The sequence below is a fragment of the Pseudonaja textilis genome, chromosome 2 (genome assembly GCF_049901715.1).
Source record: "Pseudonaja textilis isolate UNSWEBS1 chromosome 2, rPseTex1.2, whole genome shotgun sequence".
NCBI classification, from domain to species: domain Eukaryota; kingdom Metazoa; phylum Chordata; class Lepidosauria; order Squamata; family Elapidae; genus Pseudonaja; species Pseudonaja textilis.
Window position 1 is genome coordinate 168,127,466 of NC_141991.1, and position 144,179 is coordinate 168,271,644.

Consider the following 144,179-nt stretch of genomic DNA (forward strand, 5'->3'; position numbering starts at 1 on the left):
GGCTTTGCCTAGAATAATTTTCAGTCTACATTTCAAGAAAGGTATATGAGTTAATACTTGGGATAGAAACCTTGCATAGATTAAGTGTAAGCCAGTTTTAATTTAGATGGTAATGGTGCTTTCTTTGATGATCTTTTCCCCCTCTGGTGAATTATAATGTATTAAAATAGTAGAGGCCTGGAAATAAAAGCCTGGTGATTTTTTTTTTTTAAATTACATTCCAAGCAACTTCAACCTGCAATCATTTCTTTTTTAGAGGTACCTGGTACTGAAGTTCAGAAAAATGCAAATTTGAATCAGCGTTAAAACAGCAGCATTAAAAAAGATTTTAATAGTCTGGTAACCAGGGAGGAACATCTTACCACTATACACTCACACTCTCTGCCTCTCTCTCTTCCTCCCTCCCTCTCCCACTCCCCCCCCCCTCTATACACACACACACACGCACGCACACACAAAACAAGCTCCATGATCAATGCTCTAGTTTTGGGAACTGGATATTCAGCATCATCTCTGGAGCTGGTATATACGGTGTATACATTTTTAGGTGAGTTAAGATATTTCCCCCCCAGATTATTGCTGAAATCCAATGTAGTTTCTTTGATGCAGTCTTTGATGCAGCTGCTATATTATGGTTACTTCCACCTGATTTATATAGGAGATATATATATACATGCTGTGGATATTTCAAGGGCAACATAAGAAATCTGTCTTACACCAACTCAATTTTGGTAGCCCATTTCAACAGTGGCAGCAGATTTCCGCCAACTTGGATGATCCCTTCTTAACCAGACATTGGGCTTAGAAACATAGGAAGCTGTTAATATGTCATATTCTTTTGCTCAAAAATCAACTTTGTAGGATTCCAGACAGGTTTGTCTTCAATTGTTCCAAGGGATAGCAAAACCTGCAACTGGGGCTTTTTGTGGAGTACACATGTACTCTCCCGCTGAGCCATGGTATCTCTTTCAGCAGTTTGTATCCGATATTATTATATTGTAGTGGGGAAAACTGTTCCAATTCAAGAAGAGCTTTAGCAGATTGTTGGCTGTGAACACGCTGAGCACTTGCTCAGTTGGAAATTTTAGCATTTTGGCCAAAGAATTCTAGCTGGAATGTCAGAGCTGTTCTTCCATTCAAGTTAATGGATACATCCGTAAGTCTGTCTTTCTAGGGTTGTTTTTTTCCCTACCCCTCTAGCATCCGTTGAAATCAATGGAAGCCATGCTATCCCCAAAGAGGATTTAAGTGTTCAGAAAAATAATAATACCAGTTGGCTGGTTCTGCTAACTGCTTTAGAAATTCAATTCTTTACCTTCTTTTTTCTATTTTCTTTAGAAGATATTTCAGTGTTGTAAAAGGCAGCAGTATACAGTACGTTATTTGACAGATTTATTGCAGCAATTCAATAACGTACTTCCTCTGGGAGAAAAAATGCTTGCTTTCCCACACAATAATAGTATTTCCTTTTCATGACATAAAGATGCTTTTGTAAACTCACATAACCATGGAAGCATTGCTAGGAATATCCTGTGAAAATATGGATTCTTTCTAATCAGCAGTGCTTGATGTTTTTTCCATGACCTCAGTCAGTGATTTATTGCATTCTTCTTTAGCCAACTATATTTTAGATACAATTGTCATAAAAATGTTGCTCAATTGGCAATCAAAATAATGTTTTCCTTTATATATATTACAATTTGCAAATAATTTCTCTAGAGCAGTGTTTCTCAACCGTGGCAACTTTAAGGTGAGTGGCTGGGGAATTCTGGGAGTTGAAGTCCACCATCTTAAAGTCACCAAGGTTGAGAAACCTTGCTCTAGAATTTAACCCTCCATTACTGATTTGAGCATAACCCAGAAAGGTAACAATAGTTTTCAGCAATGAGATTTTAAAAGGGGATGGGGCGGAAATCAAGCCTACAGCAATAAAAATTAGGTCTGGCAGCCTCTTTTAGGGAACAAGAACAAATTTTCTGTATTCTCTCATATACCTCGGACTTCCATATGGCTTTTGCACCTGAAACCTCAGAATAAAATGTTAAAATTATTGATGGAACTGTTTTTAACGAAGGATGCATTTACATTTTTTAAATTTAAAAAAGGGAACTTAGAGGCATTGTGAACATTATTTTTTTTCCTAATCTTGGTGAATGTACTGTATATTATGGAACTGAAGAAGAGCGAATGAAGATCCTGCTCATTCCATGATTTTTTAAAAAAATCACATTTCTGTGTCTTAAATCGTCTTTTGCTGTTCATATGCATGGAGGCTTGGGCGGCACTGAGTTTAGATAAAGAGACGGAGAGAGGGGAACAGAGATTGTTATTTGTTTATTTTCATTGTGATCCAAGTACCTTTGGTAATACTTCAAATGAAAAAAAATGTATAAATGTGTACGTACATAAACCAAGCATTGTTTTAAGGTCATACCTTGTAAAACAATTGTGGATAATCTGTGTGAATGTTTTGCTCATGATGTACTGAATCAAAGTCTTTTGCTTTGAAATGGCCATGTTTCTGTCATTTAAAAAAAAAAAACCCAAATCAAATATAGCTTTTTGTTTTCATAGTCACAAAGAGTAGGCGGCTCTTTTCTTCTTGTAGTCCAGTCACATTGTCACATGCTTGGTTGTTTCTATAGTAGGAGGACACCAGGTGCTACCCTTTAATAAAATCACATTCTAATCTTGCATCGGAAGAATCAAAACCCTTGTTCATTACTGGCATGATAAACATTGCTGAGTTAGAAACAGCTGTTCCAAATCTTCTGTTCTGATCCTTCTGAAAGTATTCTGAGTTCAAAACCAGCCTAGTCAAAATTCAGAATTCCAATTTAAGCTCAAAATAGGAGATTGCAGGCTTGGAGCCTTTCCAGAATGGTCGCACTTTGAACTGGAAACCTTCTGCACCAGTGGTGGGGTTCAAAAATTTTTACTACTGGTTCTGTGGGCATGGCTTATTTGGTGGGCGTGGCTTGGTGGTCATGTGGTGGGTGGGCGTGGCTTGGTCATGTGACTGGGTGGGTGTGGCCAACTCAATGTCACTCATGTCCCCTCCCAGCCATTCCTTGTGAATTAAAAATAATAGCACAGTTTTTTTTCTCTCTCCCCCTTCTTATTTCTTTTTTTTTCTTTCTCTTTTTCTCTCTTTCTTTCTCTTGCTCTCCCTCTTTTTTGCTCTCACACACACACACACAGAGACACGCCCCTGGTCAGGAGGGCGGTGGAGGAACTGCTGCAGCAGGCGCTGCTACAGGAGGCAGCCAGGATCCCGCCCTCCTGGTCACAGCACTCTGCCGGTGGGAGCTTCTCCCAGGGGATGAAATGTTTCATGTTTCCTCCCTTCACAAAAAGCCCAATGCCACTTTCTCCTTCGGCTGCAGTGGGACCCCACAGCTCGGTTCCCTTCCCTAATTGAGAGGAGAGCCTTGTTGTCTGCAGCCACACGGACTCCCAGAAAACGGGGTGTTCCGATAGGGCACAGGAAGCCAGGAAAGCCAGTAACCTCCAAGGAGCTAATGCAACTTCATGCATGCCCATCACAGCAGATGCCACAAGGGCCATGCAAATGCCCCCAGACAGTGTCCAGCAATCTGGACTCGGGCTGCCGAAGCTACACGCACTTTGCATCTGCTCTGGCCCTCCTGGATAGAAATGGGACTGGGGGCACGGGAAGGGTAGTCTCTAGGTGACTTACTTGGTGCCCTGGATCTTTCCACCTCCAGGACAAATGCCCGGAAAGTAAGCAGGGGGACCCACCACCATTTGCTCAAGGACAGTTGCTTTGCACCGCTATGGAGACACAAGTCACGTCTTGGCACTTAGTTCAGTGGCCAGTCTCCCCCCGCCCTCCCCAAGACTCGCTCTCTCTCACACACACACACCTAATCTGACTGGGACAAAATGATCCGGCAAGCTCCAGAGCAGCAGGTGGCGCAAAGAGGCAGAAAGAAGGTGCGGGGGGGGTGGGGGGTGGAGGCTGGAGCATGCTGCAGCTTCACCTTTCTTCCTTTCCCCCTGGGAGGAGGAAGAGGATGTGGTCAACTGAGGCCAGAACATGCTGCGGCCACACCTTCCTTTCCCTCCGGGAGGAGGACACAGGCAATGGAGGCTGGAGCATGCTGTGGCCGCGCCTTTCCCCCTGGGAGGAGAATGTGGGCAATGGAGGCCGGACCATGCTGCGGCTGCACTTTTCTTCCTTCCGCGGGGAGGAGGATGCAGGCAATGGAGGCTGGAGGATGAGAATGAGGACGCGGGCCGCAGCCGTACCAGAGGACCAAAGGAAGAAAGCAAACATCTGCAGCAGTGGTATTCTGGGGGGGGGCGGGCGGAAGTACCGGGGCTGCTGCACATGGGCACCTCCACTGCCCCTTTCAGCCCCAGTGCAATAGAGATGCCCCCAAAGGCTGCCCACCCACTGTCTAGGCCAGGCTGGTGCCCTGGGAGAAGGAAGAAAACAAGTGGTGCTGCTGCTCCGGCCTCCGTTGCCCACGTCCTCCTCCCAGGGGGAAAGGAGGAAAGGTGCGGCCGCAGCAAATTGCGCACATGTGCATCCCGGGACATCCACCCTCCCGGTCCTGTCAGGTGAGTCCAGGGATGGGGGGAACAGCTAGCTAGGCTGCAGCCAGTGCTCCCGCCTGGGATGGAACCATGCCAGCAACGAAGTTACCAAATGAGCCCGGGAACGGGGGGGCTTGGCAAACTTGGGGGATGGTGGGGGAGGCAAGCTCTGGGGATGCTGGGGGCCTAGCGCAACTCGCAGGTTCACCTGTGAGCAGGAAGATCAGAGCTGCTCATTTGGGGCACAGGGCCAGGCACCATATAGGAAGGCAGGTTAAGCCATGAAGACCCAGTATGGAGTGAGGAGTGACTGGGCGGGGCAAGAGTCAGGCGGGGTGAGCGAGAATTGGGGGGGCAAGTGAGTGAGCAGCGACTGGATGACCATTTCGGGGGTGTGGCCTGCCAGAAATCGCTAACTGTTTGGCAACCCACACCAAATTATCGTTACCGGTTCTGCTGAACCGGTGTGAACCAGTTGAATATCACCACTGTTGTGCATCCACTTTTGGTTCATATATGTGTCTGTATGGCTTGATTATTTCACATCTGTTCCTCAGTGAAGAATGACTGCCTTTGGACTCACTCCTAGCTGAAGACCAGGGCAAGGTTTGTAGTTTCTGAATTTAGCAAAGGCGAGGAAGGGAATACATGCTGGACATAAGCAAAATTCAACTCTCAATAAGGAAATGTTCTTCCTTTTGCTTCCTAACATAAATATTGGAGATTTTCTAAAGAAGGTGGATAGTGATAAATTCTAAGAACAAAGTATGTACATAATGCAGTGCACAGTACATTTTTGGAACAGTTTAGCACAACGTATCATGAAAGCGGCCATTTTAGTTTATTACAAGGGAAATCTATCAATGGCATCTCATTCTCTTTAATTATTTGTAGTCTCAGACTAATCAAAACATAAAGCTTCAGTTAATTTGGTACACACGTTCAACTATGAATTGTAAAGAAAAAATAAAAAAATCCTAATGGTAACCATTCAGAACCATTCTTGCTTCATTCTCTAGTCTTTCCTCCTAAAAGTTCACCAAAAGGTTAAGAGAAGTAAATTATAATGTGCTTCTTTCCAAAAAGACAAGCTGCCTAGTCCAATATTTCTCAACATTGGCAACTTTGTTCTCTCTGAAGTCTCCCTGGGAAACTTCAACTCCCAGAATTCCCTGCCCAACACCGGCCTAGAAGATTGACCATGGTATTTACCTTAACTCATAGCAAGCGGGTCAAAGGTATTCTGTGGTGGAACTGACTGCACTCCATTTGTAAACAAATATGAAGAAAATGGCAGGAGTTATCAAACAACTGTAAAGACAATTCCTTTCCTCGAGAATTTATTTTGCTACTCCAGAGAGTATGGATCAGGGAACTCAACCTCTGGAAGATTATAATTGCAGATAATCATGGCAAGCTGATGGGAAGGCAGCTGTGTCAAAATTTGCAAGAAGGAGTGAGGGGCCCTGGCAACTGAAGCCTTCTTTTGTATCTGGTGACATACACAAAGGTCAAGGTTTTGAGATGCCCATATAGTGAAAGATGCTGGGAACTACTACAGCTCAGCAGCTCTCAAACTGGAAAGTGTACTAATTTCTATCTGCTATGTGGGTCCTTGGTGCTCTCTGTGCTTAGTTGTTTTCCACAGGTGTTTTGTTACTCAAACCAGCACTGATGATGTTACCCAGTTTGGGTAATGAAATGTCTGCAAGAAAACAAGCTTGGAGAGCACCAAGGACTCCTCATTTCAAACCCGAGCTAGAAAAATTCTCATTTATTGATATCTGCTATATATTCTTGTAAATGTGACATCATGTTCTACGTCAACCAGGAGAGCACGGCATGATACACGTTAAGGTAAAATCAAATGTAATTCATTATTGCAAAGTGTCCGTACATGATGATGGTAAAAAAAAAAAAAATTACAGAAAATGAGGTTGTTGTTTTTTTTAAACTGCAGATTTATCTGAATCCTAAAGCTTACAGAACCAAAAAATGGGAAATGGGGAGAGAGAGTACTTAAGTACTGAAAGTTAAGAGTATTTAAAGGTCACAAAATGCTGACAACATCAAGAAGATCAATGGAAGAGAAGAATGATATTGAAACAACTGGAATCCTGAAATGGATGCCTTCCATCTGCAACCTTTTGTTATAAACTTCACTTGGATTCAACTAATTTCATTCAAAACCAGTCCTTGCATTCAGCCTGCCTTCCCTTTCCTGTCATTTCATGGTGCCTTAGCCAGGCTTCCAATACTCATTTCTAATCTCTCATGTTAATGCCCATTAGTTGGATCCTGTCAATTTCACTATGAATTTCTGTAACACTAAGTGATGTTGGCATCCTTTCTGGCAGCAGCTAATAGGTTATTTGACCTCCGGTTGCTCATCTCTGGCTGCCAGGTCCTATCTGTCTATCTTTTTTACTGCTTTTTTTCAATGGATGGAGAGAAGGGAGGCAATGGTTTCTCCATTTCAAAACTGACCTTGGGAATGAGTGGAAAAGCGTACCGATAAGAGTGGACAGATTTATGAGCCAGAATTAAGAAATGATCTCTTGTTTCTTGTAAGTTCAAACTCTACGGGTTTAGTGTTGGAGGTGGATGGATCCCAGCAATTGCCAACCTGTTGGTCTGCAGATGCACATTGCGAAATAATATGGCAAGGAGAAGAGTTCAATGTCCCTGTCACCAGAATTAGTGCTTTGATTCAGATTGTGACTGGGCTTTAACTCCAGCAAGTTCCTGTTCTTTGTCTCTAAATTGGCACTTAAGACAGTGAGAATTAATATTTTGCCAGGCACTTTCAGCCATGTATGACAAATTAAGGATATAATGGCTGGGTTTCCACATTGCCCAGGCTAAGCCATAACATAGTTAGCTTGGTTTGATCTAAGCATATGCTAGAAATCCAGCCCCATTTTCCCCTAATGCTGTGCTTGTGACCAAAATGAAATAGGCGAGCTTGAGATATAATGGCTGAGACAAAATCCACTATATGATCCATAATTATTTGGAATTTGAATCTTAACTGTTATATCAGAACTAGCTATCTTCTCCCCATTCTTGGTATTATTCAAAGGGACCAGCATCCTTGGTTCTTAGCTTTCCTCCCCCTGACAGCACATCTAATTCTTCTGTCTCAAAAACCACAGCTTGCTCACCTTGGTAAGCATAAGATCTATGAAAAGCAGATAGCTGGAATCTTACTTTGCCCTGGGTGTTAACATATGTTAATTCATAATGTATGTGTTTATTGCAGTGGTGAACCCAGCTAATTGTGATTTTTCTCAACAAAGTATTCTTAAGCAAGATTTGGTTTAACAGCTCAGACTTCTGTCCCAGCACTAAGAATAAATAAAAGGTTATGGGCCAGTGGTGGCCTACATGTAGACAAGCCAACATTCAGTCAATGCTCAGTCCTTGGCATTGTCATGTCTAGTTGAAAAACCAAACTGAAAAGTTGAAAGATCTTGCTAGACAGCATCAACAGCTTCTACCAAGGGGAGCTTTTGAACCCACATGCTTTCTTTTTGGCTCTTTTCTAGACCAAAGGAGACTATTTACTTTCTGACAATTAGGTGGGCTGCAGAACCTTAAGGTTGATGGAATTATATCCCCAGATGATAGAGAGCAAACAATTGTATGCAGCTTTCCCTTAACAATGGGAATTGGAGGCTTACTGTTTCCATCCTTAAAAATACTCTCATACCCAGCCATACTTTCAAAAATTAATCCATAACATTCACAAAACAAAACAGCAGAAACCCACTGGTAGGAGGTAAACAAAATACTCAGAAAAGCAACTCCAGCATAACTGCATAAAAGCTAATGTTCAAACAAATAATCTATACCAAGAAAAATCTTACCAGGAAAAGAACACTTAACGTATTTTGATTGTGAAACTTAAGGTCAAGTTGTAAACATCAAGATGAAAACAAAAATAGCAACTTCTGTCCTTCCAGAGGTTTTGAAGAAGTATACTTTGTCATCATCATCTTGTGTGTTTTTTTATTGCCAGATGTTGCAATACAGAAATATATAGCAGTTTGTATAAAGTATAAAACTATTAAAGCTTAATAGTTAAATACCACCCAACAGAAATCTTCAAATTATAAAAAAGGAAAATAATGATGACTTGATTGATTCAGGAGAAGGCTGTGTAAAATCCTATTATGACTGAGAGGGCTGTGAAAATATTTACAGACCCCTCACCCCAGACATAAACTGTTTCAATTCCTACCCTCAGAACGACACTATAGAGCACTCCACACCAGAACAACTAGACACAAGAACAGTTTTTTCCCAAACGCCATCACTCTGCTAAACAAATAATTCCCTCAACACTGTCCAACTATTTACAAAGTCTGCATTACTATTACTATTAATCTTCTCATCACACCTTTCACCCATCTCCTCCCTGTATGACTGTAACTTTGTTGCTTGTATCATTACAATATATATTGACTGTTTCCTAGTATGATTTGATTGCTAATTGTACCCTATGACTATTATTAAGTGTTGTATCTTACGATTCTTGACTCTTGACGAATGTATCTTTTCTTTTATGTATACTGAGAGTATTTGCACCAAGACAAATTCCTTGTATGTCCAATCACACTTGGCCAGTAAAGAATTCTATTCTATTCTGTTCTGTTCTATTCTATTCTATTCTATTCTATTCTATTCTATTCTATTCTATTCTGAGGTATGGAACGGTCACTATAAATGACTCGTAGTCATTTATAGCTTTGTCTGCCATAAATTTGTCCAAATCCATTTCAAGCTGTCCAAATCAGCAGCTGTCCTACATCTTCCAATCCCAGTTTAACTATGCATTGTCTGTTTTTTGTCTGTTCAGTTTGCTCCTGTCCCTGATTATTTTAATTATCCTTCCTGTGGAAGGCACAACTAGAACTGCACACAGCATTCAACTAATAGCTGTTCCATTCATTTGTTGGAGGCCATTCTGTTCAGTTTATTTTTGACCTCTTCTATAATTAATACAACATTTGCATTTCTCATAGCAAAGCTGACATTTCAGTGGGCTACCCAGTATTAACCCCAGATCTATTTTTTTCTGCTCAATCATCAAGAGCTCAAACCTGATCAGAATAAGTGTGAATTTTTTAAATCTCAGTGTGCCTCACATTATAATTAAACTGCATCTGCTATCTAGTCACCTTACTTAAAGGTAACTCTCATTCCAGGAGCTTTTGTGGGCTCGCTATTGTCATTTTTGGGGATCGTATTCTCAGCTTCCCAGTCTAGCTTCCAGCCCCAATATTTGGTAACCTCCAATCCAAAAACAACTCAGTCCTGACCATCATTCATTCTAAGATCACAAAAACCAGCTCAGTGGTGCTTCTGGCTGCAGGACAACTGACTTTAGAGTTATGCATACTCATGAGGCGGGTATATATATTCATGTGGGTGTCTTCTTGAATTGAAAGTGTGACTTCTGAGTAAATCTGCATAGGATTACATGATATGTAACATGAACATTACACGAACACTTTATCAGGAGCTAGTTTTCTTTCTTTCTTTTTTTTAAAGGGGGGCATTTTGATAAGAAAGAGAAGTCATCTATAACTCAACAAATTTCTACTCTCTCAGGGTTTGTTTGTTTTTGGCCAGGAGATTATATGGCTGCTAAACCCAGTTTAGGCTGATGGATCTGGGAGACAGTAAGCAATCAGTGAAATTGTGAATTTGATGATAAAATATGCTACATTCAAGCATTCTCTGAATGATGCTGTTTTTTACTTGTTGTCCAAGAGGAGATAAGACTAATGTATTTCTGAAAGAAAAATATTGCTGCTGTCGTTTACCCACAACCAGAGATGGTATTCAACCAGTTTAGACTGGTTCTGGCATACTGGTAGCATAAATTTTGAGTAGTTCGGAGAACTGACAAATACCACCTCTGGCTGGGCTCGCCCACCTGCCCCCGCCATTACCTCTCCTATATTCCCTTGTTTTTTAGGTCAGCTGATTCACTTGGCAAAGTGGATTGCCGTGCCTCAACTGAGCTAAAAAAACAGCACAGCTCACCAACGTTGATACAGAGGGTGGTCTTTGAACCAGTAGGAAAAAAATTGGAAATCCACCACTGTCCACAACTGATGCTATTTGGTTGAGGAAGCAGGTGTAAGTTTTTTTTTATATTTTTTTTTTATTTTAACAACAAGACAAACATAAACATACCACAAAAAACATAAAAATATCCTCCTTCTTCTTGAATTTACATACAGTGCATCGATTGGTTTACCACTTTTTTGTGTGCATCCATTTCCTAGTCACTAATATAATTATATTACATAATAGCTCATATTATCAATCAATAATTGTATAACCTAATATCATCACTAAAAAAAATCATTTATCTATAATTTTGTTAATTCATATTTTAACGAGATAACTATAGTTTACTTAATTTATTTTGCAATAAATCATAAGATCATACCAAATCTATCTTGATAATGTTTTATAAAGATAATATCAAGAAAAAAATTTTTTTATGCTAAATCTAAATATTCTATTATTATGTTTTATTATCTAACCATTGATAAAAAAGATCCCAAACTTCATAAAATTGTTTATCTTCTTGTTCTCTGATTTCAAATGTCAATTTACTCATTTCAGCACAATCCAATATTTTCTTAATAGTTTCTTCCTCTGATGGAGTTTTCTCACTCTTCCAGTTCTTAGCAAATACAATCCTAGCCGCTGTTAATATATTTACAATCAAATACTTCAAATTTTTATTATATATATCAGGTAAGATTCCCAATAAAAAAATCTCTGGTTTCAAGTCTATATGTGTCTTTGTCATTTTTTCCAACCATATGCGAATTTTAGTCCAATATTTTCTAGCGTCCTCACAAGTCCACCACATATGGTAGTATGAGCCAGGTATCTGATGACATTTCCAGCACTTTTCAGATTTGTTCTTAAACATTCTTGCAATTCTTGTCGGGGGGAAAATGCCACCTGTAAAACATCTTATACAAGTTTTCTTTATAAGCTGTTGACATTGTCATTTTATAATTTTGAGACCACAATTTTTCCCATTTCTCCAAATCAATCCCATATCCAAAATTCTTCCCCCAAAGAATTTGGTATAAGGGAACTAAATCGCAGGGCTATTTTAGAAGGCATTATATAAGGGAGTCTTTATGGTTGAATTGGGAGAAAATTAAGAGAAAATGTTATTTGAAAATCCCAGTCTGGTTATCAACTATTGAAGCTTTTTCTTATCCTATAATATATGAGAAGAAACAAACAGTTAGATATGGGGAAATATTGGATGAAAAGAGTGAACTTAAAACAATGCAAAAACTAGAAGAACAAGGCATAAAGATGAATTGGTTTTCATATGTGCAAATACATTCAAGGTATCTTATAGATTCTAAAGTGGAGGGATTTTATGATAAATTGACTGATTTAGACATGATCTTGACAGGTACTGATGAAAAAGTGATTAAAAAATTATACACTTATTTGTTGGAAATTTTATTAGAGGAGGAACAAGTTAAAGAAACGATGATTGTTTGTAGCAGGTGTAAGTTTTACTGACTAGTTAGGAGACCATATCAACTGAAAACACAATTGTCACATAAAAACCAGTAAACCAGGTTAAGTAGGGTATTTGGTAGTGAGTATGGGAGATGTTGAGGAATAAAAGGGTTAACAGTTGATTTCGGGTGTCCCTTCCTTTGCATTTGATGGCTGAATTGATCTAAAATTCATTAAAACCCTCAGTAAACACAATTAGCCATGCCTTGGAAACAAATCCTCTTGATATCAAGGATAATGTGAATGGGTCTAACAGACAGAGGAGTAAAGCAATTGTTTTTAATTTCAGTGCAAATGTTATTTCTGGGAATTTTGAAGGGCACCAACGTCTTCAAAAGGTCGATGATTCTCATCCATAATGGTTTTCTGTAATACAGCACTGCTAAAGAATTCAACTCTGGAAGGTCATACTATCACTTCAATGAGTGGCCTAGTTTGCATATAACATGAAGCTCCAGTTTGCTTAACATTAATTTTTAAAGCCTAACTAGAGTTGGTTTACATAATATGCTACACCCAAACCAAAGAAGCCATTTTAGGGCTTAGCTGTGATATGTGAACTCAGAAATTCTGTTATCCCAAGTTAGCTCAACTGCCTTGCCCTTACTATAAACAGCTTCTACTTTGCGCTGCAGAGAATACTTTTTCTCAAGAAACTTGTCAATCACAAGGACAGCACAATGAGAGAGTGTGTAGGCCTCCATTATTCAAAGGACTTTCATTCTTCCAGAAAAGCAGCAGAAGTGCATTGCCATCTGTTATGTCCTGAGGACTCAAGGAGTTCTCACTCAGGTCCACTCACTTTGTGTGGGCGTTATTCCCCCATTCCCATTGGTCAGTTCTCCCCAGCAGCCAGCTATAAAAGCAGGCTGCGGGGTCCAACTGGCTGCTGATTGCTGCGAGCCAGTTCCAGGCTTGGCAAGCACGGTCAGCCCTTTATTTGTAAAATAAAGCACTGTTGCACTCATGCTCTGGTTCAGCCTCTCATTGCTCAAACTTAACACTGGCGACGAAGGTGGGATGGCTACCAGAAGCACCTTGCAACCGCTGAGTCACTAGCCACCGATCTACAGCCCAGAGAGAGCGATCGGCTGGCAACAAGGGAAACGCTGATCCGCAGCCAGAGAGAGCGGTCAGCTAGCGAAACGAGCGATCAAAAAGAGCAAACGCAGATCCGCAGCCAGAGAAAGCGGTCTGAGTCAAATAGTTAGAAGCGTCTGTAGCCGCTTGTTAGCCTCGCTACGGGGAAAGTGAAGCGCTGCGAGCCGCAGCCGCTCTGCATTTGGCGCGAAATTCAAACGGGTGTCATTTGAATTTCGAGCCAGTAGGAATCACAGCACAGCGCTGTAGAGAGTCACTAACGCCCACTTTTTTTTTTTGGCGCGAATCAAGACACCTCCAACGGCTAGCAGCCAACGTGGTAACCCAGAGAGAGAAAGAGAGGGTAGCAAAAACCTCTCCAGAGCTGATATCACTAGTAACTCACGAGCGTTCGTAGTCCCAGAGAGATTTCTCCCGCAGGTAGCCCAGCCGTTCCAGCACCATGAGTTCCAATCCAGTATTCCCGGCGTTTAAACCAGACGAAGAGAAGTGGGAATCGTATAAGAACCGTTTCAATCATTACATCGATGCGGTCGGCCTGTCGGATGCGGGAGAGCATCGGAAAAAATCCTATTTCCTAATTTACTGCGGAGCCACCGTTTCGATACCGCTGCAGCACTCGTGGCGCCGAGAGAATTAAAAACGTTCCGTGGTCCGAGTTGCTTGAGATCCTCACAAACCACTACGCTCCCAGGCCTTCACAAATCGCCAGGAGGTTCACGTTCCGAATGAGGAAGCAATCAAGTAAGGAGACCATCAACCAATATATGGCCGCCTCAGAACAGCAGCCCTGCACTGCGGGTTTGGAACATACCTGGAGGACATGCTCCTCGATCAGTTGGTTTGTGGGGTCAAGGATCTCAACCTACAGAGGCGACTGCTAGCTAAAAAGACCTCAACCTCGCGCAAGCGGTAGAGGAGGCCCTAGCAGCCGAGCTAGCAACGAACTCAGCCACCGAAATTCAGGGCCCAAGCACCAAGCTAGCAGCGTTCCCAGTCCATTCCGAAGAGGTGGAAGCGGAGGAAGGCCACAACGATGAGAACGATGTCCATCGCCTCACCAATGACAGACGGTCGCAGGTAGGGGCCAAACAAGAATACACCGGTCCACCCAAGCACATCACCCTGTGCCTAGCCTGTGGGGGATCACATCAAAGGGCCACCTGCAAGTTTAAAGGAGCCGTTTGCAACAACTGCCATAAGAGGGGCACATTGCGAGAGTCTGCCAAGCCCCCAAAGCGCTGCACAAAGACCCCGTCCTCGCACTCGGGACCACAGAGGCAAGTATTAAACTGTCGCACGCACCGCCTTGCCAGGCGTACTTGCCACGCTGTTAGTAAAATTTCTCTCTCCGTTTCCCTAGAAGGTAAACCGTGCCACATGGAGGTTGACACAGGGTCAGCGCTCTCAATAATCTCGTGGAACACCCTCAAGAGACTCCACCCCAGCCTATCTTCTACCCGGCTTCAGAGATGCCAGTTCGGTCTGAAGGACTACCAGGGGAAGGCCATTCCCGTGATCGGCAGAGGCAAGTTCTTTGTCAGTTTTAGAGCTTTTAAAGGCCACCTACCTCTAGTGGTAGTTAACGGCAATCTACCCACCTTATTGGGGCTCGATTGGTTTCCCCACCTCGGCCTAGGGTTAACAGGAGTCCATGCTGTCTCAACCTCAGACACTGACTCCTTATTCGCTGACTACGCAGATGTGTTCAGCGAGGAGCTGGGGTGTTATAATGGAACCCCATCTCGTTCACCGTTGACCCCCAGGCAGTCCCAATCAGATTAAAACCACGTAGAGTTCCATTTGCTATTCGACCAAAACTAGACGCTGAATTGGATAAACTACTAAAACAAGGGGTCATTGAGCCAACAGATTTCGCCAAGTGGGAGACGCCCATTGTCACACCCTCAAAAAGATGGTAGCCTGAGAATTTGCTCGGACTACAAGACAACAATCAATAAATATTTACAAGTTAGCGCCTACCCGTGCCCGTCATTCAGCACTTATTGCACACATTCGAACCGGGCAGTATTTTTGCTAAATTGGACATGTCTCAAGCATATCAACAGTTCCCTGTTGATAACCAAACAGCGGAACTTCAGACCATCGCCACTCACAGGGGTGCCTTCCGATGCAAGCGTCTCCAATTTGGCGTAAGTGTTGCCCCGGGTATTTTTCAATCCCTCATGGAGCGGATTTTACAGGGCCTCCCTGGTGTAGTACCCTACTTGACGACATCTTGGTCTCGGCCAGGGACAGACCCCAACTCTTCCAGAGAGTGCGAGCAGTGTTAGAGAGGTTCAGACAGCATGGCCTCAAGTTAAAAAAGAAAATGCGCCATTGCCACTAGACAGGTGGACTTTCTGGGTTATAAAATTGATGCCTCTGGCATTCACCCCTGGAGTCCAAGGTCAGGGCGATCCACTAAGCTCCCACACCGACCTCCAAAACGGAGCTACAAGCTTTCTTGGGGCTCCTAAACTTTATGCATCCTTTTGCCCCATAAAGCCTCAGTAGCCGAACCCCTACACAGATTACTAGACAAAAAGTCACCGTGGCACTGGGGGCACAAAGAAGACCAGGCGTTTAACGCCGTCAAATCACTACTTACGCCAGAGGCAGTGCTCATCCAATTCGACCCCAACCTTCCTTTAGTACTGGCAGCAGACGCATCCCCTTTTGGAATTGGGGCGTCCTTAGTCACCGACTCGCCAATGGCGCCGAGGCCCCCATCGCCTTTTTCTCCAGGACGCTCTCGCCACGGAGCGAAATTACAGCCAAATAGACAAGGAAGCCCTAGCAGCTGTTGCAGCCGTGAAAAAGTTTCACGAATTCCTTTTGGCCACTTCTTCGAACTGGTCACCGACCATAAGCCCCTCCTGGGCCTACTGGCTGGCGACAAACAGACACCTCAAGTCCTCTCCCTCGGATGACAAGGTGGACGCTTTTCCTAGCGGCCTACTCATACAAACTTATCCACCGCCCGGGCAAAACTCTATCCCACGCTGACGCACTCAGTCGCTGCCCCTTACCCGCTCCGGCTGAAGACCCAGCTCCTGTCAATGCCATTTTTGAAATCACCCAGTTGGACCTGCCCATCACCGCCCTTGACATCGCCGCCAAAACCAAGGCAGACCAAACGCCGCCCAGGTGCTCGACTGGGTGAGGAGGGGGTGGCCGGGAGGCAATGTTGATAACAAATTCGCACCCTTTAAGACTCGCATGCAGGAGCTGTCCAGTTTGCAGGGTTGTCTACTGTGGGGCACTCGAGTGGTCATCCCGACCTCGCCATGCACTCCGAGTCCTGGAAGCGTTGCACGAGGGACACCCGGCATTGTGAGAATGAAGGCGCTGGCACGCAGCCACGTGTGGTGGCCGGGTCTAGACGAGGACATTGTCAATTGGGTAAGTTCCTGCAGCATTTGCCAGGAATCCCGTCCTGCTCCCCCATCGCCACCCCTACAAGATGGGAGAGCGCCAGCGCCCTTGGTCTAGAATCCATATTGATCTGGCCGCCCGTGCATGGAAAGATGTTCCTAGTGGTCGTGGGACGCTTATTCCAAGTGGATAGACGTGGCGCAGCTATCCACGACCACCACACTAGCAATCACCAACGTGTTAATGCGCCTGTTGTTACCCATGGACTACCCGACTCCTTGGTCTCCGATAATGGCCCACAGTTCGCATCAGTAGAATTCAGCCGTTTTGCAGCCAACCTAGGCATTCGCCACATTTTAACAGCCCCATTTCACCCTGCGAGTAATGGGTTGGCTGAAAGGGCCGTCAGGACCACCAAAGAGGCCCTCGCTAGGTTTGGCAGAGATGACTGGCACCACAAACTCTCACGGTTCCTGATGAGCCAGCACTCAACCCCCTGTGCAGTCACCAATAAGTCCCCAGCGGAACTTCTGATGGGCCGGCGCCTGAGGACTGTATTAGATAGACTGCACCCACAATACTGCCTGACTCTCCCTCGCTTCCACTTCGGGGTTAGACATTTTATGTTACAGGAGCCGATATTCGCAAGGAATTTCGCTGGGGACCCACTTTGGATTCCGGGCGAGGTCATCGCCGTCACCGGGCCGAGATCATATAGAGTCAGGCTGGAGGATGGTCGCGTCTGGAGGAGACACATAGACCAACTCAGAAGGCGCCTCAGCAACCTCGCAAACAAGAATCCAGAGTCTCCAGTCGAAGGGGAACCGTCCCATCCGCCACCCAGCCACACCGCACCCAGTGACCAGTCTCTGCGCCAGCGGTCGCTCCGGTCAGCCCAAACTCGGACAACAGCGCCCAGAGAGTTGATCAACCGGATCCAACCCACGAGAGTTTGACTCCAGAAACCAACCCGGTGGTTTCCGAGGATGCCCAGTCCAGAGAGAGTGTTGGCGACACTATGCCAGATCAACCGTCACAGACTGATACCGAACAGTCAGACAATGTTCCCGAGTTGCGCCGCTCCGGGCGCCAACACAAACCCCCATCTACCTCAAGGACTATGCGTGTTCGCATCTGGGGGAAGGGGTGTTATGTCCTGAGGACTCAAGGAGTTCTCACTCAGGTCCACTCACTTTGTGTGGGCGTTATTCCCCATTCCCATTGGTCAGTTCTCCCCAGCAGCCAGCTATAAAAGCAGGCTGCGGGGTCCAACTGGCTGCTGATTGCTGCGAGCCAGTTCCAGGCTTGGCAAGCACGGTCAGCCCTTTATTTGTAAAATAAAGTACTGTTGCACTCATGCTCTGGTTCAGCCTCTCATTGCTCAAACTTAACACCATCTGTAGACTAAAACTGGTGGCAGTGAACAGGAAGAGCTTGTTTTACATTATCCTGAAATCTGCTCTCAAATTATTTACAAAGCAATCATTTCCAAGTGTGTCCACAGTTTCAGTAGAAATGAAATGGAAATGACAAAATGATATGGATCTTAGGATGTGTTGTTAAAATGAAACATCTTTCATCAAGACAGTTGGGGATTTACAGATTTACGCTTTGTCCTAGGATTGAAATAATTGCATATTCAATTCAGAATCGAAAGGTTTGAAATTATGAAACTCAAAATAATGTACAGTATGTATTTTTGCACCACAGGTAGACAAACCAATATTCTAAGTTTTCCTGGAAACTGTGGTTCCTGCAATTGATGTAATTTTCATTATAATTTGAAGAATACATTTCCCAAGTTACAATTCCTGGGATATAACAGGAATTGTGTATAAATTTGAAATGTGACTGTGCCTTGAATGACCTAAGCTTTCTTCCTGTATTATCAATATTGTAATTAGGGCTATCATTGAATCAAATAAATATTACTTCACTAATCAGATTTTTTTTAAAAAAATGGCACAATACAAATGATAATGATTTATTTATTACATTTATATTTTGCCCCTCTCACTATCTAAGGAACTCTTAGGTATGATCTCTTTAAAAAAAAACTCTAAAAAAGTTTTATTTATTTATCTATTTATCTAGTTTATATAGCCACCCATCTCACAAGTAGGCAATTCTAGCTGGTGTACAGAAGAATTAAAACAGTATCTAAAATCATTATCACTGATAAATATTAAAAACATGAAGGAAACATAAAAACAGCTAAAATAAGAATAATAGACAAGGGATGTTAATAGTAATGGAACCACCTCATCAGTTCACCCTTCCCCTGGGTTCCCCAGGTCTGTTGGTATAACCGAGTCTTGAGGGGCCTTTGGAAGCTTGGAACTGATGAGGTCATCTTCACCTTCAGAGGAGATTCCACAGCATGGGGCCACAGCAGAGGATCTAGAGCCCACCAAATGTAGTTTCCAAGATAACGGAACCCATAACATGCCCATTCTGTTAGATCAGGTGGGATAAGCAGATGAAGTCTGGAAGAGGCAATACCTCAAATAACCTATTCCCATGTCATATGGGGCCTTCAGGTTCAACACCAGGATTTTTTTTACCATTTTTTTTTAATTTCATTTTATTATTTATTTTACTTTATTCTAAAGTTAAAATATAGAAGAAGAAACAACCACCAGACACTAATAATAAAAATAAAAAATCTTGTGTACAAAAATATTATAACAAATGATGAATGTTTCATTCACACTGACATTAAACATAAAAAGTCCACCCTGGTTGAATGTTGAAAAATATATCAGAAATATCAGATGCATTCTCCTTCCCTTACATAACAGGTCTATAAGTAATTATAAACTTTTCTATCTATAATAATACCAGAAACTTGAATTAGACCCAGAAACAAACTGGTAATCAATGGAGCAATATAACATGTGTTCTACCAGAGACACCCATAACTTCTCGTGCTGCTGCATTCACACCCAGTGAATTTTGCACCAGCTGAAATTTCAAGATACTCTTCAATGCAGAAAAAGTTATGAATACAATGCCCTTTGCTGATCACCTGAACCAAAATAATTTCAGCCACAACAACAATAGTACCAATAATATAACTTTAATATGTCAACATTTATTTTTCAGCCATCTGTGAATTTTTATTTCCATTGAAACAAGATATTTGTGTGTGTGTGTGTGTGTGTGAGAGAGAGAGAGAGAGAGAGAAGAAATAGAGATGAAACAATGCAATGAATAAATTAGCACATGGCTTGGTTGGGTTAACCACCAGCTGGCTTCATAGATGTAAACCATAATATAATTTGTTTGGTTTTGTCTTACTATATAGTGTGAATCCAGCAAGCATAGTCTATAAATCAGGCTTTATAACTTTACCACAATATGCAAATCACAGCCAGTTTAAGGTTATTCACGAGACAATGGCTGAGTGCAATGTGTGAACCCAGCCTTTGATCAGTAATTTTGCTGATATCAACAAACACTGAAGCTGCAACTGCTCCAAATTTCATTAAAAAACAAAAACAAAACTTGCGGGCATTATTGTTTTCTGTGCTCTCAATCAATGCCCCAGGAGAAATTGTGATTGCAGGTAATTGCTGTATCTTCGTTCCAGAAATAAAGTTATTATCTACTCATGGAGTGTTCCAGGTGTGTCACAAACAGCTTGGAAATGAGAATAGTCAGTGACAGTATCCTTGATGTGAAATTTTGCTGGCAGAGCATTCTGACATCTTTGGCTCTTGCTAGCCCTAAAATCACTACACATAAACTTGACAAAATCTAAAATGCTATATAAATGATAGTTTACCTCACATCCCACACTCATTATTTTTTTTATTACGTTTTTGGTTGATCTGTAAGTTTCTTCTGTTTCATATTAAGCCAGCACAAGGCTTGGGAAGGTGCTTATTTTAGCACAGAACATTCAGATAATTCAGCATGGTTACAGACTGAAAAGCAAGGAGTGGGATGAAGTCATTTCAAACAGGTCCAGATAATCAAACACATTTCTAAATTAAGCTGTGTTTCTTCTCTGTATTTGAGAGAGGGCTGCTGCAATGTTCCAAACACTAGATTATTTTGAGCAACTGGGTGTCCCAGCAGTCCTCAAACTCATTTGATGGAGTTGCTGAATTAACTTGTAGAAAGTTAGCACCCACCCCCCTCCTAGAAGAATGAAATGTTTGGAGAAATATTAAAAAGGCAGAATATTATATTTCCTTGGATGAGAAATGAAGAAACATGCTCTTAGAAAGTAACCCTCATCTTCCTTAATAGCCCACAGCAGATAAGAGATAGGTAGCTCTATTCATAGACAAAAATTCCCTGCAGCAAGGTCTGAACAAGGGATTAATGGGCAGGGGTGAGAGAGAAACCCCTCAGACTCATTCCGCCATCTCCCCCTACCTCAGCGCAATTTTTCCTTCATCATATACAGATAGCCCTCGATGTACAACAGTTTGTTTAGTGATCATTCAAAGTTACAAGGGCACTGAAAAAAGTGACTTAGGACTGTTTTTCCCACTTATAACCACGGTGACATGATCAAAAGTTAGATGCTTGGCAACTAATTCATATTTACGATGTTTGGAGTCATGTGATCTCCTTTTGCAACCTTCTGACAAGAAAAATCGATGGGGAATTCACTTAACAACCATGTTACTAATTTAACTGCAGTGATTCACTTAATCTCTGAGGCAATAAAAGTTGTAAAATGGGGCAAAATTCACTTAACAACAGTCTTAGTTAGCAATAGAAGTTTTGATTTCAGTTCTGGTTGTAAGTTGAGGATTACCTCTATAGCAGAAGTGGTATTCAGCAGGTTCTGACCAGTTCTGGAGAACCGGTAGCAGAAATTTTGAGTCATTTAGAGAACTGGCAAATCCCACCTCAAACGTTTGCCAATTCTTTTAAATTTTCCCGTGGCATACAGAAAAAGATATGGATGCTTCCAGATCAGAGGTAGTATTCAGCAGGTTCTGGCCAGTTCTGGAGAACCGGTAGCGGAAATTTTGAGTAGTTCGGAGAACCGACAAATACCACCTCTGACTGGCCCCACCCCCATCTATTCTCTGCCTCCCAGGTCCCAGCTGATTGGCTGGGTCTTCTTTTGTTGCCCTGCACAGGAGAACGGAGCTGGAAAGCAGGTTAGTGAGGTGGGGAGGGAATGGGATTTTGCAGTATCCTTCCCCTACCACACCCACCAAGCCATGCTCACCAAGCCACGCCATGCCCACCAAGTCATGTCCATAGAACCAGTAGGAATTTTTTTTTAATCCCACTACTGCTCTATAGTACGTGCACAAAAGCCTGACATACTGCCCACCCCAAAACTTGTAAAATCTCTTTTAGCTCTGTGATCAGTCTTTCCCTCCCTTTTCACACATTTTTTCCTGACAATATTTGTACGCATATGTCTATCCCCAAGAATTCTTCCTAAAATGAAGGTGGTATGCTATGCATACTTACTAAGACTCAGTCTCACTAGGTTGCAAGGGAATTAATAAATTTAGGATTGTAGGGCTCAGCTGCAGTGCACATGTGCTTAAAATCCAAAATAACATACATGAAAGACAGGCATTCAACATTTAAAAAATCTATACACCCACACTCACTCTAGGTATTGTACTGTACATATTTTAATCTTGTATTTTATATTTTAAATTTTATGTCATAGTATGCCTTATTTTAGTTGTGATGCTTCTGACACAAATACGTAAACTCTAGGTATAATATACCTTTCTATGCATGCATATGGTTTTTGGTTAGACCTAATACTGTATTTCCCCAAATATGGATAATCAGTTATCAGCTGAGTACAATTGTAGATGTTATGGAAAAAGGGGAAAGCAGCAAAATAAAAACAGATTCCAGTTGTGTTGCTAATGCTTCTAATGGTAGTAATCAAACTGAAGCAGAATTAAATAAATGGGGAAACAGTATGATCAGAACTTTATCAGCTTTGGTTTTACGTGTAACAAAACAAATAAAATGTACTGCGTGCTGGATGTGAGCGATGGATAACAGTATGAGTTCTGCAATATTATTAAGTCATCTGGAAATCAAACATTTCAACTTGAACAATAAATATCCTGAACTTCATGAGAAGAAAAACAGCATTTCAGATAACTATGTTTAACAAGAAAAATGCCCAAAGCGTGAATTGGTTCGGTTAAAACATAAATTTCAATTTTTATTTTTTGTATATGAGAACTATTAATTGGGCATTTACAATAAGCAGTTTACTTTTCATTTTAACACCAATTTTCTATCGCTACTGTTTTGCCTCTTAATCAGCGGTTTAACTCACAGATTCTGTGGCCTCAAAAAGTTTTGCAAACCCTTGATCTATATCATCATAGGTAGTTCTCATTTAATTGGAACTGGAATCTGTGTCGCTAAGCAAAGTCCGATGTCATATGATCACATGGGTTAGTGATGGCCATCCCAGCAATTCCTGCTATTGATAAGTAAGGACCAGTCAACACAACTTTCAACTTCCTGTCAGCTTCCAACAAGCAAAGTCAATGGGGAAGCTAGCAGGAAGTTGCATGTCACAGTGATGACAAGATTTCCTAAGGCATCTTGCAAGCATGCTGGCAGATAAATGAGTAACACGGAGTGTAGAAGGGCAACGGGTGAGTGCTATGATATATACCGCAAGTGTGGCTAGATAGGCCTGTGCTATGGAGTGTGAGCAGGGAGGTGCTGTGGGTGCGCATGTGCTCATATGGCAGGAGTGGGAGAGACTTGCAACCTTACTTGCTGGCTTCTCCATTGACTTCGCTTGTGGGAAGCCAGCAGGGAAGGTCACGAATGGTGATCATGTGACCACAGGACACTGCAACTCTCATTACGTGGGAGCTGATTGCTAAGTGCCTAAATTGTGTTCGTATGACTGTGGAGGTGTGCTGCAACAACTGCAACTTTGAAGACCAGTGGTAAGTACCACTCATTCAGCACCGTTACAACTTACAACAATAGCTGAATGAGTGATCATAAGCCAAGGACTATCAGGAATAATGGTGGAATTCAAAATTTTTTACTAACAGTTTGGTGGGCATGGCTTGGTGGACGTGGCAAGGGAAGGATACTGTAAAATCCCAATTTCCACCCCACTCCATGGGGAAGGTTACTGCAAAATTTCCATTCCCTCCCCACCCCACTAACCTGCTTTCCAGCTCCGTTCTCCTGTGCAGGACAACAAAAGAAGACCCAGCCAATCAGCTGGGACTCGGGAGGCAGATAATAGATGGGGGCTGGGGCAGTCAGAGGTGGTGTTTGTCGGTTCTCCGAACTACTCAAAATTTCCGCTACCGGTTCTCCAGAACTGGCCAGAACCTGCTGAATACTACCTCTGATCTGGAAGCATCCATATCTTTTTCTGTATGCCACGGGAAAATTTAAAAGAATTGGCAAATGTTTGTGGAATAATAGATATAAGAAATAACAGAACAGAATAAGACAGTTGGAGAAGACCTCAGATGTCTTCTAGTCTAACTCCTTGCTCGAGCAGGTTACCACATAACATTTCAGACAAACGGCTGTCCAGTCTCTTCTTAAAAGTCTCCAGTGATGAAGCAAACTTCTGAAGGCAAGCCATTCTACTTATTGTTTTCACTGTCAAGAAATTTCTCCTTAGTTCTAGGTTGCTTCTCTCCTATATTAATCTCCACCCATTCCATCTCGTCTGTCTTGTTTTACCTTTGGAAAATAGGTTGACCCCTTCTTCTTTGTGGCAGCCCCTCAAATAGACTCCTTCTTCTGGAGGAAAGAGCAAGTGATGACATGTAAATAGAAAAGATAGAATGTTACTACAATGCACTACAATGTTATGACATCCATTTCACAACTTTGTCCCATTGATAGTTTAGGAATGGATGGCTGTGAATACAGAAGCCTCCTAAGAGGTTACAGCTGACTATTTTAGAACCTTCCTTGGCAGATTTAAAATACATCCCAGCTTATAAGGATAAGATTCTTCTTTAAATAGAGGCAAGATAGGATAATAAGATTAAAAATAAATGGCCTGTAAACATCTTAGTGAAGTTCCTTATTTTAGTGCGTCACTCCAATTACTTTGTTGTTCCATGTTTTTGTGATTAGGATGTGTTTGAGTTTTAGACACAATGTTTATATTTGGTATTTAGAATCTAACGGTTGGATTTTCAAGTACATGTACCATTAAGGGCAGCACTTAAGCTTTAAATATTCACACAAATGTTGAGTTTTAAGCAGTCTGCACCTGCAGTTTTCCTCCTCCATATATTATTGATTTTGGGGGCGGGGAGATTTGTTTGTTTATGGAGTTTTCTTTTTTTACTATTGCTAACGATTTGAATGTAGCCATATGCTCCAAATGTTCTTTGTGCAGTAACAGTATGAAGATTTTTCTTAAAAAAATATATGTATTAGTGGTTTATCTTGATAATGTTATGCTTTTTATCTTTGGCACATAATTATGTCCTTGTGTACCACATGTAATCAGAAGCAATAGGAGGTTGAATGCAGGATGCCTCTTTTTAATTTTTTTGTGTTAATTATACAAACTGTTTAATTGCATTTATTTGTGTTAATGGGCTCTATTTATAGATTTTCAATTAATGTGGTATTGGGCTTTCATTTTTTGAGGTTCTTTTCTTTTCAGTCGAATTCTTGTTATCTGTGAAATGTTTTCTGTTTATTTAATATTGCGCTGGTTAACAATGGTTAATGTGGGGTTCATAAGTTGTGATATTTGTGATTATTTCATTGTTCATTAATACATTGTTTTTCTTAAGCACAGTCCCCTGAAGCAGAATGCATCAGGACTGAGATTTTGCCAATAGGTATACGTGTGCTAGTTTCCCCCTCCTTTTAAAAATCCTCTTTGTCTGATGTTTTTCTTCTTGTCTCCATCTTTACTCAAATGTTGGCAGTGACAATGTGTTCTCTAAGGATCTTTTCTGGACTTCCTTCTCAATGGTCATGGCAATTTGACACGTCCCTGTAGCCTTCGGAACTCCAGGGTGCTAAAAAGGATTACACAGATCTCTACAACATGTGATGACATATAGTTATGATATATTTAGACTATTTTTGTTGGTGTTAAATGACAACAACTGGAAGTGCTACTTTTATAGAAGCTGATAGATTTCCATATTGTTTGCCAGTTCATCCAATCTATTTTTGTTATTCAATAAACCATAGTTAGGCATAATACAGCTTACTTTTTACCTGGCTAGCCCTACCATATAGGACATCATATCTGAAGACCAACTAGATGGCAATAAGAAAAATGTTTAACTCTTTGCTGCCTTCTAGTGGTCTTAAACATGGAGCAACCCAGATATATTAGGTCTAAGCAAGCTATCGGAGATGAAAAAATTTAGGGAGACAAAGGCAAGAATAGATGCTAAAACAGAAGTGAACGTTCATAATGTATGTTCAAGAAACTATTTGGCATCCTCAGCCAGTACTGAGAACATATGTCAGATTGGACCATTTTCTTTTTGTATCCCAATGAGCAGCCGGTTCATTGTAGTCAATAATCTATCTTTAGCCTACACCTTAAAATGTCTTATAAAGTATCAAACAGCAGAGTGTTTTCACATCAAGAGCCACCCAGAAAATTTCTAGTTTGGTATTATACTATTTGCAAAAATTCAACAGGTAACTTTATAATTATTCCCTTATGAATTGCCTTTTCACACCTTGTCACCAAGTAAGCGAAATATAAGAGAAACAACAACGTATTTCAGTATTTGAGGGGCTGCCACAAAGAAGGGGGGGTTAACTTATTTTCCAAAGCACCAGAGGGCAGGACAAGAAACAACGGGTGGAAACTAATCAAGGAGAGAAGCAACCTGGAATTAAGGAGAAACTTCTTAACGGTGAGGACAACTAACCAGTGGAACAGCTTGCCTCAGAAGTTGTAGGTCAGTGGTAGGATGTTGCTGGTTCACACCGGTTCTAGCAACTGGTTAGTGCCGGTGAGCAGCTGGCCCTGCCCACCCACCCATGCCCATTCCTGTGCTTTATTTCCTTGTTTGTGAGCTTAGCTGATTCACGCAGCAGAGCGGATTGCTGCACCTCAGCTGTTTTACTCACCAGAGCTGAATACAAGGTCAGTTTCAAAACTTAAAATCGGTGGTTTATGGATGCTGCACGCGGTCTCATGAAACCAGTAGTAAAAAAGGGTGAATCCCACCACTGTTGTGGGTGGTTCATCACTGGAGGTTTTTAAGAAAAGACTGGACAGCCATCTATCTCTGTTGTGGTTAGCCAGCAGCAGGTGCGGACAGCTGAGGAGAGCAGGGACTCAGATGAGGAGCCAGGACCATTAGGGAGTGGACTGCTGCCTTCAGAGATTGTGGAGGCTGGCAGCAGGAATGAGGAGGTTTCTGAGGAGCCTGTGCCAAGTGCGCGTGCAGGGCTGCTCGCAGGAAAGAGCAACTGCAGCAGCACGGGCGACTCAGGAGTAAGGCTGCAAGGTAATGGCCCCTCCTTCAAGAAGATAAAAGCCAGCTGTGAATTAGACATTCTTTGCAGGAAACAAAGATGTTTTGAAACTTGAACCTAGTGGACATTGCAGTATCTTAGTTGGTATTTGAAGACTCTTATATTTTAAAATATTTTTAGGTAACCTTATTTGTTATTCTTGGCAGCCTCACAGAGTTTTGGCGAGGCTCGTACTTATCAAAGTTAATTGGTTTGCAGCAGCCTTTTAACCGGGATTCATAAGAATCATTAAAAGGTTTCTGTTCCCTTTGGTTTGTGTTTGTTTTATTAGAAAAGTGTTTGGGTCAGAACAATCTCCTGCTTGAGGAGGGGATTGGACTATGAAGATTTCCAAGGTCCCATCCAGCTCTATTCTGATTGATTGATTGAAAACAGCTCCAACTATTATTTTACATCCTCAAAAATAGCTTTTCTATTCTTCTTGGTCCAAATTCTACTGAATTCACTTTGTCTCTTTGCAAAGTTGGGGCGGTGGGCTGTGATTCCATTTCATGTTCACAAGATTGAAAGCTGTTCCTGAAAATCTTTCTGCAGTTTGTTTGCCTTAGAGAGCTGAAGATAAAGTTCGGCTTTAAAGAAAAAATGGTAACATAACTTTTTTACCGTTCTACCATCGAGAGCATTTTGGCATACTGTGTAACGGTGTGGTATGCTGGATGCTCTGCAGTGGATAAGAAGATGCTTCAGAGAGTTATAAACACAGCACAGAAAATCATTGGTTGCTCTCATTCTTCTTTGGAAGAGATTGCGAAGACCAGACTCCTCTCTAGAGCACTAAAAATCTCCACAGAACGTTCTTATCCTGGACATTCATATTTCGAACTGTTATCATCAGGGAGACACTATAAGTATCTTAAAATGAGGACTAATAGATTGAGAAACAATTTTTTTTCCAAAGCAGTAATTGTCTTGAATCAAACAGTGCATTTGTGATTTAGTCCTATTACTATTACTATTATTATTACTATTACTATTATTATTATTATTATTATTATTATTATTATTATTATTATTATTATTATTATTATTATTATTATTATTATTATTATTATTATTATTATTATTATTATCTCTGTAGTATGATTGTGATGTGGTGTTTGGGGCACTGTGCTGGAATAGCTTTCAAATTTCATTGTATTCATGAAATGCAATGACAATTAAGGTATTCTAATTGTAATTCTAATAAACGTACTCCAAACAGCCATAGCAGAAGCTGGGTCCTAAAGGCAGAGTCAGGCAGCAAAAAACTTTCCAAAAGTTTCAAAGCTTTTGCTGCCTGTCTGCCTTCTCGGATTTTGCTTCCTTCCTTCCTTCCCTCTATCTTCAGCCTGTCAGTAACTCATCAAGGTAAGAAACTTACAGATTTTGTCATCCTCTTTCTAAGCATGCAGTAAATTTAGCAAATTAAATTTGCTAAAATTTTTGCTAATTCAAAAGGGATTGAGATTGGAAGGCAGAGGTGGTGTGTTATTGTCAGTGGGGAAGGGGTCCCAGAAAGATCAACAAGTCTGTCCCTCCCAGCTTTTGTTGCTTTCTTTATTGAAGAAATGTGGGTTTCTGGGGTAGGGAGAAGGTTAAGCAAGGGAAAGGTCCAGGATTAAGGCCCAGGACTAAATGTACTTCTATTTTAAAGCTTGGTATCTCATGCAGAAGTAGCAAATTAGATGAAAACTAGAACCCAAGGATAAAGTGAGTGAGTGAGAGAAAACTTGAAATACTTGCTACACCAGGGGTGTCAAACTCATGGCCCATGGCCCGGATGCATCACATGCTGGCCGTGCCCACCCTGGTTTGGCAAAGGGGAAAAAAGTTGTGATACATCACGTGACGACGTATTGTCGCGAGTTTGACATGCCTGTGCTACACAAAATTTAAACATTTTCCAACTTTAACAAATATGAAGGATAATATTTATAAAAAACAAAATGGCTCTAATTTGTAGATAAAGGAATGCATAGCAAGCAAGATTAATTCTCTTCAAATTACACTACTGAAAATAGTGTCGGTCTACAGACTGAACAGTAAAAGTAGTATACCTTAGCAGTAGCAAAAATGGTTAAAATATCAATACCAGAAACAGCTATAAACTTTCAGACTCTGTCCCACATGTAAACATGCAATATTATTTTGTCCCCAAAATAAAGAAAAAAAAATTACAGGTAGTCTTCGACTTACAACAGTTTAATGACCCTTCAAAGATACAATGGCACTGAAAAATGTGACATCACAAGTTTTCAAACTTATGACCTTTGCAACACCCCCGTGATCATTTGATCAAAATCCAGACGCTTGGCAACTGGTTCATGTTTATGACTGTCGCTGTGTCCTAAGATTGTGTGATTCCCGTTTGCAAACTTCTGACAAGCAAAGTCAACGGGGAAGCCAGATTCGCTTAACAATTGGGTTATTAACTTATCAATTGCAATGTTTCACTTAGCAACTTTGGCAAGAAAGGTCATAAAATAGGGCAAAATTAGCTTAAATTAACTAACTTAACAACAAATTTTGGGCTCAATTATGGTTGTAAGTCAAGGACTACCTATAAATATAAAACGATTTCCCTACAAATACTGGAACAGAAAGAATATTATACAATTCACTTTAGAGTAGCAATGTTTCTCAATCTTGGCAAACATGTGGACTTCAACTTCTAGAAGTCCCCAGTCAGCTACGTTGGCTGGAGAATTCCAGGAGTTGAAGTCCATGTGTCTTAAAGTTGCCAAGGTTGAGAAACCCTGCTTTAAATACTAACAATAATTACAAACACAATCCAAATATTTATACAAAATGTAATTGTGTAATTATAATGATGAAACTTTAACTTTGATCTGCAGCTGCAAGTACATATGGAATTATTCTTTATTTTTTCCAACTCTATAAACGTCTTTATGCTGAACTCTGAACCTTGGTCTTAATCCATTTTACATATTCCATTTCAATAACCACCTCTCCCCATGTGCTTCTTATTTTCCGCTGAAAACAAATCCCAAAGGAAGAGCATGAGTATACATCCAAACTAAACTGTGTTGTTTCTCTGTATCAGATAATATATGTGGGTATGTGCATAATTCTTTCTTTTTTTCTTTCCCTCACAGCCTTTTTTCTTTCCCTCACATAAACTGTTTCAACTCTCTCAAAACGACGCTATTGAGCACTGCACACCAGAACAACTAGACAGAAGAACAGTTTTTTCCCCAAATGCCATCACTCTGCTAAACAAATGATTCCCTCAACACTGTCCAACTATTAACCAAGTCTGCACTACTATTACTATTAACCGGGGTGGGATATGACAGGGTTAACTACTGGTTCGGGATTTATGATGTGCTTCCCTGCAAGCTGCAAGTGCAGGCCTGTAAATTGTCATTAGCATGCTGCCTGCAGAGAAGCAGTCCTCTTTTCCTGCTTTTTTAACTGCAGCTGTGCCTTGTTTGGCAGCTGAAGTTGAAAAATCAGGAAATAAAGATCAGGTAAGAGCCCAGGTGGGAGGGTGGGCAAAAACATCAGCAGACATAGAACCAGTTCTATGTTGCTGCTCTTCAGAGCTACCGGTTTTATAGAGGTGGACAGAACCGGTAGAAACCCACCCCTGCTATTAACCTTCTCATCACTCCTTATCACCCATCCCTTCCCACTTGTGACTGTATGACTGTAACTTTGTCGCTTGTATCCTTACAATATATATTGACTGTTTCCTAGTATAATTTGATTGTTTATTGTACCGTATGACTATTATTAAGTGTTGTACCTTATGATTCTTGACGAATGTATCCTTTCTTTTATGTATACTGAGAGCATTTTCACCAAGACAAATTCCTTGTGTGTCCAATCACACTTGGCCAGTAAAGAATTCTATTCTATTCTATTCTATTCTATTCTATTCTATTCTATTCTATTCTATTCTATTCTATTCTCTCTCCTCCGTTTATTTATTGTGTATTGGAGGTGGAGACCCTTTGAGAACTGAATGCAACGAAATTTCATTTTAATGTATGCCAATTAATGTACATTCAAAGTAACAATAAAGTTATTCTAAGTCTCTAAGTGGAATACCTAACTTCTAAAGGCCAACGTTGATCACAAAAATCCTAGCAATTGTAACGCTACCTATAAATATTCAACTATATAGGTAGGACCTGCACCTAGAAATTGATAGGTTATATAGTAACTAGGGTAGACCGACTGGATTCTATCGATCGCCAAGGCGATGCCGCAAAGGCTTTCTGGGACATGTAGTCCGCTCATACTTCCTCTTTTCAAAGCGTTCGTCCCTCAGCGCGGTGCTCGAGCGGCTAAGTTTCCACGGATTGGACAACCGCTGGCCAATCAGTGCGCAAGCAAAGCGTTTTGGGCCTATTATGATTGCCTGGCTTTTCAATTCCATCCTCATTTGCCGCCTGCTTGGCTCGCCGGAGGGAGGTGAAGCGGGCAGGTGTGTCCCTCTCCAGCTTACCTTCCTTCCGGATTCACCTGCCTGTCCGCCCGCGCTGGAGTTGAAGGATGCGGCTGCGCTCCGGGGTCTTTGCTTCTTTCTGCCTGGCGGTGCAGGCCTTGGGCGTGGGGCTTTTCCTTAGAGGCTTCTTCCCGGTGCAGGTCAGATCGTTGTTTCCGAGCGGGACCTTCGGCCAGGTGCCCGCAGAGCCTCCTAAGACAGGTACAGCGGGGTTGGGATCTCACCAAGAAAGGCGAGGTGTGGCGGGTCGTCCAGAGGAGATAGGCAGACCCCTTTCAAAGCGGGGTGGGGAAAAAAAATCACCCCTCGCTTCTCTCCATGGCATATCGCCTCTCCAGTCTGCCAAGCAAGACAAGAGGGGGCGAGTGAGATGCTCCAACAAGCTTGAACTTCTCTTTGTGGGTGGTTTCGTGGTCTAATTCGAGACAGGTCCGGCAATTCAGAAAAAGAGGCGCCCAGCTTTTTGCAAGGAGTTTTGAGGCATTTGCACTTGCAGGGGGCAACCTCTGCCTCCTCTCCAACTCCTCTTGCAGGTTGCATGGGCTTTAGTAGTGTTTGTTGGGCCATGAGTGGCCCAGCCTTGGTTGCTACCCCATGCTGCTCAGAGAGGAAGGAGGCATCAGGAAACCTACCTGCGTGGCAGGTGAAATAAACAGTTGGACAGAGGTTCTGTCAGAACAAAGAGTTGTGTGGTTTGCCCTTTTCATGTCAGAGTGCCTTCCTTCTTTTCTTTGGCAACAAGATGGGTAGGATTATAGGGCCAAAATGAGGAAGAAGAAACAGTAGGCTTTATAATCCAAGGTGGAAAGTGAGTTATGTAAATAATAATAATAATAATAATACCAACAACAACAACAACAATCTTTCCTAAACACTTGGGAAGTGTTTGGTGGTTTGTGGTACGAAACCCAGCATAGTTATCTCATTTGCTGTGTACACTGTCATTTTTGTAATAATAATAATAATAATAATAATAATAATAATAATAATAATAATAATAATAGTACAAACAACTGGACCACTGCTTGAACACCATTGGCATTGACAAATTTGCCATCAATCAATTGCAGAAGCAGCTTTACTTGGAACAGCTTCCATCCTGTGGCCATATCTGCAACACCATCAAACATCCAGATTTGCCTATCCCAGGTCCTTGGTAAGGACTTGAGAGGTAGGCAAAAATGCCAAACCCAGTCTGAACATCTGGTTGACTGTGCGATGAATCATAATCATAATATGTGCCATGCCAGTGAATAATTCCAAAAGTTATTCAGGCTAGGGAGAGAGGAGGTAAGGGAGCAGAGGCCTATTTGGTTAGCTTACTGTACTGCCAACTTTTCAGCTTGTGGCATATTTTAAAATAAAAGCAATAAAATGGAAATAAAAGCCTGTGATGCTAAACATCAACAGCGAAAGTCGTGCTTGAAAGGGTGGTAGAAGGGCCATTTTAAAATGGTTGATGCACTACTCAACTCAATGGCTTGAACCTGGATCACCACATGATGAGCCTGTAACAAATATAAATGAAGCTCATGGAGGTCCTTGCAAGTCACCTGAACAAAATCCCTAGAGACCTTGAACATGAATAACTAGCATTTTGATTTCAGTTACAAAGTATCCGGTAGTCAAAATGATGTTTTTAGTATGTGTATAATGTGATCTCTTTGAATTCTAAGACTAGCTGAGCTGTTGAGTTCTGTACCAGCGGAAACTTCTGGTCTAGATTCCAAAAGAAGTTTTGTGGAACATTTACAATTCTGTACTCAAATGTTAATATCACTATATATGGCTACTTTCTTTGGGGAAAAGAAAAATGGTCTCTCTCTTCAAAGTGATGATGAACAAGGCTGAGGGCCATTTCCTCTGTCTGGGGACCTGGTCCAAGTCTAGTTTCGGGTCACTTTGAACTACATACGTTGTCTTTTTGAGAAAGTATGATCTAGTTTAAAATGAGATCTATTACCTCTCTGGAAATGTATAATTGGTCCTGTTTTATGACCTTTCTTGGCACAGTTATTAAGTGAATCACTGCAGTTAAGTTTGTAGCATGATTGTTAAGTGAATCTGGCTTCCCTATTGACTTTGCTTATCGCAAAAGGGGATCATATTTCCCTGGGACACTGCAGCAATCATAAATTTGAGTCAGTTGCCAATGTGACCATGGGGATGTTGCAACGGTCGTAAGTCTGAAAAATGTACATAAGTTACTTTTTTCAGTGCAATTGTAACTTTGAATGGTCACCAAATGAACTGTTGTAAGTCGAGGACTACTGGTATAGTTATTGAAAAACAATCTGCAAAAAGATAAAGTGTTGCTAATTCAAATTTCCTCTTTTGGTTTCCAGCAAAAGTTATCCGTTAGACTGGTGAATGCGGTTGCAGCCATGTAGGCCTCTCAGAAGCCAGGCTAAAACTAGTCAATGTTATCTGCTGCAGGATGTATTTAATTTACGTAGCTAATCAGAAAAGCTTAATTTAAAGATTTTGATCATAATGTATTCAGTAGCCTGGAAGTTTCTATAATGATGGTTTCTAATAAAAGCACAGTCTTGTTTGAAATAGTTTGAATATATGCTTTTCAATACCTGTAGTAAGACTTGGTTTTAGAAGCATATTTATTCAAAATGCTTTTATGCAACACCAATCAGTTCAATCTAAGTGATTTACAAAGCAAAAAATATAATAGCAGCATCCAGGTATGCTAAAGTGTCACATATATATGATTATTGTCACAGAAAGCAATTTTATCAACTTTAATTAAGATTAATTTTCATCAAAAAGGAATGACCAAACAGATACCTATAGGGAAATCGTTAGGAATTCATTAGGAATTTCATTAATTGTCGTGGGTGTTTGAAATATTTTGTCCTGATATATGCAAGGAAAAACCATACCACTTTTTAAATTATCCTGGATCACCACAAATTCTTTATTCATTTATTCATTTTTTTTTGAAACAAATTTTATTAATTTTAAAGGCAAACAAAACATCATTAAACATTAGAAACATAAAACCTCTTTCCATTATAAATCTTTACAAGGCAGGTAAAACATTATTTTATATCGCATACTTCTAATTTACCCCATTTCCATATAAACACATAAATTCCTTTTAGCAAATTTCTCATTATTTCTCTTTACTCTTATTCAATTACATTTCTTTTCTATATTTATCTACTATTAAGTCATCATATTTATATTTTCCTCTGACTTGTTTACAATTATTCTCATCTGACATTCCTCCGAGATTTTATTAATTCTCAATCGAACATACACACACAAAACACAAAACACAAAAACATAAAACTTCTTTTAGAAAGTAGCTTGGCCCCAGATTACCTCTTTTTGTACGGACTTCAATTAAATTCATGCTCTTCTTGTATACCATTACCTATCTTATTTACCATTCTATATCTTCTATATAACTCCTCCCCGCTTTTCACTCTTCTTAATTCTATTTTATATATTCCATCTTGCTTTACATCAATATATTTATATCTTTTGTCCATTCTTTTCCAATTAAACATTTGTCTCATTCTCAATAATAAAAAAAAGAAAATTTCTCCTGAAATCGCTGATCAGAGTATGATGCCTTTCTATCATTCCCATAAATTGACAATTAAAATAGCACCTAGATCCCAATCTGATTCTGCTTAGTACATACTACTATTTCAAAAACAAATACTACAATAATAAATCTATAATAACAACACATTAGCCCATTAAACTCTATAATTAAACTAAATATTTTAAACATTTCCTTTAATATTTTATTAAAACTTAAAGTCAATCATTATTAAACATTTTAACATTATTAAACACTTTAATATTTTAATCTTTTATTAAATCTTATAAAATTCTAATTTTCTATTTTTAATACTAATACTACAGTACTATCATATGTACTTTGCAGAATCCTATTTTTTTTTTTTTTAGATATACATTACCCTTTGTCCCTAAATTTTTTTTTCTTTTTCCCATCTTGTTTTATACCTTTGTGACTTTTTTCCCCCTTTTCCCTTTCTTTCTTAACCCACCTAGCCTTTTTACCCACTCCTCTCCTAACCTCTGCCTTTTTGGCTTCCCCTCTTTGTTGTATTCTTCTTTCCTTTTGCTTTCTAACATTATATTGATTTTGCATGTTATTTTTCTCTTTCGTAGATATTTTTTTAAGTCTTAAGTCCTTCCTTTTCCTTCCTCTCTTTCTCCTTTCTTTCTTGATCAAACTTTTTGGTTCATTAAAAATGGCTTCTTCTTCCTCCGCTTCCTCCAGCTGTTGTTGAATTTGCTGAAAAATAGCAAGCGCCATTTCTAAAAAGCATTCATCCAGCACACATTCAGAGAATTGAGCAGGATTCATAATATAGAAAAACTTCTTTATCTACAAAAATGTAAAAATACCCAATACAAAATTGATGTCTCAATATTTCCCAACAAAAATTGCTAACGGTTCAGGAATCAAGTCTTAAACAATTCAGAAAATGGACAATAGGTGCCAAATTATAAACCACTTGGTCCTGAAATAAATTGATTTTGTAGAAAATAACTTCCCATGTTGGCAGCATATAGTAGAATTACAGAGTTGGAAGGATCCTATGAAGTCATCAAGTCCAACTCTTTATTGCACAGTTCACTACACCATCCCCACTAGAAACCTATCCAGTCTATCTTTGAAAACTTCCAGGGAAGGAGAAGAAATCACTTTGCACTAATCAATTTCATTGATTGACAGCTCTTACATATAAAAACATCTTCTAATGTCTAATCTGTATCAACATCCATGAAGTTTCCTTTCTTTAGTTCTAGATTTACCCCACTGTAGGAAATAGTAATAAGTCTGGATCTCTACATTGTGATTTCTCTTCAGATTTAAAGACAGCTATAATGGCAGCTAGAACTGTTCCCCAAAATTTGACATGTTCTGATGGAAGTAATAGCTCTTAACTTTCCTGTGTAGTTTCTACTGTCTCACTAATGCCAGCTCTTCTATTTCCTATCTCTTCCATTGTATTCTCTCTAGAATAGGGGTGTCAAACTTGCGTCATCAGGGTGTCATCATGTGACATATCGTGACTTTCCCTCCCTTCACTAAATCGGGTATGGATGTGGCCGGTGTGTGACGCATCTGGCCCACCGGCCGGGAGTTTGACAGCCCTCCTCTGGAAGCTTGGATCACTATGCTACCCAGAATGCATCTTTTACAAGGCAATAGCTATCTCTTGTATGTATTCCCTAGTCTTGCATGCCTCTGAGATTAAGCAGGCAAAGGCAAGAACAAAAGTGAGGTGGTAGCATTTACTCACTCACCTGTCATCTTTTAGATAGACGGTCCTGCTCCTTATTACTATATCTTACAAGAGGCAGAGGAGATAAGCAGTTGGAAGCATTGGCTGTTTCTGATAATCACATTTTGCTTGCTTTTAAGCTGAGTAAAAGGCATGCTGTGTGTGTGTGTCCTCTGGGATTGGGTCAGGTGGGACCTCACACTCTTCAAGGGCTATTGCATATCAACAACAATGCCATGAAGATGATGGAGCTTCAGCAGCTGTTGAAGAATGCAAATGCTTGAAATACCTCTGAGAATAAACCACTAATAATACTGTTTTAGCATATTCCTAGTGCTACAGCCAAAGGTATACTAGTTCTCCCTCAAGAGACTTTGGAATTCAGAGTAAAATAAGTAAGAAAACAATTACTTGAAGTGTTTAGCCTTCACTTAATTGCTGAATTGGCTACATTTTAATTTCTCACATCATTAAATAACAGCAGAATCTTGGACTGATAATTTAATTCTGGCCCATGTTCCTTTTTACTCAAAAATGCTTATTAACTGTTTAGGGAAAAAATCCTTTGGATTGTTCTAAATAATGTTTTTCTTTCCATTAAATCTTACTAGTCCTTACTACTAAGTGACAAAGTTCTTATAGAGCAAGGTGCTTAAAAGTTTGTGAACTCTTTTGAATTTTCAATATTTCTGTATATACAGTATATGACCTAAAATACGACTTATTCAAGTCCTAAAACTTGCTATTCAATGGAGGGATGTTGGTGGGCTTCCTTGCATAAATTGCTCGCTTTAGGTCTTTTCACAAAATTCCTATAGTGTTGAGGTATTCCCCGTTAGGAGAACGAGTGCATTCAGGGAAAAATAGTGAGAGTGGTGATGAATAACATACAACCAGCACACAGATACACTGAATAGTAAATGGGTAAACAAAGTCCAACAAACAGTCCAAATCATACACGATTAAAGCAGTTAGTATTCAAAACAATCAGTCCAGGGATAATCCAAAAACAAAGTCCTTTTCTTTACCAGTATCATAAACAAAGTTCAGTAAATGGAGTTTGCAAACAGTTGCAAGACTCACAGCAATTCAAGCAGAATGATGATCAGGCAAAAGGCAAAAAGGAAGCAAAGGAAATGCAAAAAACCCAAACAAACCAGGTTTCTGGCTCCATCTTATGGCCATTGGAGGAACCTCAGCCAATCACAATTACAGCATTCTCTTAAAGATACAACAGTATTAAATGACTATCCTGGTTTATATATTGCCAACCCAACTGTTAGGGGACTATCATTCCTAACATATAGGATTCAGGTCAGGACTTTGACTTGCCAATCCAAAATTTTAACTTCTAATTTAATCATGTGGTTGTGCAATTTTGGCTTACTATCTTGCTGCATGACCCATTTTCTCTTAAGCATTAGTTCAGGAATAAATACCCTGACATTCTAGTTTGGATTAGTATCTCATGTGATTTCCCCCCGCTTTTCTTTTTTTAGAAGACAAATCAGAATGGACCATGACGATCCCACCAGTTTTTAACAAAGTAGTTATAGTGTTAATTGATGCCTTGAGAGATGACTTCGTTTTTGGTTCAAAAGGTCTAAAGTTCATGCCATATACAACAGACCTGGTGGAAAAAGGAACAACACATGCTTTTATAGCAGAAGCCAAGGCACCTACTGTCACTATGCCTCGAATTAAAGTAAGTTCTGGTATCTTGGAAATATTACTTGACAAGTGATGGTTGTCTTCTGTTAAATCTATACATTGTACATTTCATAAAGCAGTATGCTTAATAATGCTTACTGCCGAAATATGTTCTTTTTGACAACAGGAGTTTTTTTTTCTCAGAATGTGATGATACCTTCTGCTATGATGTTTGAGGTGAGTGAAACAGTGGAAAAAAAAATTAAGGTACTGAATTCAGTACTTTCAGTCCTGCCACCTGTACAGATAGTCCTTGACTTATGACCGCAATTGAGCCCATCATTTCTGTTGTTAGGTGGGAATTTGTTAGGTGAGTCTTGCCCCGTTTTACAAACTTGCTTGCCACAGTTGTTAAGAAAATCAATGCAGTTAATAAGTTAGTGACCTGGTTGTCAAGTGAATGTGGTTTCCCAATTGACTTTGCTTGCCAGAAGGTTGCAAAAAGTGACCACATGACTTTGAATGGTCACTGAATGAACTGTTGTAAGTCGAGGACTACCTGTACTGAATTAAGGGTAGCCATTTGCTTAAAGGCACTGACTGTCTACAATATATATGCATACACATACAGAAGTGAGTCCTTATCCAGTGTCAGATTTTAGGTTCTATTGAAACTTCACCTAATGCTTGATCCTTCTCTCCTTTCCTTTTGGTGGATCCCTTCACAGGCATTGATGACTGGTAGAATCCCAGGTTTTATTGATGTAATCATGAACCTTAACTCTCCAGCTTTGAAGGAAGACAACTTAATATGGCAGGCCAAAGCTGCTGGGAAAAGAATAATTTTCTATGGTGATGATACCTGGGTTAAGCTGTTTCCAAAGCATTTTGTTGAATATGATGGGACAACATCTTTTTTTGTCTCAGACTACACAGAGGTAAGTCACCGTCTGGGAGTGGCTGTAAGAATATATACAGTATGTGTGCTTCTATGCACATAGCCATTGATGCAAATGTTTTATTGCATATATTATATGCTGGTCAGATTGTGTGTGGAAAAGAGATCAAAACACAAACGACCCAGGAGATTAAAGCACAAGATCCAGGATATCTCCACAACAAAACTCACAAGGCCATCACACAGCCCATTATTACTCCCCCCCCCCACAGTATTTATAGAGAGACGGCAGCTCTGATCACACATTGCCTGCACTGGCACATTGCTTGAAGCCGAAAGCACCAGCCTGAGGCTGGTGAGTGGGACCTCGCCGAAACGTCACCAAGATACTCTTAATCTTACACGGGAAAAGATCCAAACACACCTAGACCTACATATATATATAAATAAATATGTCACGATTATTGGTTATTTCTAGAACCACTACTTTTTCCTTTATTTTACACAATGTTCATCTTACCTAGTTACCTAAATTATACAGATCACATAAAATATATGTCTTTTTAAAAATCCTTTTCATGGCTCAGGTTTTTAAAATTGTCCCCACCGTCATAAACTCTCAATGAGAGATTAGCAATAGAGTGCCAAACAGCATGGTTAATAGACCTAGAATGTTGTAGCTATGTATCTTACCACTTTTGAGAATGTAATACTTAACTACTTAGAACAAACCAAAGAGAAAAAATGTATAGGACATTATTGCAGATGGAAATAGAACATTCACCCAATGCTTTAAAGCAGGGGTGTCAAACTCAAGGCCCGTGGGCCGGATCTGGCCTGCTGGGTGTTTAAATCTGGCCTGCAGGCCCACCATAGAAACAGTGAAGGACCGGCCCGTGGTGCCTTTACCAGGAAAAATGGAGCCCAGATGGGGCACGTACAGCCTCCGTTTTCACCGGCAGAGGACTTCAGAAGGCATTCGCAGACGAAAATGGAGCCATGATAAGTGACGTTGAGCTGGCCAGGCCCCTTGGCCATGCCCCCTCCCCCCTGAGGTCAAAGACAACCCTGATGTGGCCCTCAGTGAAATCGAGTTTGACACCCCTGCTTTAAAGGAAGCTTATGAACCTGTTCTTGGTATATTCTCCCCCTATACAGAGGATACTTTGGTAGAAATTGTTCAAAGTGAGTAGATTCACCTCAGCCTTAATGTAAGTGTGACTAATGAACTGACTAACAAACCCAAGTAATTGAGGACTCCGGGGTTAGGGTCTTCCTTAAATAACTCCTTTATTGGGTACATTTAAGCGTGCTGATATAATATACCCAATAAAGAAATTCTTTGAGAAAGACCCTAGCCTTGGAGTCCTGATTTGCTTGGGTTGCTTACTGAGAGCCTTGACAATAAGAGCTGCAGAAGGAGATTATGTATCACTGGTCCTTGACTTCAGTTGGCTTTTAGCTTTGAGCTAAACAGCAGATCATTACATTGTACACACCCCTTTCCATTAGAACATTTATATTTAGAAGACCTGTTAATTAATTCTGCATACCATATGAGTAAAATAGGTGATGACTTAATATATCGCTGCTTTTCTTTCTCACTAAGGTTGACAACAATGTTACTAGACATTTGAATAATGTATTGAAAAGAGAAGACTGGGACATACTCATTCTTCACTATTTGGGATTGGATCATATTGGTCATCTGAGTGGACCAAACAGTCCTTTGATAGGACCAAAGCTTTCTGAAATGGATAACATTATCTCGAAGATTCATAAGTCTCTGCTCTCCAAGGTGAGATGTTTAAGTTTTGAAGATGCATTTGATCATGAAAACAGGAAGAAGATTTGAAGTTTCCTATAGATGCATTTTATTTTACACCCTGACCAAGTAAATGATCAATTGAGACCAAGTCTCATTGTGCTCATTGGGGTACATTTCTGGTTCTTAGTCCCAGGCACTTGGAATTGTCGACAAAGTGAAATGTGTTGATATTATTTTTTTGAATACATTGGTTGTAAGATGTGCAGGAGATGGAAACAAAATTTTATTTCAAGCTCTGAAATGTTCTGTTGCATCATTTTGGTTTGGCTTTATTTCAGCAGAACAAAATTAGTAATGACTTGAATGCTTCATTTTTAACTTGGAAAAAAAGTTGAAATGTAGGAAACTTTGGGGACCTGATAGGCTCTTAAGTTTTGTATTGATATAATATTAATGCATGTAATACAAGGAATCTATATAAGCATATTTTTGAATGCATATTTGCATGTAGGAACTTGATATATTTGAGATGCATTCCGCTTAGCCAGCTTAAAGATTGTGAAAGTACTAGCCAGGTGGGATCCCGTTTCTTATTTAAATAAATGATGCTGTGTGAAATCCTAATAATATATTCCTAACAACAATTGGGGGAGGTTGTTGCTGCGGTATCTTTGATCAGTTTACTTGGGTGTGTGGCAATCGTTCTTGAGAATCCTAATTTTTTGGCTCAAATCTGCGAGGCAAGGAACAGATTTGGTAATGAAATGTTAAACTATTCCATTAAAACTTTGAAAATTTCTTCCGATTCAGGAACTGGAAAAAGGAACTTTGCCCAATTTACTTGTTGTATGTGGTGACCATGGCATGTCTGAAACAGGAAACCATGGGGGTTCCTCAGAAAGTGAAATTCGCACCCCCTTGCTTTTTGTCAGCTCTGCTTTTCAAAGAACAGGTGGTAAGAACTGGCTTTCTCTCTTAATAATATGATAGGTTCAATAAAGAAGTATCTGGCTATGCCATTTCAGATTGTAAGGGTGGTGATGGTTTAAATGGTAGCATCTTCCATAACTCCATGAAAATCCATTGTCGCATTCTCCTAAATGTTGGAGAGACATTTATCTCAAAAGCCTTATCCCTTTTCTGTAGCGGAATTTTTTAAAAAATTCAGTCTTCTATGTAGTCCCAAATAATCAGAAGTACTATGTTCCAGAAACAAGTTGTGTGGTGAAAGTTTGGCCTGAGGTATTTTTATCTGGAGAAAATTTTAAGTGTTTTAATGTATCTGCTAAATGGGCTATTAATAACTCCAGAAGCAATCGGTATATTAATATTTTAATGCAAAGTTTTTATGGCTAAAGGCACAAAGTGGTATCAAAAGAATAGCACGCCATTCAGTGACATTATTAAAGCTAAGTGAATCCGTTCTTTCTCAAAAGAATTGAAACACAAACACACACACACACACACACACACACACACACACAAATATATTCAAATGTTTTAAAAGAAATACACATTCTGGATACCTTCTGGGTTCCCAATAGCCCCCTGCTTATATCATCAATTCAAGTAGTAACTTTTGAAATTTACGTGATGGTGGCAAGGGAGAGTTTGAATTTTACAGTACTTGAGGTCCTGCAAATACTTGCTGAATCTTCCTGTGAAAAAAATAATGAGGAACAGCAGTGTGTGTGTGTGTTATTTTGAATGCAGTACGGACAGGATAAAAATACTTATGGGACAGCATTTCTTCCGGTCAAGAAATTATATTTTGGGGAATGAGGAATAGATAAACTTTAATCAATATTTTCTTCCTCTCTTTAGGTCCCCCAAAGCATCCAGAACTTATCCAACAGACTGATATAGCTGTCACCTTAGCATTAGGACTTGGCTTGCCGATTTCAAGAAACAACGTTGGGAAGCTTCTGTCCCCTGTGATAGAGTGGAAGACAGCTAGAGAACAGCTACGGTTGTTGCATTTGAATGGTTTCCAACTCAGTCAACTTCTTAAAGGGAATGTTCCTACATATGAGAAAGGCAAGTAAGTTCAATATGTTCTGGTAATTAGTATGTTTTTATTTTCTCCCATGAACAATCATATACTATGGTATGAAGAAAGGAAGTAACATTCAGAAAATTAATAAGCAGCTTGCTTATAAGTGAATGAAGAGAAAAGAAAAACAAAAGTAAGAATTGGCTTTATAGCTAATTAAATGTTGATGTTAAATATCAATGAAATCTTTTAAGTCATGCTTCTAGGATAAGACAGCACACTGAATATATGTCTTATATCTGTGATGTAAACCTGCATATGGCACGTGTTAGCCAGGGATCACCAAGGTGGCCGGCTGCCTCTGTGAAAGGAATTTTTACGGGTGGTGTTATCTTTACCCACGGGACGCTTGAATGCTGGTAGGCATTCGGGGGAGACTCCTTTCTTGTCCCTTCGTGCTTTATTCGCTCATGGGAATCGAGCCGCCAAGCTGCCGGCCTCAGCGGTGAGCAAGCCCAGAGTCTTACCACATGAGCCACCGTGGCCCCAGATATAATGTTATATCTGAAGGTATAATATTATTTCCACATTTATCATAATTTTAAAAAACTGAAATTCAACTTGGAGGTAAAAAAAACCCTGCAACATTAGTCATAAATAGAGTGGGCATGTAGTGGCCATAAATAGACTGGGCATGTAGTTGATGCCTTCCTTATGAAGAGCGACTTTGTTTTCAAGTTATGCAAAGCTGTCGTGTTTATTTGCAAAAGTGTGAATACACCCAGTATGACTCAGGTTTACAATATGGCGTCCCTAAGCGGTGGCCAGAAAATTGTAGTAAAAGTAAAGAAAAAGAGGGAAAAAAGGAATAAAAAGAGAAAAAAGGTAAAATTATTGCCTCCTACCCTTCTTTATAGTGAATAATTATCCTCTTAACCAGCAGCCCCCAACCTTTGGGGCACCAGGGACTAGTTGAGTGGAGAAAGGTTTTTCCGTGGACTGACGGGGCGTGGTTTCAGATGTTGCGTGCATCCTGCAGATGGGGCTTCGCTTGATTGTGTGACCCAGTTTCTGCCATGCTGTGGCCTGATACCAGTCCACAGATCGGGGATTGGGGACCCCTGCTCTTCGCAATTTCACTATCTTCTTTGTTCCTTTGGAATCCTCAAATCCCAGAATCATCAATTCAGTCCTTACTTTCAACAAAAAGTCCATATAAGCTTTCAATCTTTCAGAAAGATATTTTGTCAGGTTTTTTTTCTCTGAGCAAGCTGCAGGTTCAGTTAATTTTATAATCTTTCACTCATTGTATTTTATTGATTTTCCAACTTTTTGAATAATCTTGCCATAGTTATATATAAATGTCACTTTCTTATTTTTTTTTCTAATTCCTTATCAATAAGACCCAATAGGAATAATGCTGGTTTTATTGTAATGTTGAGCTGCAGTATATTTTTTTATCACTGAATGGATTTGCACCCAACATTGTTTTGCTTTTTTTAGTATTGAGTATTTCCTTCGTCACACAAAATTATACAGTATAGTAAGTCCCCATTTAATGTTGATTTGTTCAATAACTTTTCCTTGTTCAGTAGCATTGAACTAGGGGATTTATGATGCTGTAAGCCATCACAGTGTCCTTGCGATCACATAATTACAATCAGGTGCTTGTTTATGCCTCACAGTTATGACATTGCAATGCCTTGCAATTATGAAATTGCCGTTTACAACCTTCACTGCTGGCTTTCAACAAACAAAGCCAGTAAGAAAGCCCGCAGAAGATTGCAAATGGTGATCACCTGATAATGGGACTTTGTGAACAGGCAGGATTCACCTAAGAAGGGCAATTGGGATTGCTGCTATTGTAATGTGAACACATTGCTTAGTGATAGAGTACCCAGTCCCAATTACCATTGGTAAATAACAACTACCTAGAAAGTTAGCTAACCCTGAATACCTACTCCAAAAGTAAGTCCTAGCTTGATTTTACACATGTGCCCAATATAAGCCCTACTCCCAAAATAAGCCCTAATTAAGACTCAGTCCACTCCAGGGTGCACAGGTAAAAATTAAAGAGTAGGGATGGGTGGTGGTGGAGGTACCTTATTACTTACCTTCGGACAGTTGCAGCCAGGTCTCATACACCCCGACACCTGCCTTGCTGCCCCAGTTCTTCTGCAGCTGGCAAGGCTTTCCTGAAGGCCTCTGCAGCCAATAAGAGAGTTCTGCATCAATCTGGAGCTCTGTTATCAGCTGCAGAGGCCTTTAGGCAAGACTTGCCGGCTGCAGAAGGAGTTCCTGAAGGCCTCTGACAGCGAAAAGGAGGCTGGGGCAACACACGCAAATGAGGTAAGTCAGTGGATGACATCCCCCCTGAAAATAAGACCTTGTGCCTTTTTTTGTGGGGGGAAAAAAATAAGGCAGGGTCTTATTTTCAGAGAAACACGAGTAAGTATTTGGGGCTATGGGTGATCTAGTCCACTGTTGTTCATTCTGGCAGTCATAAATTCAGAAAAGCAACTGGTTAAACATTACGAGGAAAGCTTTAGTTTAAACTCTATATTAAAATATCATGTTCTATCTGCATTTTCATCTCTTATTATTAGATGCTGGATTTGAAATGTTTATGAAGGCAGAAAAAGCTCATGGGAATTGGATTCAATACTACGTGGACGGTAGTAGTACACAAGTTGTCATGAATTTGAGCAAGAAAATCATAAAACAATATTTGGAAGCTCTCAAGAGCCTGAGTTCTTCTTTAAGCCAGCAAGTGGCCCAGTATGACATATATTCAATGATAATAGGAATGATGATTGTTCTGGAGGTATGGAGTGATTTTTTTAATTTATTATTTATTGGTCTTAAAAGCCACCCAACTCCCAGTGTTTCTGAGTGGCTTCCATCTCCAAAAATAGGAAACAGTAAAATGAAAGAAAAAAGAAGTAGGTTTGGAAGAAAGAACCGGTGTCTCAAAAGGAAACTAATGTGATTGCCAGCCATCATAATCCCAGGCCAGTTTTTCAGAGATTTGCAGAAGAGAATTATATGGCTCTCTTGTGAGGATAACTAAGCCTTACTTTGATAAAGCCACACATTTGACCTGTTACTTAATTTGCACAGTTTCGTGGTGTTCATATTTGGTATATGTTCTGAGCCAAACTTAACTCAGCACAAGGCTATCTGATTAGATGTAGGATGGGACATTTTATCCAGGTTCCCAACAGTTGTAGATAACTTTTTTTTCAGTGAACTTGGCAGGGAACCATTGTGTGGTGTGAGTTACTCTATGCAACAAAAAACCTGGTAAAGAATAGAAATTATTGAATGGTCTTGTGATTGTTACTTTTACAGTAACTGATCTTTCCTTTTTATCTTCATTTTTCTCCTTTCTTCCTCCCTTCTTTATTCGGTTCCCCCTCTCAATGAACCTTCATACAAACAAGCATAAACTTAGAGTTTGAACAGTACTAGGGAGGGAGGGAGGGGCAGAGAGAGTGAGATGAGGTGGGCATGGCCAATTCAATGTCACTCATGTCGGGCTCTTATGGTGGCCCAAGTGCTCTGCCAGTGAAAACGGTCTCCCAAGCTCCATTTTTGGCTGCGATGGCCTCCTGCAAATGAGGTGAAAATGGAGCTGTGGGGGGGAGGGAACACTGCACAGCTCTCGTGAGCTCCGTTTTCGGCTAGGATGGCCTCCTTCAACCATTTGCCAGCAAAAATTGAGCTTTGTTTTTGCTGACAGAGGCACCACAGGCCAGTCCTTCACTATTTCCAGGGCAGCCCCACAGGCCAGATCTAAGCACCCTGTGGGCCGAATTTGGCCCTGAGGCCTTGAGTTTGACACCCCTGATCCAGACAGTTCAAGTATGGTAGTGAAAGGTAATCCACCCCTAAAGCCACATACACTTAACTCTCAACTTTAAAAAGTTCATTCAGTGACCGTCCAAAGTTCAACAGCATTGAAAAAAAGTGATACTTAAGAGTGTTACAGCATCCTTGTGGTCATGCCATCAAAATTCAGATGCTTGGCAACTGACTCATATTTATGACGGCTGTGATGACCTGGCGGTCATGTGATTCCCCTTTTGTGACTTTTTGAGCAAAGTCAATGGGGAGGCCAGATTCATTTAACAACCGTGTGACTAATTTAAGTGCAGTAATTCACTTAGCGGTGGCAGGAAAGGTCTCAACATGGGGTAAAATTCACTTAACGGCTATCTTGCTTAGCAACAGAAATCTTAGGCTGAATTATGGTTGTAATTCGAGGACTCCCTCTATTTGCTTGTTGCAAGATATTACAGAGGTATGTAAAAAGCTTAACAATATACACAGTGTTACATGTTGATGGGTCTGCTTGATTTGCTGAATGGTTAGGGAAATGACCGGGTCAGGCTGCCCCCTACCTGTAATATGAGATAGTGTGTAATCTCTGCCTCTTGTTGAGTTGTAGACTAGATTTTGACTGCGTTTCTCTTTGTCCCCCACATAGGTGCTGTTCTTACTCTTACTGAGCCTTCCAAAAGCCCTGAGCAGCAAAGCTGAATTTCAGATGCCAAACTCATCCTTGTGTTCTCTGATGTTCTTCTTGATGTGCCTTTTATGGAGTGCCATTCATGTAGTTGTGTGTACCTCCATGGAAAGTTTATGCTATTTTTGCAGCATTCCCTGGATTATGGTAACTGGAGTTATCATCCTGGCTTCGGGGCTTTTTTGGATCATAATTTCCCTTCTGGAAAGGCGGGTTATAAATTCAAGACAACCGTTGAAGGTAAAAAAAAGAAAAAGAAAAAATTACTGGAATGTAATATATAATTTCTTAGCAGTTGCTCATTTGTCTTTCCAGGGAAGATCTACATGCTATTCGTTTTTCCTTGTGCCATTTTGCTTTCTGTCAGTCTCAATATCTTTTTCATGTTCCCTTAGGCCCTTATGAAAGGAGAAAACACAGACACTTTTCTCTCACAAAGAAGCTGGAGAAAGTTTGAACGATAGGGCAAAGTCTTATGTTATTTTTTTCCTGCTTCCTTGGTTTTCAGTTTCAGATTTCAACATAAGTAGTTGTAGTGCCTGTTGTTTACAGATCAAATAATACATACGTAGATCAGTTCAGATCAAATTATTGCAGTATCATAAGGACTTTGGCTTCTCTCTAAATTGTGGGAAAAGTAACTCCTGGCGAATGGTAGAAATTAGAACATTAACATTGAGCCATGCAATCTAACGTAGTCATCTTTTTCCTTTAAAAAAATATTTTTGTACATAATCCTTATGTTACGTGACCTCATCAGTCAACCTGCAATTGTGGATAATAGGCATTCTTTCTCACTGGTGAAATGTTAATTGGCATTTATACATGCAACATAAAAACAGCCAGCGCTTTCTCTGCAATTATTTTATAAATCTGAGCTGAATTATATCTTGATTCCTCTATAATCTGTGACCCTTCATGTTTATTAATTAATGTATAATAGGATACCTGCATATTATGCATAAAAATGTCAATCCCACTTACAGCCTCAATAATAGAACAGTTTTAATAATCATATTCCAATTTTTGTTTAAGAAAAAATCTCGACCATCTTGCAGATTTGATTGGCAGGTTGCTACAAAAACAAGCAAGTGTTCAATTGATCACATTGATTTTGAACTGTTTGTTTTCGTATCATGGCATACTATATACAACCTGATATGGTAGAACAGAATAACTGAAATCAATTGTGAATTAATTCCCAACTAAATTTCTCTTATTTTAAAGAGCTGCTTCATTTAATGGGCTTGCTGTTAATATGATTTGTGTGAACCCAATCCCAGTAATGTTGCAAACATTATTTTGGAATTCTCTACAACTTCTGTATCTCTCAGAATGATTAGCCTCTTTGAAGAAAGTGGGAAAATAATCTTGAAGATATAGTTATTGTGTTGTTGGATATTAAGATGTCATATCAAGTTGTTTCTGTGAAAAGTATAGGTTTCAGTAAAGATTCAAAGGTGAGTTAAGTTCTAAGGTTACTTTCATTATTTGAGTAAGGCCTTAGTCTTAAGCCTTTTAATGTGAAGGCTTGTTTTGAAAGCGTGCTTGTATCCATTTTGTAACTCACTCATTCTTTTCCAGTATGTTCTTATTTTTCCTTGACAATCTGGTGTACTGCATTGGTTGTTGAGGCATATTTTATTAAAGTAAGAACATCAAAAGGACCATTCTGAATTACACAAAACATTCGTCCAGTCTAGCATATAGGAAAGGCCATGTGTATAGGCAGTCCTTGACTTACAACAATTCATTTAGTGATAGTTCAAAGGGTGGTGCAGTGGCCTAGAAGTGGAGCTCTCACCCCACGATCAGGAGGATGTGAAGTTGATCCTAGGTAGAGGCAGATATTTCTCTTTATGGGCACACTGGGAATATATCTGCTGAACAAAGCTCCACATTGGTGACAGAAAGGGCATCTGGCCATTAAAGCACACCGCTAGCTCCATTCAGTTGCTCAAACCCGCAAGGGATTATGAGGTCCTTAAAAGACGATAATGTTTTAGTGATAGTTCCAAGTTACAACAGCACTGAAAAAAGTGACTTACGACCATTTTTCACACTGATCATCATTGCAGCACCCCTTTGATTACATGATCAAAATCCGGCAGCTTGGCAACTAGTTCATGTTTATGACGGTTGCAATGTCCCGGGGTCATGTGATCCCCTTTTGCAACCTTCTGACAAGCAAAGTCAGTGGAGAAGCCAGGTTCACTTAACAACCATGTTACTAACTTAATAAGTGTGGCAAGAAAGTGTGGTAAAAATGGGGAAAAACTCACTTAACAAATGTTTCACTTAGCAACATCAATTTTGGGCTCAATTGTGGTCATATGTCAAGGACTACCTATATTGCCTTCTTTTCTTTCAGAGTCTAATGCCCAGTTCTAGGTACATTCCCAAATGTAGTGTATAGTATGTTGAAAGGATACTGTACAATGTGTAGTATACATTGTAAATTCAGGATGGCTATTTGGTGGTTCTTACACCCTAAGCTGAGTTTGTGCATTGACAAATCCTGCTTATTTGCCTGCATATATTTAACAATTTCCTGGACATGTCTGCTTGTGAATGAGGTTGCGATCCTCATTCAGAAGTTAGAAATATTCTGAACTTAACTAATTTTGAATTTTGATTTGTTACAGCTAGGAAGGCTTGCTGCTTAAGGGGTAAGATGTGGTTAGTTTTAATGATTAAATTGTCGAAGCCTAAGTGTATTGTTCAGGAAGATTAGTTTCAGGATGCTGCTGGTGAGACTGTTGCACAGAGCTTCAAGGGGCATCTTTTAATCTTTGAGGAAAAAAAATGATTCACTGCGTGAAAACCATTTCTTCCACTAATCCATGTTATCCGATTTTATAATTGAGCAAATAATAAGTTTTGAAGTGGCATTTTTCAGATTGTAGTTTAACTGGATGAAATGTACTGTTTTTAACAAGCGGTTTATGGAAAACTGCCTCAAAGATAATTTCATATAAAAGCAGTATATTACAAAAACTGTAATAAGAGGAAAAGGCAGAAAGAAATCCAAGGTCTTAAATTTGGAGCCTGCTTTTCACCAGTTCTTATCTATGTGGGAAAAGGCATGAAAACTAAGTAGCTGTCATATAAATTAGTCTTCAAATGAATGTGAAATTGAGCAAACAACTTCTAAAAGTAGTTTTTATTCTAAACAAAATAGTAAATGAATATAGAATAATATAGTTTTTCTCTTTGAACTAGATGAGTGGTTCTTTTTGTTTTTACAATAGCTCATGCAATACTTTTAACTTCTCTCTGTCTCTCTGTCTCTCTCTCTGTCTCTCTCTCTCTCACACACACACACACACACGCGCGCCCCACCTACCACCTGTCTTGTCTACCTATCTACCTACCTACCCTCAAGGAATAAGAATAGGAAATGGAATCGGAATAGGGAAATAGCATAGGGGATGGGACGGGATGGGACAGGACGAGACATGATGGGATGGGAAGAAATGGAATCACAGGGCTGGAAGGAACTTTGGAGATCTTTTAACCCAAGGCAGGAGTCCTTGTACATTGACAAATTGACAAATGGATGTCCAATCTGTTCTTGAAAACCTCCAGCAATGTAGCACTCACAATTCTAGAAGGCAATTTATTCCATTGGTTAATAGCTCTCTGTCAGGAAATTTCTCCCTAGTTCCAGGTAGGATGTCTCTTTAATGAGCTTCTACTTATTGCTTCTTGTTCTGCTGTCAGGTGCTTTAGAGAACGTCAACCCCCTAATCTGTGTGACTTCCCCACCTCATATACCAAAAGACAACTAAAATGTCACCCTGAATCCTTCTCTTCATTAGACTAGACATAGCTAGTTCCCTTAACTGGTCAATTGAGACCTCTTATCATCTTTCTTGCTCTTCTCTGCACTCATTCCAGAGTTCAGCATCTTTTTTATATTGTGGTGACTAGAACTGAATGAAGTTTCCATCTGTTGCTCTCCGGGCTCGGTCTCCTCGTGCCTGAGGCTCCGTGTTGATCAGCCTTGACAGCTGGCTTTTGTCGCCAACTGGCTCATGCGTGGGTCCACCACTGACCAGTTCCTCTCACAGTGGGTCTTCTATAGCTGTGCATTTGGCTTTTCCTGCCTAAGTTCAGAAATTTAGTTTTCTCACCCCTTAATTGCATCTTATTGACTAGGGGCCATTGCTCTAGTCCAGGGCTATGAAACTCCTGGCCTATGGGTTGGATGCCTCATGCGCTAGCCATGCCCACCTTGGTTTGCAAGGAAAAGTCCTCCCTGGCGATGCTGGCGAGGGTTTCACCCTCTCTGGTCTGTCCGTCCTTCAGATCTTGACTCCAAAAGTGTCCCCACAACTTGTTTGCATTGATGACTCTCCTTCTGTCCCTCATTAACTTTTAAAGAGTTGGGCGCTGGCCGAACGCGTCCTCACTAATTTTCTTAATGTCGATGTCCGGTGAGCTACCCACTTCGTTGGTTACTTGGCCTATCACCGCCCATTCCTTCAAATAAGTTGGAAAGGCTCTTGTTCGGCCCTTACTCGCAGGTCCCCAATCTGTCTTGTCCTTTTTTTTATCCTTGCCATGTATTTAAAGAGCCAGGGTTCGCAAAATGTCTGACCCACTGAGAACTGCCAATTCTCATGCTGGCTGCCTTGTTGCTAGTCGTGGTTCCCTACTGTGCTCCAGGGCCGCTAGCATCCCTCAACAAAATATCCATCACATTGTGTCTGAATGTCCAATGTCTGATTTTTTTCAACATGGACCACCACGTCCTTGAATGGCTGGATGGACTGGGCATTAACATTTGAACCACTTTAAGTCCATGCATTTACCATATGCTAAATAAATAAAAACCTTCCCCATATATAATCAAAACTTCAACTATTCTTCCTTAGATCATTTGGACCATCTTTAGAAGCACCAATGAAGAAAGCATTTAAGTTTTAGCTATTGCTTCCAGATCTTCTATAAAATGGTTTGGGGAAAGCAAAGGTTTTCCAAATGGGGACACAAGTTGCGAATAAGATTTGAAGCAACAGAAAAGGATACATATATGATTTCTGCTTTGTTGATTCTGGGGAACATCTTAAATAATATTTCTCTTACAGCATCCCTCAAAAGTTCATTGACAAGCAATGAGCAAACAAACTTGCATTTAGGTATATTAGAAATTCTGACCTGGTTTCTCTAGATCAAGGGTCTTTAAACTTGGCAAGTTTAAGATTTGTGGAGTTCAACTCCCTGAATTCCTAAGCTAATATGACTGGAGGAGGAATTCTGGGAGTTGAAGTCCACAAGTCTTAAAGCTGTCAAGTTTGAAGACCCCTGCTCTAGATAGTTGTGGGTGTATAGCAATAGCACTTAGACTTAAATACCACTTTATAGTGCTTTACAGCCCTCTTTAAGCGGTTTACAGAGTCAGCATATTGCCCCCAACAATTTGGGTCCTCATTTTACCCACCTCAGAAGGATGGAAGATTGAGTCAACCTTGAGCCTGGTGGGACTTGAACTGCCAAACTGTAGGCAGCTGGCTGCAGAAGTAGCTTGCAGTACTGCACTCTAACCACTGCACTACAGAGGCTATATAACTATATATCTATATAACAATAGAATTGATAGGTTGGACATAGCTACAGTTATACCACAGAGAACAGTGATAGAAGACCATATCTACATGGAGACACCCCAGGAGCATCTAAGCATCTTGTACCTCCTTCCCAAGATATACAAGCTATGCCATATATGCAATTCCATTCCCAATCCCAAGCACTGGAATCATCATGACTTAGAATATCGGGTTTCATGAATTCTATACTGATAATTTATTCAGCAAATGCTGCTGGCTGCACAATAGGCTTCCTAAGAAGATTGAAATCTATTGGCAATCTTCTTAACAATACCATTGCTGCCCCTGCATTTACATCAACAGATGTTATGGCACAATATACTCGCATCCTTCATAAACGTGAGCTTCAAGCCATCAAGATTACCAGCAGTGATCTCAGTGTAACAGGCCTTGCCACAGATTGCATGACTTGGTATTCATCCATAATTTAGTCACTGTTGGCAATAACACACCTGCAAATCAGTAGCACTGCCATGGATACACAAGTGGTCCCATAAATATGCAAGTATCTTCATGAGTCACTTAAAACATTTTCTCAACTCTTAGCCATTGAAAATCCTCCTTTATCTGGGATTCATTGATGACACTTTTAGCATCTGGACCCAAGGAAATGAATCTCATGAGAGCACTTCCCTACTCAGCTGTTGCCAATAATGAGGCATTGCTTTTGCTTTTAGAGTCAGCAGCTTGCCATTTGCTTGTGAGGTGCTTACTTAGCTGAAGTGTTTTCAGTCCAGGGATATTTTCCCTGCTTCTTGGCACCAGTGTTGGCCTGAGCAGATATTGGTATTGGATTCAGTGGCTGTTGAATCATCAGGCATCATGTCCCAGTGGGACATGATCAACCAGCATCTTGGAGGTTAGCTCTGAGGCCACCCTACCTCCAGATCACCATGTTTACCTACATACTTCCAACTTCCATTCAAGACATATAATCAAATCTGCCATATGATCAACTGATGGAATTAAACCAGGCATTCAGGAATCTAAATGGCCAATCCACAAGATCAATAGAAAATAAGCAGAGTTAGATCACTCTCCAGAAAGGGCCTATTAAAAGACACATAGAAACAGAACAAAAGAATACCACTGATAGTCACTTGTAGACCACAGGTCATAAAACACATTATGTATCGTACATACAAGATAAAGACACTGTGCTTTCTTAGAACTGGGTGGCAGCCCAGTACTTTAACACAGACTACCACTCAATTTGAAGCAGATTCTCACAAGCAACAACAGACAATGATTCTAAAATGGGAACCAAACCAAGATGTCTACACTGCCTCCACATTTACATCAACAGCATTATCATAGGCCTAACAACTTTATGCGTAAAATTAGAAGCATCTTCACACGTCGTTCCTCTAATGTGATACGTGTCACAATCTGCCAGAAGTGCTGTTATGAATTCTACGTAGGACAAACGTACAAAATAATGAATTTGAGTTTGAGTTTGAGTTTGACATCAGATCTTAAAATGAGGATCAAAGTATTCCTGCATCTCAGATACTTCATTAGAGCTCTCAAAGAAGCCATTTTGGAAACAACCAATGTTAATGGCACAACTGAGTGTGTGTTTGCTGAACTCATCCATAGGTTTTTCAGCTACCTCAGAAAATCTCAACAAACAACAATGAGGAGCTTTTAACACCATACAATTGTTGTTTGATAAGGAACTTGTTTTCTGTCTCATGTGTAACCTGTATAAATAAAACAAACAAAATGTTAAAAAGTTAGGATATTTATGTAGTTACTTACCAAACAAATCTAAACTATATTAAAGTAACCAAAATATCTTTACAATCCCCAAGACATGTCACAACTTTTGAGCATCCCTAATATTTGGAAATTGAAAGTTGAAAAATTTAACATGCCGTAAAAGCATCCTGCTTTCCCTTTTTTTCCCTTGCTGCCGCATCCTATGCCAGTTTAGCCACTCCAGTTGTGATTGATACAGATACAGATAATCAGAATTGGAAGGGACCTTGTAGGTCATCTAGTCCAACCCCCCGCCCAAGCGGGAGACCTTACACCATTTCTGACAAATGGCAGTCCAATCTCTTCTTGAAAGTCTCAAGTGATGGCGCTCCCACAACTTCCGTGGGCAAGCTGTTCCATTGGTTGATTGTTCTCACTGTCAGAAAGTTTCTCCTTATTTCCAGGTTAAATCTCTCCTTGTTCAGTTTCCATCCATTATTCCTTGTCTGGCCTACAGGTGCTTTAGAAAATAGCTTGACTCCTTCCTCCCTGTGGCAGCCCCTCAAATATTGGAAGACCGCTATCATGTCTTCCCTGGTCCTTCTCTTTACTAGACTAGCCAAGCCCAGTTCCTGTAACCGTTTGTTGTATGTTTTAGCCTCCAGTCCCCTAATCATCCTGGTTGCTCTTCTCTGAACTTTTTCTAGAGTCTCAACATCTTTTTTATAATGTGGTGAACAAAACTGGATGCGGTACTCTAGGTGTGGCCTTACTAAGGCTTTGTAGAGTGGTATTAGTAGTTCCCTTGATCTTGACTGTATCCCTCTGTTAATACAACTTAGGATTGCATTAGCTTTTTTGGCGGTGGCTGCACACTGCTGGCTCATATTTACCTGGTCCACTAAGACTCCAAGATCCCTCTCACAGTTACTGCTATTGAGCCTGGTTTCACCCAGTCTATATACTTTTGTATACTTTTTCTATGTACTTTTGGTTTTTCTTGCCTAAGTGTAGGACTTTACTTTTTTCTATATTGAATTTCATTTTATTAGATATGGCCCAGTGTTCTAGTCTGTCAAGATCCATCTGGATCTTGAGCCTATCTTCTTGGGTGTTAGCTATTCCTGCCAGCTTAGTATCATCTGGAAATTTGGTAAGTTTCCCTTCTATTCCCTCATCTAAGTCGTTAATGAAGATATTGCAGAGTACTGGGCCTAAGATGGAACCTTGTGGCATCCCACTGCTTACTTCCCTCCATGTAGACTTAGACCCATTAAGGACTACTCGTTGAGTATGGTTTGCCAGCCAGTTGTGAATCCATCTAGTGGTGGTGCTATCTATTCCACTTTTTTCTAGCTTACTAAGAAGTAGGTTGTGGTCTACTTTATTGAATGCCTTGCTGAAATCTAAATATATTATGTCTACAGTATTTTGCTGGTCTAATAATTTAGTCACTGTGTTGAAGAATGAAATAAGATTGGTTTGGCATGATCTGTTTTTAACAAACCTGTGCTGACTGCTAGTTATTGCTTTACTTGTTTCTAGATGTTGGCAGATCTGTTTTTCTATTATCTTTTCCAGTATCTTCCCGGGTATTGATGTTAGGCTGACTGGTTTATATTATAGTTTCCTGGGTCTGTTTTTTTTCCTTTTTTGAAGATGGGAACCACATCAGCTCTTTTCCAGTCTTCTGGTAGTTCCCCGGTGCTCCAGGATTTTTGAAAGATACGGTGCAGTGGTTCTGAGATGCCCTCTGCCAGCTCCTTTAAAACTCTGGGATGTAATCCATCAGGCCCCAGTGATTTGTTTTCATCAAGATCAGACAGGTGTTCTCTTACTATTTTTTTGCTTATTTTAACTTTTATTTCTGGTCTGTCTTTTATAGTTATGTTTTTGGTGGGTTGAGCTATAGTTTCTTTTTGCGTGAAGACCGATGCAAAGAATGAGTTAAGCAGTTCTGCTTTCTCTCTGTTGCCTGTTGCTTCCTTGCCATCTTCTCTCTTTAGTGGACCGGCTGTTTCCTTGATTTTTTTCTTGTTATTTTATATGTTGGAAGAAACTTTTTAAATTATCTTTGACTTTTGTTGCAAGTCTTTGTTCGTTGTGAGCCTTTGCTATCCTGACTTCGTCTTTTCAGATTCTGGCTATCTGCTGATATTCTGCCTTAATTGTATGTCCTTCTTTCCATTTTTTGTACTTGTCCTTTTTCTTTCAATTTGCCATAGATATCTTTGTGTAATTGATTGTAGCTTAATGCCTCTGGGTGATTGGTTTATCCTCCAAACCTTCTATTTTCAATATCTACATCAAGGTGCTTTGATATAATTAAAACTTCTTGAAATGAGCTGCCTGATTTTCTGTGGAATAATGCTGATGTTTGAAGTGACAAAATACTTTTTCTGGATCATTTCTGATTATCTTTATAGTTTGAAACATATTATTCCTCAGATGCTATTGCTTGTAACTTACTTGATTACATTTTTCCTTTACTTGATTGCCTTTTACCTGAGTCGTCATGTTTTTTGTGCAACAAAGTGTATTTCAATTTGTTGAAGATGGTGCGCCAAGGTTTTTTTTGAAGGACTTAGCTTTCTTTAAATCAGTGTGTCCAATGCTCTAGTCTAGGGTGATTAGCACATAAAATGTCTATTTTTTGTGGCAATCTTGCACAACACCTTTGTTTAAATAAAACCACAGTTTCAGGAGGGACAAGATAATAACCTGCACATCACGATTCTTTTTATGATTGCTGTTAATCTACGTCATGGTCATCAACTTCTCCTGGGGTAGGAGTTGCGGCTAGTCCTAGCTTTCTAAGGATATGGTAATGGTATTGGAAGGGGCTGAGAATTTTTAGCCTATTGTTTTGCTCATTTTGTGGACTTGTGGTTAAGAATGGTAATGGAAATATTTTGCTTTTAGCCTTAAGATATCCTCAAATACCCAACCTCAAACAAAAATTGTGCAATAAAAAATATCCACTTTTGTTTTCTATGGTGATTTTCAATCACCCAGGTCATTATTGTCCCCAAAGTGCTTTTCCAAAAGACAACTGGACTTTCTTGTTTTTTTTTCTTTGAAAATGTTTCGCTTCACATCCAAGAAGCTGCTTCTGTTCTTCTTCACAGCTGAAGAAGCTTCTTGAACGAGAAGAGAAACATTTTCCAAGAAAAAACCCCCAAGAAAGTCCAGTTCCTTTTTGAAAAAGCACCTGTCTAATGTCCACTTGGTTATCCAATTTCAGCAGTGTACCCCATCCCTCCATGGGAGTGATGTATTTTTTTCCTCAAACATTCAGCCATGTTGGAAAGGGAACAGGCAAGAAGAGATCCCGACTTATCCTTAGAATGTTCTGATTGCTAAATTTTGCTCTTTTCATTTTCATCTGATTCGTTTCTTATCCTGATGTGAAACTAATCTACCTTACAAATGTTTCATCAGTCATTGCAGGAAGCTGCATCACAGCCCTTGAAAAATAATGTTCTGTAGTTTCAGTGGCACAATTAACAGTGTTGACAGCAATGCTGAATTAACCTTGCTTTAGATCAGGATCGAAGAGGAGTTAACATAAAATATAACAAAAGTACAGTTGTCACCAAAGAAGCAACTCTATGCTGCCAATTCTAATGATATGTTGGATTCTTCCAAATTATATCCCCAAGATATATATCTATATACTGTATATTTTCCCTCTCTTTTTGCAGAATCCAGCTGCTGCTCCTTCTAGCTGGTCTGAATTAGATGTGCTGATCCTGGCAGGCACCATTGGCCATATTTCAAGTCTGGGTGCCAGCAGCTTTATTGAAGAAGAACACCAAACCTGGTACTTCCTGATCAATACCCTTTGCCTTGCCCTCTGCCAAGAAATCTGCAGGCACTATTTCTTGACCAAGGACGGTGATCTGCAGATCCCCACCACGGACAAGGCAAAGGCAGAAGAAGTGAAAGAAACTCCTCCCCACTACAGAAGTGATGTTGAAATAACAGAGGATGAGCTGAAGATGGGCAGAGGGGACGATCCGTTAAGCGTGAATACCTTTGAGAAGTGGATGGCCTTAGCGACTCCGTGGCTCATCCTTATCATCTGTAGAGTGCTCCGTTCGTTGAATCAAACTGGAGTCCAGTGGGCCCATAGGCCAGATCTTGGACATTGGCTGACAAGGTACCTATTTGAGTTTTTGTTATTTAGATTGCTTAAGGTCTAGTACCTAAGTACATAGTCCCTCATAAAACGATTGTCCCATCAGACCTGAGGACCCTAGAGGAGCACTAGTGAGATACTGAAGAGGTTCCCTTGCTATTGATATCTGCTCCTTTGCCTAATATTTGGTCTCTTTTACCCCTTGCGTTTTTAAACATTTTAAAATGCTTTTAATAATAATAATTGTGTTTTATATACAGTATATATTAATTGAGTTTTAGCCTTGTTATATATGGCCCAGAGTCCCTTTTTTTGTGAGATGGGTGGCCATATAAATTTGATAAATAACAGATATACTGTGGGGCTCTTCTCTGTATGCCACCAGTGGAGTGATGGAGGAAAGGACTTTCTAAGTTGTGCTGCTTTGGTTATGGAATCTCATTTCACCAGAGGTTAGGCAGGTTTCTTTCTAATATCAGAATTCCCCCATGCCTTTAGGTTTCAGCAGCAAGGTGTATGTTTGTCCATCCATCCCTCCCTCCATCCATCCATGAATCTATCAATAATACATAACAATTTAACAAAAAATCAGTAATTCCTATAGCTATCAATCATCTATGAATATCAATCAATATCTGTATAATTTCTCTATATCTATGTCTGTCTGTCTGTCTATCTATCTATCTATCTATCTATCTATCTATCTATCTATCTATCTATGATACATTATAATGATTTAACAAAAATATCAGTAGTTCCTATAGCTATCAATTATCTATGAATATCAATATCTATATCTATCATCTATCTTTATATATCAATCATCTAGTTATCTAGTTATCATATATCTTACCTATGTATGAATCTATCAACGATACATTTTAATGATTTAACAAAAAAAATCCCAGTTCCTACAGCAAACTGTAGAAATCTTTCAAATAAGTGGGAAGAGAAAGCACAACTTGAAACTATTAATAATTTTAACTACAAGATCTGGCTAGGAGGGTTCTTAATTCTCTGGTTATAAGTTTCTTTTTAAAAAGCATTTGCAACATGTATCAATTATACTGTGCTTTGGTATATTTCTTCCCTTGTTTCTTAAATAAAAAATAGGATTTATTTATTTATTTATTTGGCATATTTGCTTTAGCCCGAAAATCTTGAACAAGATTTGCACATATGAATATTGCATCTGGGTTTTTTCCCCCCTCTGTGTCTCCTTCCCTGCACTGTGTTTTGGGTTATTGAGCATCTGAAGGGAGGGGAAAAAAAACACCAGTAGAGGATAATAATCATCCAGCTGAGCAATGATTTAGAATAAATTGGACTTTCCCCAACTGAATGCCTTCTAAATATGGGTCAGACTAAAATACCCATCACCCAAACCCATCACCCCCATCACCATAGGGATTGGCTAGTAGACTGTTTCAATTGTTCTGAGGCTGAAGTGCAAGCAGATTTTTCTTCTGCGAGACGAAGGAAAGCATAACCCAAGAGGCAGTTGCTTTCTTACTCAATGTACGAGGTTATTCTGATCTCTCCATTCTTTTCCTACTATTTCTATCTTTACCAGCAGGTGCTAAAAGAGGAGGAGGAGGAGGAGAAGTAGTTGAATTGGGGTTTGGGTCAGGATCAATTAAAACTTTTTCATTTCTTAGTCCGATAACATGGAATAATTAATCTTTGCATTCGTTGCTAAAGCTTCCCTTTCTACCTGATTATATGTCTTTTCCCCACGGAGATGTTCAAGTGTGACATAACATTCCAGCTCCTTAACCAGAATGTTTCAGCAGCTCATTTGTTCTGATGGTACAGTGTGCTTTAGAGCAAACATGATTTACTCCCTTGAGTATGCTGCTAGCCCTGTGTGGAAACCCACCAACGGGTTAGATAAGTCTATGTTTCCTGCAGGCCTTGCAGTGTCTGTGTGTGTTTGGGGGGGAGCGAGGGAGGGTGAGGTGTTGCTAGAACCCCCATGACTCAAAGCTGTGTGTGCTCTGTGCTAAAAATAAAATGAGAACCAAGCACCAAGGCAACCCAACGGCTATGACGCAAAAAGCAAAATTATGTTGCTTTTTATAAACTGTCTTTTAAAGAATCCGTTTGCATTGTTTTGCTTTGTTTGCACTGCTGATGCTTGTTGAAAGGAGCCAGGAGCTGAAACTGTCTTCCTAGATTTTGTCAGATATTGATCACACATTTTTGGCAATTATAAAGCCTTGGAAGGCATTTTGTTTTATAAAACAGACAACCTCTCCTTACCACCAGCACCCCCCAAAAAAGGTAAAATGTGAGATTTTTCTGGAAGCCGAGAGCAGAGTTAAGCTTGTGCCCGACTGTGTTATATGTGGAATCCGGAAAAAATACAGGATTGTGTTAATGTATCAGGTTTAGGCTTGTTAAGAAAGTAATCAATGTTTTTTTTTTCCTGAGAGGCAAGAAGTTGCACGATCTGATTGCCACGTAGAAGAGAAGATTGATGCAACGGTTTCAGGAGAATGGTTCTAAAATACCTACTAAATTTTCTGACAAGGTCTGACAAGAAAAATACTACTGGGCCCCCTTTTTCTGGTCCCAGTATCAGTAGAAAATCTTTTTCTGATCCCAAGGATCAGTTTTAAAGATAGAAGGATATCTCCCTTTTTACACTAAATTTTCATCTTAAGGTTTTTAGGGAAATTATTTCTAGAGTGCTCTTCCAGATCAACATAGTTACCACTTAGAATGCTGTGGCATTTTCCCCTTGCCAGGAGTTCCTCAGTGAGATCGAGAAGGTGAGAAAAGTTTATTGAAAGACAATTTCCCTACCATTTATGAGCCTTCTTCACCGACCTGAACTTGCAACCACACCTTTAGGTATTTTACTAGACCACAGTGGCATAGTATCAAGAGTCTGGGCATGATGTATCCTACAATATGCCCCATAATCCTTTACACGATGCAATTGATTCCATATTACTGATCTACTTAGGCTAAAATATATATATTTTTTAATAAAGTTTTATTTGGGTTTTCACCCACAAAATACAAGTAAAACATCTTTTTTGAAAATAGCATGGTCCCGGGTTGAACTTCTTTATACAGACACAAAACTCAATTTCATGCTCCTTTTTGTATTCTATTCCATATCTTATACTATTTTACATTTTCTATATAGTTTTTCCCCTCTTTTAATTTTTTCAATTTTATTTTGATTATCTCATCTCAATTCAAATCATTATATTTATACTTTTGTCTGTTCTGTTTCAATTTCATGTTATGTTTTCTTTTTTTAAAAAAAACAAATTTTATTAATTTTCAAAGAGAGTACACAAACAAAACATAAGACATAAGAACATAAAATATCTTTTCTAACAACTACTTAACAAAACAAATAAGACATCTCATTTAAGTACAATATAGTTCTAAATTATCACGTTTCCACACAATTTAATATGCATCTTATATATTCAACTTCATATCTTATTACTGTTTTCCACCTTCTTACTGTTTCTTCCTTTATTTCTGTTCAATTTTATTCATTAGACTTCTACTTTCATATATTTCATATTACTATATTTCATATTATTACTATTTCATATGTTCTTATCCAACATCATTACTCCTCAATAGACAAACGTAGACTAACAAAACACATAACATAAAAATATAAAACTTCTTTTTAGAAAGCGGCTTAACCCCGGGTTATAACTTTTGGTACAGACGTAAATCAAATTCATGCTCAGCTTATATACTATTTCATATCTTATTTAAAATTCTACATTTTGCATATATCTTCTCCCCTCTTTTCACTCTCTTAATTCTATTTTATTTATTTAATCTCAATTTAAATCATTATACTTGTATCTTTTGTCGGTTCTTTTTCAATTTTCCATTTATCTTTCTCTTAAACACAAACTTTTTCCTGTAATGACTGGTTGAAGTATGACACCTTTCTATTTTCCCTCCAAATTCAACACTTAAAATTATACATTGTTTCTATTCTGATTCTGCTTAGTACATTCTACATGACATTTTAAAATAAAAAACATAATAATCTTATAGTATATTAAAAACAGTGTTCCATAACAAATTAGTTAATTAAACATTAATTACACAATCCCTACAGTATTCTATTAACACATATTTCAAATACAAATACTAAAATACAGTCTTGTGTACCTTTGCAGAATCTCTATTTAAATTATATTTTACCCTTTATCTCTGAAAAAAAAATTGTTTATTAACATCTTGTTTTAAGTCTTTATAACTTCCCTTCGCTTTGTCCCTTCCTTCCTTATCAAATCTAACCTTTTTACCCCCCCAATCTCCAACTTTTTAATCTCCCCTCTCTGTTGTATTCCTCTTTTCCGTTGCTTTCTATCATTATATCGATTTTTCACCTTACTTTTCCCTTTCTTGATTGTTTTTTAGAACTTAAATTCTTGATTTTCTTCTCCTTTTTACCCTTTTTTAAAATCATATGTCCATTAAAGATGGCTTCTTCTTCATCATCCCAGCCTTTTTCTTGTTGCATTTCCTGGTAAGCAGAAATCGCCATTTCTAAAAAGCAAAAGATAGATCCAAAAGAGCCCTCTTCCTCTTCTCTTAGTCTTTCAAATTGCATTTTCAGTTCTTCAAAAGATACCATTGTAAAAAAAAGGATTTTTTTTTTAAGCAATCCAAATGTTTTCTTAGTCTTTCAAAAGATAGTTAAAGTCCCAAAGTCATCAAGCAATCAAAGTCAGCACAGTCAGTTTCACTTTCTTACTTTCTCTTCCTGGGGCAGAATTCAATTACACAATTCCAAGACATTTTTTGGAAGTTTTATTGCGATTTAATCTCTAATCTTATAAAACTCCAAGCAGTCTCCTTCAACAAACGTTAGTATAAATCATTTACCTCTCTTCCTTCTCACTTAAAGCAAAAAGATTTAAATTTTAAAATATCAGTGTTTAGGAATGTAATGTCCCCTTGGCTTCAATTTTGAAAGTTAGTACCTTCTACTGCCAAAGCGGGTATTTCCGATTTCCATCTGCTGTCTCCGTGAGAAGGAAAGTGAGGAGAGAAAAAACTTTCCCTTTACTTTCCACCGCAGCTTAACAATCCTCTGGGAAACAATATATCACTTAAAAAGCCAAAGTTCCAGGGTATTCAGATGTTAATTGTTGTCCCGGTTCAGCCAAAAGCTTTCTCTGTCTTCACTTCCTCCAGCGCATAACTTGTCCGGTTGAGAGGTTCTTTGTGACGGCCATTACTGACCATCGCTTCACCACCTTTGGAAAAGGGAGTTAAGCCGGCTGGGGAAGGGGGTGCGGTATCCCCCGACCCTGCCCGGACCCCCTCTCTTCAGCTATCCCTACAGGATAGCTATAGTCTCCTAATCCAATTGGATCGAAGGCACTCCAGCAGCGAGCACAGCAGGAATCGCGCACAAACGAATTCCTGCTGCCTCCGAAGCCTGTCAAACCGGAAGGCCCCATTTCATGTTATCTTTTCTCATTAAACAAATTTTTTCCTGTAGTTACTAATTGGAGTATGACACCTTTATATCTTTTAATTACATCCATTCAACTCTCATTTTAACTTCAATATTTATAAAAGTTTATGACCTTCAATATAATACATAACTTCCAATCGAATTCTGCTTGGTACATTCTTATAATACACACTATATTCTTTTTTTTAAAAAAAGAAAGATTGTAAATATATGTAATTATAAACCCTCATTCCATTCCAGTTCAGTTCTATCATTAATAATCATTAAAATCTTACCATCTTTAACACATTTTGAATTAAATATCATACTTCCTTAAAAACACATATAATCTCCATAATTAATTTTTCCCTTATTTCTCTTCACATATGTTTTATAAATCATTAAATATACCTTTTGTTACATTTATTTATTAACAAGCATTCCACTGAATTACGATAGCTATTTTATCAGACATTTTAATCATACATTGTTTCATATTTTCTAAAATTATTTCTGCTTCTAATATAACCATACTATCTTATCTACCTTTGCAGAATTCCTTTTTCCATTAAGTTTTCACCCATTATCTCTAAATAAGCTCCGTTTCTCTATATTTTGCTTCTTTCCTTTATAACTTCTTTTCCTTTCTTTCTTCCCTCTCATCTTCTCCCTCCCCTTTTTACCCCCTTGTCTCTCTAGTTCTAATTCTCTCTTCTGCATTTCCCTCTTCTGTTGCTTTCTGATTTTATACTTATTTTTCACTCTACTTTTTTTTTTGGAGTTGTTTTTCCCAATCTTAAACTTTCCATTCTCTTTCCCCCCTTTCCTTTTTTTTTCCCATCTAAGATTACTTGTTCATTAAAGATGGCTTCTTCTTTGTCACAATCTTCTTGTTCTGCAGGGATTTCTTATTGTTTCTCATAATTCCAAATCTCCATTTCTAAAAACTGATATACGAAGCCAAAAGAACCTCTCCCTTCTTGTGCATCTTCTTTGTACTTTTTAAGTTCCATTTTCAGTTCTTCTAAAAGTGGAGCCATTTTAAACAGTTTTAAACAACCACCGATTGATTTTAGTCATTCAAATACTGATTTTAGTCATTCAAATACTGACATTCAAATACCAAAAATCCAGAAATCATCAAGTAATCTAAATAGTCCCAAGTTATATCTTCTTATTTCTTTTTCGACTTTCTCTTCCTGGGGTTTTTGTTGTGATATTTCAGTTAGAATGTATCTTTTGGAAGTCTTGTTGAGATTTTGCTGTAAGTTCTTTTTTAATTCCAGGTAGTCTCCTCCTTTCCAGATCGTACCCTTTTATTCTTTTTCTTTCCTTTCCTGTTTTCAAAAGCTTTTAATTATCCAGAAATCTGTATTATCTCTTTGACTTTTTATTTTCAGCATTAAATGCCTACTGATGTCAAAGTGGATTTTTTCCCAATTTCTTGCTTAAGTCTCTTAGCTGTCAGTATAGGAAAAGGAGAAAACCAAATCTTTCCCCTTTTCTCTCTCCTTCGCAGCTTAAAAATCTTGTTAGGGAACAATGTTATTGTTTTTTAACAGCTTCAGTTCCAGGATACCTTATTTGTTGCTTTTGCTGTTTGACCCGGTCAACCAAAACTTCACTTCTTATCTTCCTCCTGCACATTCTTTTCCGGTCGAGTTCTTCTTTGTGGTGGCCATTTCTGACCACTTCTGCAACCGCCTTCGGGAAAGGGAGTAATGGCCAGCTGGTGAGGAGAGATGCAGCTCTCCTCAACCCTGCAGGCAGTTTCCCCCCTCTTCACCACCTCTATGGGGTGGCTTAGCCCCGAAACCAGCTGTCTCGGGGCGCTCCAGTGGTGAACATGGATCAAAGCCTCACAGAGACAAGGTTTCGGTCTGTCGCTGAAGAAGCTCAAACCGGAAGTCCAGGCTAAAAGATTTTTGTGCCAATTTCCTCTTTAATTTTTTTTTTCTAGAATGGGAAAGCGTGTGTATTTTTTTTCCAGAATTATAAAAGTGATTATTACAACAAGTGTAACCAATGAGAACAAGTCAGATTTGCTTGCAGAAATAGCAATAGCACTTAGACTTACATATTGCTTCACAGGACTTTACAGCCCGCTCTAAGCACTTTACAGAGTCAGCATATTGCCCCTGACAATTTGAGTCCACATTTTACCAACCTCAGAAGGATGGAAGGCTGAGACAACCTTGATCGACTCAGAACCAAACTCCTGGAGTGAGCAATGAGTTAGCCAGCAGTATTGCATTCTAACCACGTAGAATGCATGTGCCACCACGTAGTGATTTATAAAAATATATCAGTGACTTCAAATTTATTTAAGCTTTGCCTAGCACCTAAAACAGCACTGTATATACCTGGGAGAATTCAACAAGTGTGGCCACAAGTGAGATGGCTTCCTGTACTTAGCATCCAATTAACTTTAATGAAGATGACCCCCAAGCCCATTTTATTATATGAGCAAATGGATGGATGGAGAAGCCTTACCTGGAAGACTTGGATTCCAATTCTTTTGAAAGAAAATATTCTAGACTCTTTAGGTTTCTGACAGTCAAAAGCAATATGGAAAATGCTCACTGGAAATGAGAAGCTTGAAAGACCTCTGCAAAAAGTAAATGAAATGAAATCATCGCACCATTCAGTTAAAGGTCTTTACAAAGGATATGAAGGCTCTAGAGTGGTAACATAGAAAATTATTTGATGCCTTGTGTAAGGTTGTAAAATGTCTGATATTTTGATGCTGAATAAATGCTACATAAAGAGTTTACAAAAAAACTGGTGTGGTGAGAAAAGACTGATGGTTTTCTGATTGATGAATGAAGTGAAGCTTGTTAGGAAAAAGAGAGAGAGAGAAAGAACTTGCAAGTGAATCTTATAAAAAAAAAGTCTAATTGTATTTGTTGTTGATTTTACAGCTCCGAACATAAAGTTGAACTTTCTCTTCTGGCATCGGTGTCTCTAGTTATGATCTTTATACTTGTTCATCAAAGATGTTCTTTGGTTTCGAAAATAGCAATGGCACTTGGACTCTTGGGAGTGTACAGTTACCGGGCAGCAATAGGAAATGTGGAATTTCCATGGCAACGAGACAGAAAAGATATTTCAAAGTAAGTTCATTAGCAGCTATGTAAACGTACTTAACACCTTGAGGTCTAAAAGAAATATCACAAATAAGTACTATGTGGGTTTGGGCACGTGTTTTCTAAGAGTTGTGGGCAGATTTTAGGTTTGAGGGGTTTACACTGTTTTGACAAGAACCCTGGAATCTGCCAGTGAAGTGTTGATGCAAAAGATGCACACTTAAAATTAGAGAGTTTTGATCTTAGGCATTTGGTTTGCATATTACAATAGAACAGTCCTCCTGTTCCTGGGTAACTCAGGTTTTTCCTCATTTTAGCAGTTTATTTTAGGCAAGCCAGAGGGATTTCTTGTGCTGCTGCAATTATTTATTCATTTCATGGATTTAGGCACTGCCTCTGGGTGGCTCACAAAACCAAATATGAAGTATTTTCTTTCTTGGCTACCAATAGATTTTTTTTTGTTGCATCATTCCTGTGGGCTGCAGAGGACCAGGATGGAGATCAAATATCTTCAGAGTGGGCATGGCAGAAATTTTTAGATTCTATTCCCAAGGAGAATGTGGGGGGAACATGGTAAGGGTAGGTTTTATACCATAAGTGCTGCACCTTAAATTCCTCTGGATGAGAAAAAACTTTTAGTTTTGTTGTTTGCGCTTGACATGACAAGAATATAAATTTCCGTAGCAAGATCATCCCATTCCAGTTCAGCTCTAAGATACAAACTCTCCATTTCTCCTTTAATACTCTCTTTACTTCATTGTCCTATTATAATCCCTCCAATCCAAGCAACCCTACAAAATTGCACTCTAAATTAATATAATAAATAAATTGCAAAAAATCTGTTATCGTTCTTTCCTCATTCCATCATAGATCAAAACGGGCAAGATAGAAGACAGGGAATGCTGCAGATAAGCAGCTAAAATTGTGATGGACCTTATGGATCAAATCAAGCATGCTGTTCCCACCAGTGGCCAAATATTTTTGAGAACTTATGCGTTCAGTTTAGCAGCATTCCTCTTTCATTTGTCCTCAGGTCCTACAGCACCAATTCTATTACATTGCAAATTCTGTCCCATGGATGCCCGAAAACACAATTCCTGTCCCATGTTCATATCCAGTAATGGGACCTGGACAGGGGTCCCACAGGAGAAAAACAGGTCAGAAGGAAGCCCAAGTGAAAAAAGGTTGAGAAAGTAGAGTATCATGTGCATTTAAACATGTGCAAATACCTGCAGATTATTTGTTGTTTGTTATAGGCAACTAATTAAATATTAGAGGGCAATGATAGGTATACCTGGGAAAAAAAGTTTGGGAAACATTTTCCTAAAGTTTTCATGAGATTACAGCTAATTGTTCTGTGAGAAAAGATTGGTGGGAAGTAAATATCTTTTGATATTTATAAAGGTATCTCTGAATGTGACTCTTTCATCCTTATAACTGCTAGCATAACATTTCCATTGCCTGAATAATAGTTCACAGATGCATGTAGTTTAAGGTTTCTGAGCTGACATAATAATATGCCTTCTTAAAGTTCATCAAAGCGGTTGCTTTGATTAATAAACTATTTGTGATTTCAGGCTGGAAGTGTTCTTGAGCATAGCACTGGGTTAGAATCCTAGTACTTTTTTAGAATGAAAATAGATATTTATCCTGAAATTGTAATTTAAGGTTGCTTGATTTATGGCGCCAGCTGAATAATACTTTTCTCCAGCCTGTGCTTTGTAAAGCACTGAAATGAAATTCAAATAGCAAATCTTTTTCTTTCTAATCCTTGCTTGATATGCAAAGCTGGCATAGTTTTGCTCCAGTGCCTGTGGTCCAAGTGGAAGGTTGAACAGAAAGAATGTGAGATGTGCACTATGCTTGTGACTTGTTCATAATTTTTAATGATGCCTGTTCATCAATGGACCTGCTTGCATTGAAAATGGATAAAGCAGCACTTAACAAGAAAGGATGGAAGATTACTGTCACCCTACCCTTTTGAAAGAAGTGGCCTGTAAGAGGCTGTAGATTATATATATAGATTTCTATAACATAGTTTAGGTAGGATCAGAGGTCTCATCCATTGCCATATGCAACATATACAATCTCAGAAAACACCCCACTTCTAGTTTTTGAATATTGTAAGTCATTTAAATTGTTGTTCTTCAATTAAGGGGTAGTTTTCTTCTTAAAAATACATACAGGTGAAACTCAAAAAATTAGAATATCGTGCAAAAGTTCATTTATTTCAATAATGCAACTTAAAAGGTGAAACTAATATATGAGATAGACTCATTACATGCAAAGCAAGATAGTTCAAGCCGTGATTTGCCATAATTGTGATGATTATGGTTTACAGCTCATGAAAACCCCAAATCTACAATCTCAGAAAATTAGAATATTGTGAAAAGGTTCAATATTCTAGGCTCAAAGTGTCCCACTCTAATCAGCTAATTAAGCCATAACACCTGCAAAGAGTTTCTGAGCCTTTAAATGGTCTCTCAGTCTGGTTCAGTAGGAAGCACAATCATGGGAAAGACTGCTGAACTGACAGTTGTGCAGAAAACCATCATTGATACCCTCCATAAGGAGGGAAAGCCTCAAAAGATAATTGCAAAAGAAGTTGGATGTTCCCAAAGTGCTGTGGAAGGGAAAAGTGTGGAAGAAAAAGGTGCACAAGCAGCAGGGATGACCGCAACCTGGAGAGGATTGTCAGGAAAAGGCCATTCAAAAGTGTTGGGGACTTTCACAAGGAGTGGACTGAGGCTGGAGTCAGTGCATCAAGAGCCACCACACACAGACGGAGCCTGGACATAGGCTTCAAATGTTGTATTCCTCTTGTCAAGCCGCTCCTGAACAACAAACAATGTCAGAAGCGTCTTACCTGGGCTAAAGAACAACAGAACTTGTCTGTTGCTCAGTGGTCCAAAGTCCTCTTTTCTGATGAGAGCAACTTTTGCATCTCATTTGAAAACCAAGGACCCAGAATCTGGAGGAAGAATGGAGAGGCACACGCTGCAAGATGCTTGAAATCCAGTGTGAAGTTTCCACAATCTGTGTTGATTTGGGGAGTCATGTCATCTGCTGGTGTTGGTCCACCGTGCTTCATTAAGTCCAGGGTCAACACAGCCATCTACCAGGAGATTTTGGAGCACTTCATGCTTCCTTTCGCAGATGAGTTTTATGGGGATGCTGACTTTATTTTCCAGCAGGACTTGGCACCTGCCCACACTACCAAGAGCACCAAAACCTGGTTCAATGACCGTGAGATTACTGTGCTTGATTGGCCAGCAAACTCGCCTGACTTGAACCCCATAGAGAACCTATGGGGCATTGCCAAGAGAAAGATGAAAGACATGAGACCGAACAATGCAGAAGAACTGAAGGCCTCTATTGAAGCATCCTGGTCTTCCATAACACCTCAGCAGTGCCACAGGCTGATAGCTTCCATGCCAGCCACATTGAGGCAGTAATTGCTGCAAAAGGGCCCAAACCAAGTACTGAGTACATATGCACGCTTCTACTTTTCAGAGGTCCGATATTGTTCTACGTACAATCCTTGTTTTATTGATTGCATGTAATATCCTAATTTTCTGAGATTGTGGATTTGGGGTTTTCATGAGCTGTAAGCCATAATCATCACAATTATGACAAATCATGGCTTGAACTATTTTGCTTTGCATGTAATGAGTCTATCTCATTAGTTTCACCTTTTAAGTTGCATTACTGAAATAAATGAACTTTTGCACAATATTCTAATTTTTCGAGTTTCACCTGTATACTTCAAACTGTAGAAATGTTAAGATATTTCCTGATGATCTTAGAAAATCACCACCAGTCAGGATAAAAAAACATATTGTTGGGTCACTGTGTTCCATTCAGAGGATTATTAATTATCTTTGGCAGCTAGGTTGGTGTTTGAAGAAAAGCCAAGATTAGAAAATTCGTGGTGTCAACTCTTCTATAGGCCACTATTGTCCTGTAACAAATCTGTTAACTTTCAGGTCATAACATTTTCTTGTAACATATGCTTCACTGCAAGATTCTATAGCAATGTACTTAATGAATAAATTTGTATTTGGGACACATATGGACATAGACTGCAACTGTTAATTAATATCTCCATTCCCCTTGTTTAACAATCTATAATGTGGGTTGCAGCAGCAGTTGTATTGATTTTTATTTTCCATCCTCCCCCACCCCTCCGCCCCCCCTGGGCAGCTCAGAATTCTTAAATGAAATTCCAATTGTTCTGTTTAAATGAGCTGGATTAAGGTAAAGATGTAGGCAAGGAAAGGAAATTGATGATGATATGATGAAGATGATGAGGATAATGGTGATGATGATGATTTAAAGTTTTACCAGCATCTGAGATTAAGCCATTAAGATTTGCTAGAGTCTATTTCTTGCATTTAATGAAGGTGATTCTAATCCAATAAGAGCTTATGCCATAAGCAATTATGGTGATCTCTAGGCAGAGTGTCAGTTTGAAGCTGATGAGATTTAGGGCAGTTAATTATTTTATGAGGGTTGCGCATGAAAAGAAAAAAAAATAGTGAATTGGAGACCTGCTTTTAAGTGATGATTGATGTTGGGTGGATTTGGCCAAGACTATTTTTCTTGCAGCGATTCTGTCTTTAAATTCTTCACTGAATTAACTTCAATGCAGAAAACCTACCGTTGCACTATTCTTGGTTAGTGGCATCCATTAAAACATTGATACAGAAGAGTATATAAAACCACTGATTTAAGAGAAAAAAACATAATGATGAAAAACAGCACAGAGAGGAAGAATATCAGTGGAAGCTGGCAACAGAAAAACATTTGCATGTAAAAAAAAGCCGTTTATTTTGGTTTATTCCTTTATTTAAAAGATATATATTGCTACCCATTTTAGACTCTTCATCACTCTGTGTAGCAGTTTCACACATGTCCATCACATCATTGATGCTTAAGTGATAGATAGGTAGGAAGTTAATTATCACAGGAGGAATATTCACATAAATTGAGGGAATAATGGAGTATATGCATTTAGATGAAGAAAAATATATGACCCATGATATACAAGGAAAAGTCTTTAAACTAAAAATATAAATCTCAATTTCTTGCTCCTTATCATGGTAGGAAAGATACAGGAGAGAAGAAAGACTAGTTGCTCTTAGGATTTCCAGAACTTTTAAAATTGCTATTTAATAAGGTGAGCAACTTTTTTACAATGAAAAGGAGGACACAAATAAATTGAAGAAGAAAAACAAAGCCACTTGCGTGCAGCACACTCTCTCAAAACAATTTCCTGTGTGGAACGCATGTGTCTCATAATCGCGTCTCGCCGCACTGTACCGAGCCTTGATGAATTGTCATGTCAAATACAAATACGTCACATCACACACACAATGGATCGGATCGGCATCGATCAAATACAGAGATTTACAAATTAGTCTTCAAATATCAAAAAGGAGGACATGTAGGAGGACACTTTGAGAGAGGACAGAACTTACAAAAGGAGGACTGTCCTCCCTAAAGGAGGATGGTTGGTCACCTTATATTTAAGAACTTAGTAGGTTGGGGGTTTTGTTTGTTTGTTTGTTTTGTTTTGGAGTTCCTTACATTTCTTGCGAATATTTTGGGAGCAGCCAATTGTGAAGATCATGTTGTTCTTTCAAGATCGATGTCCCCAACTCAAGTCTTTGATGCATCCTTGTTGTTGCATGCAAAGTCCCCATTCTGCTCAAAGGCTAGTGAATAGGGGGAATTAGTCTATCACATTCTCCTTTTATTTTAAGTTCTTTTGACCCTTCTTGAGGCATTTGAAGGAATCTACTAGGATTTTTGATTGACTTATAAGTCTGTACTCTGTAGAAAGGGCTGTCCAATTGTTGAATGGGGGGAAATGAAGAGCTTTTCTAATCTTTCTGCTTTTTATTGGGAAGATAGTAGCACACATGAATAAACCGGGCACCTATAAAATATTTTTACTTATAATATATGCATCCCAAATAATTAGTTCATATAGTTCAATCAATTGCTTGTAGTTAAATACATTTGGGTGATGATGATCTCTATTTCACATACTGGAGGTTTACATCTGAAGAATTACAGAAACTCTTGGGCTACAAAATACAGTTAATGGCTTATTTAAATCTTGAAAGTGGTAGGATTAATTATTATTAATACTGTATGGTTTTTATGGATTATGTGATTTTTATGGATTTTAAGAACCCCAAATTGTGTGTAACAGAGGATTAGTTCAGACTTCTGATTATAAGCACTCATGCTCTTGATGCCTTGCAGCTGACTGAAGTATTTCTTTGAAAATAAGTTCTGTGGAGTTCAGTAGAAATTGTTCCTTGGTAAATGTGTATTCAAGTGGACCATTGTGTTAAATTGTGTTGCAGTGGGAACAACAACTCCAGCTATGATGGCAACAGTTTGATATAGGGAATGGTCTACCCATTTCTTTGCTGTGAGAGAAAACTGTTTCATGGAATATTAAAGTACTGTAACTAAGAGTGAATCTGAGCTTTGGGACAGAAGTGTGTGTGTGTATGTGTGAATGAGAGAGAGAGAGAGAGAGAGAGGATGTATATGATAGAACATTAATGTTGTGAAGGCAGATGTTGCTGTGGTATGCTTAAGAATGATTTATATTTTACTTTTTAAACCCTTTGAATTAACACTTTTTTTTTCTGTTGTTCCTGAGAAAAATTCAGCAGAGCTTTCAAATATTGATCAGCTTTCTGAAACTAATTTCATACATATTTATTTGAGAGTGCTGTGTATTTTTTTGGCCAAGTTTACAGTATAGCACAGTAAGCTTTAACTGCATTCATTTCAAATAAATATGTATGGAGTTAATCTCATTCTTTTTAGAGTGCTAGTTTTAAACACTTTCTTATTTTGATCACTCTGTTTCATTTAAATGATTATATAATTCTGTTTCTTGGTATGCATAATACGGTCACGATCAGTTTTACCATCACTAATGGCACAAGCCCACTACTTGTTTTGAGCTAATGCCTCTCTGCGTTTTAGCAAATTATGTCCAGAAACAAATGTTTGAACTTATCAGAAGTTGATTTAACTATGTCTTTTTATTGTCTCTTTTTAGGGGCACAATTGAAGCACGTTTTGTTTACATCTTTGTCCTTGGCATCATCTTCACAGGCACAAAAGATTTATTCAAATCTCTATTTTTTTCAACGGGTACTAAGATCAAGTTTACAAGTTTATGGGAAATCTACAGTGGGCTGGTTCTGCTATCAGCTCTCTTGTTCAGACCTCATAATTTACCAGTTTTGGTCTTGTGCCTATTCGTTCAAACCATGATGAGAAACTACATCTGGAAGCCACTAAATTTTGATGCAGCTCAAGTTACTATCATGCATTATTGGTTTGGACAAGCATTTTTCTTTTTCCAGGTAAGCCAGGAATTGCAAATCGTTAGAAAGAACACATAGTCATGCAAAAGCGAATTAAAGAGCTAGCTTCTAATATCAGTTCAGATAATGATTGTAAGACTTCAGATCTTTGTCAACAGCTAATATTACCAAAACACTTATTTTGGAGAAAAGAGTTAAACAAAAGGTAGTACGTAGATCCAACTGATACAATACTTATTCTCTTCACATTTCAGTACCCTTGGCAAGATGTTTTATTACCTCTAATAGTTTTAGTTTATTTCAATCATTTTTATATGCTGTCTATTATCTCAGACAAAAGCATGTAAACTATGATGCTTCAGATACTGTTTTCTTCCTTTAACTAATCTGTAATGGAGTTTCATAATTGTCTTGTATTCCAAACATTCTAAATAAAATAATAAAGCCTTTGATGAAGATAACATTTTTTAAATAAAATTTTACTGGGAAAGGCCATGCTTAAAATATGTAGCACTTTAAATTGTGCCCGGGAACCAATTAAAGCCAGCGTAGTTGGTCTAAGACTGATTTAGTGGTCTATAAGGTATGGAAGGAATTATAAATAAAAGCTGAACACAAACAGGGCAAAAATATTCATTTCTGTATTCTGTGGTCTATATTTACTCTTTTACAATTTCAATCCATTTTTATATTTATAATTGTTTTAATATCTTTATTTTTTACTGTATTGTAAGCCAACCAGGGTTACCTCAGACAGTGAGGCGGGCAGCTTATAAATTTAATAAATAAATAAATTTGAGGGTCATCGTTCAGAGAAATAACATTTACCGATTTGGGATGAGATCATAGTCCTTCTGAGGGGGTATAGAATATGAAATGTAGACCTCTCTTTTGTTTCCTAACCTAAGGAAACAGACTTTTTTAAAAAAATAATCAGGTTCACTTGAGAAATCAGCAGGCATTTTACCCTGGTGCCAGTTTCTTTCATCTGAAAGAAGTTAATTTGTGTATTATTAATTGCCTTTAAAGCCATAGGAGCCTTGGATGTTGAGAATGGTCTCTGATTCCTCCTATCACTCACTGAGGCCTAGTAAGAAAGTTCATCTGTTATTGCCAAAGACATGACTCATGGCAACTTAGAACAGTTTTTATATTAGCTGCTCCAACATTTTTGAGTGCATCCCTTGATGAATTGAGAGGCATAATTGTTCTCTTTGCTTTAAAAAAAAGTCTTGAAAATTTATCTTTTTAGACAGTCCCTTAATAGTTGATCCCTTTAATTCATTGTTAATATTCTGCTTTTAACTTGACTTTATAATTTTAAGGCTCTCTTCTTTCTATTGTAAACTACCAAAGACCTGGTGGTGTATAAAGATTGGTTATTTATTGTTTTACATCAGAAAAAACATTCTGAGTGCTATATTTTGCTTTAGGGTGTAACGTCTTTCAAGGCTAATAACACATGGATTATGTAGTAGTAATCTGAGAAATAATTAGGGCATAGAAAAATCTGTTTTTTGAGAAAGTGCTGCTCTAACTAAAAGAGGCTGGAAAGACAGCCTTTGTGTTTAAGTTGAAATTATTATTTCTCATAGCGCCTTTCCACATAGCCTGTAAGTTTATATTTAATTTCTTGAATTGTCTAAATTTATATCTAAATGAAGACTGAAGACAGGCTGTAGATATAAATTATTGGATGATCAGAGTAGTACTATATCAGCCCTGGGATTTTAGGCAAGAACTGTTTTTATTGAAGCTTTAAAAAAAAGCCTTGCCATTTAGATTGACTCAATTTTACTTTTTTCCCCCATTTATAAGAATTTAAGAAATGTTTGAATTAGGAAACCCTAAAATGAAGAAATCCTTTTATGCAGTAGAAAATTTATGTATTTATTTTGTCAAACAATTATTAGATAACAGGTAACATGAAATGGATACAAATAAGAAAAAAAGAAACAATAGGACAGGGACGGTAGGCACGTTTTGGTGCGCTTATGCACGCCCCCTACAGACCTCTTAGGAAAGGGGTGAGGTCAATAGTAGACAGTCTAATGTTGAAGATTTGGGGAAGAAACCACAGAGTCAGGTAGAGTATTTCAGACATTGACTACTCTGTTGCTGAAATCGTATTTCCTGCAATCAAATTTGGTGCGGTTTATCTTTAGTTTGTATCTATTTTGTGCTCTTGTATTGTTTTGGTTGAAGCTGAAGTATTCATTGATAGGTAGGACATTGCAATATATAATTTTATATACTATACTTAGATCGAACCGAAGGCGGTGTAGTTCTAAGTTGTCTAGGTCTAAAATTTCAAGTCTGGTGGCATAAGGTATTCTGTTACGAGTAGAGGAGTAGAGGATTCTTCTCGTAAAATATTTCTGGACTTTCTCAATTGTATTAATATCAGATATGTAATGCAGGTTCCCGACTGATGAGCTGCATTCAAGTATTGGTCTAGCAAATGTTTTATATGCTCTAGTTCAGGCTTGTCCAACCTTTCACCTTCCCTGGGCCACATTAGAAGATGAAAATATGGTTTGGGCCGCACATAAAATAAAATAACAGTAACAATACGTGATCATCCCAAAAAACCATAAAAAATATTTTTTTCATAAGATATCATAAAAAATAGTCAACCAGGGAGAAAGGAACGTGGGGGGAGAAGGCTCGCCCGCCTCACGCCTACCTCTCCTCCTGCAAATGGCCTGGCTGGATACGGCAGGACTGGAAGGCGAGGACTGGGAGGCTCGGTGCAGCAGCAGCAGTGGCGGTGGCGGGGACAGAAGCCACTACAACAGCTCCGGCGGCAGCAACAGGGCAGGGGCAGAAGCCACTACAACAGCTCTGGTGGCGGCGGCGGCAGCAACAGCAGGAGGTGGCGGAGCAGGACTCTTGGGCTGCGGCTGCCTCAGCACGAGGAGCGCTCTGACGGCACCCACCTTTTCTGTTGCTGCTTGGCATGGCGCTCGCCTCGCCCCACCTCGCGCTTGCCTCTCCTCCTCCTCACTGGCTCGTCCTCTTGCATGAAGGTTGGGGTGGGCACTGGGCCGCATTACGAGCCGATCTGGGCCGCATGCGGCCCATGAGCCGCGGGTTGGACAAGCCTGCTCTAGTTAGTAGAGTGATATTACCGGAGAAAAAAGCTACACAGGATTAGGTTAACAACTCTTAATGCCTTTTTGTAGTTACAGTGGGCTGTAGCATTTAGATCATTTGAGATGAGTACTCCAAGGTCCTTGACAATGTTTTTGACATCAACAAGGTCTTGACTATTCAGCTTGTATTTTATTTTTTGATTTTTTTTTTTGCCAATATGTAAGATAGAGCATTTATTTGTTGAGATTTGAAGTTGCCATTTGTTTGACCATTCTGACACATAGTCGAGGTCTTTTTGTAGGGTAGCAGCATTGTCAGTAGTGTTGAATAGCTTTACATCGTCAGCGAAAAGAATGCAGTTGCTCTGAATTTAATCACAGAGGTTATTTATTTAGAGTATGAAGAGAATTGGTCCTAGAACACTGCCTTGGGGGACACCACTGTTGACAGGTACAGAATTTGATAGGACGCTCCCAATTTTGACCATTTGTTGCCTGTATGACAGGAATGCTTCTATCCAGTTATGCAGGTATCCAGAGATACCATAAGACCTTAGTTTTAGAGTAGTTTGTCGTATACCACTGAATCAAAGGCTTTAAAGAAGTCCATGTAAATTGCGTCAATTGCTTTGCCCCGATCAAGTTGTGTCGTCCATATGTTTTTACAGTGCAAGAGTTGCAGGTTACAGGACAGTTTCCTTCTGAAACAAAATTGTTTATTAGAGAGTAGGTTGTTTGTCTCTAAGTGGAGGATAATGGATTGGTTAATAATTGATTCCATGAATGTCGAAATGTGATATCATTGGAAGATATAACTAATTTGTTTCTAGGTAACAATTTGCTAGTTTCACTAGTTAAAATTTTAAAACTAAAGCACAATTTTATACTGTCTACCTTCCCATCAAATGAAGGAATCTCTTTATATTAGTTGCATGTGTTTAAAACATAGTTATCTTCATTTATGATAGGCTTGCAATGATATTTCAGGATAATCTGACAGTTTTAGGAAAAATTTCATGCTGTCCGTCTTGTAAGTACAGTTTTAAATTGAGGGGTCATGTTTTCAGAATATTGTCAGACTTGATTACCCTTAGCAGCTTTTGTCTAGAAATAAAAGGACCCAAACAATTTTGAACCACTTATATTTTGTGTTTCTGCCTGCAGTTATCAACATCTTTTATTTGATACATTAATCTATATAGACTTATATTTGCATGGTATTTAATAACCTAATCTATTACTGACTTCTCCATAACTTTCCTTGGGAGACCGAGTTAATGAACCAGATGTGTTTTGGTGGCAAATTAGAATATCTTTAGAAATAAAAGTTATGGGAAAGGAATAGCAAACTAACCTTGGCTACTTCTTATAAAGAGAACCTATACAAATGTTTTGCAGCTACCTCCAACAAGATTGGCAAAAATGAGCAAAAACACAATGTTGGAAATGTAACACAGTGTTAGGGACATACTATCATATGTGGTGGTCATGTACCAAAGCAAAAGAATTTTGGTAGCAGATTAAGATATGGCTAGAAGAGATGCTTGACCAAAAAATAAAGTTCAGACCATAATTGTTCCTATTGGGAATTATAGAAGGAAAATATAATAAAGGAATGATATATTTAATGTTGCATGTTATAACTGTTGCAAGATTGGTTTACACCCAAATTTGAAAGAATGGGAATATTCCTGAGGGAAGTGAATTTATTTATTTATTTGTCAATAGCTTACAAGATAATAAACATAAATATAAATACAGGAAATAGGTACGAATAATTGGGGACAATAGGACAGGGACGATAGGCATGATTGTGCAGTTATACATGCCCCTTACATACCTCTTAGGAAGGGAGTGAGGTCAATAGTGGTTAGTTTGTGGGAAAAGGAGTGTAGATTTGGGGATGTGACAACAGAGTCAGGTAGTGTATTCCAGGCACTGACCACTCTGTTGCTGAAGTTGTACTTTTTGCAGTCATGTTTGGAGTGGTGTACATTAAGTTTATATCTATTGTGTGCTTTTGTATTGTTGCAGTTGAAGGTGAAAAATATTATTAATTGGTAGTACAATAAAACAGATTATTTTATAAATTATGTTTAAGCTAAACTGTAGGTGGTATAGTTCTAGAAATAATAAAGAAAATTCTGGCCTCTGCAGAGATGGACAGGCTAACATTAGAAATTAAAGATAAGGGTGAGACAGAATATTATGAAGTCTGGAACAAAATGTACCAATGGTTAGACTCGAAGAAAGGAAGTTGGGGAAAAAAAACAAATTGTGACGCTTTATAACACTGAAGGTGGACGATTTTTAGGCTAAAGACGATGTAATATAGTGGATATAATGATTATGTAAAAAGAATGTGCAAGGAAATTATATTGCAAATAGGAAAATATAAATGTAAATAGCACCAATTTAGTAATGTAGAAAAAGGAAGAGATCAATTGTTATATGTGGTTTTATGTTATAGCGTATATGACAAAATAACTGCCAGGAAAATCGTACTGTGTTAACTGCTTTAATGTTTATTCAGTAAAGATTTCTATTAAAAAAAGAATCTCTTTAGAGGTGAAGATGAACACATCTAGCTGATTAAGAAGCATCCTTTATATCCTTTCCTTCCTATTTTCTCCACTTCAGGGATAAAAATCTAAAATGTTAAAGTTGTGAGACATACCAATGTAATGTAAGTTAAAGGAAAGAAACATGGATGTCAAAGAGGGGGAGGAAAATGGTGGGGAGTAGTCCAATTTGTGTTGCTAGTCTCTTCTGAGCCTTTAGTTCTAATACTTCCCTTATTTTACTACCATTAATATGCTGCAATCTGTAATTCTTTGATATCAAGTTCTAGCCTCATAAAATTTCAGTGCTTAGCATGAAGCTTTCCATCAGGCTTATTGCCTCTACGTGCAGGGGAATTTTGGCAAAAAGTGTTCTTGTTTATGATCAGAATATTGATGTGAAGGTTCCACTTTGTGATAATCTAGCAGTGACTTTCCTACTATGGCAAAGATTCTCTGACGAGGCATATACAATGGGTCTTCTTAATATGAAAGTACTTGGGTGTATACAAACCCACTGAGGTTGGTTACAGATCTTCTGCGGCCTAATCTCGCGCAATTGTGTTTGAAATGTTGCAATATTTTCTATGTGAGATTTTTTTTAAAAAATTGTAACAATAAGAACTAATACAAACTAAAATAGAGCAAGAAAGGAGAAAGAAAAAAAGGAGAGAGATAAGAAAGAGCTAAAACTGCAAAAGAAACTAAGAGGTAGGTAAAGAAAGAAGAAATGTATTAAAAGGAATATATAAAGAAGTGGTTTTCCATCTTCTTTAGGGCAGATATAAGAACAATATTATTTTTTAACCTCTGTCTGTAGGATTACATCACGACTCTGTAGTCTATCCTAGCTAATCATCAGGAGCATAAATCACAAGTTCCTTTTCTTCTTTTTTTACAAAAAGTCCATAAAGAGTTTCCAGGCATCAATAAATGTAGACATCATCTTTTCTGTAATCAAACAAGACAGTTTAGCCATTTCAGCAAATTTTGTCATCTTCGCCAATCATTCCTTTATTGCCAAATATTTCTATTGTCAGCATACAATAATCTCATTGCAGTTTATCATATATCAAAACAGTGTTCCATGGCTACTTTCTGACTGTTTATCCCAGGAGGACAAGTTCTGCTTTTAATTGAATATTAATGCTTAAAAACCTCTGAATCACTGTATATATTTGTGCCCAGAATTTTATAGCTTTTTTCCACATCAACCAAGCATGATAAATTGACCATTCTTGTTCACATTTCTAACATCAATTTGATGTTTTTTCACACATTCTAGATAATTTTTCTGGTGTCATACATCAACAGAATAAAATTCTCTTTAAGATTGTAACATAATGTACCTTTCAATCCTTTCAGCCACACACAGTGTTTCTGCATTGTTCTATCGGTGAATCTTTGTTATTTCTTGTCTATAAAATGCTTTTGGCTCAGAGTCAAAAAGATGTTTTCGGGCACTGACTGGATTGTATCTTTCCATACCTTTGATTTCTAATACAATGATTTTTGAAATCTACATTAACCTTGACTTTATTGTACAACAAGTATTCATGCCATCCAAATCTCAGGTTATGTTTTTCTAACTCTAAGGGTCTTTTTATTTCTCAGCAACTCCCATTTTTTCATACAAAGCAAACAATGAGCTGCAAAATACAATTTCAGATCAGATAGACCCAGTTCTCCTCTTTCCTTTGTACCTTTTAACATATTTGACTTTTTCTCTTGCCACACAAATTTAGATAGATCTTTTTTGCCTTTGTTTAAATGGTATCATCATCTTTTAATGACCCTATAACCCCTTGCCGGGTGGAGTCTCTGCAACTGAGTGGAACTGAGTGTTTACTGGCCGGATGCCCTTCCTGTTGCCAATGCAGAGTTATGTTCAGCAGATATATTCTCATAGTGCCCAGAGAGAGAAATATCTGCCTCTACCTAGGATCAATCTCACAACCTCTTGATTGTGAGGCAAGAGCTCCACCTCTAGGCCATCACACCACTCCATTGTTTAAATGGTATACCACTTGTCAAAACAGGTATTGTATGAAACAAAAACATCATTCTAGGCAAAATATTCATTTTTATCACAGAGATCCTCCCCAACAGTGACAATGGTAGTTTCTCCCATCTTAGCATTTCCTTTTCATTCCACGTCTTAGCATAATTGTTTTGAAATAACATACACTTCACATTTGTCATAGTGATAAGCAAATATTTTATTTTTCCCCTCAATCTTAAAACCAGTTTTCTTCATCAGTTCTATTTGACCCTTTGATTCCATCGCTTTTGTTAACAACTTTTTCTTCTCATTATTAATTTTAAAATCTTCTAGCATACAACATAATTTTAATTTTCCATTAGTATCTTTTCAAAATCACCTTCAGCAGATGCTCTTACCTTATACATTTCTCTTATAATCTTTACTCCATCTTGTATTAATTCCAACAGGGGTGGAGACAAAGGGTATCCTTGTCTTGTCCCTTTTTGTATCTGACAGGGTTTTGTTAATTAGTGCTTTCTGTGAGTTGTAAAATGGTCATAGAATCTTACAGGTAGAAGGGCCTGTGGAGGTCCATCTAGTCCATCCCCCTGACCGACACAGGAGTCCTCATACCATCTCAAACTTTGTATGATTGTATGATTGTCTATCTATTCTAGAAATCCTCTAACAGTAGAGCACCTACAACTCTTAAGTTCATTGCTTAATTGTTCTTACTGCAAGAAAATTCCTCCTTATTTTGGATTTCCCTTTGAAGACTTTCTTATCCTACTGTCATGCCCCTGGTGAAGACTGACTCTGAGGAAGAGGAGGAACAGCCAACAGGGAGTGGGAATGTGGCTCCCAAGGTGGTGGAGGAGGCTGGGGAAGGACAGGCTGGCTGAGCGGTCAGAGGAGGATCCAGGCCCATCCGTTATCCATCCTAGGTCACGCAGAGGGGAGAGGATCAGGGAAAAGCAAGGTCTACTCAAGAGGAGATTACCATGATCCTCCTCATGGCTTGCAGCTGGGAGCTATGTATATAAGTTTGTAACTGCGTAGTCAGAATTGCTGGAGTCAATGTTTAGTGTTTACTTTGAAAGAGGTTTATCTTTGCTGGCATTCTTCTCATGGGCTCTCCTTGGTTATTTTCCTGGAGTTTATGATTAGTTATCTTGGGTTGCTTCGGAACTCTCGTCAATGCAGTTTGTTTTGGTTTTCTTTTTGCCTCATTATTTACTTTTGTGACTTTAAGCTGTGCCTAATAAAACAGTGAAGTTAAGTTGAAGACCTTACCAGACTTTATGTTTTGGGGTTTGGGTTATTTTGAGAGACTACGGGTCATCACACCTACTCTCAGATGTTATGGAGAATAAATCAATTCTTCTTCCCTATGGCAGCCATCCTTAAAGTATTGGAAGATTATATTCTATCTCCCCTCAATCTTCTCTGTTTTTTGAGTTAAATATACTTAGCTCATTTAGCCATTCTTTGTGGGCTTTAGCCTCCAGACCCCTTAGTATCTGTGTGGCTCTTCTATGTACTGTTTCTAGGACTTCAGCATCTCTTTTGTTTTGTGGCGACCAGAACTGAATATAATATTCCAAATATGGCCTCACTAGTGCATGTTAGAGCAATACTACCACTTCCCATGATTTTGATGCTATACCTCTCAATGAAATCTAGGACAGCATTGGGGTTTTTTTTGGGGGCACCTGTGGCACACTGCTGACCCATACTTAAGCGGTGGCGCACCAGGATATCTAGATCACTCTCTTGGAGCTACTATTAAGCCAGGTACTATCTATCCTGTACCGATGCATCTAGTTTTTCCTACCTAGGTGGAGAATTTTAGTTTTCTTAGCACTTGTTGTATGCCTCTTGTATAGGGCCTGATGCTCGAGTCTGTCAGAGCCTTTTGATCTTCCTCATTTAATAATAATCTCTCCAAAAATATTATCTTTAAACAGTTCAAATTGTCAAAGGCCTTCTCTACATCTAAGGAAATCAACGTAACTTGTTTTTCATTGTGTTGCTACAAATATTCCAGAATGTCTGACACACTTCTAATCTTAACTCTCAACTGTGTTTTAGGTAAAACACCCCATTGATCTTCATAGATAAATTCTTCAAAAGGATTTTCAATCTATCAGCCAAAATCATTGTAAACAACTTGTAATCATTATTCCACAATGATGTAAGTGAATAGTGTGTTGAAATCAGATCTTGGCCTCTTTATGTATTAATTGCTACATTAGCTTCTTTCCAGCTGTCTAGCATCTTTCTCCTGGGTGAAATAGAACTCATTATATTTTGTAAAGGTTGTAAGAGTTCATCCTCAAAACATTTGTAAACCTTCTGGTCCAGGCATCTTTCTTGTTTTAGTTTCCTCCCTCCCTAATTTCATAGACTTCATGGTCTGATTTTGTCTCTGTAGCCTTTCATAAATTTTGTTTCTTAAAATATTCATCCCTATTCTCCAAGGAAATGTCTTGTCCTTTGTATAAATTAGAGTAATATTGATAAAACATTTTTTGCATGTTCACATTATGTGTTGTTATATTATTTTCTTTTTGTAGTTTGATATCATTTCCTTTTTCTTTTTGTAAAGTATATGCCAGCCATTTCCCTGGTTTGTTTGCAGACTCATTTATTTTTGTTCAGCATAACTCATTTTTATTTCCATTTTGCTTACTGTTATCATAGACAATTGTCACTGTAGAAGCTCACTTTGTTGGGTAATACTTATGCTCTCTGCAAGCTTCTTTAATTTTTCTTTTTATCTCATCCAAAATAGCTTGTATTTTGAATTGGCTCTTCTTTTTAAGTTCGCTAGTTCACTATTATGTTGTATAAAATATCATGAAAGCTTTGCTTGCATCCTAAATCATCTTTACAGCTGTGTCTTTGTTAAGATGGCACAACCATCATGTCACCTGTTTCCTTCAACAAATATGCACACTAATCTACACAAGCAAATATTTACAAACTGTAAACATATTGGTTACAGATACTGACCTAAAGAAATCCTTCCCTGATCTGCCTTATATTCAACCTGCTTCAGAATTAGGTAACAGAATCAGACCTTGAACTGCAAGTCACCCACCCTTCTGCATAATCACCTGTACAATTCAACCCGTGCTTCTCAATCTCATCTCCAGCAGAGATTATCTGGAATCCATTCAGAGATGGTATTCAGCAGGTTCTGACCAGTTCTAGAGAAACAGTAGCAGAAATTATGAGAAGTGTGGAGAAACGGTAGTGGAAATTTTGAGTAGTTTGGAGAACAGGTAGCAGAAATTTTGAGTAGTTCAGAGAACCGGCAAATAACACCTCTGACTAGCCCCGCCCCCATCTATTCTCTGCCTTCTGAGTCCCAGCTGATCAGCTGGGTTTTCCTTGGTTGCCCTGCACTGGAGAATGGAGATGGAAAGCAGATTAGTGGGGTAGGGAGGGAATGGAGATTCTACAGTATCCTTCCCCTGCCATGCCACCAAGCCACGCCCACCAAGCCATGCCACACCCACCAAGCCACACCCACTGAACCGGTAGTAAAAAAAAATTTAAATCCCACCACTGGATCCATTCCTACCTTCAGTGGGCTCTCAGCAATATATCTCACACCCTCAGAGTCTTGTGTGCTGCCTTCAATCACTGGACACCTTACTTTGCAGGGTTCTTCCAAAATAAAAACTTCCCTGACCAAATTAAAATTCCTCCAAGCATACCTTCAAATGGGTTTGGAATCGGAGAAGGAAAAGGGAGGTGAAACTACAATCCTGCAAAGCGGGAGGGCCAGATGGTGAGTGATTGGACCACCTCTCCCCTCAGGCCTCTCTTCCGAGTCACGATACTCAACTACTGTAGCCAGAACCTGGCTCACCCAAAGCAACGAAATCATTTTGAAGACACAGCATAATTTTATCTCCATGCCATCAATAATACAGTGCCTACTGGACTCCCAACAAAGCTTTGACACTTTGCTGAGCAGCCATGAGCAGCAGCTGAACCTGGGCTTGTAAATGTTTGGCATCTTACATTGCAAAGGCAAGACAAAGAAAGAGGCAGATATAGTGGAAATTAAAGCATGATATAAGAATATTTAGATAAACCTATACATGTGACCTTATAATATATTTATCCCTTCCTACTTCAGCATGCTTCCGCACTATCTTTGAGACATGGTCAGTGAATTTGGTTTACCGGACCTTAGATTCATGATTGACCCTGTTTCACTCAGGATCAGTTCAGCTTGTTGTGAAAGTTTTCTTACAAAGGTATTTTAAGCAGTCTATAATCTTTTGAGGGGAGAGCCCATCTTGGGCATTTGGTACATATGTATGGGGAGGGGGGGAATACCATTTACCACCACAGTATATTGAACTTTAATTTTTCAAACATGAACATAGTTATGCTTTACATGGAAGTAGAGTGAAGGATTTTAAATGATATACAAAAATTAGCAAAAAAACCTAGGATAGATAGTCATATTTGTGTTTATTAGCAGAATGCTCACTCCAAATGGGAAAAAAATGGGTGGATAGGATTAGGGATGGATGAGTGCTCAATAAATGTGAGCTGAATGAAAAGGTAAGCAGCCAGCATGAAATAAATTCATGTGGGTTGGTCATATGAGAGTTGAATTTCAAAATAAATATGTAAAAGAAACAGCAGAGTCAAAAATCAGAGAAAGGCTGGAAAGTTCTGATAGGATCGAGGTGATAATTTCCTGAAAAAGAGAGATATAAGCTCAACACAGAGTGATGCCAAAATGGTGTTTGAATATGGTGGAAGGCGAAAAAGCTGTGGAACAATATGCAAATAAGTCTCCATGTGTGAATAGCTGTAGATATGCCTGTGGAGATTCTCAATCATCCAGGTCATGTTTGTCCCAAAGGTGTTTTTCCAAAAGGTAATTGGATGTGCTTGTGGGTTTTTTTTCTTTCTTTGAAAACATTTCTCTTTTCATCCAAGAAGCTTCTTCAGTGACTGAAGAAGTTTTTTGGATGAGAAGCAAAAAAAAAAAAAAAAACATTTTCAAAGAAAAAAAAAGTCCAGTTGCCTTTTGGAAAAGCACCTTTGGGATAGCTATTTTTTCTTATCTTGTATCTTTCACTTCTTTGCCTTGCTATTTCTTAGTTTCTTTTTATGCTTTGCATAACATTTTCAGCCTGAAGGAAAATATGCGTACGGACATGTACTGTATGTATATTATCAAGTCCTTTCTGAATTGTAGCTAGAAACTGATGTGCGAAAAGCATATGCTCTCAGGGCTTTTCTAAACACACACACAGCTGCCCTGTTTATGCTGAAGGTGTTGTGGCTTGTGCTTTATTTCTCCATGAAGACAAAAATGTGACACTTAAGCTGGTATCTTGCAAAGCTGGTATCGTGCATGATTCTTAAAGCGTCAAGGAGGTTTTGTACTGTCTTACTGTCAAGCTGTGAGTCTCTCTATATGTGTTTCTCTATGTGTGTATACAATTCAGGTAGCATACAGGCCGGACCTTTGGGGGTGATTTGTGAATATAGTCCTCAAAGTAACAGGAAGAAAAATAGAATGCTGTTTTACCAAAATGTCATGTGCTGTATTTTTCTATTTCTACTGATACTAAACTGTTTCTTCATTAAAAATTAATGTTCTGCCTTTTTTCCCCCCTAATGCATTTTCGAAAATATATAATGCATTAAAGAAAGCATCCATCCACTTAGGCCCACTGCAATAGAAGATACTAGTGGTGGTATAGCAGATCGATTTTCTGTGACAGCTGGTTCTGTGCAGTTACTCCTGTCCTCCTGATAATTTATCTTTTCCAAAGACAAAATTGGTGCGCGTTCCTCAGTTTATAGGGTTGAAGGCTGATATGTTCCTGGAAATGGAATTGGCATGGTATAGCTTTAATATTTAAAATGTAATATCTGAACAATATATAATTTACCCTCAAGCCTTTTTATGAAATCAAATGGAGAACTAAAACCTCCTTCTTCCCATTAAAACATTTGCAGTCTTTAAATAAAATGATATGCATAAAATATATATTGGCTTTTATTTAATACTAAACAGAATTGCTTCCCTTAAAATAATAATAAAAAACATCGATATCTAATACTGTTCTCTGTCTTTGTTGATAGATGATTTTCCACAGAGAGTGAGCTAACAATTGAAGAGTTATTTTCATAGTTTCTTTTGCCATCCTGTAGTACTAAGCATGAACATCCTTAAGATTCTCCTTTGTGCCTTTACCTATAATCTTCCATGTGTGAGCCAGTTGTAAGGCAAATAGAAATGAAGAGAATAATGGTTAAAGGTTGAGATAGACAGGACATCAAGATAGTTTGGAACCAAATTCTCTTAATACCTCGAAATGGTTGTTTATTGAATCCATAACTGGTGCGGGCAACTTTTTAGAGACTAGGGGCAACACTTTGAAGGTAGGGTCTTGGCAGCATTTTGCAGCAAAATATTTTTTTTAAAGACCAAATATCGGAATAACAAAGGCTCTAATAAAAGCTCTTCCCTCACAATTGGCATATAAATGGCATCCATGCTAATGGTATTGTTAAGGACTTTAAAATATAGGTAGGAAGAAACAAAGAAAATATATAATTGTTGAGCTCAAGTTCAATGCATATTTGGGTGGCAATAATTTTGTTCTGGCTGCAGTAAAATTATGCAGGATTATGAGGTGAGCCTTTTACCCTGTGGATTACAGTCTGGTGCTTACATTAATAATAATACAAGACCCTTTAGCTAATTGAATCCAAGTCTTAAGAATTAAGCTTCGCATTCCCCAGAATGCATCAAATTTACCTCCACTTTTGGAACCTATCTTTCCCCTTGCCCCCCTTAGGGAAACGTATGAAGTCTTGCAAATTAAAGTACTGACTGAAATTAATCTTTTTAGAAGGAACATTGGCCCACCTAATCCTAGATGATAAAATTGTTTCATCTCAAAAGGAAGGCCTTATATTGTTGTGGTGTCTAATCCCAGTTCTTGGTGATCCTGGGATTTGAGAGAGCTACCTTCGAGATAAAGGGTTGAATCTTTGACCAGAGGAATAAAAGTAAGCTGATTATTATTACAATGGTGGCTTCTGTTGTTCAGTTTTAACATCTAGCCACTGTAACGACTTCCTCTTTGTCTCGAGTCAAAGAACTTTCTCACTGGATGGTCTTAGTTGTCTGCCATCCTTGGTTCTAGAGAGAATATTTAATAATATTTCATCTGAAGGTTCCCAGCACCCACCAATGAAGCAGTTAAGACAAGTGATGCATACAGTATATGTTTCTGGGCTACCCTCTGCATTGAGTCTGAATTAATAAGTCTCGTGCTAGCTCACTTTTTAGCTCATCCAGAAGAATTGAATGCTTTCTTTTTGCTATTTCCAGACATATATAAATCAATAAATAAGTTGGCCTGTTTTATGCACCTGATAATGCTGTAAGAGGGCTCTCTTGGAACACCGGAAATGTTTATTTGTTATTTTATTCCTGTTTAGACCTACTTTATTATTCATTGTATTAATTGTCTGATTCTTGTACTCTTCATTTGCTTTTATTTCTATTGGATTTTGCCTTTCATTGTATATAAACTAATAGGAATAAGTATTTTTGCCTATTGTAATTCCTACACTTCCCAAGCAATCTTTGTTACAGAGGTTTCTGAAGGCCAGAGGGTTAAAGAAAGTAACTATATAAATTTTAAAAAAAGAGTCCTAGTGGTTGAAGGTTTTATCAGACTTAGGGCCTGATTGAGTTCCCATACTTCTGTTTTCCTGTCCCTTTTCCTTCTCATAAATGATTACCTTTTATTGGGCTGTTGAACTCTACAGTGTATTGATTGATTTCCCTTTTGTTCACGGTCCCCTATTCTTTTCCAGGGTAATTCAAACGGCATTGCTTCTGTGGATGTTACAGCTGGCTTTGTTGGACTAAACGACTACGTAGAAATTCCTGCCATTTTTCTTACTGCGCTTGCAACATACTCTGGGCCTCTGCTGTGGGCCATTCATTTGCTGTGTTATTTGAGTTCTGAAGTAGACAGGTAAACTTTTTATGCCATGGTTTTATCTATCTATCTATCTATCTATCTATCTATCTATCTATCTATCTATCCATCCATCCATCCATCCATCCATTCATACAGCTGCCTCTCTTAAGCAAGATAATCCTAGATGGCTCTCAGTAGCATTAAATAAAAGTACCTTCTTTCATTCTTAGTGGACATGCCCCAAAGCGAAAAAAATACCAGAAAATGATTCAAACATGGTTAGAAGAGTTAACTAAAAACAAAATTGATTTTGTCCCGGAATTATTCCTCTTAGGAATAATAAAAAATCTATAATACAAAGATACAATATCTTATATTACATATATTAACAGCAGCAAGAATTTCATATGCTCAGTACTGGAAGGAAAAACTCTATACTACCTGAAGGCTTAATAATCAAAAAAAATTTAGGGTGTGTGGAAATGGATAAATTAACTATGGAATTAAAAAGGAAAACAGACACAGAATACAATGCAGTATGGGAAACATGGTTTATTGGGATAGATAATAGATATAAACATAGAAAATGTAAATAATGTATATAATGTATATACTAAATAAGAGTGTATGAAAGTATTATGCATTGTAAGTTTTGATAGGACACATAAACGTATATATAATGTCACAGCGCTCTTTAATAACTATTGGTATTATGTATAAATGGAAAAAAATTCAATAAAGCATTATTTTAATAAATAAATAAATAATAAATAAATGCAGAATGAATAAAACTTACCCAACGCCATGACAACATCATGTTATCCCAAGTGCAATACTGCAACATTACATAGATTCCCCATGCTCTTATATTTGCTGGGCTCACTTTGGCCCTCATGCAAAACCTGGTTGAGGGAGCCAGATTTCACTACCTTCCAAAAAACTAATAGGTCAAGGCCTTACACAGTAAATAGACCAATATATTAAATCCTCCCATTTCTGAATGCTGAGAGTTAACAGGTCTGTGTTGCTGTGAGCTGGCCAAGTAAGAGGTGCCTTAAAAGATAGGTTGTTACATGCCTGATCTCAACCTCGGTTTGGATGAGATAATAAGTCACAAGAGTCCACTTGGTGCGAGTTGGGCGGCTATACAAGCTTGTTGAATAAAAATAAATAAATCAGTGGCTGGGGGAGAAGAATTGGCAGTAAACAGGAAGACTCTGCCCATTGATTTCTTTTCTTTTTTTAAAGAATCTATCCAGGAAAGACTCTTCCAGACAAATTATTTGAAGACATAGGAATTTGTGTAGAAGAAAATTGGTTGGCTGGGGAATATTCCTGCTTACTGATTCTCTTCCTTGAAGTGTTTTCTCAGGTCCCTATCTTAGCATCCCAAGTAACTAGCTGATGTCTAAGGAGGAGGACTCAACAGAAGCAATCTGGGGATATTTAAAACTCTCTATCAATTTGCAGAGTCTTTCAAGCACTGGGGCCCAGTTAGCTATTCTATTCCCTTGCCTGTTTTCCTCTGGAAAACCAGTGGGGAATGAAGATGCTGCAGTTGCAGCAACTATAATTTTTCACATTCAATTCAGATAGATACAGATACGAAGGATTTACAGCTGAATCTAAGTTTGATAATATTGATTGCTGATGTCAAAACTTTCTCATCAAAAATCTTTTGCTTTAAGTTCTTTTATTTGGGGCGGGGAAAAGGCGTGCATATAAACCAAATAAAATTTGGCTGTATAGTAAGAGAAAGAAAGAAAGGTTGATTTTATTTCAGCCTGAGACCAGGGATACCTTTACTATGATGAACGAAAGGGGTGTGTACATATACATTTTTAAATATTTTTTAATCTTTGCTTTTGAAGTAGTGCAGTACCAGCCCTATTTATTTGAAGATAATGATGTTCTTCTGCACAGCATGTGGCACAACTGCAGTGCAATCTTACACCTACTTTTCTGATACACTGTATTCAGCAGAATGTACTGTATTTCTTGAGATTTCCATTTGAGTAGAAAGTGAAGCTATTTACATAATTTATATATGCACTTTCAGCATAAATTTAAATTTCCAGTGCAGCTATCCAACTAGTCAGAAGCAATAAAGGTTCTAAAAGAACATTTAAAAAAAAACAACCCAAATCCTAATAAGTAACAAAGAAAGCAGTTCTTACTTCATTATATAATGTTTTTCAAAAATTTGCAGATCTGAAAAATCTGAGCAACTGTAGGAGTTATGCTTGATGCCTAAATTATCGTAATCACACTATTGGGCAAGTCTTTCTGGGAAGACATTCCATAAAGTGTACTACAGCTTCACCTGGTCTGTCTAGCTATGCTTTTTCTGGAATGAGAAGATCTTGTGATGGTAACTCATGCTTTCATTGCCATCTGTTTTGACTACTGCAATGCTCTTCACATGGGGCTGCCTTTAAAAACTATCTGAGGCCTCAACTGGTACAGAATATAGCGAACCAGATGCTTGCCAGCAGTTATCACTAGGAGCATGATATCTCTAAGGTGTAATGTAAGCTCAACATGGGTGGCCAGTAGCTTTTGGATGAAGTTTAAAGTGCTGGTCTTGACCTATAAGACTCTTTATGGCATGGTGCTAGGCCATCTGTAGAACGACATTTCCTAACTGAAGGAAGTATTAAACTATTAAAAATTGCATCGGGAGAAGCAGCTGATTGTTTCCTACAATCAGAGCTGTGGTGGCGCAGTGGCTGGAATGTAGTATTGCAGGCTGATTCTGCCTACTGCCAAGAGTTCAATCCTGATCAGCTCAAGGTTGGCTCGGTTTTCCATCTTGCCAAGGTTGGTAAAACGAGGACCCAGATTGTTGGGGGACAATATGCAGACTCTGTAAACCACTTAGATAGTGCTGTAAAGCTCTATGAAGGGGTACATACATCTAAGTGCTATTGTTATTGCTACTTTCTGGAGGTCAAATTGAGCAATGACATTTTGTGAGACACTGGAAATGTGGTTTATGTGATAGCACCTAGCTGTGGAAAAATAACCTTCTACCCGATCTGCTTTGCTCCCATTCAATAGATTATTAGGTTAGATTAACAGATATTTGCAAATGGTTAAAGACATGATTGTTATCCCAGGCCTTGGGTTAAGAGGGTGATTTAGAATTTTCTTTTGGTGTTTTCATATTATGGAGTTGGTCTTCCAGTAGTTTTATTCCTTTCTTTGCTGTATCCTGTTTTAAATTCTCTTTTAACTGTAAACTATCCAAAATTGTTGCGAAGTCAGAATCCCCTGAAACAAAATTAAATAAATGATAAGGTCCTGGACCATATGGAATTCTGTTGAGAAATCCTATCGAATGTACAAGGCTGTCTTTCCCCTTTTGCTTGGCAATCAAGGCAACTTGGCAACTAAAGGCAGCTTGTTTTCAGATCCAGGCTACAATCCAGAGTGAAATGTGTAGGATACTTCCACACCAGCAGCATTTTAAATCTCCATTTCCTTGGAGTTGTCCTCATGCCTTCACTGTCGAGAGTTTAGCCGACATGCCCTTCAACTCTCTATAGCTGGCTAATGGAGCCTGCAAAAACCCTCCCTCTTTTGTTGTTGTCTTACTGCAAGGAAACAAAAGGGCTCCTCAGATCCATCAGCAAAGAAGATAGGAGAACGGAGCCTTGTTGCCTATAACAATGTCGGGTAGGTGAAGCAAATCAGGGTGAATTCCATTAATGGGAAAATATCCACTGTTCCATAGCTCTGGACAAAACACTGGGATATAGTTTTAAATGATTGTCTCCTCATAGTACCTGAACTGGAAGTTCACACTCAGACTTCTCCAAGACCAATAGTATCATGGGAATCCAGAATTGGTGCACTTTTTATGCGTGAAAAAAGCCCTGGAGAACCTTGTAAACAACCCTTTGGGTTAGTCATTCTTCTGTCCATATTGCACAAAGTGAATGAGTGGCCTAGAGGAGAAACTATATTGTTTTTGAGGCTTTCTGGTTCACAGTTCAGCCTCACTCCTATACTAGCTATATCTACTCGTTTTATTTTCCACTTTCAAAAAACAAGAGTGTTAAGATTTCACTTGAATTACTGCAGATCACAATGGCTCCCTTTTTGCTTATAATACCTGACCAAAAAAAAAAGAAAACCCTAAGAGTTTTCACTTTATGGCTGATAGGAAATAATTTTTATTTTAGGCTTACAGCAAATTTTTCCTGTTCATATAGTTCCCATTAAATTTCATGGCTTGTACATCTAGTGACACACAATTTGGTTTACCAAAACCCGTTGGTATTTCATCTTTGCAGACGTATTGGACCGCCTACTGTGCATCAGAAAGATTGCCTATGTGCCTGTAACACTGTTTTTGCATTACAAAACCTGCAGCGTTCTCTTCCCCCTCCTCCAGCCTTTTGTTAAATTTAATAAGCTGTTTTCTGGGCAGTGTGCAATTCCAGTTTTAGCTGCAAAGCCTGCATATGAATGTCCTGCCAGGACGCAGAAGCTGTGGTGTCACAGTCCCATAGCAGCCACCACCATGGAATCATGAAATATTTATTCAGGATGGTGTCAGTGCTTCTCATATAGATGAGCATGTGCAGGGTCTCATTAACTCACTTAGGTTCAGCGTTAGGTTAAAATTGTCAGGAGAGGAAACTTGAATACAGTATTGAAAAGGTTTTGATTCAGGTATCAAATTACAGCAGATTCTCTCTCTTTCTTTTTTCCTATTCCACCCCATACCAGGCACTTGGAAGGGAGATGTTTACTGTTATTCTGCGAGCTGAGACAAATAAAACACATACATTTTTTACACACATTTTAGAGTTGTAGCTATAAAAGTAGCTTTAAAAATGTTTTAAAGAACCTGAAAATGTATTTCTTATCATTGTCTAACACTAACTCTCTTCTGGGTATGAAGGGTGAGAAAATAGAATACTGGGCTCAATTTGAGAAATAAAAATAATGTTCAAGGTTAGTTGTCTAAATCCATGCACTGCTGCACATACTTTCTTTGGCCAGTTTCTAACACGCATCTATATTCAAATGCCTTTGTGCTAGTTAACACATGTATTAATTCTACTTACTACAACCTGAGTGGACTTCCTAGTGCAGGAGTGTCAAATTCAATTTCATTGAGGGATGCATCAGAGTTGTGTTTGACCTTGGGGGAGAGGGGGGCGTGGCCAGCTTGACACCACTCATGTCGCGGACGCCTGTGGTGGCCCGAGCATTCTGCCAGGCTCCCGAGCTCCATTTTTGGCTGTGATGGCCAGGTCAGCTCTGTGGGCCAGATCTAAGCACCCCACTGGTCAGATCTGATCTACAGGCCTTGCATTTGACACCCCTGTCCTAGTGTGTTTTGCAGCTGATAAATGATGGTGAGCTCTACAAATGTAGGTGGGAATTGAAGGGCTGAAGGCATTGTTTTTATGAACTGTTCATTCTGAGTATATTGATGGCAGAGCAGGATCATCATGAGGGAAGAGTATGAATAGCTTATATGTTGTCAACTCTTGAAGAGCCAGTTGGCAGCAGACCAGAGTCCAGCGAAGAACCAAATAGTGGAAGCTGAATAGAGAAAGCTCTGTGCCAACTTAGATGGTCAAGATCCTAATGAGTTAGCCTTCATTAAGGAAATAGGATGGATGTATCTTTGCCAATTCTACTGAGGGGTTTTGATCTCATAACCTTATTATGGTTTTTGTTGACTTTCCCAGATTGGCCTTGAGTATTAATTAAAAATCTTATCCGGCAAACTTGCACAAAATGTCCCTGGTGGTATGTGCAGAATAATGCTATTCACGATACCCTTGACGTTTAAATACCAGTGCTGCTTTATTTAAAGGGCTGAGGTGAATGGGGACAATGTGCACCTGACCTTTTTATGCAAATAATCAAAATGGCTTCATAAATATTAACTTGCCTTGCACCATCCCTAAAAATGGTTGGTTTGGCATAGGAAAATATATTGAAAGGCGTGCCAGACCAAGACAAGCTGAAGAAAGAAAAGGCTAAGACAAAACCTGGAGGTGTACAGCACTGTTGGTTCTGTGGATCAGAATTCCACAACATTTCCGGCTTTGCAGACCCGTGGGGGAGGAGAGGGGATGCTTCCACATGAATGGTAGGCAAACATGGGAGCAACTCCATTTGTGTGAGTGGGGGGCGCGGCCGCAGGCCCTTGCGCAAAGAGAGCACACATACAAGTGGGGATGTGTGCGTGCGTATGCGCTTACCTACCGCTTCCACAGCCTGGTTCTGAACAGCTTATGGCCATGGCTCAAGGGCTAGGAACCCCTGCTGTAGAAAGACTTTAAAAAAAAAAAAAGGATGGGGTGAATCAAAGAAGCCATCATCATAAAAGTGTCACATCCCAACATTAACATTTCTTCATTTACAGTTTTCCAAATCAATTCAGGATAATGTTAAAGTCTATATCAGGGATCCTTAACCCTGATGTAGGAACCGGGCTGCACAAGTGGTGGTCGAGCAAGTGTACGCTCGCAGCTCCACATGTACAAATGGAACTGCGCATGCGTGCGTGCCTGGCCCCTTTGCATGGACCCATTTCCTCTCTCTTCCCGCCACCAGTCCACCAAGCCAGAACAGTTGGAGACTGCTGGTCTATATCAGGGGTCGCCAACTGGTGGGCCGCGGCCCACTGGTGGGCTGTGAGAAAATTTTGGTGGGCCGCAGAGAAATCTCACCCCCAGAGCACCCCCACAAAGCAATTAATCCAGGCTGTGCAGAAACACAAGGCTGCGCCACCCATATGGCCTGCGAGAACCCTCCCCACCCACTCACTCCTTACCCAGTAAACTTGCATGCTAAATTGCTATTTTTCCTTTTTCCGACCATCATCTGTTCTGCTGTGCCGGGAGATTAGATTAGCTAGGAAGCAGGAAATGGTTGGATTTCTTCCTTTCTAGCTAACCTTTAGATCTTCAGCTCAGCACAGCCGAACCTCCCTTAGGACTGAAGGTTTGCTTGCAAGCAAATTCAGTGCAGACTCACGGCAAGCAAATTTGAGAGACTGAGCTAGCCGATGGCAGACAGATAGATCACTGAATGATTCTGTGAGCAACTCAATCTGCCTTCTTTGCCTGATTTTGGGTAAAAGTTGCTCTTTTTTAAAATAAAAAACTCAATATTTACATGCATGGCATGTTGTGAGCTAATTTTGTGTGTTTGCTTGCAAGCAAATTTTATGTGGCAGACTGAGTAGCCGATGGTAGATAGATAGATCTCTGAATGAATCTGTGATTCTGTGAGCAACTCAATCTGCCTGCCTGCTTTGCCTGATTCTGGGTAAAAGTTGCTCTTTTTTTATAAAAAATTCAATATTTATATAAATATAATATTTACATAAAAGCCATGCCCAGCCAGTCACATGACCACCAAGCCACACCCACAAATTAAGCCACACCAACAGAACCGGTTAGTGGTCCCTGGGATCTAAAATTATGAGTTTGGTGGTCCCTGAGGTCCAAAAGGTTGGCGACCCCTGGTCTATATGATTGTTTTTTTGATATAATTACTTTCCTCAGATTATCCTAAACCAGAGAAAGCCATCAGCCAGTCTTCTCAGAGGTGATGGCAATGCTTTTGCATCATTAATTTGATTAGGGAAAGTCTGGTGTGTGAAAAGCATTGGGAAGAGTTTGCTTCACTCTGCTGTGTGGAGGGTCATCTGTCACATAGGAATGGCTGTTGTATCTAGGCATCAAACCGTTAAGAAATAAATCCTTATCTAGTCTTGCCGTAAGGATAGCTGGAACCAAATGTTATTTATTACTAGGATTTCTCTGCCACTGCACTCTAAATTGGTTCAAGCCCTGTACAAGATATAATGTGTGTTTTTTTAAAAAAGCAATAAACCAAACCTTGCAGGAGTTGTATATATAGCAATAGCATTTAGATTTATAGACCGCTTTTCAGTGCTTTTCAGTCCTTTCTAAACAGTTCACAGAGTCAGCATATTGCCCCCAAGAATCTGGGTCCTCGTTTTAATGACCTTGGATATTAACAACGCCTCTTCAATGCTACCAAGTGTTTTCAGAAGCCATGTAATATAGTGCATGACTTTCTTGTGGTCAAGAAAGCTCTGGTCTCAAATCCTTCATCTCATCCTAAAATACTAGTACCCTGGTAGTAGCTCATAGCTGACTTTAGCTGTCATAATGACTAAGCATGGTTGGCCCAAGTTACTATTCAGATAGGAGATGGACTTGGAATTCAAAAATTGTTTGCAAAATTGAGAAGTTGGGCGGGAAAACATTTTGGAAAAAGGTTGTGGCAAACTGCCTTTGTAATACTGCCAGGAATACTTTATGAAAGTAGTCATCAGGAATCAAGGTCAGTGTAACTATCTTTATCTTTTATTGGTGGATACACCCAATACCAGTAGTACTGATGAACCACAGTGTGTAAGTGATTAGGTGCGAGTAGCCATATTCATGGACATTAAGGCTGTCAGTGGTTAAACAGTATACAGTGCCTTCAAATTTGCTGTTGCTCTTGTCATTCCATGCTTTTGATTTTCCTAGAAAAATCTCCTTGACCTCTGTAAGGAACACACTACAGGTAGCCTTTGTTTAGTGACTGCTTCACTTAGCGAGGGTTGGTAGTTACGACGATGATGGAAAAAAATAACTTTATGATCACTCCTCACATCTGTGACTTTTGTAGGTCGGTATAAAGCGAAGGGAAGCTGAAGTCACACCAGAAGCAGAGTTGTGGTTTTACTGAGCTACCACTTAATGGCTGTGTCTCTGGTTCCTATTGTGGCCATTACATGGGGATTATCTGTACCATCTAGGATAGTCTTGAGGTGCATACAATACAGCATAGTTTTATGGAGAGATAAAAATTTATTGCAGGTCTATCTTTATTTGACACCCAGCTCTTGAAGGAAAGAAAATCAGCTAGGATAGAATTCTGTCCCTATGCTGAGATGTCAGATTTGGGTACTTTGCAAACTTCTGTCTGAGACAGTGAAAAAAATTAAAGGCACAGGCACATATACACACATATGCACACACCATGTCTTGCTACTTATTGCTGTAGCTTGGCTTTTCAGGAATACAGGAGAATAGGTAGTTTTTATTTTTATTTATTCATTCAATTCCTATAGCCTTTATTCAATTTCTGGGCAGCTTACAATTCTAAAACAAACAAAAAATTAAAAACAATAAAATAATAAAAACATCCAAAGAATAAATACAACACAGCAGCCAAGATAGTTGACCGACTAACAATAAATAAAGTAAATGGGTCCTCTTAACACATTTTGAGCCCCCAGACCCAGATACATGGCCACATTTTAAACAAAAAAAAAGCACCAAATTTTATTAATTTTCAAAGACAATACACAAACAAACAAAACATAAAACATCTTTTCTGAAAGCTGCTTGATCCCGGGTTACATCTCTTCATACAGACACAAATTCAAATTCATGTTCATTTTATATACCATTCCATATCTTATTACCATTTTCCATTTTCTATATAGCTTCTCACCTCTTTTAACTTTCTTAGTTTTATTTATTTCATCTCAGTTCAGATCATTATGCTTATTATTCTTTGTCTGTTCTGTTTCCAGCTATCTGTTTAACTTTTCTCTTTAAACAAAATTTCTCCTGTACACTAATTGGAGTATGATGCCTTTAACTCTTTTCCCTAAATTTATAACACTTAACATAGTACATAACTTCCATTGGGATTCTGTTTAGTACATTTTAAAGTTACACATTATATTTTAAAAAAAGAAAAATTTGTAAGTATGTAATATAATTAAAACAACTATCCATGCTAATTCAAATCTATCATTAATATTAATATTCATTTAAATCTTAAACATTTTACACATTACTTTTCAATTGAATATCATACTTTTATGGGAACACTTATACTTTCCATAGTTATTTCCCCCCCACTTCACATCACTTATATTTTAAATCATTGTATCATTAAAATTTTCCCATTTCCTCCTACTTCAATTCTCTCATTTATTTCATTGCCTTCCTTTTATTCAAAAAAATTTCACTAAGTTACACTGAATATTTTATCCCATTTTTTGATCACATGTTGTTTCCAATTTTCTAACATTATTTCTAAGTACAAATATAACAATACAATCTTATGTACCTTTGCAGAATCCCTTTTTCAGTTAAATTTTACCCATTATCTCTAAATAAATCTTGTTTCTTTACATCTTGCTCCACACCATTGAGGCTTCTCATCCCTTCCTTCCTCCCTTGCTTCTTCTTCTCCCTGCCCTTTTTACCCCCTTGTCTCTCCACCTCCCTTTTCTTCTTCTGCATTTCCCCTTTCTGTTGTTTTCTAACAATATATCCACTGATATGGACCCGGATACATGGCCACATTTTTAAAGCCTTACAAAAGGCCAACAGGATTGGGGCTATTCTAATCTCAAAGGGGAGAATATTCCGCATACTGTAGCAGAAAAGGCTTGTCTTCTATTTCCTGCCAGCTGACATTCTTTAGCTGATGGGATCTTCAGCATCCCCAATCTTTTGAATTGACTGGACTGACAGGGGCTCTTGGAAAATGATGGTGTCTCAGGTAAGCCAGTCCTAAGCTATGTAGGACTTTAAACCTGACAACCAGCACCCAGAATCATACTGGTTGCCAATACAACTCATGTCGTTACATAGGCTATGTATCTGGTGTCATTTACTACTGGCACAGTTGCATTCTTCACCAGTTGAAATTTCCAAATTTCAGGATCCCGGGACCAGAGATTTAGTCTTCTGAGCTTTTGGACATGTCCTGGAGCCCATCCTCAGGGAACTCCTCTCACACACATTCGGGTGAGAGAGAAGTTCCGCGAGGATAGGCTCCAACACGAATCTGAAAACTCAGAAGAATAAACCTCTGGTCTCAGTGACCGACCCAGATTGAATCCCTGCAATGTTATCCTGGGACATGTATATTTGCCTTCCTTCGTTTCTGAAATATTCTTCAAGGGAAGCCCTCTTTAGTGTGCATTGCAGTAATCTAAAATGCAGTTTTTCATGTTTTGTTTTGTTTTCAACCGATAATTTTTAAATGAGGCCTCAAATGTGAACAACTTGTGTTTTGTGCTCTCTCTTTTTTTTTTTAAAAAAAAAAAAACACTACAGGAATCCTGCAGCGATTGGGCATGGCTGTTTCTGTTATGCACTGTTGCGCTCCATCCCAGTTACGGTATATATTATTCTGATCACAGGACTACGATACCATCTCTTTATCTGGAGCGTCTTTTCACCAAAACTCCTCTACGAGGGAGTCCACACTTTCATCACAGCGGCTGTGTGTACTTTCTTTACAGTGGTGGATCACCAGCAGCGCAAAGACTGAAATCCCGGGTCGCGCAGAATTTTACCATACTTAATTTCTAACCGGGGACCAAAGTTTGACAATAGAATGAGAATTCTTGCTGCTAGACTCCAATGAAGTCTAGAAATTAGTCTTTGAATTTTTTTTCTCCTGTTTTTCTTGGCTGTGGGCGTGACAAAACCACCCTGAAGTGGCACTTGAATGTGGGAAACTGAGTGACTGGATTAGCTTTGTTGTATAAATGTTGTACAATCACCTGCTTTCCTTCCCAGTGTCACATATAGTGCCTTTCTAAATTTGGAGTCCTTATGCTGGGATTTGAAGCAGGTTGATCTTTGGAGTATGCTGGAATGTAACTAGGTTTAACTACAGTTAAAAACCCATGCTGACCACTTCCGTATGAATAAAGGAGTTGTGGTTCTTAGTGTTAATCCTATATAATTACAAGATCTGCTTGTTTTTTTCATTGTGCTTTGCCTAGTTCCAGTGAAGCTATCAATGCAATAAGAGCTTTTGTTTATCACTCCAGCTTGTCGCGGAGACGGACTATGATTAGGACTGGGAAGGTTAGCATTAGGTTCAAAATCAACCAGCAAGCTTCCCTGTCTAAGTAAGGATTAAACCTGGGTCTTTCTGCTCCTAGTGCAGAACTTAATTATAGGTTGTCCTCGACTTACAACAGTTCATTTAGTGACCTTTCAAAGCTACAGCATTACTGAAAGAAGTAACCTATGACCATTTTTCACACTTACGACCATTGTAGCATCCTCATGGTCACATGGTCAAAATTCAGACAGTGAGCTGACAACAGTGAACAGGCAACTGACTCATATTTATGATGGTTCCAGTGTCCTGGGATCATATGGTTAGCTTTTGCGACCTTCTGACGACCAAAGTCAGTGGGTAAACCACATTTCACGACTGGGTTACTAACTTAACAACTGCTATGATTCACTTCACAATGGTGGCAAGAAAGGTCATAAAATGGAGCAAAACTCACTTTAACAAATGTCTCACTTAGCAACATACATTTTGGGCTCAGTTGTGGTCGTAGGTTGAGGACTACCTGTATTACACCATGCTGATACTTAGTTCAGCATGGTTAAATAAAATAGTAGAATGGGACAGGGTCATAGCCCACCCTTGAGTGGAGAAAGGCCCTAGTGCAGGGGCCTTCAAACTTGACAGCTTGAAGACTTGTGGACTTCAACTCCCAATATTCCTCCTCCAGTCATGTTAGCTCAGGAATTTTGGGAGATGAAGTCCACAAGTCTTAAACTTGCCAAATCAATTTTTGGCTGGAATGGGACTGTTTAATATACAAATGTAGGACATCCTATATTTGTATATTATATGTTATATTAAATGTAGGACATCCTACATTTGTATATTAAACAGTCCCATTCAAATCAAAAATTGATTTCCCCCACAACTGAAAAACCAGTAGGCCAGGTATGGGGAACCTTTTATGGCTCACTCAGGAATTCTGGGAGTTGAAGTCCATAAGTGATAAAAGAGCCAAGTTTCCCTACCCCTGCACTAGTGTCATCCGGATCAATGCATCTTTGAATGTTAGAATGTTTTCTGTTCTTTGTATTGCTGTTGTTTCTGCTGAAAGGAAGTCTTTCAAACCTTTATGATTCTCTTTCTCTCCCTCTCTCTCTCTCTCTCTTTCCTTCTCACTCCCCCCTCTCCCCCCTCTCTTGATTACGTATGTGTAATATACCCATAGCACAATGGTGGGATTCAGCCAGTTCGCACCACTTTGGGAGAACCGGTTGTTAACTTTCTGAGCGGTTTGGTGAACTGGTTGTTGGAAGAAATCATTAGGGTAGAGAACCTATTGTTAATTTATTTGAATCCCACCACTGCCATAGCAGTTATATAAATGTAGCTTAAGGAATTGCCTGTAGTTTGCTTTGATTATATTTTTCCTCAAACAGAAGTCCAAAAATGTGAAAGAGGTCTATCAAGGCACGACTGCTATCATTTATAAAATTGTGTATGCAATTTCTTATGAGCTTTAATGGAAAGTTTTGTAGGAAAAAGCACCTAATTTCATTATTTTTATAGCTGAAACTTGGAATGAAAATGTTGTGTTATTACATGTTATTACCTTCTTGCCAAAGAATGTGGGTAGACCTGCAGCTGACAAGAAACTTTGTGTAAAATAAGAATTATAATGTCCAGGGTTTTTTTTTTTTTAAGAGCTATATTTATATGCAGCTTATGGTAGCTCCAGAGTTACTCATATCTATAGTAATGTCTCCAGAATATTCTTGATATTGGTATTTTTTTCATGGTTACAAATTTATACATAGATGATATGGATGATTTTTGGGAAGATAAACAGCCTGAAACCTGGTTAGTTTTGGATGGAGAACTACTTGAGAGTTCCAAGGCTGTTGGAACAGTGGAAAGTTTAAATAAGAACATCCTGGAAAAAGCTAGAAAAAGCTGGAAAGACACTTCTGTAATTTTGCCAAGAAAACTTCATGGATATAATCACAGGAGTCAAACTTGATTCAAGGATGTCTTTTAAGCCTCTCTAAATGCTAATTTCTTCAGCTATGCCAGCCAACGTGATACAAACTGATACAAGCTAGTCTTGAATTTTTTTTGCTTAACGTTTGAACTGCGCAATTTGCTCCGTACCAATATTGTGATTCAGACTGCAGGGAGCGAAGGGATATCCATCCCGCACTTATAGTTAAAATCAGCCAAGATCATGCTTGATTTTATGTGTATGTGAGAGAGAAAGACTAAATTTAAATAGCATACCGATTGCACTCTCAAATTAATGTCCAAATGAACCCACTGTTAAATTGGGATTCTTTTATGTTCAAGAGAAGTGTGTGAGAGTTTTAATGCTTGGGATGTGCTTTGGAAAGTAAATGCTCGAAGCGGTTATGATTTACAGGATCTTTTTATGCCTTTCTCCAAAGATAGAATTAAAAGCTATACAGAAAGGGCTAACAATGATTTTCGAAGCATCTGTGTATTTGCAGCTGTATGTTTCATTGTTTAAAACTGCTCCAAAAGCATTTGATTGTATACATGTTATTGAAAATGGTTGGAATGGTAAGCAGTGGCAAACAAATAATGTGTCTCTGGCAATTACAGTTGTGTTATTTCCCCCGCTATATTTCAACAACATTATTTTTTCCAGAAGGAACAGCTTCTCTCCAGAAGATTTTTTATTCAGGTAGGATTCTTGATAGGAGGAAGATAAGCATAGAACGCTAACTCATGCAGGGTTACTTACAACAACCTCTGAAGATGTGAAATTCTGCTTTTAAGAATGACAGGAGAGCTGAAATACAGTGGTGCAAAAATGCATCAAAATTATCCAAGGCCAAAGTAGTAGATAAGTCGGAAAATTTAGAGGGTTCCATCTGAAGCTTTCAGCTAAGCAACTCTTGACTTGTCAACATAATTTCACCAAGTCACAGCAGTTGGATTGGTTTGCAGTTGGATCTGGAAGCTTAACACTTGGAGATGCTTGCCACCTTGCAGCATTGCAGGTAATTTGACTGAAGGGAAGCTCCCAGCTACTTGTTTTGAATATTAACAATAATCCCCCACATTTGAGTTTGTAGAAATCAATACTCTTTACACACACACACAAATATGGCTGGAATGAGAGCGATTTTTATATTTCCTGGGAAATAGACACATACAGTTTTGCCTAGGTAGATAAAATCTTTGTATTTATTTCAGTTATATTAAAAGTATAATACTATTTTTCTTTGGCCAGGAGAAGATTTTTTTCTTCTAGAAGACAAATGTTGAGTACTATAGTAATCATGACTGTCATTGAAAGAGCTATTCATTTTAGTTTTTAATTCTAATCCAGCAACAGACAACGACCTCCCTTACTAAATGTGTGTGTGTTTGTCTTGATTCTGTTAAATATCCTAAAGTGATCTAAAATGAAATTATGATTTATTTTTCAAAGTTAGCTTAGAGGCACGGAAATAGTTTGTTCTGTTACCTGGTATGGAGGTCGGAAAAGCATATCACAATCTGCATAGTGTGGATCAGCGGTCCTCAACCTTTCTGGCTTTGTGGCCCGGCGGTGACAATGGTGGCGGGGGATAATACTCGAGCGTGGGCCCCCGCCACTCACACAAATGGAGCTGCATGCGCTTATGTACTCACCCGCTGCTTGTGCGGCCTGGTTCCGAATGGGCCACGGCCTGGGGCTTGGGGACCCTGGTGTAGATGCATTATTTTAATCACTGTGTGCAAACTCACATCAATCCATGGTTTCATATTTTGATTTACGGTAAGTTTTTAACCAGTAATAGATTTGGATACAACTGAGCCATAACTAAGAAATGCAAGCAGTAATAAAGTCTGCAAACGTTTTTTTTAATTTTTCCACTCAAGTTCTGCAAGCTTTCTTTGCTTGAACCTTTCCTAGCTGTGTCATAATGGAGTTACTGGAGGCACTTCTGCACTTCCCCTCCCAAGTCAGCTTGTCGCATGAACAGCTGAACTCGGTGGTCTCTTTTGGATTTTTGCAGTCTGGAACTGGGGTGCCAGAGAAAGACTTTAGTGAGTTGCGAGGTGGGGTGTCTTCTCGAGACAAAGGGGAGAAGAGAACTCTGTCCTCTTAAGTTTAAAGTCAAGTAGGAGACCAGAAGACATATTTTGGGTGAGATGCTTCTGAGCCTCTCCCTTGGTGCTGCCACCATGGCAAGATTTGGAGAAAATAAATTATGTGAGCCTTTCTCCTGCCTGTCCTCAATTGTGTTTGGGGTTGTGGATGTCTCTGCTCTCATCACTGATAGAGAGCTTTCCTTAGAACTTTATCTTCCATCGTGGAAGTTAAAAGGAGATTACTACAAAGATTTCCCCAACTTAGTTCTCTCTAATTTATACTGTATTTTCTTTTGCTGGGCAGTTCTATGGTTTCTTGGATAAATTTGTTCTTTTTAAATAAAATTTCTTATTACTTAATTTGGATCTCTGTCACCTCTCATTTCACAAAAAATTATCTTGCTTTTAAGTCACAGACAATATGGGAGATGACTCATTATTCCAAGATTTAAAAAAAATCCCTTTGATCATGCTCAGTCCCTGGGAACTCAAAGAAAGTAGCCAAAAGTTTTCCTTGGCAACAGTCCAGGCATGGTTTGCCTTGCCTCTTTCCAGGATGTTTTTTCAGCTTCTAAATGTAGTCCACCATGCTGTTATTTCTTGGAGGCTTCCCACATAAATATTTACCAGCTCTAATTCTGTTTACTTTCTGAGGCCAGAAATGGTTGGCCAGGTGCTGTTACCTGTTTATAGACTAACAAGGACCAAAATAAAAAAGTCAAGTTTAGCCTTTTTCCAATGTTGGTTAATCTCATGAAAGGACTGAAGTGAGGAGATCTCAAGAGTTGGAGACCATTCACAGTGGAGGCAGCCAAGGGGATGTACGCCAACAGAAAATCAGCAGTCACAGCCCAGATTTAGTGAAGCAGAAGAGAATTCATGGAATAATTGGAGTGGAAGATTTACGTAAAGAAGGAAGGCACTTAACGGGATGTGGAAGAACTTTATTTGGCCCTTGATCTGTAGATCTAAGTGACACCCATGAAATCCATCCTGCAATATAAACCAGAGAGTAAAAATTCTTCTAAACTATTAAAAAATAGAAACCATATGAAAAAACAACAACACAGGGTTCTGATGAGCAGTTACAGAAGACTGAATTAAAAAATATGAACACAGATGCCCAAATATGGTATTACATGCCCAAGATTAGTAGAAACTAAGCCAAATTCAACGTGAATATATTGTTGCTCAATAACAACAGTACAGATGGCATACTGAGTAAATCATGATTAAAAAAAAACCCCTGAGAGCACTAATGTGCTGTGGAGTACTCTTATTCATACAAAAATCAGTTGTGAGCAGAATGTGTCATTAATTTTAAAATTATCTCATGGATGACTTCACTCATTGTACCTCAATTTTTTTAAAAAAGACCAGTCCACTTAATGTATAAATGTTGCATATACATATTATTTCTATACTTGTGCACCAAGATTATCCATGCAGACTGACAATTACATTTTCCCCTTCAAAATTAAATCTTGTGCAAATGTCAATTTCTCAATACAGAATCAGCTTGGCCACTGGTTTTTATTGCTATTGTCACCACCAGCAGAATTTTGCAGTGTTATAGCACTCATTACCTCTTGAATTGTTAGGGGGGAAATACAGGATATCCTCAACTTATGACCACAATTGAGCCCAAAATTTCTATTGCTAAGCAAGACAGTTGGTGAGCTTTGTCCCATTTTATGACCTTTCTTGCCGCAGTTAAACAACTGCAGTGAATCGCTGCAGTTGTACGCTTGTTAAGTAAATCTGGCTTCCCTATTGACTTTGCTTGTCAGAAGGCCGCAAAAGGAGATAACATGACCCCAGGAATACTGCAACCGTCATAAATATGAGTCAGTTGCCAAGTGGCTGAATTTTGATCATGTGACCATGGGGATGCCGCAAGAATCATAAGTCTGAAAAACGGACATAAGTCACTTTTGTCAATGCTGAAGCAAGTGACTTATGACCATTTTTCAGACTTACATTTTTATAACTCCAAACTCACTAAAATGTTTGAGAGCTACCTGTATTTGTTTTTCTCTGCTGTCTTGTGAATCATTATTACCTGATACTAATTGGTGAGCATTAGGATTTCTTTCAACCATTGACATATCTCCACACTGACAGGCTTACTTTATGTAAGTTGATATCCAGATTACAGATAATCAGAGTTGGAAGGGACCTTGTAGGTCATCTAGTCCAACCCCCTGCCCAAGCGGGAGACCCTACACCATTTCTGACAAATGGCAGTCCAATCTCTTCTTGAAAGACTCAAGTGATGGTGCTCCCACAACTTCTGAGGGCAAGCTGTTCCATTGGTTGTTCTCACTGTCAGAAAGTTTCTCCTTATTTCCAGGTTGAATCTCTTCTTGTACAGTTTCCATCCATTGTTCCTTGTCTGGCCTACAGGTGCTTTAGAAAATACATTGACCCCTTCCTCCCTATGGCAGCCCCTCAAATATTGGAAGACCGCTATCATGTCTTCCCTGGTCCTTCTCTTTACTAGACTAGCCAAGCCCAGTTCTTGTAACCATTCTTCATATGTTTTAGTCTCCAGTCCCCTAATCATACTGGTTGCTCTTCTCTGTATTTTTTCTAGTCTCAGCATCTTTTTTATAATGTGGTGACCAAAACTGGATGCAGTACTCTAGGTGTGGTCTTACTAGGGCTTTATAGAGTGGTATTACTACCTCACTTGATCTCGATTGTATCCCTCTGTTAATGCAATTTAGGATTGCATTACCTTTTTTGGCTGCTGCTGCACACTACTGGCTCATATTTAGCTGGTTGTCCACTAAGACTCCAAGATCCCTCTCACAGTTACTGCTATTGAGCCTGGTTTCACCCATTCTATATGTGTACCTTTGGTTTTTCTTGCCTAAGTGTAGGGCTTTACTTTTCTCTATATTGAATTTCATTTTATTAGATATGGCCAAGCGTTCTAGTCTGTCAAGATCCACCTGGATCTTTAGCCTATTTTCTTGGGTGTTAGCTATTCCTGCCAGCTTAGTATCATCTGCAAATTTGGTAAGTTCCCCTTCTATTCCCTCATCTAAGTCGTTAATGAAGGTATTGAAGAGTACTGGGCCTAAGACGGAACCTTGTGGCACCCCACTGCTTACTTCCCTCCATGTAGACTTAGACCCATTAGGACTACTGGTTGAGTATGGTTTGTCAGCCAGTTGCGAGTCCACCTAGTGGTGGTGCTATCTATTCTACTTTTTTCTAGCTTACTAAGAAGTAGGTTGTGGTCTACTTTATTGAATGCCTTGCTGAAATCTAAATATATTATGTCCACAGTATTTTCCTGGTCTAATAATTTAGTCACTATGTTGAAGAATGAAATAAGATTGGTTTGGCATGATCTGTTTTTAACAAACCTGTGCTGACTGCTAGTTATTACTTTACTTGTTTCTAGATATTGGCAGATCTGTTATTTTATTATATTTTCCAGGATCTTCCCAGGGATTGATGTTAGGCTGATTGGTTTATATTTTCCTGGGTCTGTTTTTTTCCCCTTTTTTGAAGGTGGGAACCACATCAGCTCTTTTCCAGTCTTCTGGTAGTTCCCCGGTGCTCCAGGATTTTTGAAAGATATGGTGCAGTGGTTCTGAGATGCCCTCTGCCAGCTCCTTTAAAACTCTGGGATGTAATCCATCAGGCCCCGGTGATTTGTTTTCATCAGGATCAGACAGGTGTTCTCTTACTATTTTTTTGCTTATTTTAACTTTTATTTCTGGTCTGTCTTTTATAGTTATGTTTTTGGTGGGTTGAGCTATAGTTTCTTTTTGCGTGAAGACCGATGCAAAGAATGAGTTAAGCAGTTCTGCTTTCTCTCTGTTGCCTGTTATTTCCTTGCTGTCTTCTCTCTTTAGTGGGCCGACTGTTTCCTTGATTTTTCTTTCTATGTTGGAAGAAACTTTTAAAAATTATCTTTCTTTTGTTGCAAGTCTTTGTTTGTTCTGAGCCTTTGCTTTCCTGACTTCGTCTTTGCAGATTCTGGCTATCTGCAGATATTCTGCCTTAGTTGTATGTCCTTCTTTCCATTTTTTGTACTTGTCCTTTTTTTCTTTCAATTTGCCAGAGAGATCTTTGTGCAGCCATGCTGGTTTCTTCTTAGATTTCTTGGTTTTTTTTTCCTCAGTGGTATTGTGCTGGTCTGGGCTTCTATGATCGTACTTTTCAGTTTCCCAAGATTCTTGAGTTGTTTTCTCCTATAGGATTTTCATCCATGGAATCTTTCCCAAGTTCTCTCTGAATCTAGTAAAATCAGCTCTTTTAAAATCCAAGACTCTGGTGTCATTATGTTCTATTGCTTGTGTTTGTGTTATGTTGAATTCTAGTATGACATGGTCACTCTCACCCAAGGTTCCTTCAGTTTCAACTCCCTCTATCACTTCTTCTCTGTTTGTAAGAATTAAGTCCAGTATGGCTATCAATCAAGTTCCATCCTGTACCTTTTGGACAACAAAGTTGTCAGCTGGGTTGGTTAGGAACTTATTTGATTTCTCACTTGGTACAGAATTAGTTTTCCAATTGATATCAGGATAATTGAAGTCCCCCATTACTATTTTGTGTTTCCTGCATACGTTTGTTGGTTGGCAAAAAGGACATTATTTTTTCTGCTTGATTGGGTGGCCTATAATATACACCTATAGCCATGTCACTCAATATTGGATTGAAAACTTGGTATTTCTAATACTGTGCCAAATTATAATTAGTATTTGCATATTTGTGCACATTAAATATTTTCTAATTTATTGATAATTGCATTGTGGATTATTGAAGTCTTTTTCCTCTGTATATTGTTTCAGTATGAATTCAGTTAATTGGGAATGCCTTATTTGTATTTCTAGCCTGTTGCCATGACTGATCATATTCCCTCCTATCCGCAGTGGCATCTCTGATGATTGTCTGTACCTCTCTTTTAATGCCTGTCACGCATCATATGGCAGCTTTAAATTCCTTGTGTAAAAAAAATCATGTACTTTCAAGTAGCTGCACATTCTAACACCAAGAAACAAAGGTAGGGTTAAAAAATAGTTTGTTTTTCCTAACCTGTTTTTCTTTCACATATGCTAGGCCAAAAAAGAAAAAAAGATCCTGTACATTAAATAAGGTTTATTGTTTATTATAGATTAGTTTTATATTTTTCCCTTTGTTTCAATACAGTAAAGAAATAATCCAAAGTAGTATATTTATATATGTATCTGTATGTGCATGAAAATGTGTGAAATAAATATAAATCTTATATGTTCCAGAAGCAGTTCTGGAAAAGCCAGTTTCACTTCTCCAATTTTGGGTTTACCTCAGTAAAGTTTTCCAGAACATATCTAGTAGTGTGGGAACCCCAGAACCAAGAACATGTGGGGTTACTTCTGAGCAGTACTTTATTGTTCACTTATAGATTGGATCTTGCCAAATTACAGTAGCTATCTGCAGAACTATCTGAATTGCTAGGAGGGGGGGTCTACCTTTGCTCTCTTCCTGCCTACCAGAGATTCCAAACTCCACTGTCTCTTTTCTCTGTACTATATTCCCACAAAGACAGCTTTCAAAAATCTCGCTTTCTGTTTCTGCCATTTCACAATTTCTTCTCCAGACTGCTATGATGGTGATTATCACGATACATAACAGCAATATATACTAGATCAGGGATGCCAAACTCAATTTCATTGAGGGCTGCATCAGACTACACATCAGGGCCGTGGTTGACCTTGGGGAGCTGGGAGGGCATGGCTGACTGGGTGGGCATGGCCAGCTTGATGCCACTCCCCAAACTGCTGGCATGTTTCCTCTTCGCATTGGGTAGACCAGGCCGAAGCTACTCTGGCCTGATCTTTTCTCTTCTCACTGGGTAGACTGGGCTGAAGCTATGCTGGCCCAGTCTTCCCTCTTCGCATTGGGTAGACTGGGCTGAAGCTATGCTGGCCTGTTCTTTCCTCTTCTCACTGGGTAGACTGGGCTGAAGCTATGCTGGCCCAGTCTTCCCTCTTCGCATTGGGTGAGACCAGGTCGAAGCTACTCTGGCCTGATCTTTTCTCTTCTCACTGGGTAGACTGGGCTGAAGCTATGCTGGCCCAGTCTTCCCTCTTCGCATTGGGTAGACCAGGTCGAAGCTACTCTGGCCTGATCTTTTCTCTTCTCACTGGGTAGACTGGGCTGAAGCTATGCTGGCCCAGTCTTCCCTCTTCGCATTGGGTAGACCAGGCTGAAGCTACTCTGGCCTGATCTTTTCTCTTCTCACTGGGTAGACTGGGCTGAAGCTATGCTGGCCTGTTCTTTCCTCTTTGCACTGGGTAGACCAGGGGTGGATCTGCCCAGGCCTTGAGTTTGACGCCCCTGCACTAGATGAACGTAATGTTGTAATAACCACAGGTGTGTACCATGCAGTAATTCACCAAACGAGGCTGAATTTGACTGGCAAGTTGAACTTTTTACTTGCCAGCCAAATTTTATTTACGCTGTTGGACTCCTCATTATTGGTGAGTTACATTGGTTGATTGTTCTCACCGTCAGAAAATTTCTCCTTATTTCCAGGTTGAATCTCTCCTTGTACAGTTTCAATCCATTATTCCTTGTCTGGCCTTCGAGTGTCTTGGAAAATAGCTTGACCCCTTCCTCTCTGTGGCGGCCCCACAAATATTGGAAGACTGCTATCATGTCTCCCCTGGTCCTTCTCTTCACTAGACTAGCCAGGCCCAGTTCCTGTAACCATTCTTCATATGCTTTAGTCTCAAGTCCCTTACATGTTGAGGGTCTTGATCAGTATTGCAATTGACATGATGTTGGGTGATAGGAACATTCTTTCCATGATGTTAAACCAATGCCAGGTCATTCCCACATTCAAGTCATCATTTCATAGTAGGATAAATGGTAGATGGTGTGTTGTTCAGTGCTTGTAAATATCACTGCTCAGTGCCTTGATAGCCACCATCCAGTATATAAATGGAAGTGCAAAATCAAAACTGTCTTTGCAACCAGCAAATCAGAGGTGGTATTCAGCAGGTTCTGACCAGTTCTGGAGAAACAGTAGCGGAAATTTTGAGTAGTTTGGAGAACCAGCAAATACCACATCTGACTGGAGATTTTACAGTATCCTTTGCCTGCCACGCCCACCAAGCCACGCCTCCAGAACCAGTAGTTAAAATTTTTTGAATCCCACCATTGCAGCAGATCTAGAACCTCCCCTTGTATCATTGATGGGTTACTGGAATATGATAATGAACCATCTTTCTAATGCCACGGTAGACCTCGGGACCTCTGTGTTAATTTTAGTTTGCTAATAATGGTACAGTCACACCTTCTTGATGGTGATTGTTAGAATGAGGCTGAATCATTAGGGTCTCTTGAGCTTTTCTGAAAAGGCATTTTTACAGTCTTAATGAATGCCATGAACTGATATGGAAATTGCCAAATTGCTCTTACTGAAACCTCCTCTAGCTTCACACTATAATGTAATTGCTTTTAATTGCTAATTTTCTTCTGTGTGTTGTGCAATCAGGAGGCCTTTATGTGCATGTGTTTTCTTGGCCTGTTCTGCCTCTGAAAAAGGGAGGGGGGATACAACTTGCTTGTTTTGAAATATTCCCAGTGCAAAGACCTAGACTTTAACCCATATTTCCTTTTCTTTCACATTTCTCAAAGATGGGCGTGGATATTTTTCAAGCTACTACTGTCATGCTTTTAGAATTATGTCTAGAAATGGATAACTGTGTCAATTATAAATCCACCTCATCATTTGTCCAATATGCTCAGCAGATGCCATTGAGGTTTGTTCCTCTAGTTCAGGGGTGTCAAACTCAAGGCCCGCGGGGCAGATTTGGCCCAGGATGTAGTTGGATCCGGCCCGCAGGGCTGCCCTGTTCTACCTAATGCGAAGAGGAAAGATCGGGCTAGCGTGGCTTCGGCCCAGTCTACCCAGTGCAAAGAGAAAGATCAGGCTAGCATGGCTTCGGCCTAGTCTACCCAGTGCGAAGAGGATACATGCCAGCAGTTTGGGAAGTGGCGTCAAGTTGGCCATGCCCACCCAGTTGGCCACACCCATACAGTTAGCCACGCCCACCCAGTTGGCCATGCTCTCCTGGCCCCCTGAGGTCACCCGCAGCCTTGATGCGGCCCTCAAAGAAATTGAATTTGACAGCCCTGCTTTAGTTCCTTTCATTACCCATACTTGGAATTCCATGTTTCATCCCGAAGTTTCCAGGACAGAGATTTTACTGGATGTAAGGATTAAGCAGCCCAGCCCCTTCATGTAGAGCAGGGGTGGGGACTATGGCCCTTTTACGATCTGTGAACTTCAGCTCCCATAATTCCTGAGCCATGGTTCCCCACCCGATGTAGAGAAAGCTTGGCGTTTTCCCACCAGAAGCATTTCAATAGTAGAAAATCATGACTTATGATTACAACTGAGGCCAGAGTAGGAACATGACTGCTTCGTTCAACTACTGCGTTCCTCATGCCCGATTGCTGAGTTTGTTGTTAAGCAGTCTCCCAGGTCGTTAACTGGCGAAAGAGCTGCCTGCCGAGTTCAATCCCCTCTGTGTGCAGAAGGAACTCCTCCGAAGCGCTTCAGGAATTTTCAGGATCTGACCTTCATTTCTGCAGTGTGCTGGAGGAGCTCCCCTTCTTCTGCCAGGCTGCAGGAACGGAACTCTGATTTTCAGCATTTCACCTCTTTCTGCAACCTGCCAGAGGAATTTCCCGCCCTTTGACAGTCAACCCTTTTGCTTTCAAAAGAGCTGGCTTCTGGGAAGGAATCTATTTCTTCCCATAGCCTATCTCTTATCCATATGCAAACCCACCCATCATTATTAACCTTTCAGTCCTAGTGTCAGCAGAACGTTCATAAGGGGATCCCAGAGTTATACATAACATACACGTGTACACATGCACACAATACATATTCACAGTTGGGAATCAAGCTGCTGGGCTTCTGAGCAGAGGTGGCATTCAGCAGGTTCTGACCGGTTCTGGAGAACCGGTAACGGAAATTTTGAGTAGTTTGGAGAGCCGGCAAATACCACCTCTGACTGGCCCCGCCTCCATCTATTCTCTGCCTGCCGAGTCCCAGCTGATCGGCTGGGTCTTCTTTTGTTGCCCCGCACAGGAGAACGTAGCTGGAAAGCAGGTTAGTGGGGTGGGGAGGGAATGGAGATTTTACAGTATCCTTCCCCTGCCACGCCCACCAAGCCATGCCCACCACACCATGGCACAATCACCAAGCCATGCCCACAGAACTGGTAGTGAATTTTTTTGAATCCCACCACTGCTTCTGAGGTGGTATGAGGGAGGTCTGTTCAGTGTTGAAAGATTGATCGATGCCGTCAATTCAGTGTTGACTCTTAGTGATCACACAACCTGTCCCTAACCCTTCAAGTCTTCCAATGGTCCATCTGTTGCCACTGTAATTTGGATCTCTCCATCTTCCTGCAGGTGAACCTCGTCTCCTCTTCCATGTCTTCTAGCATCAGGACCTTTTCCGGAGACCTAAACCTTGGTGTGATGTTTCCAAAAGTAGGGATTGGAAGAGGGTGAGAATAAAGAAGGACTTGAATGAGGTGCTGAATGAGCAAAGGAAAAGAAAAGAAAAAGGCAGCAAGAGGAGAATGCAAGAGAGAACTTGATTGAGAAAGGGGGTGCCATCCTCACTGTGGTCTTTGTGACTTTGCCGAACTGCCAATCTCTTCCTTCGACTCAGTGCTAAATTCATTCCTCATCAGAAGTCCATTTCTGGGATTGAGTTTTAGCTGTGATCTCATAAGCAAAGGCCTTGCTCAGTGGTGGGATTCAAATTTTTTTACTACCGGTTCTGTGGGCGTGGCTTGGTGGGCACGGCAAGGAAGGATAGTAAAATCTCCATTCCCAGCCCATTCCAGGGGAAGGTTACTGCAAAATCCCATTCCCTCCCCACCCCACTAACCTGCTTTCCAGCTCCGTTCTCCTGTGCAGGGCAACAAAAGAAGACCCAGATGATCAGCTGGGAATTGGGAGGCAGAGAATAGATGGGGGCGGGGCCAGTCAGAAGTGGGATTTGCTGGTTCTCTGAACTACTCAAAATTTCCACTATCGGTTCTCCAGAACTGGTCAGAACCTGCTGAGTACTACCTCTGGCCCCGCTGCTTTGCCAGAAACCCAAATGCTTCTCCCCTCTCCCTTTATTCATTCTATTTTATGCAGCTTGGAAAGGCTATGTGGTGTATTCTGTACACCAACTGGCAGGGCATGAACTTTCAGCTTGCAGGATGTCCTTAATCTTCTTTTAAGGTTTCTGCAAATAGTCAAATGTTTTGAGAATTAAAATGAACACGCACACAGGGTGTTGATTTTTGCGGTAATAACTGTCTGAAAACAGCCTGAGAGAAATCACTCTGTGCCCTAGGTCTCTGGTTGTTCTGGAGACACAGGCTGGAAGAAAACATGTGAGTGTGAAAATAATGTGGGCTGACTTGAACCACACTTAGAATACTGCTTCTACTTTTGGTCACCATAATATAAAAAAGATGTTGCAACTCTGGAAAGAATTCAAAGAAAAGCAACGAGAATGATTAGGGGGCTGGAGGCTAAAGCATGGAAATAATCTAAAGTATAGATTACAGGAACTGGGTATGTATGTCTAGTCTAATGAAAAGAGGGATTAGGGGAGATATGATATCAGTTTTCCAATATTTGAGGGATTCCTACAAAGATGAGGTGATCAAACTATTTTCCAAAGCCCCAAAAGACAAGACAAGACAAGAAACAACAGGTGAAAACTAATCAAGGAGAGAAGCAACCTAGCACTAAGGAGAAATTTTCCAACGGTGAGAGCAATCAGCCAATGGAACTACTTGCCTTCAAAAGTTGTGGGTGCTCCATCACTGGAGGCTTTCAAAAAGAGACTGGACAACCAATTATCTGAAATGGTATAGTGTCTCCTGCTCGAGCAGGGGGTTAGACTAGAAGACCTCCCAGGACCCTTCCAATTCTGTTATTCTATGTTCTATCTTCTATGACTCTAGGGGGAATCCTAAAGGATGCTAGACGAGTCATTTCAACTTGTTCCTATGTGGTTGCAGTGCAACAATGCAAACTTAGCTCAGGAATAGAGTGGAGGGAGTCTCCATAAGATTTAGGAAAGTCCATATTGGACTCTAGGATAAAGTACTTCTGCACTCAACAGGAATCAATATAAATGGATGCAAAGTGCTCCAAGTTCCGATGTAGATGTCACTGAAACATCCTCTCCTTTGCTTCTTCCTCTTCCCATGATTTGTTCTTGATTTTTTTTTGGGAATTTCAAAAGCTTCTCTTTCTTGATTTTAAAATTATAAAATATTATAAAATCTACCTCAAACCTATTTTCTTTATATATTTGGTTGTGTGCCACTTACTCCTAATCCATAGTAGGGAACTAAATGCAGACTGCTTGCAGGAGAGAGCCCTCTATTTTGCACCAACATGAATGACTATAAGTCACTCTGCTTTGTGATGGAGCAAAAATGGCTCCATATTGTTGGGTAGAGAATTTGGATGTGTGATTTCTTTAAGAGAGGGAGACATTTTTCCAACACTGACTCAAACACAAAATTCTCTCCGCCCACTTCGTGTGGGACCAAAAAAGTCCCATCAGAAAGGTTCCTTGTTGATACCTTCCCTTAGGATTAATTTGAAATAGAGGGAAGCCAAGGAATTTGTACAGCTCTGGAGAGATCATGTTATAACAAATGATGGAACATTCACTCCTTGGCCGCCTCATCACTAAATAATTGATACATTTTTAAAATAACTTATTAAGGTGAGCTCTCTTTTAATTAATTGAGTAAGAACAAGGTAGAAAACAAACGTAGAAGATTTTTAGCAAGTCCCAGCTGCATCCATTTGGCTTGCCCATTGCTCGTTTTGGCCCTCCAAGAAATTGTTTCCAAGGAAAGATAGCCTGTAGCCAACGATGCAAACGTTGGATTGCTTCTTTATCCACCCACCATCTCAATACAGATTCCAGAGGTATGAATAGCCAATAAACAACTGAGAATGAGAAGTCTTTGTTTAGAAAAGAATATTCCTAGCTCTAGAGAAATTCTAGGAAGCTGTATGTTTAGGTCAAATGCCATTATTCTGCCCATCACCACAACTGTCTTTTTATAAAGCTGAGCTGAATGAACATTTGATTTTAAGTGCTGCACAGAACATGTGCTTGATCACTGTGTATTTCACGCATAATAACGTGAACACCTGTAGCCATAAGAATAAAATACCCCAGTGTCCATAGCAGGTTGGTATCTTTTTTGAGAGCCTAAGTAAAACAACAAAATATAGGAATGGCACTCAGATTCTCCAGGACCCCAGCTTGATGAAAAGTTCTGGAGAATTCAAAAGTTGCACATTTTAAAAAAACTACAGTATTTGGTCCCTATTGCTCAGCTGTTACTAAATAAATTAAAAAGTATGCATCAAAAGCAAATTGTGCCTCAAGAAAGGCAATATGATGAGGCTGATACAGAGTGTGCAAATTGTTTAAATGCTGTCATACTTTGCGCAAAACAATAATGTTTATGGGAACAACATGAACTACAGATGATGCTGAAGTTCCACTTCTAACCACTTAACCTTTCATTAATTGTGTCTCTATTGACTGACATTTTAATAAGGTTCTTTCCCACCTACTTCAAGGTAAGATACATACTTTTAACAAAACCAGAAATGTTTTTTTGTAAGAACTGAAATGACTACTCAGTCATATATTCTGCATGACAAATTTCTGATTAATTCTGAAATGATCAACCCACACTAGAAATGGGTAAGACCAAGTTTTAAAATGCTCTATGTAATCAGAACTACCAGATGGCCAAAGTATTTGAAAACATTCCCTTGTGATTGTTAATAGTATTTAACTTTGGGTATTTCGCTATAATAGAACACTAAAGACTAATAAAATCAATCAATCTAGTGGTGCCAGAGTAATTCAAAGTCTGTGCCATCGACATGGCATCTTTACATTTTTATTGTCCCCGTCGACATGAATGGAGGCGTGGAGGCAGACTTGATATGGATCATAAATTTTGGGTTTGGCCATGCAGCAGAAATCTCATTCTGCTTTCTCAATGTCAAATAGAATTATTATGGTACAAACACAGATGCAGAAAAATAGATATTTCCTTGTTTATATCAGTTGATCTGGCATATCATGAATATTTCAATAAAAATAATGAAGGTTGCCTGCACAACAATATGTTCCATGAATTGCCAATTAAAGGGAAATGGCGCAATATTTCATTTGCAAAAGCGTGGACAACCTTTGGGTGCTGAGGGATGCCCTTAACATTTGGGGGGCAGGAAAAGCACCCCAACAGCTGGGAGAGTCATACAACAAGAGCAGCAAAAGGATTCCCCTCCTTGCCTTCCTCAAGGATTTGAGAAAGAGCTTGAGAAAAGGCGATGATGACTGTGACAATGATATGTGACAGGAGCTTAAGCTAATTTTTAATTGTGTTCTGTCTCAAAGTGGTGAACGACAGGGCATATTTTTGGAAATATAATTGACCTGCCTACCAAAGAGGTTCATCATGTAAATTTTAATTTTTTTTCACAGTGCAAAAAGAGTGTAATATGCAAATCGAGTTGTACTTTTTGCTCAGTTGATGTCTAACGTCGTTTAATCAAGACACAATAATGGCAAGAAGAATCTTGTTTAATGGATTATGTTGGCTTTTTGTGCTGTCCAAAGACTTTGCCCCCTCCGACTACTCCTGAATGCTCCCTTTTCCCTCCCACTTGATGAGAGGAGAAATATGACACTTTGGTAATGAATTTATTAGCGGAGGGAAATGCTTCTTAATAAGAGCTGCTTGAAATAAACAGCTATCTGCTCTTAGAAACTTGGCTTGGTTGGATTGAGTGCACTGGAAACATCTTTACAATGTTTCAAACCCCTCAGAACTTTTTCTTGGAAAAAAAATAGGTTCAAACAACTAACTTCTTTGTTTACCTGTGTGTACCTGTGTAAACAGGAAAAAAATAAAAAAAATGTAGATCAAACTAATCCGATCTGAGCATAATTAAAAAGGCATCTAGGGTCAAGGAATATCTAGACATTTTTATTTGTATCACACACAAACACACACATATATAACAACAAGAAGATATCATAAAGTACAACCAACGTTTTATTAAATAAATAATTTATTTGATTTCTACAGCTGCCAATCTCAAAAAGTGACTATATTATATAAGCAGTGCCAATAAAATCAGGAAAAAATGTATAGAATAATGGGTGCTAGAATGAGATTTGTAGAAAGTAAAAGTACATCCAAAGATGTCAATATCAAATTAGCTCAATCCTTTAATATACTTTCTTGAGGGAGATGGGTGATCTAGAGACACTAAACAAACAAACAAACAAACAAACACAGATCTAGATATGTGGAAGGATATATTTTTCCATCTTCTCAGTTTTAATATTAAACAACTTGTTCCTTGCTCAGTAATAGAGATATTTCCTTATCTAGAGAAAACAAATGACCACAGGTGGGCAAAAATAAGTGGAAGGATCTTCCTTCCTTCCTTTCTTCCTTCCTTCCTTCCTTCCTTCCTTCCTTCCTTCCTTCCTTCCTTCCTTCCCTCCCTCCCTCCCTCCCTCCCTCCCTCCCTCCTTCTTTCCTTCCCTCCTTCCTTCCTTCATTCCTTCCTTCCCTCCCTCCCTCCCTCCTTCTTTCCTTCCCTCCTTCCTTCATTCTTCCTTCCCTCCCCTCCCTTCCCCTACTTCCAGTGGTGGGATTCAATTTTTTTTACTACTGGTTCTGTGGGCGTGACTTGGTGGGTGTGGCTTGGTAGGTGTGGCTTGGTGGGTGTGGTGTGGCGTGGCTTGGTGGGCATGGCAGGGGAAAGATACTATAAAATCTCCATTACCTCCCAACTCCAGGGGAAGGATGCTGTAAAATCCCCATTCCCTCCCCACCCCACTAACCTGCTTTCCAGCTCTGTTCTCCTGTGCAGGGCAACAAAAGAAGACCCAGCCAATCAGCTGGGACTCGGGAGGCAGAGAATAGAGGGGGGCGGGGCCAGTCAGAGATGGTATTTGCTGGTTCTCCGAGCTACTCAACATTTCTGCTACTGATTCTCCAGAACTGGTCAGAACCTGCTGAATCCCACCTCTGCTCCTTCCCTTTTCCTTTCTTTCCCTTCCTAGCAGGGAGGTAAATCCCTCCCTTTGTTAAGACCAAGGAATTGCACAAATGGCAAGGAAGCTGTCAAGAAACATTGAAAATTAGGCTCATTTGGCCACAGCAGGGCAGCAGCAGCTGAAGCAGCTGCAATTTCTCCAAATTTCATTCCCTCAGGCGTAATGATCCTGACATTCTATAAGGTAGGCCATTTCAGGTATCTATATTAACAGTGTTTTTGCTGTATGATGCAGAGCTTCAACCCACCTGAAGCTTACAAAGTATCAAATAGAGGCAAAAGTTTTAGTCCTATACCAGTGATGGCGAACCTTTTTGTTGTGGTGTGCCAAAAGTGCACGTGCATGCCTGCACCCACAATGCAATGCACCCTGCCCCCTGTGCATGCATGTGCAACACCCCTGTCCTGCCCCCTTACCTGCACTGTTCATGTGCACGCCTCCCAGCTGATTTTCAGTCTGTTTTCGCCCTCCCGGACGCTCTGAAGCCTCAGGAGGCTGAAAACAGGCCCGTTTCGGCACTTCCGGTATTTCCGGAAGGCCCATTTTTCATCCTCCCAAGGCTGCAGAGGCTTCCCTCGAGCCTCCGGGAGGGCAAAAACGGCCTCAAACAGGCCAAAAAATCAGCTAGGGGGTGCGCGCATGCACAGTGCAGGTAAGTTTGGTTGGGGCTCGCATGCCACAGATTCACCATCATGGTCCTATACTGTACTGATGTTATTTCAATACAATGCTAAAACTTTAGTAGTAGTAACTTTAAAACATTTCTACTGCAAGTAAAGAATTTTCCAGCAACCTAAGTGGTACAAATAGTCCTCAACTTATGACTACAATTGAGCCCAAGATTTCTGTTGCTAAGTGAGACAGTGAATTTTGCCCCATTTTACAATCTTTCTTGCCACAGTTGTTGTTTTTTTCAATAAAGAATTTTTATTTTTAAAAACAAACATACACATACAAAACATAAAAACATCTTCCATTTTATATACATACAGTGTGTCAGTTGGTTGCAAATCTTTTCTGCTATCCTTTTGTAGTCATTTACTCACAATTTATATCAGTTTTCACATTGTCGAACTAACGTATGCTTATATATTTATCAGTTATTAAACATTCATGACTAAACTATTTATTCCATCCTTTTATACGAAATGTTCCAAGTTTTATCTTAAAATTTATGTTATACTTTCAACCAATGATTATATATTTCTATATTATGTTTTATATCAATCTATTAAATTTCTATCACAAAATTATCTAGTCTATCACATTACCATGACCTTTTATCCAACCATTGATAAAACAAATCCCATATCATATAAAATTGTTTATCTTCTTGTTCTCTAATTTCAAATGTCAATTTACTCATTTTGGCACAGTCCATAATTTTCTCCTCCTCCTCCTGCATAGGTATTTTAACTTCCTCCTGCATAGGTATTTTATCATTTTTCCAATTCTTAGCAAATACAATCCTAGCCGCTGTTAATACATTTACAATCAAATATTTCAACTCTTTGTTGTATATTTCTGGTATTATCTCCAATAAAAAGATCTCTGGTTTGAAGTCTATATGTTGTTTTATCATTTTTTCCAACCATGTGTGAATTTTAGTCCAATATTTCTTTGCGTCTGAGCGTGTCCACCACATATGGTAATATGAACCAGGTATCTGATGACATTTCCAACGTTTATCTGATTTGTTCTTAAATGTTCTCATAATTCTCATCAGGGGTAGATGCCACCTGTAAAACATCTTATACAGATTTTCTTTATATGCAGTCGACATTGTAATTTTATAATTTTGAGACCACAATTTTTGCCATTTTTCTAAATCAATCCCATATCCAAAATTTTCCCCCCAAGCAATCATTGTTTCTTTAACTTGTTCCTCCTCCAATTTAAATTCTAATAGGTATCCATAAAGTTTTTTAATTACCTTTTCATCAGTACCCATCAAAATTTGGTCTAAATCAGTCAACTTATCATAAATACCTTCTGTTTTAAAATATTTGTCTAATCTGGATTGTATTTGCAAATATGAAAACCAGTTCATTTTTACACCTTGTTCTTCCAACACTTCCATAGATTTAAGTTTACCCTTTTCATTCAATATCTCACGTTATCTAACTGTTTGTTCCTTTTTATATATTATTGGATAAGAAAAAGCTTCTAAGGTAGATATCCATAATGGAATTTTTAAATAATATTGTCTTTTTATCTTCTCCCAGTTCAAAAACAATGCCTCTCAAATATAATGTCTTCTAAAGTACCCCTGTGTTTTAGTTCCCTTATACCAAAGGAAGGCATGCCATCCCAACAGCAAGTCATGCCCTTCTAAGGTCAATAGTCTATTGTTTCTTAATGTTATCCATTCCTTTACCCACATCAAATTTGTTGCTTGGTAATACAACTCCCAGTTAGGCAAGGCAAACCCTCCTCTTATTCTTGCATCTTGTAACAATTTTAGCTTTATTCTTGCTATTTTGCCCTGCCAAATATATTTCAACACAATTCTATTTAAATCTTCAAAAAACTCTTTCCCTAATCGGATTGGAATTGTCTGGAATAAATATAAAATTCTAGGCAATACATTCATCTTAATTGTAGATATTCTCCCAATTGTAATTGTAAATAATTGTAAATTTCCCCATTTTGTCAAATCTGTCACAATCTGCTGTTTGAATTTAAGATAATTATCCTCCTTCAGTATGCTACATCTTGAAGTAATGTATATCCCTAAATACTTGACCTTGTTTGTGACCTGCATTTCTAAGACTTCTTCCAACTCTTTCTTTCATCTTACTAGCATATTCTTTGTTAGTATCTTTGTTTTATTTTTGTTTATTTTCAAACCTGCTACTTCTATTCTTCTATGTTTTTCTATTAATTTAGATGCTGTTTCCAATGGTTCTGCTAATATAAATACCAGGTCATCTGTAAAGGCTTGCAATTTATACTCTTCCTTTTGGATTTTCATTCCTTTTTTCCCTTTATCTTCTCTAATATTCCTATTCATCACTTCCAATGTTAATACAAACAGCAGAGGTGACAGTATTCTCTTCTCATCTCTCTCACTCTTCTTGGTTCCTGTTTTAGCACCACAATTTCTTTATCTTTGTAATTTAAGGTTTTCTCTCTTGCCACCTGTAGTATCTGTGTCTTAATAATCTTTTTAGTGAATCTGATATGAACTTCTCTTGGTAGTCTGTTTCTCACTGCATATCTTGTATATACACAGAACACTTCATCCGTCCCATCTATCATCTTCTCTTTGATTATCTTTGGCGCTTCTGCCAGTATTTCTGTCATTATTTCAGCAAGATTTTCACCCTTTCCTTCTACATTTTGAAATCTTAAGTAGAATTCTGATCTTTCAATTTCCCATCTTAATGGTTTGCATCTGCCCTTCTCAACATTGCTCAACCAAGTATCACTATCTCCAATTTTCTTGTCCCTTTGTGTATCTTCTTCAATTTTTTAAAATCTATCTTCATATAGCACCATCATCTGTTGAATATTTTTTATTTTCTCATCTGTCTTTTCAATTCGCTGCTCAATATTCTCCATTCTCTTTTCAACTTCTGAATTCCTTGCCTAATCATCTGTAATGTCACTTCCTTCTCTTTCTCCTGTTGTAAAATTATTGTATTGACTGTTTTCCTCCAGATGGTGAAGAGGCTATTGGTATTGAGGAAGCTGGTGCTGTTGTCTTTCTGTTCATCTTGTGCTTACCTGTAGAGAAGGAGAGAGAAAAAGGAAAAAAGAAAAAAAAAGAAAAAATGAAGGAGTACAGGCAGGCAGTTGCCACTCCAAAAAAGAAAAAGGGAAAAATAAAAATCTTCAGGCACTTATGTACCTTAATCCAATTATTTCTCTTAATAAAAGAGAGAGAAGGAAGAAGATAAAAAAAAAGTAAGAAAATTACGTTCTAGTTTCTGGAATAGAAGGTTAAAATCCAACTGTTGGTGGTGGGGAGTAGAAAAGGAGATGGGAAATAATTTAGAGTTAAACCAGCTGCTGCCACTAAGTAGTCAAGGCTCCAACTCAATGTTTCTAGTGCCAGTATTTTCAAGTTCACTTCAATCTTCTTTTTTCAACTTCAGCTCAAAGCTCTAATTATTTGGTTTCACAAATGAGCACCTGTATAAACAATCCAGTGCAAAGCTTAGAGTCCTTGAGTATAGCACAAGTACATAAACAAACTGAGAAAGAAAGAAACAATATGTCCAAGCCTCTAAATGGCAGCGCTACTATTTTTCCCCTTCACTTTCAGTCCCCCCTCTTGTATCCAATTCCAGAAACAAAAAGAGAAGATGCAATCCTTCCTTTTTTTTTTTAAAAAAAAAAAATACAACTCAAATCCTAAAGAAGACTCTTAATCAAAACAGACTTTCAAAAAGTTATTTAAAAAGTAAAAAAAAAACAACTAGGATGGAAATTTAAAAGAAACCAGTCCAGTTTAAAGTTCAGTAGCTTTACCAAATTCAAAGTTCCAATAAAAAGGGGAAAAGAAAAAAAAAACTTTCACTTTAACTAGTTTAATTTCACTGCTTAAACTCTTTCCTCTTCACTTTTAATTTCACTTTAAATCTTTCAGGATGTTCTCTTCAAGTAATAATAAATAAAAGTTCATCTCACTTTCCTTCAATTTCTTCTGTTCCGGAGCTTCAGCAGCTTGAATGGCTGCCTCTCCACCGCAAGCAAAAGGGCTTCTCCTGGATCAACCAGGGTTTTTGTGATGTCCCTGGGGTCAACAGGACATGCCCTAGTCATTCAGTGTCTCTACAGGACAGTTTAGGTCCATCAGGACCATCCAGCAGTGAAGATATCGATGGCGATCTTGGAGAATCAAGATTGAGCGTCGTACCTCCGCGACGCCAGCTCCACCCTGCCACAGTTGTTAAGTGAATCATTTTAGTTGTTAAGGTAATAATATGGTTGTTAAGTGAACCTGGCTTCCCCATTGACTTTGCTTGTCAGAAGGATATAAAAGGGGATCAGATGATTCCAGGGCACTGCAGCGCACTTACTGTTCTAAGTCGAGGACTATCTGAACTTGGATCCTGAGTTTCCCAGGATACAAGCGAGGGCTGAGGAATAAAGCAGTAAGAAAGACAGCAGCTTCCTGTAAAAAGTGGGTAGGATTTTAATCTCGCAATCATGACCACCATCTTGAATTTTTGTCACCACAGATACCCTTGGATGAACAGATGAAACTGATATCTCTATGTCCTCAAACTGGCTGTTCTAATCTTCCAGAGGAAGTGGCTGAAGGTACTAGTAACAGCTGAATATTCACTTGTCTGTAGAAGCCCATGATGGCGAATCTATGGTATGCATGCTGGAAGTCACACGCAGAACCTTCTCTTCGGGCATGCCATCTGTTGGCCATTGCTCTTCTAGGTGAGCTGGTCTTCACACGCATGAGAATGGCAGATACTGAAGAGTGATGATACTGGTGGATCCTAATGCGTGTGCTGGCCAGCTGGTCTTCGCGTGCATGTTAGAAACTGGAAGACCAACCCAGTGTGCATGCACATGCTGGGGAGTTGGTCTTCTGGTTTCCAGTGCACACGTGCATGTTTCAGCACTCGGTGCCTTTTTGGCGTGAGCACGTTCCCGCTTCAGCACTCGGTGCCAAAAAGGTTAATCACCACTGAAATAAACCCTTTTAGCAAAGCGTCTTAAAGGTGATGTACCAGGTTACACAACCAGTCCCCAGGAGTGATGTGAGCTGCAGCCTCTGTCAGACTAAACCGAAATTGCCATAGCTGAAGATAAAGTAGACACATAAGCAGAGTGGACAAAAGCCAGCAATCTTGTCTAAAATATTCCCTTTGGGGAGGTAGTTAAGAATGAACCAAGTTGCTGAGGAAACAAAGGGAAGAAAAAAATATCACTTGAAGTGGGCAAAGGAAGTTGGGCCTGAGAAACGGAACTCTCCCTTGTCCTTAAGTCCCATCAACAGCTAACGGATTTGTGTAAAATAACAAGGCCAAGAATAGCTGTCAGTTTGGTGAATCAACAAAAGCAAGGACTTTTGCTCCTTGGTGGCTCCCATCCGTCTAACTAATGCTTGGCAGTTGAGATGGACAGTGGTAAGAGTGGATGAGGGTGTCTCTGGATGAGAGAAAGAGATAATGTATATATGCAGATGATGACCTGTGTCTCAAACCAGCCTTAATGAAGATTTAACTTGTCAGCTAAGAGTGATAGATTTGTGATAGATTTAGTTAGTCTAAACAGTCAAGCTATTGTGATAGATTTAGTTCATCTTGAAGCAGAGGTGGGCTGTGCTTACGTTAACAACTGGTTCGCTGTTTGTGACCGCACATCTATTAGTGACTTATGAACAGTTTTCATGGCATCCCCATGGTTAAAGGGATGAAAATTGGCAAGTGATTCATATTTATGACCGTTGCACTGTCCCAGGGACATGTGATCAGCTTTTGTGACCTTCTGACAAGCAAAATCAATGGGGAAGCCATATTTACTTTACAACCACGTTACTAACTTAACAACTGCAGTGATTCACTTAGCAACCTCTGGAGAGAAAGGTCATAAAATGGGGGCAGAACTCATTTAACAAATGTCTCATTTAAGCATCTGAAATGTTGGGCTCACTTCCCAGCCTCTCTTTCAGAAATTACCAACAAATTGCAATTTGTAAAGTATCAGGAAGAGAAAATTATTAAATACCCAGAAAGTAATCTTATTCATGAAGAATATCCATGTGGTTGCTAAGAGACGACAATATAATAGTACCTATTAATAATAATTCCTGTTAACTGAATTTCATTCACTCAATAATCAACTCAAGCTTAAATTAATTCTAATGTAGCACCCTGTCCATCTATCTCTTTTTCTTGCCTCATCAGGTCTTTAAAAGTTAAAAAATGGCGTTCAGCCTGAAAGAACCTATGCAGCCTCCTTATACATGGGCACACGGACACAACGGTACCTGCAGGTTTGGATATTGTAATCAACAGGTTGGAGGCTCAACCTTGCTAAGATTAAGTGGATCTGGGTTTTGGGTCCCCCAAATCTGGGAGTTGCAGTTTCCATTTTGGGTTCTAGATCGGATGGGGTAATTATCCTGTTCAAATTTGATGTGCAATCTGGGGCTTCTTATGGACTTAAACTAGAAAGAATAGATGGCAGATCTGGCCAGAGGAACTTTTATATAATTGGGTATTATGCACCAATTATGCCCATTCCTGGTCTTCCTCATGGATACTCCTGCCTTGTCACCTCTCAATTGGACTCTTGCAACATGCTCTACAGGGGGTTGCCCCTGAAACTAGAAATGTCAGTTGATCCAGATGCAGCAGTGCAGATAATTATGGGGACATCTTGTTATGCCCACATGATGTTGCTACTCTGCAAGTTGTACTGGCTTCTGATAAACTTCTGGATGTAACTGAAGATACCAGTGGTTATTTTTTAAAATCCTATGATATAGGACCAGCTTACTTGAGGGACTGCCTTCTTCTATGGACATCTGCTTGCTCCACATTCTCCCACAGAGAAAGCATGCTCCAGATTCCTTCCTTTAGGTCTTGTCATCTTATGGAACTTAGGAAGAGTGACCATTTTTTGTGTGCTCCTGCTTTCTTAAACAATCCCCCATTCCCAGATATACAAAATCCTCAACTTTCTTTGCCTTTGGAAAGCCTCAATATGTGTCTCTTCCCCCAGGCATTAGCGGTCACTTGGAGTGGGAGCCTGAGGTTTGCTGTGTTCTGCACTTGGTTGCCATTTTGCATTTTAGCTTTTATATCAATATATTGGCTGGTTGTTGTTGTTGTTGTTGTTGTTGTTCATCACACAGTCAGCCAGATAGATGTTCAGACTGGAGTTAGCATTTTTATCCACCTAATTGAGTCCTCAGATAGGTAGATGTGGATGATTGGTGGTGTTACAGATCTTGTCGCAGGATGTAAGCTGCTCCAAGTGAAGCTGCCTTTTGCAATTTACTGATGGTGAATTTGTCAATGCCGATGGTGCTTCAGTTGTTTTGGGATTGCACCCAAGGAGCTATTAGTATTGGTAGTACCTGGGCCTTCTTTTGCCACAGTGGTTCTATTTCTATTTGCAAGTCTTTATATTTTGTCTGATTCTTTCTCTTTTATTCTGCTTTCTCCAGGTACTGCCGTGTCTATTATTCAGATTTTCTTTTTGTCTTTCTTATCAAGAATTGTTAAGTAAGGTGTTATGTGGCAGATGCCTGTCGGTTTGAATGCTAAAGTTCCAGAGCACTTTAGCTTCTTCATTTTTTATGACTATTATTGTGTGCTTAGGCTGTGTGTCGCTCAGAGTCACACTGTCTGAGTTGAGAGGCATTATAAATCTTAAAACAAATAAATAAAAAAGAGGTGTTATTCCATTCCACTGTGACTTTTTAAGATGCGTACAGCACATGGCATCTGCTCCTGTGGCTCAGTCAATGTCTTCTAGCATGGCCACAACTGGCAAAGGTGAATCCTGGATGAATTTTGCAGCTGTGCCCTGAGGCTGATACTTTCAAAAGCCTAGCAGAGCCTCCCCAGGTATCTGCTTGGTCTTTCTTGTTCAAACAGTGGCATTACAAAGTGTAAGAAATCAAATCAAAACAAGTCCTCTGCAGAAGGACACCGATTCAGAACAATCCGTGCTTCTAGAAATCTCCTCCCCAAACCTGCAAAGTGGGAAACAGGAAACAATGCTAAATGTTGGAGTTCCCGTCCAAATAGAGAAGTCGGAACTGATTAATCGTATGCGTATAATTAATGGATAAAACCTGCACTCATTAGCATATGTCTAAACAGATCTTTTGGAATACAAAGCATCCTCGTCCCTTTGCCGACTCTGCACTTGGCAAGTGGCGGAAGCCAATGGCTGGAATTAATAATTAGGGCTGTTATTAAGAGAAGTGCATAGCGAAAGGAAAGGTGGCTTTGTTTCAAACCTGAAGACACGCACTACATTCTGGATAATTTGCCAAACCGTTCCAGATTGGCCATGGTTTTCCAGAGCAAAAGCTAGAATGTTTCCGTCATTCTGGATTTCAGATGTAGGGATTCCAGAGTGATTTTTTAGGGCAAATGTGGTATGACAGGGCTGATGTTTGTCATCTCTCTCTCCTCCCTCCACCTCTCAGCAAGTGCTCCAGAGCTCATCTGAAAAAAATAAATAATAGTAAGCATATCTGACAATGTTTGTACATCTTGGCTTAAAGTTCAGAGTTGCTTCCTGCTTTAGGGAATCCAAGGAAAATCTCCCCAATGAGATTACAGCCGAGAAAAAAATAAGCTTTTAAAAATCAAGGCAGAAAAGCCAGATACATATTTTTAAGGGTATATTTCCCAGTTAGGCAGAGACCAGATAATGATATAAGCTCAAGGAGCAAGTTTCAAAGGAGCAAACCAAAATCAAGTACGGGTTTCGAAGCAATTCCTCGAGTCCTTTTTCCTTCATCCGAGGGTTAGACTTAAAAGGCAGGGCAGAACATATTAAAATATGTTAAAAAGCAATAGACAGGGCAGAGCAGAGCGGAGCTTTTAAGCTTCACATCTGACCTTCTACTACTACAGAAATGCAGGAGGGAGCAGTTGCTGATGGCTTTCAAACTGTTAAAGTAGAAAATTGGTTGGAAAGTCAAGGTTGCCCGCTTACTATCTTGTGCAAATAGTCTTACAGGAAATCGATAGGCAATGAAGTTGACTCTACTTACTGTATCTGACTGTGCAAATAACTTTTTTCATGGAGAGAAAATCTTGGCCACTATTGCTGCTGCTACTGCTAAGATGGATTTTTGTACGGTGGCTACTGTAGGAGCCAGTTAGGAGGTGAAGGTGTTGCTGAGACGACAGAGAAGTGAAAGGTTGGGTTGAATGTTTTGGCTTTGGGTATAAAGTTAGGAGGAAAAAAGGGAGCTAATGGAATAGTTTCCCGGCAGGAATGAGTTGAGATTGCATTGGGAAGACTAACATCTTGGAGGGATATTGGAGATGTGGAAGAAAGAGACCAGGAAGGAAGAGGTTGGGAAGCTGATTTATCATGCCTCACCAAGCAGAGTTTTATTACAGCCTTCCAGAACCTAGTTTTTTATAGACTTTGTTGGTCCAGGTGACAGAGCAACCACAGAACAATCAGCAACCAGAAGGAATGTTTGGTTGATCAGACTGCAGTCAAACTGTTGGAAGTCCCCCGGATGTGGCAACTACTATTATTACCTGGACCAAGATTGGAGGGCAGAAGATTGAGGTCCTTTGAGGTAGTCCAGCCAAGAAACCCAAATCATGACAACTACTTTTATTATAATGTTACAGTAAGTGAATCTTGCAAGTCTGAAAGCACTTCTCTCCTCCCTTGCCTTTATTTTCCAGAGCAGTGGTCGCCAACCAGTGGGCCGTGGACCACTGGTGGTCCTTGAGAAATGTTACCCCAAAGCAATTAATCCAGGCTGCGCAAGAACACAAGGTTTGCATCGCTTGCATTGCAAACAACACGAGATAGTGAGGGGAGGGGGGAAAGAGCGGAGGGGGGGAATTTGCCCCACTCGCCCCACACGCCTCACCTGGCCATCGGGCTGCTTCTTTCCACTTCTTCTTTTGCTTTTGGCTGCACGCAAGGAAAGCAGCAAAAGTCTTTTTCCCCCCCAAACTCCACCAGAAATGAGTCTTTGGAACCCTGCAAGGCATCCTGCTCCAAGAGGCTGCGCCGGTGCGACAAATCTCAGAAAGACTTATTTCTGGTGGAGTTTGGGGGAGAGAAAGAAAGACTTTTGCTGCTTCTGCTGCTTTCCTTGCATGAAGCCAGAAGTCTTTCTCTCTCCCTCCCCCTGAGAACAGAGTGGGAGACAGTATCCTGTGATCCCAAATAAAGAATGATCAATTGGTAGGAAAACGGGGTGGGGAATTTTTCTGCAGACTTTTTTGGGGATTTTCCCAGAGTCTCTGGTCCGCAGGATCTAAGTTATGAGTCTGGTGGTCCCTGAGGTCCAAAAGGTTGGTGACCCCTGTTCCAGAGAATTAGGGAAGGTCCCTTCTGAGATGCTTTCTTCACCTCCATTCAAAGGTAGTATTCTGCAGGTTCTGATCAGTTCTGGAGAACCGGTAGTGGAAATTTTGAGTAGTTTGGAGAACCGGCAAATACCACCTCTGATTGGCCACACCCCCATCTAGTCTCTGCCTCCCAAGTCCCAGCTGATTGGCTGGGTCTTCTTTTGTTGCCCTGCACAGGAGAACGGAGCTGGAAAGCAGGTTAGTGGGGTGGGGAGGGAATGGGGATTGTGCAGTATCCTTCCCCCAGGATTGGGGAGGGAATGGGGATTTTGCAGTATCCTTCCCCTGCCACTCCCACCAAGCCACACCACACCCACCAAGCCACACCCACAGAACCAATAGTAAAAAAATTTGAATCCCACCGCTGCCTCCATTCTTCGTGTGGGCTGAGAAATAAATCTCTTGTCTGAACATTGCCTCCTCTTCATCCTATTGCCATGGTTATTCTCACAGTCCATTTGATAACACTAAAGTAATGGCTTATTGGATGAAATTTCCTGAAGTCCCAGTCATCCCCATGAATCAGGTAGAGTTTAAGAAATTGTTGAGAGTGGAGACCACTCTTGGGGCATTTCAGGTCATTGTCATTTGCCTGGAGGTCGTAGGAAAGAGGGTCTCATTATTGGACTGGATGGTTCTGATGGATTTGAAGATGATTTCAGAAGCCTGGGATATGAAGACACAGTGGGCCAGGTGGATGGATTCCTCTGGGGATTCCATTTATAGACTGCCTCCACAGGGGTTGTGATACTAGTGAGGCTAAGGGTAGGGAAATGGCTGTTTTGTATGGGAGATGGCTTGAGTTGAACTCTCACTTGTAGCAAGGGGGAGGGATCTAGTAGGAGACGTCATTGGGATGATGTCCTTGACAGAAAACCCCTCCCCCTCTAGAATTCTGGGTGGATGTATAAAGGTAGTGGAAATATGCTGGATTGATGGATTGAATGGTTAGGTATCTGAATGGCATTCTGTGTGTTGGATCGGGTGGATCGGTTCACATTAAGAGGGGAGACACAGGAGTGAACATTCAGCTCTTTATTGTAGCTTAAGAAAGGAACAGAAAAGGCTTGCGAGCCGCTTGGCTTTATACAGCCGGCCGGCGGCTCGGCGGCCAATGGCAGCGCTTTGAATCTCCTGCGATCGGCTCGGCCAATCGCGGTAGATTCTTAGCGCTCCAATCACAGGAGTTCAGTAAGCCAATCACGTTGCGGTCCGGGTGGACCAATCGGAATGCGAGTCTACAAGAATGCTAATACAGAACACTGTGGATGATAAAATTACATAGGAAGTCTGAATGCAACCAGGGAATTTTGATATGAAGGAAGGGCAGAAGACAGGCATAGTTCACTTTGGTGGGTTGAAAGAGACTTGAAGAACCTACTTTCAGGAAGCACCAGATTGACTATTCCAAAAGAAGGGAGATCAAGCATTTGTTGTTGGTCCCTACCTCCTGCCTCATTCTTGGATCCTGGAGAATGTCTGCAGACCTTGGCTCCAAGTTCTTGATAGCAAATGCCAGTCGGTGTGCAATAAGCACTTGGATTTTGTAAATCAGTGAGGCATTTGGGTTTGATATTAGAGATTCTATATAGGGCATTTGTTCCTCTGCCTAATGGCTAACCAGTCACTCTAATTTCATTGCGTTTTGAATTGTTGAGTTCCATTTATTTATTTTATTTATATCCTGCCAAACTACTCAAGGCGGCAAACATACCTAATACTCCAGAAAGTCACAAAGAACAAGATGGAATGAAAAAAAACAAACTTGCAAGAGATGGCGGCTTCCTTTCCCTGAATTAATCCAGCAACGTGGTGAGGGCTCCATATATTAAACAGCAAGGCTGTATTTTTGACCGTGCCCTTAAGGACACATGGCTTCCTTAACCATCCCTCCATTCCCCCACGGTTGGGCATGATGTCTGCAGCAGGAATTCAGTGCTGATAACTGCTAAAATCAGAGACAGTTGTTGTAGGGAAGACGTGCCAATCAGAAATGTTCAAATACACATTTTTGGAATGTTGAATGTGCATGATTGAGATGATTTGGGGATGTGAGAGATTAAATAAGTGCAGGTTTCGATTTATATTCAATCTGCCCAGAATTAACTTTTTCAATCTATACCTAACTGTTAGGGATTGTGTACCATTTCTATGTGGGTTTTTTTGCTCCTGAATTTCTGATTTAGCGATGATTGCTTAATGTTTCCATGCTTTCTCTAACCAAGCAACATTGATGAAGTAATGAAGAGTTCTTAAAATAAAAATAATCTCATTTTTTTAAAAAAACTGATGAATAGAAGCCACTAATGGAATTTGTCATTTTTTCCAAAGTCATCCCTCTTGAAAATTTTACTCAGGAAGTAATAGCTAATCTACAGTTTTTCTAAGAATTCTTGCTTTTCAGCAATAAATATTATAGCTGTGTCAGAGACTTTTATTATATAACATTCATCATTTTTATATTGGGCTTCCAAGCCAACCTATTGTGTAAACTAAGCATTATTCTACATAATTTACTTATAGATCACAGTTATCAAACATTCATAGCTTTTGTAAGCTTTTTTTTTTATTGAAAAAGATGCAATTGTGCATTTTTGTAAGGCTGTCTGTTTCATCACTAAAAGAGCCTTATCATGTGAGATCTTTTCACTTGCAATGCTGACTGCTTTGTTTTGAGGTACAGTCTGGTGATAAGGAGGAAAAAAATTTCATTTAAGTCTAAAATATATATTTTTCATGTTGAAAATGAAGATAGGAAGAGAATGGGATAATTCTGCTATAAACAAAGGTAACAGAGGAGGCTTATTCTACTAGCTTTATCAGTGTGGCCGATACATTTATCAAATAGCCAGAGATTCATAGTTTTATTTTATAATGGGATGAGCTAATTTCTTGCAGCTTGCTTTAGCAGTGGATGTCCCAGAGGAGCTTTTCCAAAAGGCCTCTGGACTGTTTGGAGTTTTTGGTTTGAAAATGGTTCTCTTCTCCGCCAAGAAGCTCCTTCAATTTTAACAGAAGAATTGAATCAGCTTCTTGGATGAGAAGCAAAATGTTTTCAAAGACCCCCCCCCGCCCACAAAAAAAATAAATCAATCCAGTTGCCTTTTGGGAAAGCACTTTTGGGACAGCCATGACCTGGATGATTGAGAATCTGCATAGATATTTAGCAGTGAATGGAATCATAAAAGTGAACAGGAACTGAGCAACCACTCACTCTGTGGATTATATCAGGATATTATCCTAGATGTGTCTGGGGCTGAAAACCAATTTGCAATATTCTTTCCCTAGTTGGCAAAGTTATTCCTTGAGAATTTAGAGAAGGCACCCCCCCACCCACCCCAAATAATTGAATTATTCAAAAGTATTTAATTGTAGTCAATGACCAGCAGGGTATAAACGCTAAAGCAATAACTGAGTGTACCCAAAGTAGTGCATCATTCATGCAAAAACTTAAAATTTAATACTTACAAAAAAGGGGGGGAAATTGAAGACTGGTTGGATTTGAATTGAAGGGTTATTTGGTTCAAGGCTGAAGGTCTTAGGGAAAGAATTGGCAGTGAAATTAATTTCTTTGAATAAGCATTGATTGGGTCTATTAAACATTTCCTCCAGGTTCCCAATTTCAGCATCCCTCAGCTTCTCAATTGCTAACTCAAGGCTGAGAACAGGAATTAAGATGGTGGGGGTCTCCGGTTTATCTCTGCCGCTATAGATTCACTGGCCATATTTAAGCAAGTCACTATTTCACCTTCTGTAAGAGGAATAATCTCACTGTCCTATCCTTCAAGTTCTTTATGTAGAGAGATAATTATGTTGCTGCTTCTGATTGTTATCCAGTAACCTTACAACATGCGTCTAGAACTTCTGCTTGTAGCTCTCTTAACCAATGTTGCCTGTCTGCTCATTAATTAAATCTAATGCCACCTCACCTAATTACCACAGAAAGGGATTTTTGTTCTGTCAGGCTCTAGGAGAGCTCATGGATTCATTCACACTATGAAGAAAAGCTGCAATCGAGGTTTTATAAAATGTAGCAGGGGTGGGATGCAAATATTTTTACTACTGGTTCTGTGGGCATGGCTAGGTGGGCGTGGCTAGGCCATGTGACTGGGTGGCTGTGGCTTCTTCTTCTTTTTGCATCCCCTATGCTTTGTTGTTGTTGTTGTTTGCCTCCTGGGCTTCAGGGAAGCCTCCTGGGAGGCCATTTTTGCTCCCAGGAGGCTTCCCCGAGACCCAGGAGGCAAAAAACAGAGTGTGTGGGGCCCACACAGCACCTGCCTGCATGCCCTTTTTGCCTCCCAGGCCTCAGGGAAGCCTCCTGGGCAAAGCAGTAAGACAGCAAGGGGAATCCCGGCACAGCTGATCATCGGAACAGCTGATTGTCAGGAAGAAGAAAAAAAAAATACCATAAGGATTGACTGGGTGGGGAGGGGTAGGCGGAGAGGGGAAGGGCCAGCCAGGGGCAGGATTTGTTGGTTCTCTGAACTGTGCAGAATCGTAACAACTGGTTCTACTGAACTGGTCCAAACCGTTAGAATCCCACCCCTAGACATATGATTGGTTATCTAGGCTCCCCAGAGCATCCAAAGAATTATTTACAATTGTTAGCATCCTGGTTTGATCCTCTCACATTTTCCCCCTCTTTGTGGCCTTCTTGTTGGAGTTGGATGTTGGGGTTCACTCTTCTTCTTCTTCTTGTACCATATCCATCATCGAACATTGGTGATCATGCTGGTGATCCTATTTTTATCAACAGCCACACAAAAAAGTGCTGTTGAGTTTTGTCCAAACCAGTCCTTTAGGTTTTGAAGCCATAATATTCTTCTTTTGCCTGGACCTCATTTGCTTTCATATTTTTCCTTGGAGGGGGAGCCTGGAACCCCAAGAGAATGCATCCCCAGGTGGCAGATTGGAGGCCCTACCCAGTGGTGGGATTCAAAAAAAAATTATTACCAGTTCGGTGGGTGTGGTGTTGCTTGGTGGGCATGGCAGGGGAAGATTACTGCAAAATCCCCATTCCCTCCCCACCCCACTAACCTGCTTTCCAGCACCATTCTCCTGTGCAGGGCAACAATGAAGACCCAGCCAATCAGCTGGGACTTGGGAGGCAGAGAATAGATGGGGACAGAGGTGGCATTTTCCGGTTCTCCAAAGTACTCAAAATTTCCACTAGTGGTTCTCCAGAACTGGTCAGAACCTGCTGAATCTACCTAGTATAGTTTTATGCTGTAATGGCAGGTTGGAGGGAATCAAATCCAGTAGAATCTCTGGTCACAACCATAATTTGTTCCATAACTTTGGTCGCAACCTGATTTGGCGGTGACTCGAATCTAATTTTGGAAATTTGGCACTTACAAAAAAAATGGCTCAGAAGGGGAAATGGCCATCCCCCAAAAAGTGCTGTTTTTGGTTGGAACCCAAATTGGTCATGGTCAGAAGCATTAGTGACCAGAGGTTCTACTGTTCCTCCTGTGAACCAACAGGCCTGGTGAATGACAGCTGACTCATCAGTATCGACTGAAGGTGGAGGTCATATTGGTCAGAACGAACACATAGTGTGGTGCAGTGATGGTATTCAGCAGGTTCTGACTAGTTCTGGAGAACCGGTAGCGGAAATTTGGAGTACCGTATTTCCCCAAGTATAAGCACCCCCTTTGTATAAGCCATCCCCCCAATTTTTGGACTGTGAAGTTTTGAAAAAAATATTTTATTAGAGAAACAAGTTATGAAGAAAGAAAATTTACAAAGAAACAAAATTCGACGTCTAGATCTACAACTTCGGTCATGACGCCGAAAGCGGTGCGGGCGACGCTAGCAATCTACACATCGGAACGAGAGTAGGAACGAAGCATTCAGGCCGATGCCTAGCGTATGCATTTCTATCGTGTACTCGCACTCGTAATCGTATCATCACGTACAATTTTTACAAAAAAGTATAGCATACTGCTGGAAAACCAGTTTATTCCTACTTTATTATTTTATGCATTTTTCACGTATAAAAAGTGTACCTGCTTTGTATATGCCACCCCCCTACTTTTTGGGCTTGAAAATTTTGGAAAAAAGGGGTGGCTTATACATGGGGAAATACAGTAGTTCGGAGAACCAGCAAATCCCACCTCTGACTGGAGATTTTACAGTATCCTTCCCCTGCCACGCCCACCAAGCCACGTCCACAGAACCGGTAGTAAAAATAATTGAATCCCACCACTAGTGTGGTGGCAGCCACTTGTGTGTGCATAGCAGTGTAGAAAGCAAAGGGAAGACTACTACACTATATATTTCCTAGAAAATTGGGGCACAATCAGAGCCCTGTAACATCTGTTGTACTGGAAGTGGTCTTGATGATGTTACCATAATGACTACTTCTTAAAAGGAGAAATTATCTGAGGCTGATTTGACCAGTTCAATGCAATATGGACAACAATGAACTGAATTCCACTTGCTTCCATGGTAGATGTGCAGACGCCCTCTATAAGTGCGGCAAAATACAACCATTGAATTGTGACTGTGGGGCCGGAAAAAAACTATCCAATATTTAGTGGCAAAATAGAGCCTATACTGGAGAATTTGCTGATTTCCTGGCTGTGACAAATGAAGCAAGAAATTATATCTGTAATCTAGACATGTGTTTATAACATTATAGATTTTATATTTTGTATTTTTAATCTCTCGTGTCTTTTATTGAATTGTGATGCAAATGTGCCCTATGATGAATAAATAATAATAGTAATATATCTGAGGTTGAAAAAGTAGAAGCTCTGCTGAATCCAAATATTGGTTGGAAAATAAAAAAACAAAAAGAACAATAGAAATGTGTGTATTAGCACCACAGTCCCTAAACTATTAGTACTACATTTCTACAGATGCTGGCTCAATTTCTGTGATTTAATAAAGTTTAGTTGCAGTAGAAAACAATCTGTTACAATACTTCCTCACTCCTCTTCTCTTTCCTTAGTCTCCAAATTGTAGGAGATGACCAGGGTGAGCCCGAGGGAGGAGTCAAGCATATTATCAGTTCTGAGTCTCTTCCACAAGAGATCTAAGTCCATCCTTCCTTCCTTGAATTCCATTGACTCTTATCTACCACCAATTAGCCTAGACAGTTAGTAGTTCAGATTCTTGTAGAGAGCTTAACTTTACAATAAGTCCTTAATACACATTTGAACAGCTTGGATTTCCCTGATTTTCCTGGTGCTTGACACAAATCTCATGTTTGTTCCTCTTCTGATACTTTGCCTACTGGCCCTTGCATTCTCTGTGGATCCTGGTGCTTTTTTTTGGTGGGGGGACTCTGCTTATCCCTATACAGGTTTGAGTGAAGGGATTCCCCAGAACCAGTGGGGGGATTCAACCAGTGTTACTACCAGTTTTGCGGATTGTATATGAGTGTTCTCCTTTGGCATTTGCTTCTGGCAGCATGGACATATACTACTCTACAACTGAATCCAAAGAACGGACGATTTCTAAAACCGTATGAAAATGTTAAACCAATAATTCATATTTTTTTTGTCCGAGGTTTTCCTCTGGACTTTCGTATCTCCCCACCTTTAAATTTCCAAAGTAAGAATCTACATACTTTGTATTAAATTAAATATGTACTTTCCTGGCAGGTTCAAGTCAAAATTATTCTGGTAGGATAAGAAGCACTGAAATTCTAAAGCACAAAAGCTAACGGTGGGTTGGAGGAAATTAAAGTGGACAGCTCAGGACCTTATCAGTAGGTCCCCAATCACAACAAAAGAAATCGCGTATTGTTGGATAAACTTCTCACTCTAAAAAAATTCCTTCTCTGACTACTTCCATATACTGTATTTTGACAACCAGTACAGAAGTACTGGGTCTCACTACATTTGCAAGCAGTATCTGGTCTCTCAATGGCCGATGTTAAGATGCTGATAACAGCCAGATATTTTTGTCACAATCTTATTGTCCTTCCCTAAAATCATTTTGTGAATGGCCACTGTCTATGGATAACTATCCATGACTGCATCACATTTCATTTACTTTTTCTAATCTTTTTCTAATCTCTGGATCTCTGTGTTTTAACTGTAGATTAGAGCAGAGGTGTCAAACTCGCAGCCCACGGCCCGGATGCATCACGCACTGGCCACGGCCACTGCCATTTTAGTGAAGGGGGGAAAGTCACGATACATCACATGATGACGTGACCCCGCAAGTTTGACACCCCTGAATTAGAGCTATCAGATATGGATTGCAATAATCTGCTGATTCACTGGGGTATCTATGGAGAGGGTGAAGAAGGTGGAAACATTGGGTGCAACCAGGTTGATAAAAGTGCCTCTATATATGACCGTCACGTATGACCGTTGCAGCATCCCCATGATCACATGACTGACATTTTGGGTGCTTGACAACTGAGTCACATTTATGATGCTTGCAGTGTTCTGGGGTCACATGACCATCTTTTGCAACCTTCTGGCAAGCAAAGTCAATGGGGAAGACAGATTCATTTAACAATCATGTTACTAATTTAACAACCGCAGTGATTTGCTTAGCAAATGTGGCAAGAAAAGTAAAATGGAGCAAAAGTCACTTAACAAGTGCTTCACTTAGCAACATAAATTTTGGGCTCAATTATCATCATACGTTAAGGACTACCTGTACTTCATTTATGCTACAACACACTGTTCGTTTTCCAGATGTCATTGACTTTGGGTTTTTATGTTACCACTCTACAGGCAGGCATTTGATCTGACCTTCAATATTTGGCTCTTTCCACAGGCTTGGGGCAGTACCTTCCTTGAGTCTCCCTTTTATTCACCACACCACCCAAGATGGCCTGTTTTTTGTTTTTTTTACTGTTGTTTTAATTGCTTGTAATAGCTTGTCTTAACCTGTATGCCAACCAGATTCAGTGATAAATAGGTAGCTTTGGGCAATGAATGAATGAATGAATGAATGAATTATTGATTGAATAAATGAATGAACGATTGATTTAATGAATGAATGAATGGATGGTCCCATGTTAAGGCTACCAGATTTGGGCTACAAAAATCCAGGTAGCCACTAGACGACAGCAAAGAGTTAGTATTTGCTGCTTCTCTTTCTCCATGCTGCAGCAATGAAGAAAATACCAAGCTTGGCTTTCAGCTTTCCTCACAACCCTGGAAGTCCAGCTCAAACTATTTGAATTCAGAAGAACCTTATTTAGAATTCTCTTATTTAGAAGAATCTCATTTCTTCTGAATGCTAGTGAAGAGGAAGTGGAGAGAACAAAGAGAGCTATTTTCTGCCATTTTGCCCCACACATGTTCTTAAAAGGAGAGAGAGAGAGAGAGAGAGAGAGAGAAGGAGGAGGAGGAGGAGGAGGAGGAGGAGGAGGAGGAGGAGGAGGAGGAGGAGAAGAAGAAGAAGAAGAAGAAGAAGAAGAAGAAGAAGAAGAAGAAGAAGAAGAAGAAGAAGAAGAAGAAGAAGAAGAAGAAGAAGAAGAAGAAGAAGAAGAAGAAGAAGAAGAAGCTATAATCTTATAGCCTTGTGTGTTGGGCATTTGTAGAAGAACACCTCTGATACAGGGGTGGGATTCTACCAATTCACACCTATTTGCTAGAACTGGTTGTTAACATTCTAAGCAGTTCGGAGAACTGGCTGTTAGAAGAAATTACTGGTCTAATCCTGTAAGGAAGGCAGGAAGGAAACATTCTGGTGTTGCTTACAGAAATTGCCTCTGTTAACCCTTATTATATTCTTGGCAGGACTAGACTTCCTGTCTCAGGAACTTCTCTGGAGTTTTTTTCCCCTCCTTTGCTGGTACATTGCTTGTGTGGAGTGACCATTCAAAGTTATAATGGCCCTGAAAAAAGTGACTTATGACCATTTTTCACACTTACGACTGTTGCAGCATCCTCACAGTCATGAGAGGCTAGGCAATACGTGCCTCAATGTGAGTGATGTTGAGTTGGCCACACCCAGCCAATAATATGACCACCAATCCACATCCACCCAGTCACATGACCACCAAGCCATGCCCACAACTTAAGCCATGCCCACAGAACTTGTTGTTAATTGAATCCCACCCCTGTTCTGATAGCATAAGTCTGGAACTCACGAAAGAAGAAAACTCACTTGCATTTGTGAAGAGGACTTTAATTCAACCTTCTCGCACACAAGCTTATGTCATATACACACAGCAAGAGAGAGAAAGAGAATGAGTTGAGAGTGGGAAGAGATAATTCTTTGTGGCATCCACATATTGCCCCAGTTGCAATTACAAGAGACTCCTGAGTTACAAAGGCCCCTCTTCCATTGGGAAGTTGTCTACTAATGGTAGCTAGGAAAGCTCTATTTTCCAGCCAGGACAGATCAGCCTCATCCTAGTTCAGCAAAGAGCCAGGTTGACAAGATGGTGTCCTTGGCCAACAGTAAGTAGAGTGCATTCATGGTGGAGCAAGGAAACTGTTAAATGACCCCTGGATTTTACAACCCCTAACAACTTCCCTTTTGCTTCCCTTTGGAGGCAAAAGCAAACTTCTGCAACACACAGCAATATGATGTGTACGCTTCAAGATCTACAGCCCAAGGGTGCTGCCTCTCTCTGCTTAATGACAGAGCCAGTCTGACCATTAAAGAACTTCACCCGAACCTTTCTAATTATTACTGTAGGGTAGAAGAGTTCTCATAACGCAAAGAGCTTTCTTCTTGATGATTAGACCAGAAGAAGCAGGGGGAAAAATGAGTTGAAAAAATGCTGAATATAAATCACACAAAGTTCTTGACACTGATCTCTTACTTTCCAGTAATTCATTCCTCGCTGTATATACATATCCATTAAGGTGATTTATACCAACTCTTAGGAAAACAAATGAAGGAAAGTATTTTCCTGTTATCTAAGCTATGTTATAGAGGGAAGAATGGTGCCAGTAGTTACTAGGGAGTGAAAGTGCTAACCACAAGAATAGGTCAATAACATGACAACGGTGACCCAACGGCTTTAGAGCAGGGGTGTCGAACTCATGGGGTCACATTGGTATCACATGACATATCGTGACTTTTCCCTTTTTGCTAAAATGGGGCTGTACGTGGCCAGTGTGTGATGCATCCGGCCCATGGGTTGCAAGTTTGACACCGCTTCTTTAGAGGGTGACCCCAGGAATGTGGCAACTTCAGAGATGGTTTCTTCTACACGTAGGGATTTGTCCTAGATGACCCAACTTGGCCGGACTAAAGCAGGACTAGAATTCATGATATCTCCCTTGTAGTTCAGTATCTTAACCACTACACCAGACTGTCTCTTGATTCTTGTTTATTATCACATATTTTAACAGGCATATGTTGTAATCCAAACAATAAATCAAAATTAGATTAAATTGATAGCATAGTGTGGATAAATCCTGTTCCAATGACCAGAACTATCTGGACACAA

The 144,179-nt window shown here is 39.5% G+C and overlaps 1 protein-coding gene across 1 annotated transcript; it reads left to right on the top strand.

Moving 5' to 3' along the window:
• The first annotated feature begins 31,541 nt into the window (after window positions 1-31,541).
• PIGG (phosphatidylinositol glycan anchor biosynthesis class G (EMM blood group)) lies at window positions 31,542-106,960 on the top strand. Its single transcript, XM_026712721.2, has 13 exons — window positions 31,542-31,753; window positions 38,337-38,542; window positions 39,216-39,425; window positions 40,995-41,183; window positions 41,964-42,108; window positions 42,978-43,190; window positions 45,753-45,970; window positions 47,636-47,914; window positions 58,692-59,149; window positions 67,508-67,699; window positions 74,763-75,072; window positions 90,552-90,715; window positions 101,800-106,960. The coding sequence occupies exons 1-13, from the start codon at window positions 31,600-31,602 to the stop codon at window positions 102,014-102,016; spliced, it is 2,955 nt and encodes a 984-aa protein (XP_026568506.2). The 5' UTR covers window positions 31,542-31,599; the 3' UTR covers window positions 102,017-106,960.
• The last annotated feature ends 37,219 nt before the right edge of the window (window positions 106,961-144,179 follow it).

Coding starts and splice junctions, on each gene's coding strand:
- PIGG (XM_026712721.2), top strand. CDS start 31,600: ATGCGGCTGCGCTCCGGGGTCTTTGCTTCTTTCTGCCTGGCGGTGCAG. Junction 31,754..38,336: donor CGCAGAGCCTCCTAAGACAG/GTACAGCGGGGT, acceptor TTCTTTTTTTAG/AAGACAAATCAGAATGGACC. Junction 59,150..67,507: donor CTTGGACATTGGCTGACAAG/GTACCTATTTGA, acceptor TTGATTTTACAG/CTCCGAACATAAAGTTGAAC.